At 43.9% G+C, this 119,760-nt stretch overlaps 8 protein-coding genes across 11 annotated transcripts; 6 read left to right on the forward strand and 2 right to left on the reverse strand.

Annotated features, from left to right (window-relative positions):
- Positions 1-6,586: 6,586 nt before the first annotated feature.
- On the forward strand, positions 6,587-12,023 carry haus8 (HAUS augmin like complex subunit 8). The gene is made up of 10 exons (XM_029430425.1): positions 6,587-6,725; positions 7,145-7,209; positions 8,870-8,931; positions 9,161-9,272; positions 9,536-9,646; positions 9,738-9,841; positions 10,099-10,257; positions 10,667-10,808; positions 10,959-11,100; positions 11,669-12,023. Exons 1-10 carry the CDS (start codon positions 6,661-6,663, stop codon positions 11,793-11,795), a joined length of 1,089 nt encoding a protein of 362 aa, XP_029286285.1. The 5' UTR covers positions 6,587-6,660; the 3' UTR covers positions 11,796-12,023.
- A 405-nt stretch (positions 12,024-12,428) lies between these two features.
- On the forward strand, positions 12,429-15,010 carry sac3d1 (SAC3 domain containing 1). The gene is given in 5 exon segments (XM_029430427.1): positions 12,429-12,458; positions 12,461-12,504; positions 13,391-13,808; positions 14,033-14,315; positions 14,513-15,010. Coding segments are annotated over 5 exon segments (1,233 nt in total). The 5' UTR covers positions 12,429-12,437; the 3' UTR covers positions 14,980-15,010.
- A 1,037-nt stretch (positions 15,011-16,047) lies between these two features.
- Positions 16,048-54,901, forward strand: cpamd8 (C3 and PZP like alpha-2-macroglobulin domain containing 8). Its single transcript, XM_029430314.1, has 44 exons — positions 16,048-16,593; positions 18,657-18,808; positions 19,275-19,297; positions 19,924-20,089; positions 20,379-20,431; positions 20,961-20,978; positions 21,443-21,497; positions 21,663-21,776; positions 21,994-22,078; positions 22,302-22,410; positions 22,617-22,844; positions 23,431-23,601; positions 23,698-23,826; positions 24,077-24,275; positions 24,414-24,592; positions 25,821-25,970; positions 26,053-26,214; positions 26,338-26,480; positions 27,067-27,129; positions 28,088-28,319; positions 30,268-30,421; positions 31,869-31,999; positions 32,117-32,168; positions 32,326-32,624; positions 33,662-33,730; positions 33,811-33,967; positions 34,097-34,273; positions 35,107-35,188; positions 38,588-38,744; positions 38,865-38,939; positions 40,387-40,552; positions 41,005-41,091; positions 41,227-41,363; positions 41,502-41,657; positions 42,583-42,645; positions 44,386-44,672; positions 44,785-44,872; positions 47,900-47,974; positions 48,201-48,306; positions 48,519-48,629; positions 48,709-48,921; positions 50,371-50,445; positions 53,553-53,772; positions 53,888-54,901. Coding segments are annotated over exons 1-44 (5,655 nt in total). The 5' UTR covers positions 16,048-16,507; the 3' UTR covers positions 53,889-54,901.
- Positions 54,902-58,324: 3,423 nt separating this feature from the next.
- On the forward strand, positions 58,325-63,909 carry cimap1d (CIMAP1 family member D). Of its 2 annotated transcripts, XM_029428848.1 has the most exons (5): positions 58,325-58,925; positions 59,508-59,618; positions 59,942-60,055; positions 60,578-60,790; positions 63,805-63,909. In XM_029428848.1, the coding sequence occupies exons 1-5, from the start codon at positions 58,886-58,888 to the stop codon at positions 63,813-63,815; spliced, it is 489 nt and encodes a 162-aa protein (XP_029284708.1). In that variant the 5' UTR covers positions 58,325-58,885; the 3' UTR covers positions 63,816-63,909. The 2 variants fall into 2 exon arrangements, with proteins under 2 accessions (XP_029284708.1, XP_029284707.1); XM_029428847.1 differs by lacking the exon at positions 63,805-63,909 and having other exon boundaries at positions 60,578-61,065.
- cks2 (CDC28 protein kinase regulatory subunit 2) lies at positions 61,130-63,555 on the reverse strand. Its single transcript, XM_029428849.1, has 3 exons — positions 63,306-63,555; positions 62,602-62,729; positions 61,130-61,694 (listed from the first exon to the last, which is right to left on the reverse strand). Exons 1-3 carry the CDS (start codon positions 63,362-63,364, stop codon positions 61,651-61,653), a joined length of 231 nt encoding a protein of 76 aa, XP_029284709.1. The 5' UTR covers positions 63,365-63,555; the 3' UTR covers positions 61,130-61,650.
- Positions 63,910-66,752: 2,843 nt separating the features above from the next.
- Positions 66,753-81,159, forward strand: shc2 (SHC (Src homology 2 domain containing) transforming protein 2). Its single transcript, XM_029429811.1, has 13 exons — positions 66,753-67,544; positions 71,829-71,899; positions 73,996-74,056; positions 74,266-74,385; positions 74,900-74,953; positions 75,153-75,204; positions 75,738-75,864; positions 76,527-76,707; positions 77,215-77,305; positions 78,594-78,773; positions 78,896-79,203; positions 79,301-79,452; positions 79,678-81,159. The coding sequence occupies exons 1-12, from the start codon at positions 66,753-66,755 to the stop codon at positions 79,427-79,429; spliced, it is 2,166 nt and encodes a 721-aa protein (XP_029285671.1). The 3' UTR covers positions 79,430-79,452; positions 79,678-81,159.
- A 243-nt stretch (positions 81,160-81,402) lies between these two features.
- ankrd24 (ankyrin repeat domain 24) lies at positions 81,403-94,366 on the reverse strand. The gene is given in 24 exon segments (XM_029429928.1): positions 81,403-81,792; positions 82,488-82,553; positions 82,643-82,810; positions 82,890-83,066; positions 83,898-84,131; positions 84,479-84,795; positions 84,900-85,620; positions 85,622-85,655; positions 86,038-86,195; positions 87,242-87,420; positions 87,571-87,700; positions 87,916-88,035; positions 88,135-88,239; positions 88,318-88,410; positions 88,660-88,676; positions 89,782-89,948; positions 90,444-90,550; positions 90,649-90,719; positions 90,969-91,026; positions 91,130-91,194; positions 91,295-91,383; positions 91,782-91,912; positions 93,799-93,867; positions 94,074-94,366. Coding segments are annotated over 23 exon segments (3,312 nt in total). The 5' UTR covers positions 93,835-93,867; positions 94,074-94,366; the 3' UTR covers positions 81,403-81,723.
- Positions 94,333-116,653, forward strand: shdb (Src homology 2 domain containing transforming protein D, b). 3 transcript variants are annotated; one of them, XM_029429925.1, is made up of 9 exons: positions 94,333-94,524; positions 96,887-97,229; positions 97,860-98,243; positions 100,004-100,154; positions 102,902-103,129; positions 109,773-109,850; positions 110,553-110,727; positions 112,882-113,001; positions 115,270-116,653. In XM_029429925.1, exons 3-9 carry the CDS (start codon positions 97,911-97,913, stop codon positions 115,454-115,456), a joined length of 1,272 nt encoding a protein of 423 aa, XP_029285785.1. In that variant the 5' UTR covers positions 94,333-94,524; positions 96,887-97,229; positions 97,860-97,910; the 3' UTR covers positions 115,457-116,653. The 3 variants fall into 3 exon arrangements, with proteins under 3 accessions (XP_029285785.1, XP_029285786.1, XP_029285787.1); XM_029429926.1 differs by lacking the exon at positions 96,887-97,229; XM_029429927.1 differs by lacking the exon at positions 109,773-109,850 and having other exon boundaries at positions 94,336-94,524.
- Positions 116,654-119,760: the final 3,107 nt, after the last annotated feature.

The raw sequence follows: 119,760 nt of genomic DNA on the forward strand, positions 1-119,760 counted from the left end.
GCTGTAGACAGTGTATTCTGATATGATTGACACAAACAGATATCTAAAATTCCCTCTGTAAAAACCAAAATAAAACCATCATTTTGAACTTGGCTTTATGAATGTTCATATTTCTGTTCTGGAAATGCACTTATTTGTTAAAATACTGCCTCATTTGCATATTTAAACATACCTACGGAAAACTTGCAATACATAAAATAATTGTGTTAATGTAAGTAATCAACTGGGGAAGTTTCATGGTGATATCTGTTCATTCAAATCTTTACCCCATTCAGCTGTCGTGTCTCACCTCAATTAAACACCTTTGGGAGATTTTGGAACCAGATTGTAAAAACACCGACAGCAACAAAACCCCCGAATGGTGGAGAATCTATGCCAAAGTGTCCTGAAGCTGTTGTGGCCAAAATACTGTATATGTGTCATTCATTTCATTTGTACCGACAACACCCTTTAAGACAACGTGGTGTCTTTCGAACAGGCCTGACATTAAAAAAGTCATTAATCATAACCACAGCCTTACTGGACTGTTTCCCCGTCACCCTCACACCGCCAACACAAAGTAGCCCCCCCCCCTCCCCTCCGCAGATGATAGGACCCCTCCCTACCCAGCCGCAGCTCAGACAACACTAAGCCCAGCTAGCTACTCACAGCCAGTGGCTAACAGCTTCAGACAGGCGTGGGAGCGAGGCTGTATCCAAGCAGGATCTGCCCCCAGAGCTGCCAGGTCAGGCAGGACAAACAGGGGCTCAGGCCAGGAAACGGGCCCTCTGCCTCGGGGCCTGCGGCCTCTTGCTAATCCCCTCTCCTCCTAAACACACCCCACCACCCCACTGAAGCCTCTCTGCACCTCTACGCTCCCTTTTACACATGTCCCAGACACTGTACCTCTATGAACCAGCGTGCACATGCAGTGAACACCTGGCTGTATTACAAAATAGTTGATATTTTCGCTTCCCATGATGATGCTACTGAGCTGCACCATTGGGGAGCACATTAGGATCTTTAAATTCAAAGGAAAGATTCCATAATTCTGGGTTTGAGTCAGTATCCTCAGCTAAGAGAGAACCTTATGCAACGATGCATGTGTTTTTGTTGCATGGTGGATAAACAACAGCGCGGTTACAGGCGGTCAGAAGGTGGAGGATTCTGGTTCAGGCTCATATTGAGGATAACAATTATAACTTGGGGTGTTGTGGCTCCATCTCACTGTAATGCTTCAAACTATTAGGTTTTATTTGGAAGCGCATTGGTCCTTGTTTAAGCCTGGATCACACTTTAATGTGTAAACCTGAGCACCAAATCTAGAATATCCCATTTAATTTTAAAACAAATTAGCCTAAGAATGAATAATTGATTAATAAATAGCTGATTTATTTTATGCTGTATACATCCATACACACATATGTACATAGAGGGAAAAAAGCATTGACATTTACAAGTAATATAGTTTTCGTTTTGACCGACCATTCTTCATAAAGTGCTTTTATTTTATGTTGCATAAATTTCATATCGTGTTGTTGGATTATATCCTTCATATATTTCAGTTCAGTAATTAGCTCAGGCTTCCTGTCACACAACACATTTGGCTACAAACTTTGCCCACACCACAAACTTAGAACTTAGGACATTATTCCTCAGTTATTAGAAAGTTAAAATGTGTTTTATGGAGACACAGCATTTTTCCTCGTCCTTGAAATGAACACAGATTTAATTTTTACTCCTATGACAGATTCAAACCCAATACTTTCTGTCGGTTGGATGGATCCCTGAAAGCATTCAAATAAGACCCAACAACTGTTGTGACCAAAGCTAATCACAGGACGTGTATTTGTTTCCATAAATGCAGAATGAGTTGAATACAGGTGTGTATTTGAAGTCAGAATGGCAGCGATGAGCAACGTGTCAGATGTGCACCTCCAGTCTCTGCTGGGCTCTGATGCCAGTTGGTCTGCTCTTCCTCGTTTTGATGAAATCCTGAGAAATATAGAGGGACAGGCAGAGTTGCTGAGCAAACACTTGGTAACCATTCATTCGCAAAGTGGCTCCAGGGGATGGGGATGAGGGGGTGAGGGGGGGGGGGGGGCATGAGAAAAAGAGGGGGAATAAAAGAGTGAGAGACAGAAAGAGAAACAGAGGGAGAGAGAGAGAAACACACGAGAGAGCGCAACCTTTTTCTTGCTCAAGCTCATCAAGTACGGACCAGGGCTCCTGAAAACGCAGGGATTACCAGAGTACTGGGGCTGCACTGGCCTGGGCCGCCTCTGCTCACTCCTGCACTGCACGCTACACTGCCCTGCTATAGCACTGCACATGGTTCTCACACACACACACACACACACACACACACACACACACACACACACACACACACACACACACACACCCACACACACAAGCACACACACACACACGCTTGCTGGTGCTCATCTCTCAAAAAAAATTCACATGGAAGCTTAACGCATGGATGCAAAAATAGAGACACACACACACACACACACACACACACACACACACACACAACCACTGTATTAGTCTCTAAAGTATACATACAGCATCTGTATTATATATTTTTTATAATTCTGTGCATTACATTTAGAGGAACAGACACAAGATAATAATTACATTTGTCATTTCAAGTGAAAGTGTGTTGTATCCCAAAGCATGCCTCAAAGGGCCGAACATATCATCAAAACAGCAACAAATGTGCAACATAAGCAAAACACACACACACGTTTAGTAGTGAGATTAACTACATTCTGTACAAAGCATTACAAACAGAAAGTTAGACACAAAATGCATATAATAAAAACAGTAGCAGCATCGGTGGAAGTGTAAGTTGGATTATCATAGTTTAGTATTTCAGGGCGGACAAAGAGAGGCTGATGGCTGATGCAAGAAGAGATGTTTTGAGTTTACTTGTGAATGAGAAGACTGAGGTAGCCTCTCAAATCTGGGTAGGAAGACTTCTATTAGGGAACATGAACCTTTGACTTGTAATGATGTGATCGAAGAGATTCCCCACTGCCCCCAAGACACATGTAGGAAATCCCCCGGCCTCCAGCGCTGCAGCTCAGCGATGCTGCAAAGTTCATCCACAAGAGTGAACACCAAGCTGTGAAGATAAACACTGTAATTAAACAAACAGGAAGTGAGCGACACGTGGAGGAGGTGGAAGCAAGGCTGCGGGTCGTTTAGCTGGAGTCTGCAGTGAGACCACGCTGTTCATCGTTACAAGAGGAATACATCTCTCTCAACTTCAGTGCAACTCTACGTACCTTCTATTTGTGACGTCTAATTTAAAGGTTAAAAAAATTGCAATGACTAAAGAAACTAATAGCCGGGTCTAAAATGGCATCAAGCTACATTTGGTGAAGAGCACATTTTGACTTGTTAAGCACTCAAAACTCAAAGTTTAGGTCTTGATGACTTGATCCCACCTCTGGTTGTTTGTGCGTTCATATGAAGCTTCTGCTATCATTTCAACGTGCCCGACGTGAAACACCCAAAGTGTTTGGATTTAGAGATTTCAAAAGGACAAAATGAGCAACAGTGCCGCCCGGATAGTGTAGTGTAAGAGTGTAAGAAGTAAACACTGTCCTAATGCTCCACTTCTTACCGTGGTTAGCCAACAGAGAGAAGCTTAACTACTTAATACTGGGAGCCCCTGGCTAACTGGTCGGGTCCTTCCTTAGCTTCTGTCTACAACAAAGGGCCGCCAGGACGAGAGCAAACACTGGAAATCATACACCTGTCTGCGAGCAGAGCTGAGCTTCTTAAATCCAATCCTTCAATGCTGAATAAATTAATACATACACACACAAGCAAAAACACTATATTCAGATTTAGAGCAGTGTGAGCAGAATGCTGCAAATTCTGCGTATTGGCTTTACGATATGAGGCACTGTGTATTTGAAGCATTCCTGGAAGGCTATGTGGACCAGACTGGCGGACTGGCCAGTGATGAGTAACAGCTTACCGCAAAGGGAAGAAGGGCCGGTGTGTGGGCTGCATGGGTGGGTTGTCTGTGTGTGTGTGTAATCATGTGTACATACATGTGTTAGGAGAGCTGACAACAGCTTTCCTTTCACTTCATTCAGAATATGAATCAAAGCTGTTTCATCTGACGTTTCTGGCCCTAAAAATGTCTTCGAGTGGCAAAGCACAGTATCAGTGAGGTCACAGTGACATAGGCAAATCCTCCATCAGACGTCAGAGTTTCGGAGCAGAGAGAAAGGCAAGAGAGGTGGTCTCAGAGAAGAGACAAGGACTTTCATTCAGCGACTCCATGTGTCCTTATAGTGCCGTCTTTCAACGTGCACTTCTCACTCTTTCACTTCAGCTGCACAGCTTTGGACTGGATGTCGTCCTTTACTCCAGAGAGAAGCAAAAGAAGAAACACATTATCAATAAAACATTTGTATTATTTAACCACAAGTTTCACCGACTGAATCTAAAAGTGTGAGTATGAGTCCATACTGCACATATCACTGCAATCAACGCTTGTTTTCCACCTCAAAGGCAGCTATTAGTCCTGGCATTGCATGGTGGTGAGAGATGGACAGCCAGCACACGGACACGCAGCCTTATTACACTGAGAGAGAGAGCGCAGAGCAATGATAAGACCCGGCCTTTACAAGGACTGATAAATTAGGACACACACACACACACACACACACACACACACACACACACACACACACACACACACATACACGTATTTGTGAGATATTTGTTTTAGTGCCAAGCCCAAATGTTCAACCTTTATCATGAAAGTTCATTAAAGCCGAAAGGTCAGATTAAAACTAGTTTCAATACCTGGATGTTATCCAGTTTACACACTTGAAACATCTAGTTCAACATACTTTCATTCATAATATTCTGTGACAGCTGTGTAATACAAGGTGACATTCCTATGCAAATGGTGAAGCCAATATTAAACTCACTGCAGAAGTGTCTACGTGTGTGAGTCTCGGATGCTCTGTTACAAGGCAACAGTGTTCTTTCTCTCTCTACCCCCGGTGGTTTATCCATCCGTCTGTGGATGTGACTTAGCACAGAAGTTGCTGGCCCGTGTTTACCATGCAGTCCCACACCCACTCTCCTCACATTGTCCTTCCTGTTGTCCGAAGCCAGCTCAGGCAGGTGGGATCAGCACCCATTATGTTCTTTAAGACTTGTGCACACAAACAACCAGTAAACTGTAGGGAAGAGAACTTGCTAAGCAGATACTCATGACACATATGAAGACACACACATGCAAGCAGATGCACATGAGTGCTTGTAATCCACACAGCAAATAAAAAAAGATTTAGTTTGCATGTTCCGCTATGTGACTGTGTCTCTCTGGGTGCTCCAGTGTAATGTGTTTCACAGATATGTAATTTAGTTGGACAGAATGCATCTCTGTTACTGTGATCGTCTGGTTACCTGACAGGGTAAACACTATGAATAGATACATAAATACACATTGATTTTCTGTCAACACACAACAGGGAGACATCATCTTTAATGTTATCTGTACAGATTGAGAGTAGATTTAACATGAAAAGATGTGGCACCGAATGTGTGTTTACATTGACAGTGAATGCAGACCCTTACACCCATCTAGTGGTCACTAGAACAACTGCAGTTACTGACATCGCCTGTCGTCAATGCAAAGCAGATGCCGCATTCTTTCTACAACATGTATTTTTGACTGGTGCCCTTAGAGACTGGACAAAACAAAATGAACATCTGTGCAAAAAAATGCAAAACTTCCGTCTACATCAACCAGCCCCTCTCTGTTGCCGTATCAGCAATAAAGACAACAGCATGAGTTTCATCACTAAGATTGAAGACTGCGTTAGTTATTAAACAGGTGTTCATACTATTATTACACCTATGCCCTGTGTTAGCACTACTGCAGAGCTGAATACAACTATATGATCATAAGTATAAGAGTTATATTAAAAGCCAGAATCAGGGATCAGGTCATTGTCACAAAGTTAGACGGAAGATTTGTTAAAAACAAAATTGAGCTTATCTAATAATTTTGGTTGGTAAAGACTGTATCTCTAAACTGCAATCAGAACCTCAAGACATGATAATATAACCATCTTACATTTTTGTCTGACCATTGACAATCAGCAAGTGGCTCTGGGGGATCAAATAATTCAGGTTTGAGGAAGTGTATGCAAATTATTTAAATGCAGGGCTTCCAACTGTGAATCAAAAATAAAATCAGCCCTCATCCAAGTAAAATCTCTATGCCCCTTGTGATCAGATAACACAGTATAGAGTGTGTGTAAACACCACTATTGCTTTCATGAATGAAGCATGTTGCAGCATGATTAATTGCCAGGTTAACCATGGACTTGAACAAAACAGGGCAGCAATAGACCTTCAAATAGTTGCTTAGTCAAGGAAAACTAGTAGTTTCCTCTGAAATACAACAATAGTAGGCCTATTTATTTATCTAGTAACAGTATAATAGTAGTATAATGTAGTATCATTACTATTACTTTAAACACTCCACTACAGCAGAGGTCAGCATGCACTTTCGATGTTGTTTCGCAACCCTGCACTAATGTACAATGAAGAAGAAGGGCGGAACTAATGTATCACTTCTGGTTTTCTGCCGGTTAATAAAACTGGTGCACTGGCGGTTTGCTTCAAAACATTATGGCGTCGAGAAGAACATCAACAGCGCCAAGTAGTTTTAAAAGTGCCTCCACCGACACTAAAAGGTAGTCGTACTTGTCGTCGTATATTTGTGTTGTGTAATTCGCAGCTTTATGTTTATGTTTATGTTTTATTTGAGTGGAATTTAAAGTAGAGAAGACCCTGTCAGTCTAAGATGCTTTGGTATAACACGCCAACGCTAAGTTACTACGTTATATTATTATACTTAGCAACAACTTCTCCTTTTCAAACTGCTGGACTAGACATAAGTAGGCTGTAAAAGCATATACATGTACACTGATTATGTTCTTGTGAATTGTAACAATAAAGTAAGTTATCGGTAGCTGTTAGCTAACATTATAGCTTAGCTTCCGGTTTAGCTCGTTTTCAAAAATAAAAATAGTCAACCGTTATTTTGTAAATTGTGCTGTAATTTCTACATTACCTAATTTGACTGCTGCTTTTATTGTTTGTTTGTTTTCAGCTCTAAAAGTGGGAGCAATGCTATTAAAGCCACCGCCTGTGGAACTGGGACGAAAAGTGTTAAAAGTAAGTATTCGCATAGGTTCAAGTTGTTAGTTTTAGTAGTGCTGCTGTCACTTATCAGACCTGACATACCTTAGTAAACCTCATGTCATAAATTCCCTTAAATTCCTTTCCTAGTGTTTTAAAACTCTTTCCAAAGTTCCTCTACAAAGATTACCGTGTGCATGTGACGTCACGCTTATTTTCTAACCCGGAAGTCAGCCATGTTGGATGTATACACAACCAAGACTGTGGCCGTTCACGTGTGAGTTGCTGCAACGCTTCGTAATTTTCTTTGTATTGAAACATCTAAGATTAAAAGAAAATGCCAATCGTGTGCGCAGTGTATAATTGTGGTAATAACGCTACTCGTGACCCAGAGAAACGGTTCTTTAGATTTCCTAAAATCATCAAAAACAATGATCCACAAAAGAGGGATGAACTGCTGTCTACCGAACGCCGTAAGCTGGTTTAGCAACATAACTCGTGAGGATTTAACAGAAGGAAAAGCACAATTCACCCGTGTGCGTGTGGCGTCCACTTTATATCTGATAAGAGCTCATGCTAAAGCTATGTTTTCAATGTTTACGTTAAACATTTGTGCTTATGATATACCCGAACACTGTAAGACCTTACTTCTCCACATTGCTGACCGGTAAATAAGGCACTTTCTTTACATGTGATGGCAGCCGATTGCTCTTTTCTTCTGTGCATGTTTTTGTTTTGCTTATTCTTGAGCCTACTTCACTTGCGAAAAGCAAAGCACCAATGTGAGAACATGCTTCGCTTAATCCAGCCATACAATCACAGTGTGCGAGGATAACATCGCCGCTCTTCTCACTCACAAACCACAGCTTGAGCGGTGTATCTCGAGCTCTGTGAGAGTGATTTACACGGGCATGGACGAGCACCCTGTCATCTTTCACTGGTTTGGTAAGAAGACTACCAACCCAGCCAGAAACAAAGACATTATAAGCATCTAAGCTCTTGTATGCCTTCATTTGTGCGTTGGTTGCCCACGACATTTGTAGCACAAGGTAGTTCACAATATCCGGATATTCAATTGACGGTAATGAATCTAAATCCTCAATATAATCTGACAGCTTTAGCGTGTACGGGCCTTTGACTTTTTCTCTGAATCTTGCCTTTGCAGAGGACTCCAGAGAGTCAGAATACTTTGAAGAAGTCAGAGTTGTTGTTGTTCGCTTTAGACGCCATTGTTGATTTGTTTTCCAACCAACATGGCGTCGCACGCATACGTCACACAGTTTTGTCACGTGTTTGCACACTATCTGTGACACTCCAACCTAAAATCAGCTTGAATTGTGTTGATTATAATATCCCATTAATGAGAAGATGTCACAGCATAAAATATTTCTGTAATATAATATTTGTATTTTGTGTCCACCATATGCTCAATATGTTCAATAACTGATATTATTGACTGCTTTGTACTGTCATCGTCAAAGCTTTATAGTATTCAATATCTCAAATGGCTTCGCAAGACAGTGGCTGTAAATGTGCTCATCTTGACTGACTGGCTATTTTTGGAAATTATGGAATTCTTAAGCAGAACTTTTCTTTTTTGAAGGAAATGTGTACCCGAGTATATCAGTAATATGAGACATGCACAGTGTTTAATTTAGGATTAACTAAACTCAATTAATTTCTTTTATCAATTTAGCAAGTGGGACGACTGTCAAGTCTCGATATTTGCAGTCTGCAGAGAAGTCATCTCTTTCAAAGGTAGTGCTATTTTTCTTAATGTTTTTTTTCTTTTCAGCTGTTTCGCTCATGCTAATCCTACGTTAGGTATTGTTACTTGGGTTATGCACCTAAGATGCCAATATTCTGAGACATTTTTAAATGATTAGTTAAGTTCTGCCTCCCTTGTGTTTATGCAATTCTGTCTGTTGTCATCACAATTTTGATGTTACGCATTTGTATTTCATCACTTCCCTTTAACCATTTGCAGAGTAACTCACTGACCAATGACTCCATTGCTGTGCCGCTGAGGCCTTCCTCACCTAAACCCGGTGGTGTCAAACCACCAAGACGCTCAATGGCCCAACAGCCTCTAGCAACATGTAAGTACTTCCTATGGTGATGACATAATTCATAATAGATAAGTACATTTCTAATTTTAGCAATGTGGATTTAAATCAAATGAGTATGGTAATTGTAGAATGTCCTTGGAGCAATGATGTTAACTTCCAAGTATTGAAATGTGTGAAATACGGATTAAAAATACCATTTTAAATAACTTATTTCTCCTGAGTTATTATTGAGTCTGTAACTAAATGAGGGCTATGAATAATTATTGTATATGTTCATGTTATCTTCCTCACAGCGACGATGTCATGTGAAACTGAGCCTTCATTGCTTGGGAGAAGTATTCTGCAGTCCACTTTCTCAGATGGACACTGCTTTCTACCAAATTTTGATATTTCAGTCATTAAAGGTAAACTGATTTACACTCTTAAAATGTTGGAAGTTATTTACAAATGAGAGAGAATGAGTGTTACAGTAACGGTGTTTTCTATCTCTCTTAGAAAAAACAATGTTGAAAAATGCAGCAGAGCCAGAAAGAAATCCAGAGATTGAGAAGAGGATCATTGAGATGCAAACATTCCTTCTGGCCTACCTCACAGCTAAGGTGAGTGAGTCTAACATAGTACATCACATTACAGCTCATTTAGCGTAGGTGTATCTGATATGTATATACGTGTATCTGATATGCTGCTTTCAATGCTGCTTTCAATGCATCCGTTTTGTTAAATTAGTGTACAATTTTAAATAAAACACTATCATCCAGGCAGTTTTGAGTGACCTGTGTTCTGTGGGGAATAAACATCTTGTCAGAGTCCCATGCCATGACTGATCTGGCCCGGTCTCTTTGATCTTTGATTTAAGATGGAGAGCAACACCGCGAAGCTCAATGCCGAGGCAGAGGCGAGGATCATGCAGGAGATGGAGGAAGAAGAGGCGCTGTATAATGAGGTCCAGGAGAAGAAGCGTCACTACCTCCTCATGGAGAAGGACAGGCTGGTGAATGAGCGGCTCGATTTACAGGTCAGGAAATTCTGCTTTGTAATGACCTTTTTTATAAAAAAAATTATAAATGTAGTGCGTCTTTAAATATAGTTTAGTCGTTATCGCATGTTGAAATAGTGAAAGAAGAACATAAATTGCCTTTTTATTTTCTAGTGTCATTGCTCACGATTGTAGTGACGGACATAATGTGAACAGCAACAAACTTGTAGCTCGAAAAAATATAACACAAAAACTGAGACGTTTATCACCACAGACACTACTCCGTTATGTCTCTGCTGATTAACAATGGGTGATCAAAGCAGCCGGAGTGTAGCTGGTTTACACGTGTTATAGAATTTGTATTTGTAAAAACAAAGTGTGTGTGTGTGTGTGTGTGATGATCTGAGTACATGGTTCTCACCTTACTACTATTATCATTTTCCATCAGATCGCTGCTCTGACTCCTGTGGCACAAACGGCCAAGCAGTTCACAAATCACTACAAGTCTTTCGCCACAGCTGTTGACACCACCCGGCATGAGCTCCCAGTGAAGAACTTCTACATCGACGGGGACAGAAGAGAATTTCTAGGTTACTACGTTTTACGATCTTTTAATTATTTTATGCACCCTAACCAGTGTGTGCTCCTGTAAACACCAAATGACTTATGTTGCATATATTGTGCAGGAACTAATGATATATTTTATTATAATCATATCAACCTGTACCTACCTATTTTAGATAAAGCTGAAGCTTGCCTGAAGGAGAGTGAGAAGTTGTTGATGGAGTGCACAGAGGGAGATCAGAAGGACAACAGCACTTCTCTAGCGTGCCTAAGGGACATGATCACGACATCTAAGGACATCAGTCAGCAGCTGTCAGGGTAGGCACACGTATATTCCACAATGCAGGATACGTGGAAGTCACTTACGTTTTTGGTCTTATTAATTTAATATTATCTGTGATGACTAGTAATGGACAAATCAATGTTCTAATCTGTCTTATTAGCTGCAATATACCAACAATGTCAAACAGACTTCAGCAAATCAGGACTGCGTATAAAAACATAGTACAAAGTGTTAAAGCTATGGTATGGTTTGAAGGAATTATTCCACATTTCATATGCAAGTCATTTATTAATTAATTTTTTAGCAGCGAACTGTATGCTACCTGCGTACAGGGAACGCTACAAACTAATTCAGTTTCTTTCGGTGGAATTACTAATGTATGTATGTAGGTATGTATGTAGGTATGTATGTAGGTATGTATGTATGTATGTATTTAGTAACATTACGGCTTAACAAGAATGAAGCTATTTCCAAAGGAGTTGGTTAGTGAAAGGTGCTTTTAACCTTCCCACTAACTTCCTTTGTGACACTGAAAACTCTGGCTTTAGGCGCAACATACACCCTCTGGTTGCACTTGTACTCAAACATTTTTTCCATTTTTAGTACGTTTTCAGAGCTACTGGAGCTGTCATCATTGGTCTGTCGCCATACAATCCATGTCCAGCAGGCCACGGAGGAAGAACAGCTTGGCCCTGCAAAAACCCACAAGCTCTTCTGCCCCAAACCATGAAGGATACCACACAGCATGGGATACACTGTACATGCACATTGGATACCCCTCAACCCCAGATTTGAACCCGGATTGCATGTATTTGTACTTTTTGTGTCTTGTTTTTATGTATACTGTCTGTCTGATTACCTTTGCAGATGTATTATGATATTGTAAATGTTGACTAATGACTGATACTGTTTTATAGATGGAATATTGTTAATAAATACAACAAAAAATCAAATTTAACAGTTAACATGGGGTTACCAATGAGAAGCATCAACATGCAAAAAGAGGGTATTGCAGTTTAATGTGTACAGCTGCAAAAAAATATCTAAAAATATCTGAGTCTTGCTTCTGGGTAAACTAATACGTGCGCATAATTGTAACAGAAGGCAAGACTATTTAAAAATCTTAACTTTAAATTCACGTTGATTTAATTATTTAATTTAGAAGCAGCGTTAAGTTTTAAGAAAGTTATCTATCCCCAGTGTGTACCTCTTGTGTTTTACAGTTAAATTTAATATAACAGGTTTGCTTTACACATGTCTGAACATGGTGAGATAATATGTATAATTTATAAACAAAAGATCCAGCTGCCTTAAACGATCGGCGTCTAATTCCGGATGTGACGTCACATGAAAACAACGTTTTTATTGGCTGATGCTGGAAAGTGACGACCGGTCTTTTCCAAAGGACCAATGAACCGCAGGAGAGCGCCTCGTCGCATGTGAGTACATGCATTTTATTTCACATATATTTAGGATTTCGTAATAAAAATAGCATCTAAAACCAAGTTTTACTATTGTATGTTGACTGTTTGCTTCGTGTAACTTACTTATTGTTCGTAAAAAGAAACTATTCACGCGACTTCTTTCGTTTGTAGCTAGCTAACTGTCGTAGCTAACTGAGTAAATGACTAACGTCAGTCATTTACTCAGTTAGCTACGACAATGTACAGCTACCAGTCAGATATAATGGTTACCAGCTACTAACTGGTGAATCATTGTTGTTTGCCTTTGTTACATTTTGCAATTTTATTATTCAGCGAACAAAGATTAACATCTCAGGTAGAGCTAGCATGACAGCAATGCTAGTTCAGGTTTTGTTTTTAATTTAAGAAGGATTTAATTAATTTAACGTTAAGATTGGAAGAACAACATGAAGCTAAGTTAAACCCGGACTTTACTCAATAGGTTGTACATGCAGAAGATGATTGTGAGACATAACTGTCTCTTGATGTGTCAATGACCTACAAAGTAAAAGAAATGGAGGTTAAAATAAGCTAACAGACTTTAAGATGACTAACTTAAATATAAATATAAAGGAAACAATGTAACCATACCAACAGAACTTACTATAGTTAAACATAGCTGATATGTGCAGATTAAGGCCACCACCAGGATGTAACAACTGTTTTTGTTTACCGGCCAAATGGTTAATGTTCAAATGTTAACAGCCACTCAATAGATGAGCATTGTTTTTTTAAAAGTCTGGTGCGTAATGCAAATCTACTAGCCACTTACATGTTGGTAAAACTGTACCCTGGCCACAACACAAGCAGATCTTCTGTGTGCTTATTGTACATTTTCAACCAACCTGTGTCTGTCAAGCAGCTCTCTCTCTCAGAGGAGGGATGCACCTGGGGGAGGAGAATGGAGACTGAGGAATGATGAGCAATGGCGAGGCCAAGGCAAAGCACAGGTGAGAGAGGTAGAGGAGGATGACAGACGTGAGCAGCATGGGAATGAAAACGTGCCCAGGGGGACCTGCCAGACCATGTGCCCTGCTCATGAGCTGCGGAACCGTGAGCTGCAAAACTGTCTTCACCGCTATGAGTTGTTGGCAGGCACAGAAAGAGATCGACGCCCCAGGGGAGACCCCTTGCGTGCTGTCAAAGAGTATTCCAGACCAGCAGCTGGAAAAGACTCGACAAACCCCACTGACCTCCGTCCACCTGCTGTGTTGCTGAAAACTGTTTGTTACCTTATTGATGACATCGCTGCCTCCCGTCAGCTGCATCCTTGGACTGAGGTAGGAAGTAGTGTTTTCACTTTTCACTCTTAGTTTGGTCAAGAAAAACTAACTTGTGTATTTTAAGGGAATTGTTTATTCTCTAAGAATTGGAACTTCTGGCCTCCCCTGATTCTGATATGGCTAATTTGTTACTAGCCCAGTAAGAACACACATTGAAGAGGCAATCTTTAATTAAAAACTCTTCACAACACACATTAACATAAATGTGACTTGTCTTCCAGGTGTACAGCTTTGCCTTTGATCGGCTGCGTGGCGTGAAGCAGGACATGATCATCCAGCGGGTGTCTGGGTTGAACTGTGCGGCCATTTTAGAGCCGACGGTGCGTTTCCTCATCTATGCCTCTTTTCGGCTCTGTGGTGAGTCCCTGCGGCTCTACGACCCGCGCATTAACGACACGCACCTACAGGAGAACCTGAGCTGGCTGTTGGATTGCTACGCAACTGGAACAGGACCGCATCCCAACCAGGAAGAGTTCCAAGCCCTCGGTCTGCTTTACAACTTGGGTTAGTCAATGTTTGATTGTTTAATACACGCTTTTGCTTTGATGTATTTGCATGCATGTTTAAGCATCAGTAGCTCTTTCTGCGCTCGGCAGATAAAAAGAAATCCGGCTTTTGACTGATTTATTTTTAAGGCTGGTCACCTCTTTTATTAGGATAGTTTGTTCATTACTTGCGTTTTTTTCTTCTCGTGTCTCCAGGTTCAGCTCGTGCCACGCAGCACATCATGGAGCTCCCTAAGCGGCTCCGCAGCTCTCCTGCCGTCACACTCGCTCTTTCCATCAACCGAGCTTTTCTGGAGCGAAACCCCGTACGTTTGCTCCGACTGGCTCGGAGGTTGAACTTCCTACAGAGCTGTGCTCTGCACCGTCACCTGGTGTCATGTCGTAGAGATCTGGTGCTAATCTACAGCCACGGATACAGCAGCCGCAACTGTCGCTTTCCTCTTGACGGACTGGCTCAACTCTTGTCCTTAGACACGTCACTCGCAGCCCGACTCTGTCAGGCGTATGGGGTGGAGGTTAACCGGGACAACCAATTGGTTTTCTCCAAGGCTGCTTTCACTGAGCCTGAACAAGAGAAACTGCACTGCAAACTGTATCACAACATCGTGTCAGAGAACCAGAGAGACCACCGTGTTGGGAACATCATTCACGGATGCACTTGAGACAAATAAAACGAGAAAATCAATAATGCAATTAATGTGACGCTTGATTGGTATCCACAGGAAATCTTCTTTTGCGCCCCTCCCTCCACAAGGAGATCAGTGGCACTGGCAGGGACTTCAAGTCTAGTCTAAGGACACTTCAGTGGCTTAACACACATAATTATTTGACTTGAGCCTTGGGGCTTCTTTCTAAGACACATGTTCAACATCAGGGTCAGGACTTTTGTTGAGCTCAGGGTCTGCAAAGCTCCACCTGAGAGGCTGAACTCAGAGAAAAGTTCCCTCAGCTCCACCTGAGAGGCTGAACTCAGAGAAAAGTTCCCTCAGCGCCACCTGAGAGGCTGAACTCAGAGAAAAGTTCCCTCAGCTCCACCTGAGAGGCTGAACTCAGAGAAAAGTTCCCTCAGCGCCACCTGAGAGGCTGAACTCAGAGAAAAGTTCCCTCTTGATTGTGGAGGTGATGTTTTCAACCTGATCATTCACTTGGTGCCTGATTTTACTTTTAAGATGTGAATTACTTTTGTATTGTTACTCTTTACTGGTTATGTTGCTAATGTTTAAATGTATGCCATCATGTGTTTTTGTGAATCATTTCAGAAAGTGTTAATGTGTTCTTATCAATGCAGTACCTCAGACGTATTTAAATAAAGTACCTAAAAGAGAAATGACTTGTTCCTTCATTTGAACTCTTGAGACTTGACTGTATCTAAGCTTGTTTACCACTTGAGGGCAGCAGATATCTAAAGAGGGCATCTCCAACTCCCAACAAGTACAACAAATAAGTAACTCAAATGTTGGTAATCCTTCTTGGAGTGTTTTTTGCTTTGTGCTTTTTTTTTTTTTGTGTAAAACTGTTTTCCAGTTTAACCGTCTCGTGACTCTCCAACGCAAAAATAAAGTAGTTGCAGCAGGTAAATCTCCTGAGTGAACTGAAGTAGAAGTATGTGAAATGTGCAGGTAATGTCTCGTGCTTTAAACAGCAGGCTCCGTGCTGCTCCTTACACTGGGCTCAGTCATGCTCTCGCAGCACAGACGTGAGAGGAGCTATTGAAGTGAATGAAGTGCAGCCTGACGCCGATCGCCTCCTGACTCGCTGCTGCAGGAGGGAAAGAGTTCACCAGGAATAATCCGGGAAGCAATAGTTGCACGGATTTCACATGTGAAACATTTCTTTACAGTGACATTTCTGCTCTGTGAAGTGGGAGGACGCTTACAATTTGTAATGCTGAAATATGAGAGAACGGAACCGGGGCGGGTGAAGGCACATGGGAGAGGACTGTCCGTGCACTCGGGGCTCTAAAGGGAAGGAGAAAAAAAAAAAAAACACGGATTTGCTTGGAACTGGTGGGATGATTATAAAAAGTTGATCTTGGGTTCCGGATGAAGCTCTGCACACCAACCACGCCAACCAACCTCAATGGATAGAAGGAGTGAGAGAGCTGCAGACTCGGACTGTTATTTCATTTAACTTCTCATCAGAGTTGGAAGATCCCAAACTCCTTCAGAGGGGGAGAGCCGAGGATCCAACATGTTGCGGTGGTCTTTGACAGCTTTGAGTCTTTCATGGACTTTGTTCATGTGCAACGTGAGCAGAAGTTATGCACAAGAAAGACAGTAAGTTGCATGTGTTGTCTTTTGAAGTGTGGTGCAGTGCTTTGAACTCACTACGAGCATTTCCTCTCGAGGCTACAGAGATTCAGATGTAGCCTCCAACGTTTCAAATGAAATGGATAAAGTGGTAATAGCAACATTAGCCTGACGTTTTTAGTTAGAAATATGTGCAGCAAACATCTTGATCATGTACTTGTAATGTTTACTGCCTGATCAAACTGTCCTAATGTGTCATATTGTTTCTGGATATGTGAGCATTACACATGATGACTGTGTACTATCACAACAACGTGCCATTCATGTTTTTTGTTTGTTTTGTTTTTCATTCACTGCAGAGAGCAGTCACACACGGGGATATATAGAGACGAGTTTGTTGTGATGGCTGGATTATATGCATGTTTTGGGGAGGTTTTCTCTTGCCAATTAAGATAATGACCAATATTTAAATATGTGGGTTTGTCAGTAGCTTATTTAATTCAGTTTATGCCTCCAGACCCAAAGGCAACATGGGTAAAATTGACTTGTGTGTCTTTGATTGGGAGATTAATCCTGACCTTGAGAGTTGTGTTAATAGTATAGAGTTGTAAACAAGTCTTCCAGGTAGTCCAGTGGGGAGGCATTGAGTGCAGCTCTATGTAGTGAATTAACAAAAGTGCTGACAAATGCATGCTTGATCTTAAATCTTAATTAAGCAAAAGGCTAAGAACATAAAACCATGTGACTGAACTGAAAAGAACTGGTAAAGACTTCACCGACAACACAGAATACAAATCCTTCTCAGGCACTGACCAGCTCTCAGCTGAGGACAAAAGTTGGGCAAAACAATGAGAACTTGAGCACCTCGAGCCATGTGACTGAAATAAGCGAGGTCTCCACCACCTGATCCGGGCTCATCCAAGAGCTGGTTAAACTCACTGTAGATCAAACGCGCAGAGTCAATTTCCTCGTATTATCTTCCTTCTCCCGAAGCCTTATTTTCCAGGGGATTTTCTCATGACTTTCTCTCTCAGGAACTGCAGTTGCCTCCGGCTGTAATGCTGTAGTGCTGTAATGCCAACCACCTGATCCCTCTCTCAGGCATGCAATTGGGTTTGTGCTCAAGGCTTTGCTCACTCCTAATTTGTGTGATCTTCAGTTAAGTTTTCAGCGGGTGAGTGGGCCCATTTGCTAGTTGGAAGACTGAAAAAAAAAACAAGGAGATATTCATACATACATACATAGTCTGCCACATGCGGGTGGCAAAGTTAAATTGGGGTTGGGTCGTCTTTTCTCAAACGAAGTAATCCCTAAAGGACCACTCTACTGATTTATAGTTATAGTTATACAGGACCATGCGTACAAGAGCACCTAAAGTTGGCGCTTTGTGTCTAGAAAAGCGCTTTACAAGTAAAATGTATTATATCTTACCTGAGTAATATAGTCCCTCAGCACCAGGTGTCATATTCTTTCATCCAAATAAAACTTAAATTGGGCTTTTTTCCCCCCCCGGACTGTTGATAAGCATCAAAGAATGACCTTTGCTCTGTGACCTCAGTGACAGGCTCCTTCCCTCAATTAAATGTCAGAGCGACTGTGTGGAATCTCAGTCGTTATTTTTCAAAACAGACGCCAAGGTTCTGTCAGAGGTGCCAGACCACCCAAAGAGAACACTGGAGCAGAAAGCTCATTGGCCGACAGGTACCGTGTCCCTGGTAACCATTGCAATTAAACCTGATCTCGCTGCACAAATCCATGTGGAATGTCCCTGTTTGTATGTGTGTTTTGTTGTGTGTGTGCGTGCATGTGGGTCAGGGAGAAAGCGAAAAACAAATCTGAATTTATGCTCAGTTCACCTGTAGGAATTCTTCCAAGATAACACCATAACTGGTGGTAGAAGTGCAATTCATTGTTCATATGCGGCATGTCCTCCCCATGTCTCTCTGACCTCTACTTTATCTCCTGCCTACATCTCTCCCTCTGCTTTTCCTCCTCCTCTGTGCACTCTTACGTCCTCTGCTCCCCTTCCACCTCACCTCCCTCCCTCCTCTTTATCGGTCTGCTCTCCTGATCTTCTGATCTTCTCACAGGGGTTATCTGGTCGCTGCACCCTCGGTGTTTCGAGCAGGCGTAGAAGAGAGCGTGAGCGTTACCATCTTTAGCGCAAAAGCAGAAACACGCGTCCAGGTGCAGCTGACGGTGAAGGGACAGACGGTCGCCCACAGCCACGGCTCGCTGCTCGGTGAGGACAAAGCTAAGGTTACACTGGCACAATGCATCACCTTTTTAGAGGGAGAACCTGCACCAACAGGTCGAGCTATGAGACACTATCTTTGTGTGATTGATTCAGAGGGATGTAGAGATCACACAGGCAGACGTGCTGAAGAACACAGCTATGGTTTTTCATAGACATCTTTGATTGGAGGCATCAGTTCCACCCGTCCCACCAGACACTTGGTGTATACAGTGTGTGATTTGTTTGACAGCAGCATTAATAGATGGTGTTTGCTCCACCTCAGAGTGGCACAGAGACGGGCTGCAGCTGGAGTTCCTGCTAACCCCAACCCCAGTCGAGCAGCGCTCACGACTACTGGATATTATTAGTAGTACACACATGTTTGCACAGATTTCTGAGAACTGAGATGTACGTATATGAAAATGCTCTTAAAAACATCCCACATTAAAACATCTCATTGTTTCTATTTTAGACAAAGGCACCATCAAACTAAAGGTGAGTCTGACTGTGTTAAACGTGTCCTTCAGTAACACGCATGCTGCTTTCCAGAGATGTTTAAAGTGCACAGTGCTGCTTAGCGGTGACAGCTGCACAGTAGTGAGATCCTCTTGTCCGCTGTGTGCACATTCCTCAGGCAACATGCAAATCAACACTAACATTATTTGTAATGCAACATCTGTCTCCGCTCATTCATTGGGAATAAGGTAACAGCCTCAATATAATATGCAACAGCTGTTGACGTGCATGTATGGTCCGCCGCCCCCGAAGGCTGGAATAGATCAATCTAGTATACACAACTCGATTCTTCCCCTCTGTCTCTCTCTCTCTCCCCTCCCTGTAACCTCCACCCTCATTCTCGTGAAATACAGTCATGTGTAGTGTGCTGTGTTATAGCTTGGCATGTTCCTCTGCTGTTTTAAATGTAGTTATTTTGTTATGCTGTGGCTTTTTTTGCTCCGTAAAAATATATAACAAATCTGGAATCGAGGTGAATTTTGTGCAGCGAGTAAACATTTCAATCCTTCCCCCATTGACCTAATTCACTTTTGGTAAATCCAGCCCTGATCGTGTGTGTGTGTGTGTGTGTGTGTGTGTGTGTGTGCGTGCGTGTGTGCCACCAGGTTCCCTCTGGGCTAAGAGGCCAGGCCCACCTGAAGGTGTGGGGGAACCGTCACCTCACAGAGGGAGGCTACATCTTCCACAACTACACCACCGTCACAGTGGAGAGCAAGGGCACAGCTGTCTTCATCCAGACTGACAAGCCCGTCTACAAACCCAAACATAAAGGTTCCCTCATAGTGCACCTGGTAGTTCCTCAGTTAATCACTGCGCAGCAAGGCAGAGAGTTCAGGCTCGCTCTCTAGTCATACAATCTGATGCTGCGTTCAGTCTGAAGTGATCATGTGATCCTGTCAGGTGTTAGGATGTAGCATTCTAACCCTTCAAATGAATGCAATCAACACCATTTTAGAATTTGGTCCACATTAATGTTAATGTTCATAAATGTATTCATGTTAAAAAAGATGCAGACCTGCTGTATTTTTTACAATCTATGGTTTCTTTTTGTTGCCTTTAGTGTTCATCAATGTCTACACAGTCACCCCCGACCTGAGGCCGGTGAATGACAAGGTAATTAAAAGTTTATATCTAAAGGAAATAAAGTTGCACATTGCAGACGTTACACACACGTCTCATGGCAACCAGGGAAACAAACACGTAAAGAATTGAGTAGGATCTGTGATAAAATATGTATTATACAATTGATACATTCACCTTTTAACCGTATCACTTATAATAACTATAACATTTAGCACGATCATACTTCTGTAATCTGTAACTGCTGGAATCAACAGGAGAAACCTGGTCTGCCGTGAGTGCAGAGCAACGTACAGTTGCCTCTTCATTTCTCTTGGAATGTTAGAAATGGCTCCACATATACTGTGCGACTGTGCAGACAGACGCTTTATTGATGTTTGCAGCTATAAAGGTCTGCTGCTGGTACGGGGCAACACTCACTTTCACAGATGGATGATTGTTGGATAAGGAATGAGCGTGGAGACGCAGTTGAGAAGAGGTTTAGGATCCTCTTTACACTTTGGATCTAATTCATAATGTCTTGTTTTTGTCTTTCTCTCTCTTTTCATTTTTCTTCCTGCAGATTGAGGCGTATGTTTTGGTGAGTGGAGGCTGACGGGACCACCCAGGGGACAGTGGCAATTTTAGTTCCCAGCCCGGTGGGAGATTACAGAGCAGAAGTCAGGGCAGCTCACCTAGATAACAGGGTGCTCTTTGGAACAGTACGAGGATAAACAACATGAAAGGAACCTCTTCTCCTCTCGGCTCTTGGTTCTGTCTTTATCAGTCCCCCCCCCCACACACACACTCTGTGTCTCCCTCTCCCGCACTTACTGACCTCACTCATTTATTGTCTCTCTTCCCAGAGTTTTTTGTAGGGCAAATAACAAGCTGCTGCTTCACAAGAAGCTTAGGGAAGCCCGTGCATGACTTCTAGCTACCGACAAACACATAGATGTTTCTTCTTTTACTGCTCTCTTACCGCACCCGAGGAAAAGTTGTAAAAAGTATTTTTTTGTGGTCTGAGACACGAGCCATGTCTGAACTTCTCCTTTCTGCTGTCAGGATCCGAGAGGATCCAGGATGGTCCAGTGGAAAAGTCTCAAATCTATCTGCTGTGGTGAGCCACGTCTTCTGTAATGCATTTGCACCGTCATTGCAGCAGCCTATAGATTTTGTAATGTTTTTTTTACTAAAGTGATGAAGTTTCTACTGTTTTGGGACACGTGTGGTTAATGAAGCACGCAGGCGTTGAAGGTGTTGACTGCATTTCTGTGTCCTGTAGGCGTCGTGAACATGAGCTTCCCTCTGTCTGACCAGCCTGTGTTTGGAGAGTGGTTTGTCTTCGTGGAGGTGCAGGGCCACACCTATAACAAGTCGTTTGAAGTGCAGAAATATGGTGAGACCCTGAATGCACCAGAGAGTCATATTTTAGAGGAGATTGCCCTTTTTGGTCCTTTTTTTCTTTGTGGCGTAAATGAAACTTTAAAAAGTCCATTTACTGTTTCAGGCTTGACTTCTTTAGAGACGCACAATGACTGTTGTTATTTTATGCAGATAATATAGAGGCATAAAACGTATGAAACTGAAGTAATACTCTGTCTCCTGCCTCTCAGTGATGCCCAAGTTTGAGTTGATGATTGATCCGCCACGCTACATCCGGGATCTGAGCTCATGCGAGCAAGCTACTGTCAGAGCCAAGTAAGTCTCATCCTCGAATATATCAAACTGTGGCGACATACTGTAGGTCCTTTTATATCTATTTATTATCTATTTTCTATATATAATTGTGTATCACGACATCTGTATGTTCATCACGCTTCCATAGAAAGATGATGAGTGATCATATTGAGCTTTAGTCTCTGGTGTCACTGACCTCGGCTGCCTTGGAGACGCAGAGATCTGACATGTCAACGTTGTGCAGGTACACCTTTGGGAAACCAGTGACGGGGAAGTTGACGGTGAACATGACAGTGAATGGAGTGGGCTACTACCGTCATGAGATGGGACATCCTGTCATCAAAAACATGGAGGTCAGTTTATTTCTTCCCCTGTCAACAGATATCTTCATACTGTTTATAAATGCAAACACATTGAAGGCTGGTGTTGAAACACCTTGTTACGTGTGCTGTCTGAATGTATTATTATCATACAGTACATTATAATGATTATTATGGGTGAGTTAAACTCTGGGACTAGAATTATGTTCCACACCAGATCGCTCCTCTCCTCTTCTCAGATCAAAGGCTCTGCAAACTTCAGCCTGTGTGTCAAAGACATGATGCCCGTGGAGGTAGCCGATCACTTCAGGGGCACCGTGAGCATCTGGGCGTCAGTGACCAGCGTAGACGGGAGCAGGCAAACCACGTTTGACGATTCAACACCCGTCCACAAACAGCTCATCGACATCAAGTACTCCAAGGACACGCGCAAGCAGTTCAAGCCTGGTCTGCCTTACAAGGGGAAGGTGAGGCAGCGAAACGTAGCGTCTGAGACTCTCCACGCACAACTGCCGTGTGTAGGAAAGGCGAGGCATTTTTATTTACACAAGGCCATTCAAAGTGCTTTACAGGGGCTTCGAAACATATGAAATATATCAAACATTACGTTTAAAAGACAATAAAACAAAAAGCGAGAACAAGCAAAAGAAGTAGTTAAAGATTGGAAAGAAATTGCATTTAAAAAAGTAAACAATAAAGTTTTACGCCCTGATTCAAATGAGCTGACAGTTTCAGCAGACCTCAGCAACTAGTTCCACAGCTGGGGAGCACAGAAACTAAAAGGTGCTTCTCTTCGCTGGGTTTTCCAGGGGACAGTGAACCTGTCCCAGATGACCTGAGAGGTATAAATGCTTCGTAACGCACAAGTAAATCAAAGATGTATTCATGCCCGGGAATATTTATTGCTGTACTACCACATACGGTGTTAAAGAAAACATAAACAGCTTTAATATTTGTCAGCTTGTAACTATAGATACATGAATTGGTTGTATATTTACCCTGTTTTGCTTTTTGTATCTCCTTACCAACTCTTTGTTGACTCTCTCCCTGGAGATCGAGGTGACCTACCCCGATGGGAGCCCAGCTGATGGAGTGAGGGTGCGTGTCAAGGCAGAGCTGACGCCCAAGGACAACGTCTACACCAGCGAGCTGATCTCCAAGGACGGCCAGGCCACCTTTGAGATCCCCTCCATCCCTACTGCTGCCCAGTATGTCTGGCTCGAGGTCAGTGGTTGTAGTCGCAGCAGTTTCTACTGTGAGGTGATATAAACAGGGTGAAGGGAGAAGGTCATTTAAAGCAAAACATTTGTTTTGGCGTAGACAAAGGTGACGTCCATCGACGACAGGACAGTAGGAGACCAGTACCTGCCCAGCTACCTGTCCATCAGCAGCTGGTACTCTCCCAGCAGGTGTCACATCCAGATTCAGAGCCCCAGCGCTCCACTCAAGGTCAGTGCTGCCTTCAATGTGGACTGTCAAAGTTGGAAAAATGAGTTGTGTATCCTGGGTTTATTTATTTTCACTATGTCAATGTATATTTATAACGCATCTGTGATCACCTTAGTGAACAGATGTGTGATGTTTGTGAAATGTCTCAATGTCAAAAAAGTAAACCAGTAAAAACAAATGTTTGTTTATTTATATATATGTATTTAATACATCATAATTTCAGCGTATTTGCATCTTTGTGTGCGCACAGGTCGGCCAAGAGGCAGAAGTTGCTTTCAAATCCACCTGTCCCTGTAACTTCACCCTACACTACGAGGTGGCATCCAGGGGGAACATCATCCTGTCCGGCCAGCAACCTGCCAACCTGACGGCCTCGCACCGAGGGAAACGGGCGACAGTCACCTTTGACAAGAACATTCGCACCACCCTGCTGCCTCCTTCGGCCTCTGGTAAGAAGCATTTCAGTTTTAGTTTTTTAGTTTGCTCGTAGTAGCAGTCCATCACTTTACGACTGTGACGCAGTGTCCCAGCATCTTTATCACAGATGTCTTTAACGTCACTCACCCGCTTTGCCGTCACTCTTCCAGGCGTTGCAGGCTCCTCCTCCTCCCAGGCCGAGCTGGACAGCTGCGTGTCGTATCTGCGTTTCCCTGTTAGCCACAGCATGGCACCTCTCAGCCGTCTGCTGGTCTACTACGTGAGGGAGAACGGCGAAGGCGTCACCGACAGTCTGCAAATCTCCATCGAGCCCGACTTTGAGAACCAGGTTTGTTATTACCTTGAAACGTATCTTCAATATCCATGTGTTTTTTATTTAAATAGCCTGCTAACATTTGAAGTGTATCTGTGTTTTCATTGGTTGATTATTATAAGATCATCCTTTTATCAGTCGGGCAATCAGCCCAGGGAATTTATGAGAGTCAAACTGAATAAAAAACAGATTTAAAATGCAACTTTGTGTTCATTAGAACAACAACCTACTTCTAAGGTTAAAAGGGTGCAATGTTTTCACGTTTAAATTCCTAGCTTTACAGGTCACACATAGGAAATGTAAATGTCTGGACCCTCTGCACTTTGTTCAAATCTTAATTTAATATGTCTGGTGTAAGGCCGTATTGCCTGCTTTCTCCTTACCCCTAACTCTTTATTACTCCATATTAACACACATGATAACTTGGGGTAAGTTCCCACACATGTATGGTGATTTAGTTATTATAGAATTAGCTTTATTGTGCAATAATTAATAAAAAAACCTGGAAAAAGTCTGTATACATTTGGGAGCAGGGTCCAAGTATCCACGCTCTGCACAGTGTAATGTCTGTAAACAAACAGCTGTGTTGGCCTGGGAGAGCTCCACAGTTCCTGCCTGCATTAGGTGGAGTTAACTCCCTGAAGTATTTACAGCTCCCTGGTATGCCATTACAACACTCAGTGTGTGTGTGTGTGTGTGTGTGAGCGTGGGTGTGTGTACATGGTGCGTGCGTGTGTGCTGGAGGAGGGGGTTGTGAGGGCATGATGAGACAGAGGCCACGCAGGCCGCAGGCAGATGAGCGGGGTCGTGACAGCAGAGGATGACAGGTTACAGAGTGGTGAAAGGAGGGCAGCGGAACCGATTAACGGGGCTAATTTGTGACTGCGCGCTGCTGCTGCTAAAAAAAAATTGTTTTGATGTGTGAAAGTTTATGGCCGACTCTCACCATCTCCTCCCTCCTCTCTTCGCCTGTAGTTTTCCACTCTCTGTCCTTTTGTGCTTCTTCACCACATCTTCCAGTTTAACGCTGCACCACTGATACCCGTCTGCTGCGTGTGATGCACACGTCGCTGCTTAAGAACCAACATGCAACACTGCCAACTAGTGCTGAAGCATGTCGTCGGTTATTTCATTAGAAGATCAACAGTAACTTTAATGGTTTGTGTCATTTATCAGTGTCGGCTGCAGCGAACTAAACTAACCAACTCTTAGTTGCAATGTTCATTTTGTGGTTTGTGTGCAGGTGTCTGTTTCTCTGTCAGCTAATGAGTCGTTGCCCGGAGACCCCGTGACCCTGCACGTCAGAGCAGAAAAGGGCTCGTGTGTGTGTGTGGCCGCTGTGGATAAGAGTCTTTATCTGTTAAAGCCTGACTTCCAGCTCAGTCCAGACAAGGTGTTCACTCATATTTCATGATCATTTTGTCTTCAAATGTGACTGGATCTTTTTATTAAGTGAATGTGTTTCCTCCGGCCAGGTGTTCAAACAGCTGGCAGACTTCGACGTCTCGGATGCTTTCGGCATTCCTAAAGACGACGGGCACTTCTGGTGGCCCGGGCTGTCGTCGAAGAGACGCAGGCGCTCCTCTGTGTTCCCATGGCACTGGGACATCACCAAGGACGCACGCTTCGCCTTCTCAGTGAGAACACACACTTAAGTTAAAGAGTCCACAGTGATGGTACAGGGACTCAAATAGTCACCTGTGTGTGTGTGTGTGTGTGTGTGTGTGTGTGTGTGTGTTTTATTTCTCTGTTGAACACAGGAAACAGGGCTGGTTGTGATGACAGATATGGTGAGTTTAAACCACCGGCAGAGTGGAGGCATGTACACAGACGAGGCCGTTCCCGCCTTCCAGCCGCACACCTCCACCTTAGTGGCTGCCGTGCACTCTCGACCCACAACCAGGTAAAGGACCTGCCATGGAGAGAGCAGAGGCCGACTCTGGACGTCAACTAACCACTGTGAAAATGTTTCGTCCGATTCTGTGGCACAGACTCAGCTGGTCCCTGTAACCATTAAGGGTCCCCGTGTTTGATTTTTAAATGACTTATTCTCTTATCTTTAATGCTGCATGACAGAAGAAACAAGTTATGGATGAAAATCTACTGTGATCTTTGACGGGGACCACACACTCGCTTAAAAACAAGTCAAGCAAACCCATGTGCGAGCAATAATCGCTTAATGCGCTCTAGATATGTGTTGTAGTAACACACACATGTCGGTGTTTTTCTCAAAGTCTCCAAAATGAGTAATGTAACAAGAAAGAGATAAACATGACAGAAGAAATTAGTTCTGTTGTTTGTCCATATTTTATGTCTGCATTCCTGACTGTCACGAACACTTCTCCTTCTCGTGATGGACATTAAACACATGACGTGACTTAGAGATTGTCAGTGTGGAATTCTGAATAATACATTTTTCCAGTTATGGTGTTGTTTTATTGTGAGCAGCTGAAACCTTTTATTGATGTCAGCTTGTGTTTTGGTTGCAGAGCAGAGAAGCGTAGGCGTACATTTTTCCCAGAGACCTGGGTGTGGCACTGCCTCAACGTCAGGTATTTAAATCTTTGTGTAAATATTTCACTTGTGTGTGTGTGTGTGTGTGTGTGTGTGTGTGTGTGTATTACATGCCTGTGGCTAATCAGGTGCACCAGATTGTCTATACTTATATGGGATTTAGTCACAATCTAAAGCACTTAGGAGAGTAGAGAAATGAAGTGGAGAGGGGAAGAGAGGAGCAAACATACAACAACAGACAGGAGACAAAAGGAAAGAAACATTCATAAGAGGGGATGAGACAGGAAGCAACATACAGGTAAGAAAGGAGAGGGGGACGTAGACGAGAAGAGGAGAGATGGACGTGAGAAGAGAGAGGAAAGGTGCGAGTGAAGCCTGAAGTTCCATCACTCCCGCAGCGTCCAGCACTTCCTCCCTCTGGGTGTGAATGTGCCTCATTTAAATTGGGCGATCTTGGAACGGACTGTCACTTTCTCAACAGCTCCTTTCATTCATTTTCAGCCAATATAAATGAACTGGCCATAGATTTCCATACGCTTGATTCCTTTGGATGGGACTTCAACTCTGCCTAATTTCCTGCAAACTCCAAAGCTCTGATTTCCCTTTTAAAAAGTCTTATTAAAGTAAATTTCTTTGGGAAACTTTGATCAAAAGGAAGGGCGTGCATGGAGTTGTTCAGGTTTATTATGCCCTGCGACAGTTTGCCAACGCCAACATTAAATATGCAGTGCCAATAATGAGCTCAGTCCATTTCATCCACAGAAACAGATCGGGTCAACACCTGACTGTCCCCCACCCCGATCCCTTTTACAGTGTTTGCTGTACTTACATTAGCGCAGGTGTCGGTGTTGACACAGGTGGGACTCATTCATCAAGCCCTTCCTTGTAGTCTGTGCCGTTTTATTGCTGGTGTTGTATGAAACCATGAAAGGATGCTAAAGATATTTTTTTTGGAATCCTTCTCCGCCTACAAGTTGTGCGTGTGTCACCTTACAGCTCTGAGACCGGGGAGGCCGAGCTGCGATTGGAGGTGCCGGATTCGATCACCACATGGGTGACGGAAGCCGTCGGCCTGTCGGAGGAAAAGGGACTCGGCTTAGCGAAGAGAGCGGAGCTGCGCACCTTCAAGCCCTTCTTTGTTGACTTCACGTTGCCCTACAGCTTGATCAGAGGGGAGCAGACCAAAGTGCCCCTCACTGTCTACAACTACCTGCCAACATGTTCAGAGGTGAGCTGGGGAACGAGATGGAGAGCAAACATGTTGTGCAGCGCATGTGCGATAAGGCTCACCAGCATTCACACTGTACAGAGTATTATTATCTCATCTCAGACATATTTCTGAAGATGACGAGGGTACCGCTTCTTTACAGGGATAGAGCTCAAAGGGCCACACTCGTGCTTTAGCCCTTTATCGGCAAATTGTGTGCATTACTGTGAGCCTTCTTTCAAAAGACGGTTTGTAAATAAGGTTTGCATGTCTTGAAATAAGGCCTCAGAAGGGTCTTAAACATCTTATTTTGCCACCATAGACGGTAATGTTAGTTTGTTTTTGTCTCTTTTAGCAGGATGTTGTGGTTCATTACACTCCTTTAAACTAAAAGTGACATTTTTTTATCTGTTTTTGTCTTTACACCATCAGACCTGTCACACTTGTGTCATAACTTGAAATAACTTAAACAAATTGATTATTTTTTTAATTGGTCCCGAAGGATTTAAGACCACAGAACCCCTTCAAATAATTTTGGCAAAGTCATTTTGATATTTATATCTTTTTTTATTCTGTTTGAAAACGCATAAAAAACGTTATGATAAATCTTGCGGCTCCCCTTGACCCACAATGCATTTCCTTCCAGATATACGAGTCCAGTTCACATTAACTTAATTAATTATATAATTAATTTAGCGCCTTGAGATTGCTTTTAGCTTTGAAAGACGCTTTACAAATACAATTTATTATTATTATAATAATAATAATTATAATAATAATAATAATTATTATTATTATTATTATTATTATTATTATTATTATTATATCATTAGGAGTGTTTACATACTGATTCTATACTGCTGGGGAACTTTATAACAAAAATAACTATAAATATAATAAATAATTCTCGGCCATATTGACCCTACTGGTCTTCCATCATACTTTCACACTTTTGATTCTGCGTGGTATAAGTACACACAAGAACGTCTACACTCTTCCTGAGAGGAAAGTGAGAGTTAGCGTCAACAAAGAGGGAAATTCACGAATCAAAGTTGTCATAAAAAGGTGTTTTGTGACATTAATGAGTTGTCTCAAGCAAGTTGTAATGACATGAGAAGATAACAGAGGCTGTCAGGTAAGTGGGAAAGACTAGTCAGTTGTACATACAGCCCAAATATAAGAAAGTTGTCACTATAGCACACACTCAGGGTTTGAAGTGGAGTCTGTGGATCACAGAGGAGACTTCTTCCAGGTGCTTCACAGACGATGAGCTAAAACAAGCAAGTTTTCTTCAACGTCTGGCGGCGTTTAGCAGCGCCGGTGTGATATCGAAACAATGTGAAGGAACGAGACAAGGCTTGTTATGGAATCACTGTAGGTAGATGGTGTCCAAAGCAACTGTAATGTGACATTGTGAGAGTAGCCTAGAAGAGCGTATGTTTTCGCGCTGCCTCTCAGCTCTGTCTTGGTCTTAAATGGGTCCATCCTGCGCGCCGCACACATGACATCATGATGTTTGCAGATGAGCCTGTTAAACGGCCTGTGCGTGTGCTGCTCTGATGTCATGTTAGGTGAATATACAAACCAGAGGAGCCCTCCCTTTGATGTCCATCCCAGCAACATGTGATTCCTATATTTTCTGCTCAGTTATTTATGACTTGTAGCGTGTGGATAAAGAACAGTTAAAAGATCCCTCTGCATTACAGAGCCTCTGTGAAAATTGGACGATGAGTGCAACTTAATCCTTCAGGGAGCTTGAGGAGCATGAGTCAGTCAGCATGGAAAATTCACAATGTGATTTAAAAATTCTCCCCTCGCTTTCGGAGCTTTGAGGAGAACACGCTATATGAGGGAGGGGCGTGCCGGCAGAAATTATGTCATTGTAGCCTGTCAGAGGAGATCAATTGCCTCTGATTTGTGTCTTCCTCCCCTCTCATCTCGTCTCATCTCATCTCGTCTCCTCTCACAGGTTCATGTTAAAGTCTCAGTTCCGAAAGGCATAAAGTTTGTCGGCCACCCTGGAAAGCACCACCTTACCAGGAAGAAGTGTGTTGCTCCCGGAGAGGCTACACCTACATCCATTGTGTTGTCTTTCACTGAGCTGGGGTCTGCAAACATCACAGGTAGTCATTTTATTTGTATAGCATATTTCACAAATTCACCTCAAGGGGCTTTACAATCTGTACAGCACACGACACCCGACCTCTACCCTTTAAATAGGGAAAAATCCCCCCGAAAAAAACCCTTTAATGGGGGGGAAAATGGAAGAAAGCATCTAATTAATAACAAAAATGAATGAGGATTCTGGATTTCTCTATCAACCTTTGTATTCCATCATTTTAAATATGTTTGTAGGGTTTTAACTTGATCTTCCTCCATGCACATTATGTTATGTCAGTTGCAAGGCAAAGGTCAAAGGGCAAATATCATCACCATTTGCAACACTTGAGAAATGAATTTCCTCTACGCATGCACTTTCATTGTTGGTCAGTATAATAGATAAACTAAATAGATTCATTCCTATAAAAATAGCAAAAAAAAGCGACTTTATATCTACTTAAAGACGTTACGTTACGTTACTGCAAAACATTTCGGATCGACTGTTCTAATGTTTTACAATCCCTGTCGCCTGATCAGAACGGAGGCAGGCTCGGCCGTTGTTTTGAAGTTATGCTTCAGAACTTCGCTGCTAATGTAAACAATACAGATTAGATTGTGCTGTATCATGCACATAGCTTTATTTGAATTCTTAAGTGGCATAGCACATAAAAGAAAATCTCAGCCTTTCACCAGGACGTCGGTGCCCTCAGTGTGATGCCTTACTTACAAAAAGGCAAGTCTTTGACTTAAGAGAGCTCTGCTGGCCAAAGGGGCTGAGCCGTGTGTGATCTGGTCACCCACCCACAGTTACAAACAGTCGCCTCCACAACGCATGTGAGAACAAAGCAGGCCAGCAGTGGGGGAGCAACCAGAGCTGTGCTGTGACACTCAGTGGCATGTTGATGAGTTTGCAGGTCACTGACGGTCAATGGGCCCCCCATGGCCCCACTCCTAGTCCCCATGGCCCCTTGTGTTTCCCTCTCAGTACACACACACAAAGAGACGCCACTGGCACGGGGCCACTTTTCCAATGTGCTCCCCAGCAAGAGAACTGGGAGTCCTCTTACAGACATGTTTGTCCCGTGTAACGTATGTTGATGTCTGCAAATGACATTAGAGATTTGGCCTCATCCAGATAATGGTGTTTTCCAAATCCTTCGATAATTAGCCAACATTATGATATATATATATCATTTATTAGATGCTCCCATAAATAGTGTGTTTTAAGTACTTCATATAGGATGTTCCTCTAGATTGGCAAAGGCCAAAACAATGTCGCCCACTCGTCACAAGTACTCTGAGAAATACTTTGTAATGATAATTATAAACTATCTGAAGTGTCACAACAGTAACTCTAGACAGACACATTTAAAGGGCTTCCCCCGACGTGGGGCAACACTCTGTCAAAAGGCTGACATGGTGTCGTGACATCTTTGAAATAAGAAAACCTCATTCTGCTTCCCCCGACAGCCCGCGCTATTGCCTACAGTGAACCAAGCTGCTGCTCAGATGGATTTCCGACGGGCAAAACGAGCAACGACGTGGATGATAAAAGGACCCCGATCGGCCTGGATTATGTCCGCAGGGCCGTCCGGGTGGAGGTAAGAGAGTGTACCTTGATATGGAAGACTTGCTTTATATATTTTATATATTCAACATTACGTTTAGAAGTCTGTTGAGATAATATGTCGACATGCCACTTTTCTCTGTCCTTGCAGCCAGAAGGCCTTCCCAGGGAATACACCTACAGTGTCTTCTTCTGTCCCAATGGTCAGTGCGGATACATTTTACTCATATTATATCATTTTTCGGACGGGAGATCATATATTTCCCTCTGTATCACTTCCCTAATTACATTTCTTTAAATAAAATATGCATAATGTCAATACTTTCACTAAACCTAAGTCTTTAATATTTACATTCTCAGAGAGGATCCACATTTCCACCCCCAACAAGTATGAGTATCAGTATGTGAAAAAGCCGGCCAAGATGAACCAGTTCCAAGTGGCAGTGAAGACCCACAACGATGCCCATTTTGCCCTCTCTGCCAGCCCCCATGACAGTGCAGAGATGCTGGAGATCGTACTTGGGGGCAGGCAAAACACACGCTCTTGGATCTCCTTGGGCAAGATGGGCGAGCCCCTGATCAGCGTCGCCACTCCAGGCATCCTCTCCTGGGACGAGTTCCGCAGCTTCTGGATCAGCTGGAAGGGAGGCGTGGTACAGGTGAGGAGGCAAAGGAGCTGCAGAAGGTTCAAGGGTTAACCCTAACCCTAAGGGTTAACCCTAACCCAGCTGCAGAAGGAAGTTCAACAGTACAAGTACTGAGTATTTTCTCACTTTATTAAGAACTTTAGTGCAAAATTAAGTTTGAAATCATAGAGAAAAAAATGAATAAAATGTCCAGTTATACACTGATGCACACACACACACACACACACACACACACACACACACACACACACACACACACACACACACACACTACACTACACTGGGGTGTCCCCCCATAAGCAGAATTCTTGGGCGTAAAAACAAAACCGCAAATCTTCAAATTACTTTTTCTGAGAAATTTGAGTTAGTATGAGCTTGTTATACGATTTCATCACGATACCTTTCCGTTGAAAGATGATAAAGTATCATAACGAATTATCTCCCCTCCCTAGTCCGGGGTTGGATCAACACATGTTTTGGTTTAGTGCGATACATTGGCAGCAACATATCGACTGCGGAGCAACAAGTGCGACAGATTTGCGTTCGGATCATAAGCGGATGCTCCGACACAAAGAGAAGAGAGTGAAAAAGACTCGGCAGGCCATGGGGTCTGTGTGTTAGGAGGGACTGGCGCCACTTTTTCTGGCATGCCTTCCTGTAAGGTCACGCTTAACGGGCTGATGTCACTGAGGACACTCAGTGATCCATGGCCTGGTGCTCGCATGGCACTCTGTGGCTGGCACACCGCTCCAGCACCAGCATTAGCCTCGCACCACTCACCAAAGGCTGCAGTTAAAAGCCCGCTTGTTAAAGCCCAATAGGATTTATTTTATTTTTCTTGGGGACGATGGCATTTTGGAGTTGAATGATCTGTGGGGCTTTGGACTTTGCAAGGACTTTTAATGTAATTACACAAGGAAACTGTAGTAGCAGAGAGGAAGTGTGAGTCTACATGGGTCTCTGTGTGTGTGTGTGTGTGTGTGTGTGGGAGGTGAGTCACCAACACTTGGCAGAAGGACATTATCACTGCTCCATATTTCTCTCTCAAGGTGGGCCATGGTTTGCATCCATCCAATGAATCAGTGATCCTCCAGTGGGCAGGCCAGTTCCACGGACAGGTTTGACTCTTTTATAGCCTTTAAATACTACTCGCAGTCATTTATCTTTATTGTTTTAAATCCTTCGTTTGTCCATCCAGGTGCGTCACATTGGCTTCTCGACAGGCTGGGGATCAGTTGGGGAGTTTAAGATCTGGAGGAAAGAAGACTCTGATGAGAACCACAATGAAGCCTTCACTCTGGGGGTCCCGCACAACATGGTGCCTGGATCTGAGAGGGCCACAGCATTTATGATTGGTGAACTTTCTTTTATGTGTAAATGTATCATTCATTGTGTTCTAGGAAACACAGCCGTAAAGCCTGTTAGCATATGTGTGTGTGTTAGCCTGTGTGTTATATGTGTGTGTGTGTGTGCACCCGGATCAGGGGATGTGATGGGGCCGACTCTTAATAACCTGGACAAGCTGCTGCGGCTGCCCTTTGGATGTGGGGAACAGAACATGATCCACTTTGCCCCCAACGTCTTTGTTCTCAAGTACCTGCAGAAGACCAGGCAGCTCAGCTCGGACGTTGAGAACGAAGCCACTGACTACCTGCTGCAAGGTGAGAAACGCAAAAGCTTTTCATAACACGTTGCAAACTTTAAATGCTAAAGGTATCCCAGTGGGTTAAAGATGAGCTCCTCACTAAGCTTTAAAAAGACTCTCTGATGCTCTCATTACCTCGCTTCAGTTTTGTACACTTTGATCGGTCTTTTCCTTCCTGATGTACTCACTGTAATGTGGTTTGGATGAGATGTGTGAAGCTGGGATGAGTACAAAGAGCTCTTACATCATACAAACTGTAATCTTGCACTACTGTTACAGGATTACTTTCAATAATCTCCACCTTTCTGCACCAGATGGTGAGATAAGTGATGATACGCTCACCCAAAGATGCAAAACCCTGCTGACCTTCCTCCAATTAGTCCAAGCAGAGGAAAGAAATGTGTCAACTAAGTTCTCAGAGTATAAAGTGCTATGAAATGTTGTTGTTTTTCTTTTCTTGCGCTGCATAAAAAAACACCAAATTAATGACCAAAGAGCGTTTCAAGGTCAGGAACATCCCAGACGTGGAAGTGTTCTTTGCACCACCTGTAAAATATAACAAGTCTCACCACGTCTCATTTCCTGCCTGCACTTCAGAGATCACATGATGAAAGAAGAACTCCTACTTCACACTCTTCCAGAACATTAAATGCAATTTACTTTCAAATATGTTAACTCTTATTACATCTTCTTTGATGAGTTAACCTCTGGTACGTTACATACAGTTTCCTCTTGAATGCTTGTTGCAGTGGTAAGACACAAAGCATCTGCAGTGATGGATGTTTGTACAACCTGAACTATTCTCACTGCAGAGTCCCACCACCTCTCCCATTCTTTCTTCTTCTCCAGGCTACCAGAGACAACTGACCTACAAACGGCAGGATGGATCCTACAGTGCCTTCGGAGAAAGGGATTCCTCTGGCAGTATGTGGTGAGTTGTAGGTGTAGCTGTTGAAGTTTACACAATTCCTACCAGCCTAACTTAGCTGTAGCCACATTCTTCAGCTTTAACTGGGACGTAGGTTTGCTCGCCAAAGTAATGAAGTTTTTATCAGCGTCCCGGTACGCGGTGCTCAAATTAATCTATTCCTGTTGATGTGTTTAAATCACTGTTTACTTCAGGTTTACACTCCCCGGGGGCAGGCAGAACCATCTCAGGATATTTATAAAAACTGAAATCAATGTTCTCAATGGGGAGCTCCACTGCTCGCTTGTTGAAGCCCACGCATAATGTGCATACCTCCGGTTGATTTATGAGCCGAGGTGGGTATTATGATATTTAATAGAGCTAACGCTGTGAAACAGCAGGTTACATAAACGACAGAGAATCATAAACAAACTGCATAATTGGATCCCCGAGGTAGGCAAAGCTGTCAAGATTAAATTTGCAGTTCATATCCGTGACACTGAGTGGACCCATGCTGCTTCGGCCCCGCGGACAAGCTCTTAATGCCACGATTGGAGACACTGTTACAAGTTGTCTGGAGCCACTTCCCCAAATGGCTCTCTACCTTTTTTTTTTTTGTTTTTGACATGGCCGAGCAAGCGGAGCATTAATGACTCACTACCTGTGTGTAATTGGTAAGTTTAAGCTGCTGTGGAAACCTTGAACTCGTCCCGTGACGACTGCGAGAGGATATGAGGATGTAACAAGCGGTTTTCCTTGGCGCCCAGAGCAACAAGTGTGGGTTGTGTGGGCACAACTGAGATGGTGAACCTTCAGTAAACCTGCATCGGACACTTTATGAATCCATCAACAACATGTTTGCATCCAAAACAAGCCCGGCTTTTGTTTTCAGTTCCAGAGTTCACAAGTAGAGCAGGGCATTTACTGCCTGCTTAAAAGCACCTCTTAATGCAGTGTTAATGTATTCCAGCCTGTAAAAAAATGTATCTGAGTGGAAATTGACAGGATCTAAAACATAATGACAAGGGCTGGCAGTAATGTTCTGGTGTGCAGAGCTGGCCTTCTCCGGTGCCAAGGCTGTTAACACTGCACAGAGTGGGCTGAGAGTTCACTGACTTAATGTGATTCAGAGGCCGGGCGACGCTGACGAGCGACGATAAGGCCGCGATGTTTTTAACCCCCCCGGCTCCTCCTTTCATGTTGAGCTGAATGAAAACTTCCTGCTGTTTTGCAAATACAGAAATACAGACTAATATTGTGGTTGGGTGTGGGTTTGTGCAACACTAATGCCTTACTTGTGAAGACTTTTCATTTATTCCCTCAGCTGTGGCCCTTTGAACTAAACATAACCTCAATTTCAACTTTAACCTCGAGGTATAAAATCCACACAACACCCCCCCCCTTGTATACGTCAGCACTGCTGCCACGTTCCCTTTAAACCTTCATCTTCAACACCCTCACAAACTTAGTTAAACATTCATTTTATGCTCTTCCATTCGAGCTGACGGAGGAAGTTGCAGCTAAACTAAACGTAATGCTTTTAACACATTTCTCCAAAGTGTGCTCCCTCCTTCTATAATTATTTTTTCAGAGTGCGGCAGTTCAGGTCTGAGTCCGTGGCTCCACATGTCGAGGCTGGCGTGGTATTTGTGTCAGCGGTGTTGTGAGGCTGAATATCAGAGATGGAAAGAAGTGATATCCCGTCTGGATTCACCCGATATCTATTTCCAGTCCTGCGCCAAACTGGCGAGCCAATGTTTGTTTCTGTTGCTGTAGCTCAGATATAGAGCCAGACGTGTGCATTGTTAGAATAAAGCCCTCTTTAGTCTTTATGTATTATATTAAGTCATGCAGGCTTGTCACAAAGCTGTCATCCACAGACAAAATCTTTCCTCAAATCAAAGCGCTTTAACTCACGCAGACGACTTATTTGCGTCTATTTGAGTCTTTCCATTGACTCTGCATGTAAGCTTTGCCTTTTGGTTTAACACACCTTAACCCAAACCACTTTTAACGTAATCCAGTTCCATCTAAAAAAATTAAGTGATAGACCTCTGGATGCTTTCCAGAGCAACACACCAGCAACGTCTCAGTAGTTGAAGCCAAAACCACTTATACAGGAGTAGGGGAGCAATTTCTCCAAGTCAAGCTCATAACATTCCCCTTTAAGCTTGTCAACCTCGGCTTTATCATGGAGCACACCCACGTATTGTCTTCTGCTGACCTTCAGCTCTACCCTTTGAAGTATGGAGCTGGATAAGGGCAGCTCAGAGAGGGAATTTGGAAGTTAGAAAACAGGAGGAAGAATAAGGAAGAGGGGAGAGGGTGGACGTGAGTAGTGCTTCCTTCCTTCCCCAAACTAAATCATATTTACACTCTCACTGGAGAGTACTGACCTTTCCCCCTGGGGCCCGACATTTAAAACCAGTCACACAATATTACTTGACATTATAACAATTCCAACAGGCTTGCTGCTTCATCCCGAGCTGTGTCTCCGGGGAGGATTAACATCCAGGTTCCAGCCCGGGAAGATTTAGTGTTTCGCTTTCTGAGAGCAAAGTAATGTTTTCCCCTACTCATCTCCCCTGGTGCTCCTTCTTGGATTGTGCTCTCACTTATGAGCTGTGAGCACTACTAGAAACTGGAGCACAACCTGTTTGTTTATTTCCTCATCTCCATCTCGTGTTTCTGTCTTTTCATGGTGAGCTTGCTTCATCCTATAAGTCTGCTGTGGTCAGGGGCTGTTGGCCGAAGACTGCAGCTTTCGACCACGACCGGGAGGTCTGTTGTTTATGGACAAGTGTGTTTATTAGCTCAGCCGCGTCCCCCCCCCCCCCCCCCCCGGGGGCTGACCTTGGCCTTTCTCCGTGGTTCCACTGGTCCTTCTCCACCCTGGCCCACAAAAGAAACCCACGGCTCATAAACTTCCAGTTGCACCTCCAGGCCGGCCAGATTCACAACCTTCGTCCCTGGGATCCGTGTTTGTATAAGTTGTGGAATGCTTTTGGGGAATCTCCAACATACATGCAGAAGGATTCTTGATTGGCCTGTGTGAGATTTCACATTCACAAGAGTACAGCTGCCGCATCCTGTAGCAGGGATCAAACCCCGCCGCACCCTTCTGCTCCCCTCCTCACTCGCTTTAGTTTTTTTTTCCATTTCCTCAGATCCGTCTATACATACCAGTCCTTTTTCCTTCTAAACATCCCTCCATCTACAGTCCTCTCTATCCCCCCCTGTTGACAGATTGAAAGTGTGTGACTAGTTGGGAAACTTCTCACTCTGCTAATTGCAGTCAGACCCTTGATAGTTTTTTTTTGGGATTTGTCAGCACATGTTTGAAAGGATCGTACGTATCTCCTCTTATCTGCTTCCCCTCGCCCGTCTTGATCTGTCTCACCCCTCCACCTCTTCTTCCACTAGGTTGACGGCGTTCGTGCTGAAGTCCTTTGCTCAGTCTCGTGGTTTCATCTTCATTGACCCCGAGGAGCTCCAAGCAGCCAAGTCCTGGCTCATCAAGCATCAGCGAGATGACGGCTCCTTCCCCGCCATGGGACGCATCCTCAACAAAGACCTGCAGGTAGGCTGGTGTCTTTTTCATCATGATTTAATGGAAGTAATCATTGGATAACATGTTCTTCAGAGTGTTGTAAGTTTAACATTATGGACGTCAAAAAATAATGTGTTCTTTTGTCCACAGGGAGGGATCCATGGGAAGATCTCACTGACAGCGTACGTGGTGGCAGCTCTCTTGGAGACGGGGATAAACACTGAGGTTAGCAGTCCAACAACATGTCACTGCAGTCTGAGACACTCCATCACGGTCAAATCAAATGTATTTATATAGCCCAATATCACAAATTACACATTTGTCATCATCAGTCTAAGCCTATAGCAGCATAACTAGGGGCTGATCCAAGGCAAGCCTGAGCCAGCCCTAACTATAAGCTTTATCAAAAAGGAAAGTCTTTAGCCTACTCTAAAATGTGGATGATGTGGATGACAGTCACTGTTAAACAGTAAAATGTTCCACTTTGCCTCGTCTGTTCACCTTCAGCAGAGGCAGTGTTGTACACATGTGTTCATGATGCCAGTGGGGGTAAACGTCTTTTAATCTCCTGTCCCACTTGAAGCTCGCTGTGAATCTAAAAGCTGGTCGTGTGTGGACATATCGCTGCATTCCTGATCGTTGTGAAGATGGATGTGCTGGCAGCCAGCCCTTTTCATATCTGTTATGCCCCGGTGCCGCTAAACTAATATCTAATCACGTTTTGGACTGCGTCAGAAGATTTAGGCCGACATGCAGAGACAGTTAAATACAGTGGAAGACACCTGGGTTACAATCCTCCCCGTCTCCCCGTTTCCTGCTTTTTCCCTTGTTGCCATACGTCTCTCTCTGTTTTTGGTTTTACCTTTCTCTTACTAATCCACCATCCTCAACAATTAAACACCATCAGCATGTGTGCTGATCACTAAAAGACATGGAGGAGGAAAAAGAAGAGTTACAACATAATCTTTGTGAAATCCTCCTCTGCATGTACTGCGCACTTTGTACTTTGTACTTTGTCCACATAGTTGACTCTTTATTTAGCATTTCCTCTCCCTGGCTCCCATCCATCCATCTGTCCCCCCCCCTTTTCCTCTGCTATCTATCCCAAAGGGCTTCTTCTGAGAGTCTGTCCTTTTACAACTGATAAAAACGGGAAAGGTATCCTTCACATCAAAGCAGAACCTTCAACCCCCCATCCAATTTCACTTAATTAAAAGATGACTGCTGCAATTACAGTGAGTGGCTCTGGAGGCCTATCATCTCGGGGATGAGAGGGAAGGTCACATCTGCATGAGCTGAAAGTCAACTCTCAACTTTTTAATGGCCAAAATGAATGTTTATTCAATAACTGCAGCGGAGTAGAGGAGGCGGTTTGGAGCGGGCAGCCTCTAAACAGGTGAAAGAGATAATGATGGGGATAATGTGTGTGTGTGTGTGTGTGTGTGTTTTTTTTACGCCGGGACATTAGGTTGCTGCAGGAGAGATTACAAAATACAATAAAAGAAGTCATCTTTCTTCAGTGCATAGTTTCAACACAAAAAACCCAAAACATTTGGACATCTCCAGCTTTAAACAGCACGTTAGCACCAGCTGGAGAGGAGATCATTTAAACAGAACCTCCACACATTTGTGTTAATTTGTGATTTTCTTTATCATGTGCTGTCTGGTGCAGGAGGAAAAGGTGTCAGTGGCCAAAGCCAAGGACTTCCTGGAGAGCAACACCTACTCTGCAGATGACCCGTACACCACGGCCCTGTCTGCGTACGCCTTGGCTCTGCTGCGCAGCCCTTACGCCCCGCTCGCCCTGCGCCGCCTCAACCACATGGCCATCACACAAGGTACAGCCACACTCATCCCCGTGAGAGACACTGGAGGCTCATTCATTCAGAGCGGAGCAACCTGCACAGCAGATGTTCTGTAACAACAAGACTAATGCACCATTAGAACATGTTTCGCAACAGCACAAAGCAGGCACAAGATATAGGACAGAAGTGACTGTCCTCCCTATCCCTCCCTTATCTCACTGTCGGTTTCCTTCGGCCATTTCCTTCTCTTCCTCTTGACTCAAACTTTCTGCAGGTTTTGGCAGACATGACAGCGTTTAGTGGAACACAGAAATGTTCTTTCTTGATCACAGTAATTGTATTCCCCAAGTACAATGAAGGCACAGGGCTTGGTCGCATAGTTGCTGAAAGATTCAGACAATTAGGATATTGATACAATGAGTCATAAGACACAGGATGCCCTCCCTGCTCTCTCTCTGTCTTTATCTCTGTGTTTGTCTTTGTAGACGGACTCACGCACTGGAGTCTGACTGGCAGCACTATGACAGATGAGGACACTTTCATGGGCTTCAGCGATGGCCTCTCTCAGTCAGGTATATATATATATATATATATATATATATAGGAGGAGACATTGCTTTTGATATTAGCTGTACCTGCTTCCTGTCATCTTCTTGGCCAACCTCACAGATCTGATCCTGCAGAATCTAATTCTCGTTTGTCCCCAGTGGTGTCAGCAGAGGTGGAGATGACAGCCTACGGTCTTCTGATCTACACCCTCCTCGGGGACGTAGCATCTGCCCTGCCTGTGGTGAAATGGCTCTCCCAGCAGAGGAACGCCTTGGGTGGCTTCTCCTCCACACAGGTAGCCCAGTTTCTCTGGCTGCTCTTGTCTTCAGGTTCAGCCACTTGTGCTGTTTTGATGCCGACTGATGTCCCTGAAAATAAGCTATCGATAAAGATAAAATATAATTAAGTAGGTTTTTCTTCGACCCCCGTGCAGGATACGTGTGTCGCTCTGCAGGCTCTGTCGGAGTACGCCATCCTGTCCTACGTAGGAGGGGTCAACCTCACGATCTCACTGGCCTCCACAAACCTCGACTTCCAGGAGACCTTTGAACTCAACAGGGACAACCAGAAGCTCCTTCAAAGTGCCAAGGTAACTGCATTCACACAAACAATGAACAGCATGAAGGATTTCTTTATGGAAAGCATGCTCCTCAGGGGGTTTTGTGTGCAGATGAGGCACGAGAATCAATTTGCTTTGCTGCTGCCTTCAGTTTGACGGCGCTTTATCACCATCTTTAACTCCACTAATGATTTCCAGCACTTCAGAGAAGCTCCAGCGCTTTAAAGCAGAGGAGAAACCTTCCACCTCTTTATTACAGTGATTGATGAGCAACTATGTACCAGAGCCACATTCTGGCCTTTAACATTAATCTCTGTTTCTATGTCCGGCTGTTCAGTAGCCAGGACCCTTTCACTCTGCCAAACCAAACCCGGCTTAACTGGACTGGATTTCCCAGAAGCACCTTGTTGCTCTGTTGATTTTATAACCCTGTTTTATTGGCCTGCGTGCCCACACATTACAAACTTGACAGTGTGGGCACGCACCGCCTTGGCCAGGGAACTGTGGCGTCAGGTCAGCACTGTGTGTGTGGGTGTGTGTGTCTGTATGTGTCTGTGTGTGTGTGTGTGTGTGTGTGTGTCTGTGTGTGTGGGTGTGTGTGTCTGTGTGTGTGTGTGTGTGTGTGTCTGTGTGTGTGTGTCTGTGTGTGTGTGTGTGTGTGTGTGTGTGTGTGTGTGTGTGTGTGTGTGTGTAAAAGGGATCCATCAGACAGCCAGAGTGGTTCAGGTGAGAGTGCAGTATGTTCTCTCTGCCGGGCATGTTTCTCTGCTGTGATTAGTGGTGTCAGCTTAATTGGGGGCAATTAAGGCCTGCTGGTTAGTAGCCAGGGAAGCACTAGTCGCAGTGCAGCAGCCTACAGCATTCATTCACTTGATAAATGACTCATTCACCTCTCCCTGCCCCCTCTGACTCTTTGTTTCTCCTCTTTCTTCTGTCGCTCTTTTTTTTTTTTCAGATCCCCAGTATCCCCACAGGCCTTTTTGTCAGCGCTAAAGGAGAGGGCTGCTGTCTCATGCAGGTATTGTAGCACTCTCTCACACACACACACACACACACACACACACACACACACACACACACACACACACACAACACAAGCTCACACACACATTTTGCAGTCTTGGACATTGTCCAAAAGGGAACTGTAATGCTCTGCTTACTTCATCGGCTCACAACAAGAGTCTTGATGGTAAATGAGAGTTGCTGTTGTCCCATAATGTCCCAAATTCCTCCCTTTTTGTTTTTAATTGGAGTAATCTGGGAGAGTTTAGCCAGTTGTTCAGGAATGTGTTGATCATTCCTGTTGATTCCTGAAGTCTCCCGGACAGGATGCTGTTTAGTTCTTACCTTAGCACAGACAAACAAAAAGCTCTTTCATAAACAGAATCTTTCAGAGTCATTCTTCCTGAGGTGCCTCATGTACTAAGGCTGAGTCCTTACCACATCAGTTCGAATCCAAGCTGTGGACATTTGCTGCATCTCTCCCCCCCTCCCCCTTTCCTCTCTATTTTCGGCTATGCTATCCAATAAAGGCAGAGTCACTGTCCCATGTTTGAACGCCTGTCTGCTTTAAAACCAAAGAAGGCATGAATGAAAAAGCACGAGCGATCAAAGATGTTTACAATTTGGTAAATCTGTATGTGAGATATGACTCGATTGCCAGCGACAGCAGCGGATGTTGTGTTCTGCTGTGCAGCGGCTGAAACGTCTTCTCACACACACAAACACACATTTTCTTTCTTCACACCTCTCTCCCTCTCTACTTTCCTTCCATCCACACCTCTCGCTGCGTCAACACACCCCTCTGACAGCCCCTCAGGCCAGCAGCACCTGGGCTCTAATGAAATACAAGAGCGGGGCAATCAAAGAGACCTGCCCGTGTGTGTGCGTGTGTGTGTGTGTGTGTGTGTGTGTGTGTGTGTGTGTGTGTGTGTGTGTGTTTGTAGACAGACTGTATGTGATGAGTATGAGGATTATTATTTAGTAGCTTTGCAAAGGTTTCAAATCAGACGGGATGATTTATTCCGCATGTGTACAGTTCTGGGAGTAATAATCTTCTTTGAAATTAAAAAGAGCGTCAAAGCAGCGAGTTGTCCTCGGGCTGAAGTATATTATAGTCTCCTGAAAGCATGTCTTGTGTCCAGTGAATATGATTTGTGGTTTATGCTTTCAAGTGCTGCCTAACTCTTTTTTTTCCTGACTTTATAGTCTTTTCAAGGCCAGAGGTCTTAAATATTTAAACTCTTAGTCATTAGTTTCCAATTGATGATGCCAAAACGTATTCATTTTGTTTCTTCATATGAAAATATTGTTTGTCTTTTTTCAAATAGCTGCCTCTACACATACCAGATATTTGGCAAACAGCTGATCGGACACAGTATGTCTCCAAATCTGACCTTTGCTTGTCATATCTTCATATGAAAGAGTAAAGCTGTCAAAATAAAATAAAGTGGAGCTTTGGGTGCACTAGCTCAAGATCTAATGTCCTAATCCCAGAGGGAAATATTAACTCATTTAAAGACTAAATCTACAGCCATGCTAGCAGCTATATGTAGGGCACCTCTGACTCCATGTCTGCACCCAATTTCATGGCAGTCCATACAACAGTTTGTTGAGATATTTAACTACAAGCCAAAAACGTCAATCTGCTGCTGGCCATCTTTAATGTTTTCCCTTCACATCAGCCAGGCTGCTCTATCTGAGCATTTAAAGGCTCAATGTCCTTCTTTAATCCTGCATCCCACTGCTCTGTCTGTAGATCGATGTGTCTTACAACCTACCCGACCCAGTATCCAAGCCGGCCTTCCAGCTCAAGGTGGACCTGAAAGAGCCTTTTCAGGAGCGACACATGCAGCCTCCCTCCTCCTCCTCCTCCTCCTCCTCCTCCTCCTCCTCGTCCTCCCGTCATCCGTCCTCGCGCTCCCGGAGCCGCGCCGACAACCGTTCTGAGCTCAACCGGAAGCGGCGGGCGGCCATCGATGACGACGACCCGGCAGCCCACCAGGACAAAATGGACTTCCAAATCTCCTTAGAAGTCTGTGCCAGGTAGAGCACACACACTACATACAAGTAAAGACGCTAGCCTCACACATATACACAGCTCTGCTTCTAACAACCCCCCCCCCCATGTTCATCCTGACCCCGACTCTCTGCGTAGGTGGCTCCATTCAGGATCCTCCAACATGGCCGTCATAGAAGTTCCAATGATTTCCGGTTTCCGAGCAGATGTTGAAAGTCTAGAGAGGGTACGTAATCACAGTAATACACGTGCGCACACTTTGCTGAAGGTTTAGAGATTGCACATCATTCTGAATCTACACAGACCAAACGCAAACCTGCTGAAACATGAAGCCAACGTGCCAAAAACTGCAGTTCCCTGAACGGCCACTTGAGGCTGGCGAGTCAATCCCCATAGAACCCCATGTTAAATCTTCACAGCAGTTTACCGTTTGGTAAAAAATAACGTTTTTAGCTAATTTCCCCGTTCCCGACGACTGTACGGGGGTGAATTTATATAACTCGTCCGTATAAATTATACCAAAGCTTAAAGTTATACATAAGTAAGGGCGTTGCTGCTTTGAGTGACAGGTGGGTAACGTCCCAGCCCGCCTCATCTCCACCGATGCTCCACCTCTAACACACATTCACCACGCTACGGGTGACATCACAGAGACTATATCCATGTTTCATTCAGTCTCTGACACAGACCCATACACACACATTACTACACAGGCAGGACACGTAGTCAGGTAAGTGCCCAAACTGAAAGGCAGGTGGAAAGAGAGACAGATCCGGCACATCTGGAGGCCATTTGACGAAAAAGCAGTATGTCCTGGAATTCATCAGACTCCTCCTGTTTCCTTTGCAAACCTCAGGCTCACGTGTACACATTACCATCCACACAGGATGCATCCCTTAACGCACTCACGTAAACAAACGCACACAGACTATTTGCAGTGGAGGGTGTAAATATTTGAGGGAGCATGGAGGAGTCAAGCGATTACCTGACATGATCTCCATTATTGTAAGAAGTTGGATAGAAGAGCCTCGAAATGCTGCGTGTTACACACATGTGTTTGCATGTGTGTTGCAGGCAAGGGAAAGATCATTAAGGTGAGGGTCCTTTTTATGGTGTTTCTTTTTAGGTATGATAAGAGAAAGACCAGCCGGCTCAGACCAGAGTTACAATGTCTCAGGGTCAGAGGCCATCGGGCCTCTCTGGGCCTTGTGAGGTACAGACTTCAGAGAAACCTTGGATAGTTTACAAAAGACAGAGGGAAGAGACAGATAAACTGTAACAGACAGAAAAAAGGAGTAACAGACCCAGGGATGGATGGGTGCTTTGAGCAATGGCTCCACTGATGGAGAGCGAGAGAAAGCGATGATTAATTTAAGGGCTGGATCCAGGTCAGCCCCCCAGCCACCCATCAGAAGCCTGTCCCTCATTACTAGACAGTTATAGGGCCTCAGTCTGCAGGCTTCCACTTCTAAAAGAGCCACCTCTCTGGCTACCTGGGGAGATGTTAAACACGCACACACACACAAACACCACTCCTGTGAGTGTGTCAGTTGAGGCTGACCTGAGCTGTAATGGCTAACAAGCTCAGTTTACACTCCTGCTGGCCTCTTGGAGTTTTACTGCTGCCTGCCCGACTGCCACTTACATTCCTCAATTTATGGTGGCAAGCTTGGCTTCTACAGTCATGTCTAGTTGCTTTTGTGGAAGCTGTAGCCATGAATGATTAGACCGGTGACTGACTGGGAGCTACCACAGCCATGGCCTCTTATCACCCAATATAATGAGCTTCGTTTAACGACCCAGAACACACTGTGGATATAACATTTGAGCTATGGGAGTTCATGACAATGTTTAGTTGCTAGATAGACAAACAATGTTTTTGTAAACACGGAGACCAGTTGTGTAGTGTGTGTGTGTGTGTGTGTGTGTGTAAGGGAGAGAGTGTGTGTGTGTGAGTGTGTCTTGGTGGCGCCAGCTCAGGCTGAGCACCTCATAAACCCCTGCTGTCCAAAGGCTGCCACCTTTGACAGAATGAAAAATCCTCCCGTGGGGGGAATTTATTCTGCAGGCTCTCTGTGCACACACTCAAATTTGCAGTAAACATCTTCCCCATTACTCATTCATACATTCATATTTACTAGATATGGTCATGCATGACTGACCCAATTATACATTTCTGCACAAGGTTCACAAAATACCAGAAACTCTCTGTAAGTATAACAAAACAGAAAAGTGACAGGCGATCCCAGAGGAACTAACACAGGCCTGGCCGAGTCCATTCAGTCATGTCATGGTAGAGTGCATATGGTCCAGCTCACGCACAGACCCACACACACACACATTACAGTAGTCCTGTATCCCCAGCTATCCTAGGATAGCATATTATACCATCTTATACATAAAGGTAGTCTATACTGTACGCTTGTTGGAAAGAGGTTGTAAGCAACATGGTGGAAAGCATGAAATTAAGATAATTAAAGAAACTTGGTTAGCATGAGACGGAGCTGTCCAGCCCGCCCGGGTGCTGATTGTTATTTATATTCATGAGTTCTAGTTGTCCATTAATGTTAGAATGAAATGTTCCGCTGGCTCGACGTTAAGCTATGAGCTCTTTGTCCTTTAAATGTGCATTTTGTTCTACTAGTGCAGTGTGCGTTTAAAATGCAGCTTCCTCGAGAACCTCTCATCCAAACAACCTCACACTCGACATTACGCTTTCTCCGGTCCTGAGCGATACACCTGCTGTGACGTAGTGGCCATGCTCTAGCAATGTGAGAGTATATGAGCCGTTTGGGTGTGAAAGCGTTCATGAACATGGACGGAGAGCGGCGCTATAGCAGTTAATATTATAGCGAGTTGTACCCAGCATGCTGGTCTGCGGTGTAACAGTTAATATGGGTCTCCTCTCAATGCACTACACATAATGCACTACTTATAGAGCTCGCACTCGACACTGCACTTCCTCAATAACACACCATGCCAAGTGAGAAGTCCATCAGATGAACGATTGTCGAGAAAATCGGAGGACGAACATACAGAGACGCGTGTGCATCAGCCATAGCGTTCACTTCGTCCTGATAGATCCCAGATTTCCCACTATAGTGCTCCACCTAGGACATAAACACACACACATCCTACAAACTGTCCGAACAAATGAACATCTTTGAGTCTGTGTCGGCACAGCTTTGCTTCAGTCCAGTTGTGTGTGTTTTCACATACTGAGCCGGAGTTTCTTGTGTCTCACTCACAACAGCTGCTGATGGACAAGCGAGTGGGTCTGAAGAGATATGAGCTGAATGGAAGAAAAGTATTGTTCTACTTTGATGAGGTGAGTTTAAACCAAATTCCTTCTTATTGTGTCCATCAGGACTCATTTCAAAGAATACTGTGTGTGTGTGTGTGTGTGTGTGTGTGTGTGTGAAGATGAGGAGCGGGTTACCCACAAGTGTTTCCACAGCGCTGGGATGCATTTTGTTTGTGTATTAGTGTGCATATTATTGCTCCACATTGGATGTTTTTGTAAGTATTTCTTCTGTGTTTTGTCCCCCTGTTAGATCCCCAGCCAGTGTATGACGTGTGTGGCCTTTCAAGCTGTCAGGGAATACATCGTGGGCAAGACAGCGCCTGTTCCGGTCAAGATCTATGACTACTACGAACCAGGTGTGCCTCTGATGAATATTTTAAGTGCTGCTCTTTAAAGAGTTACAGAGCAGGGAAGCTGTCTCTCGCCATGATTTATGAAGTGGCTTCTTTTTCTTTGTGGAAATTGGATTTTTCTTTTAAGTTTATGACCTAGTGATGGTGAGCGTCATCATTGTTTTGTGTGTGTGGATGTGTGAACGTGCTAGTGTGGGTCTGTGCTTTTCATGCAGCCTTTGAGGCCACCCGGTTCTACAACGTTAGTGAGAGCAGTCCGCTCGCACGGGAGCTGTGCGATGGACCCACTTGCAATGAGGTGGAGAGTTCAACCAATCAGTGGATAGGTGAGACTCATGCCCTTAATGATTCACACACACACTCCGCTTCCATTTGTCACTTAAAAGCATTTTTTTTTCCCTGCAGGTTTTGTGCAGGCAAACCAATGCAACAATGTGTTTGGCTGTCTGGAGGAGGAGCAGTTTGAACGTTGCACTTGCTACAGGGACTGCGGGTACGACGGGGAGCCAGTTTGTGGGTCCGACGGCCAGCTCTACCAGAACCAGTGTCAGATGGAGGTGTTTGCCTGTCGAAACGGGACCCGCATCAAGCAGGTTCCGCTGTCCCAGTGTCCTCACAGTAAGAGCTCCTTCATCGCACATCACCTGGCATCTCCTGCACTTTGGCCTTACAACTAGTCAGGCTCAATAATGCACTCAACTGGTTTGTGACTTCTGAATCTTCACATACATTGCAGACTTCAACGATTCAAAATAGGTCTGCTGGTTGGAGCATGGATGAGATTGACCCGTCAGTTGTAATTCTGCGTTCCAGTCAAAGTAGATCGGAATTTTCCCAGTTGAAATGCCGACCTCCACGCTAAACGTAAACAAAAAACATGGCGGAACGTGACGGTACACACAATTAACTTTTGTACATAGAAGATAACTTTCAGAGATTGTTTACCGTAACCAACTACCCAATAACATCGCTGACTCTTAAAGGGCCAGTGTGTAGGATTTAGTGGAATCTAGCGGTGAGGTTGCAGATGCTTGCAACTGAATACCCTAACCCTAACCCTCCCTTGTCGAGAGTGTAGAGAACCTACGATGGACTTCAGGTAACGTGAAAGGCCCTCACTAGAGCTGTGTTACGTCTGTCCCTTCTGGGCTACTGTAGAAACATGGCGGTGCAGCATGGCCGACTCCATGAAGAGGACATGCTCCCTATGTTGAAGAGAGATATGACGGGTTCTTAGCTAAAAAACACAATGATTATTCATTTCAGTTTTATTTTGTGTGTGTGTGTGTGTGTGTGTGTCCACTGTGCACGTACCTGTATGTGTGTCTGTTCACACGCTCTTGCGTCTACGCTCATCTGTGTGTGCCATGATCTGAGCTGTAGAAACAGCTGTTCAGGTGTTGAGCTGATTACTGGATGAGTTTTCTGAGGAGAGCTACCCTTCGTACCCCACCCACCCACCCACCCCCGCACCCTCTTCTTTCCCTCTCTGCTGTATTACAGGGCTCTCCCCAAATGACAGAGTGCTTTTGTCCAGCCCTTTGAAATCCTTGTCACATTCCTTTCCGACGCACAGCCCAACAACAAAGGAGCCTTGATGTTGTGGAGCAGATTGGAAAAAGGCATAGACAAAACTTTGGTGGGAAAAGACCTGAGTTTGTGCCAAGTGGTTCATTCTGGAGATTATCAAAAGAATCATATTTGTGTTTAGAGCTCCCTGACCTTGTTTGTTTGTGTATGGTTGTGTGGGGGGAGATTCATGCCACCATTTCCCTGTTTTGAAAAGGAAAAAGATACAATTTGTTTCCACACACCGTCCCCCCGGGGCCTGGTTTGGCCCCTGCTATTTTTGGAAAGATTTTAATGCTGTTGAGACTGAGAGTACATCATTGTTTTGCCAACAAGTGTTGCTCAGTGGGGTGGATAATGCTTTTGGGCAGTATTTACATTATGCAACACTGAAACTCTGTTGAATTCAATACTAGTTTGTTTTTTAGGTGCTGTGGCAGCCACATAAACGTGAATCACCTAACGTGTGTGTGTGTGTGTGTGTGTTTGTATCTCCAGTGGAGGCCACGGTGGAGGACAGGCAACCGATAGCAAACCAGGAAACCGAGCAGCCCTCAGTGCCTGTGCATACAGGTAACTTCATCTACCACACCTTTCCCTACACATACACAGCTTTGCATTACCGTCCATTTCTCCCTCTATCTCGCTCTCCAACCTTCCCTGCCTGCTCAGTCCGATGATGCACATGTTCTAAGGGCGCGTCTACTCCGGCCTCGGGTAGTCTGGTTGAACCGAACCCTGCAGTGTTTCCCTCCCTAGTGCGGTTTGTTTGGGTCTGTGTGAACTCCGGACTCCAACTCTGGTGCGGACTAAACAACCGCTCTCTGGTACGCCCTCGAAGGTGTGAACACCATCGAACCAATCACAGGAAGCTTACCATTTATTGGGTATTTCATTTGTTGAAAAAAACTTTTATTTTCCTGTTTTTGATGAGTGGTGAACTAGTAGCATAGTTGCGCGATTGCTACAAATGAATTTGATGCATTTACTGTTTATCAGATGACAAATGAGACAATGATTAGCTGGCTAGCGCACCCTGAGGGAGTGACACTGTCACCAGTGTAGCATCAAAGCATGGTGAAATTAGCAAGCTAGCAAGTGAGACAATGATTGGCTGGCTAGCGCACCCTGCGGGAGTGACACTGTCACCAATGTAGCATGAAAGCATGGCAAATTAACAAGCTAGCAAATGAGACAATGATTAGCTGGCTAGCGCACCCTGAGGGAGTGACACTGTTACCAGTGTAGCATGAAAGCATGGCGAGATTAGCAAGCTAGCAAATGAGACAATGATTAGCTGGCTAGCGCACCCTGCGGGAGTGACACTATCACCAGTGTAGCATGAAAGCATGGTGAAATTAGCAAGCTAGCAAATGAGACAATGATTAGCTGGCTAGCGCACCCTGCGGGAGTGACACTGTCACCAGTGTAGCATGAAAGCATGATGCAATTCGCAAGCAAGCTAGCTAGCTAACTAACCAGCCACTGAATAAGTGACATTTAACAACTTAATACTTTATCCACACTGTCTTGTCACAGCGTAGGAAAACAGATCACACGACTGTTGAGTTGTACTGACATTTCCACCACATAACTTCTGTTTATAATTTCTGGGCCTTTTGAGTTTTGCCGTTGTGAACGCACACCGGAGCAGTTGGAAAATTGAACAGTGTATCGTCCTCGCTTTGGTTCGTATCAGGAACCGGACCTTAAGGTGTGAACCCGCCCTAAGAAGACAGCAGCATGTCACATCTGCTCTCTGTTTGTAATCTGATTCTGCATCCATTAAAAGTCAATCTGAGGATATGTGTCTGCTAAATGTAAAGGACTCGAGATTTCAGACATGTCATATGAGGTTTGCATACAGCTTTTTTTTAGTAAGTCATCTGTAGTTTTTTTGTTCACAAGGGCAGAAAGAAGAAAGAGTGAGAGACAAAGAGATGAAAGGGTATGTGTGGGGGTGTAAAACAGAAGAGAAAGGGGGGGGGGAGATAGTCCAAGAGGGATGAGCGGTAAACAAGATGAAAGAAGAAAGAAAAAAGATGAAGGATGAGAAGAAAGTAGAGGAAAGCAGATACGTAGGTGGGGTGTGTGGCAGCACATTCCCCTGCCACCCCATCATGTCTACAGTCGGTGTGATAAATAGGTGGATAGGTTTCACACTGCAGCCTTGATTGTTGCTCTGCCATGAGCTTAGATCAGCTGCCACTTCCAGAGAGGCAGCCAGAGAATTCCTGATAGGATGTTTGGCTGCGTGTGGAGGGAGGATGTAGCTGTGTTACATTTGGCAACAAAAACACAAAAAAAAGGCACCGCAGTCATTCACAAGTTGCAGAAGTGTGCATACTGTACATGCACGCTGCGTGCGCGTGGATTACATATGAGCTGTTACTGAACATTAAGGTCTGACTATGTGAACGTTTGAGTTGTGTACATGTGCGTGTGTATGTGTGTGTGAGAGAGAGAGAGAGAGATGTGGCACAGCCTGCACTGACTTGTTTCCAAGCCTGCAGCTCCCAGTAGCTGCTCTCAAAGGTCTCTGTAGTACAAAAGCCAACGCTTCACACTCACCACAGGAATGCTGTTATGCACTAACACACATACACACACATATGTATATCTATATATGCACACACACACACACACACATATTGCATGCTCACACAGGAAAAAACACACACACTCACCTAGAATATGATAACCCAGGGGTGATTAGATTGAATAAGTGCTGTAAAAACACTGTCATTGTAAACCATTAGAATGTTGACGACATGCCCGCTAAGTGCACTGAGAGTGTAATAGGTGAAACGGGCTGTGCCAAGGAGCTGACTCTTTCCACTGAAACAGCGGAGGAAACTGAACCTCTGGAATTAGCTTCCCTGTGCAGACTTGTCTTATTAGTGAACGTGTACCAGAGGACAACAGACAGTATATATACAGACTTGCAGGCTTCATGTGAGATTAAGTTTTCCATGTACATGCACTTTTAATTTCCCTTTTCAGAATCAAATGCTTACATATTGTGTGTGTGTGTGTGTGTGTGTGTGTGTGTGTGTGTGTGTGTGTGTGTGTGTGTGTGTGTGTGTGTGTGTGTGTGTGTGTGTGTGTGTGTGTGTGTGTGTGTGTGTGTGTTTTAGACCTCATCATAAAGTCCAATGTGTTCCACAAACTTTAAATATGTAAAAGCTGAGTGTAGTGGACTCATAGTAAACATTTGAAGTAGCATGCTATGTGAGAATACAACATTTTAAGTAAGGAGGGACCCCTACTGTCTGTGAAGGGGTATTGCTGCAAGAGCTTTAGAAGTGCAGCATATTAAAGGTGCCCTGAGGAGTTTTCTTGTGAACAGATGTTATGTTTACTTCCGGTTTGAATCTCCTTAAAGCATTGAGGTCATACAAACATGCTGAATGTATTTTCTTCCTCATAAAACATCTACAAAGCTGATTTTTCCTTCAAAGTTTGGCTTCTTCTTCTGCATTGCTATGTTTCTTTGCACGTTATCGCCACCTGCAGATCAGTGGAACACATATAAATATATTATCAGTTACCCTTCAGTAACTAAATGAAGTCCTTCTTCATTGTTTTTCAGATATTGTGATCAATAATTCAATGGCTACCTGGTCGAGGCCTGATCTCCAAATGTGATGTAATGTGTCTCTATCTTTCACTCTGTCCAGGTGAAGAGGAGCAGGGCTCCATGGCAGAAGTGTCCTACTACTCCTATGAATACGACCAAGACTCTGAGCCTTTCCTTGCTGATGCAGAGAGAGGCGACCATTTCGACCTTCCTGACGGTGGGGCGGATGTAGAGCAGAAGGTGCTCCTGCCAGCGGACACCCAGCTACCAGCGGACACCCAGCTGCTCACACTGGACGTAAAAAACACCCCTCAGCGATGGTAGGACTTTAGCTTTCTGGATCTCAGACATGTTCCTATTTATTTATATATATGCCGTGTTCCCTTCCCTGTCTCCAGCACTGAGCCCATGTCTTGTTTTCTTTGTCGTCCGCAGAAACGCTCAGAGAGAAGCCAAACCCACCTCCAAATTGTACATTACTTGTGAATATGCTCGTGAATGGAAAGAGAAGAGAGACTTGGGACTTGTTCAGCGTGAAGAGATGATGGAGTCTGGAGCATGAGAGTGTGTGTTTAGGGGTTAGATCGTTTTGAATGGAGTCTGTTTGGATGCATTTCTACATATGTGTGTGTGGTTGGATGTGAGTGTGTATGACTGCTATTAAGGTCGTCTCCTCCAGACTTTTATTCTTCCTCCTCCAGACTCCTGGTCACCAATAGGCACCATAGCATCTTTGTTATTCACTGTACTGCCTTTATAATCACTAGAAGAAATAATCAAGTATTTATGTTTGTAATTACACCTGACTTTAAGCAAAAATATTTTGTTATATTTTCTATCTGTGGTATTTATTTGTAGCTTTAGAGGTCATATCATTTTTATTTTATTTTGTTGTCATCGCCTGCCCTCACAGTCTACTTTCTGCCCTTGTGGTTCTTTGAGTTCAAACTAAAGATACGTGCTGTCAAAGGCTTTTTTTTCAAGCTTTAATCCCATTATTGAAATGTTTGAGGAAATTCCTGTGCTGGTATCCTGCTGGAAAAAAAGACATATGCTAACCATATGCTTTACAGAAACATAAGGTCAATTTTAAAGATTTGGGGCTTTTTGCTTACAGTAGACAGCACAGTAGAGATTGACAGGAAACATAAAGAGAAAGGGACTCACACACCAGCTCAAAGGTTTCTGAAACTGTCGTACCGAGACACCATCATCATCTACTCTCAAGCCACCTGTCACCTTACCTACCTTGAGATTTGATTGTACAGTTCATAAGCTATTTTGTTTTTGTTCAATTTTGATTTGTGAAGCAATCAACTTAAAAAAAAAATCAAGAATGAAGTTTTGAATTTCTGTAAACTGACCAAATTTGATTAAATGTAGCCCCGACTCATATCAAAACATGTGCTTTTTAAAAACAAACGAGAATAAAATTTGTATACAATCCAAGATTTTGTTTTTTGTTGACTTCTACACTCGCAGGTTTTGATGTTTGTATATCTGTAGGAAGTAAATACCTCGCACATTGCATCTGCAGCGCAGTACACGTATCTGCAGCACAGTACATGTATCTGCTCCACAGTACACGTATCTGCTCCACATGTATCTGCAGTACAGTACATGTATCTGCTCCACAGTACACGTATCTGCAGCACAGTACACGTATCTGCTCCACATGTATCTGCTCCACAGTACATGTATCTGCTCCACGTATCTGCTCCACAGTACATGTATCTGCTCCACAGTACACGTATCTGCAGCACAGTACACGTATCTGCTCCACATGTATCTGCTCCACAGTACATGTATCTGCTCCACGTATCTGCTCCACAGTACATGTATCTGCTCCACAGTACACGTATCTGCAGCACAGTACACGTATCTGCTCCACAGTACACGTATCTGCTCCACAGTACATGTATCTGCTCCACAGGTATCTGCTCCACAGTACATGTATCTGCTCCACATGTATCTGCAGCACAGTACATGTATCTGCTCCACATGTATCTGCTCCACAGTACACGTATCTGCTCCACAGTACATGTATTTGCTCCACATGTATCTGCTCCACAGTACATGTATCTGCTCCACATGTATCTGCTCCACAGAACATGTATCTGCTCCACATGTATCTTCAGCACAGTACATGTATCTGCTCCCACAGTACACGTATCTGCTCCACAGTACATGTATCTGCTCCACATGTATCTTCAGCACAGTACATGTATCTGCTCCTACAGTACATGTATCTGCTCCCACAGTACATGTATCTGCTCCACAGTACATGTATCTACAGCACAGTACATGTATCTGCTCCTACAGTACATGTATCTGCTCCACATGTATCTGCAGCACAGTACATGTATCTGCTCCTACAGTACATGTATCTGCTCCACATGTATCTGCTCCACAGTACATGTATCTACAGCACAGTACATGTATCTGCTCCACAGTACATGTATCTGCTCCACATGTATCTGCTCCACATGTATCTGCTCCACAGTACATGTATTTTCTCCACAGTACATGTATCTGCTCCACAGTACATGTATCTGCTCCACATGTATCTGCTCCACAGTACATGTACAGTATCTGCTCCACAGTACATGTATTTTCTCCACAGTACATGTATCTGCTCCACAGTACATGTATCTGCTCCACAGTACATGTATCTGCTCCACATGTATCTGCTCCACAGTACATGTACAGTATCTGCTCCACATGTATCTGCTCCACAGTACATGTATCTGCTCCCACAGTACATGTATCTGCTCCACAGTACATGTATCTGCTCCCACAGTACATGTATCTGCTCCACAGTACATGTATCTGCTCCCACAGTACATGTATCTGCTCCCACAGTACATGTATCTGCTCCACAGTACATGTATCTGCTCCCACAGTACATGTATCTGCTCCACAGTACATGTATCTGCTCCACATGTATCTGCTCCCACAGTACATGTATCTGCTCCACATGTATCTGCTCCCACAGTACATGTATCTGCTCCACAGTACATGTATCTGCTCCACAGTACATGTATCTGCTCCCACAGTACATGTATCTGCTCCACAGTACATGTATCTGCTCCACAGTACATGTATCTGCTCCACATGTATCTGCTCCACAGTACATGTATCTGCTCCCACAGTACATGTATCTGCTCCACAGTACATGTATCTGCTCCACAGTACATGTATCTGCTCCACAGTACATGTATCTGCTCCCACAGTACATGTATCTGCTCCACAGTACATGTATCTGCTCCCACAGTACATGTATCTGCTCCACAGTACATGTATCTGCTCCCACAGTACATGTATCTGCTCCCACAGTACATGTATCTGCTCCACAGTACATGTATCTGCTCCACAGTACATGTATCTGCTCCACAGTACATGTATCTGCTCCACATGTATCTGCTCCACAGTACATGTATCTGCTCCACAGTACATGTATCTGCTCCCACAGTACATGTATCTGCTCCACAGTACATGTATCTGCTCCCACAGTACATGTATCTGCTCCACAGTACATGTATCTGCTCCCACAGTACATGTATCTGCTCCCACAGTACATGTATCTGCTCCACAGTACATGTATCTGCTCCACAGTACATGTATCTGCTCCCACAGTACATGTATCTGCTCCACAGTACATGTATCTGCTCCTACAGTACATGTATCTGCTCCACATGTATCTGCTCCCACAGTACACGTATCTGCTCCACAGTACATGTATCTGCTCCACAGTACATGTATCTGCTCTACATGTATCTGCTCCACAGTACATGTATCTGCTCCCACAGTACATGTATCTGCTCCACAGTACATGTATCTGCTCCCACAGTACATGTATCTGCTCCCACAGTACATGTATCTGCTCCACTAGTAGAGAAGCTGCAGTTTATAAAAGCTGCGTTGCTCTATTTCCTTTGAAAGGCTAGTTAAGTCTGGAGATAATTTCCTGTCAGCAGTGAGCTGCATTACAACCCTGCTGCTTCAGAGGGCCCTCCACTTTGATAACTGACTCTGTGACCCCTGGCATGCTTCTGTGTTAGAGACAGAAAGCATGTACATGTGTGTGTATCACTTTGCACACGCCCTACACAGCTCCAGGTTTCGATGTGCATGGTAGTGTTTGTGTTTGTGTTGACTGCTAACAACAGATTCGGGTTACCAAAGCAGCAGCCGGCAGAGAGTAAGAGCCTGTTAAAGTTTAATGTTTGTTTTCTGCACATGTCACTTGTCGACCCTCTCAGTTACTGTGGTCTCTGGCAGCTCAGGCATTTAAAACCAGTCCGTCAAATCCCAACTACAAATCATCACTGGGATTAGAGGAGATCAAAAAGGACTAATCTGCATCTGGGTAATCTATTTGACCTTAAAGTTCGAAGATAAGAAACCAGAGGGCAATAAAGGTGCTCGGCCTGTAACTGCTCCAGGTGTGCTGCATGTGCGTCTGACCCGGCATCTAATGAGTGTTTGAGTGTTGAGGGAAGAAAAACACAGTATGCATTTACACAGCAGGGAAATAAATATGATTTATCGCTGCATTCCTACTTTCATGAATGTAAAGAGGTGCATGTGGAGAAGTGGTGCTGTCAGAAGTTCATCGTTTAAGGTCAAATTGGAGGCAAAAGTTATGGAACTTCACATGTTGCCCATCTGAGCAGATGCAGTAGGATTCACCCCTCCAGTCTAAATGGAAAAACGTTGTTCCTGTAGTGACAACACACCGGCCGTGCGGGGGACCTGGCTGCAGAAAACTATCCACAGCAGTCTCCGTGGCAACTGCATGCATGGCTGAAGAGTGATATTGCGTCTCCACACTGCGATGAGCAGAAAGAGTGAAAAGAGAAAGGAGGATCTTGGTTTCATGGTTTGCGGGGGGAGCTAGCATTACACGAGAGTGAATCGGAGTGATGACATTGTTCCTAAGTACCAGCTGAGTGCACCTATACATCAACCTCTGTGGAGGAAGGGCTATTCAGCACAGGTGCACAAAGGGACACACTGGCAGAGAGATAAAACCCTGTCCAGCACAGAGTCTGCTCTGCTGCCGACGCTTTGATATGTATTAAACGTCTCAGGTTTCCTGGTTGTTCCAGAGGAAATTAGGGATTGATTGTGGAGGATCCATGAGTTCTGAGTTTCACCGTCAGCCAGGGCAGGGGTGGTGCTGGATCCTGGAGAAACAATACTGTGATATCTGAAGATGGACATGGAGGCGCTCCTCTAACGACTGAAGTATGCAGCCTGCCTCAGTTCTGGCTCAAATTGGGAATTATCTGTGGTGAGGTGCAAATAAAATAAAATAAAAAAACATTTAAATGCTTTTTCTAAAGCCAGCTTCTAGTTGTTATGACAGGCTGTATACATTACTACTACTGAGGGACTCCTGAAGCATCCGTCACATCTACAAAGAGTCAAATGGAGAAGAAATACCCAGTAATAGCAGGAAGGGAAAAAGGTAAGTTCATCAATAGAAGCGTCTTTTACTGATTATGCATGTGTATAAAGATGTACATAAAAGGAGTGCATATCATTAGCGATTGTGAGGAACATTGACTTGAGCAGAGCAGACGAGTTCTCAGTGTGCAGACCTGCCCGGACTTGCTCTTTTCTGTGAAAAAGAAATGCTCGTCGTTGCTCTGCTTGAGCACACGTCACTGAACTCGTATGCTGTAACACTTTGACGCACGGCAAATTATGAAACAAATATAAAATCTGACGATGGAGGTCATTCTTGCCTCAGCTGGAGTTTATCAGATGATCAAATAAATGGTCATTTTTAAGCAGAGTTATATACAATTCTGTAATTATGAAAGTTTGTGGACATATTCTGATTAAGTGTACCTTTATATAGCACACAAAGCAGCAGCAGAGGTCCAGCTGCTTACATTAATTACAAAAGCCATGATTTATACAAACACTATCGCCACTTTGAGTCTCCTTTACTGCACAATGACGTCATCTGTGCACTCTGGACATATTTTATAGCATATACTGTGTACGTGTGTAGGCCGTCCTTGATGTTTCCCCACGTCTCTAGGGCCAGGGCCTGGGCGATATGGGCTTCCCCCCACCATTGGATTTATGGGCCATGACTTCACCAAGCCAACGAGCGCTGCCTATTCTTTCCATGGCAGGATGAGTGACACTAGTAAGTTATTTATCTCTCTCTAACTTTTAGAGGATCATATAGCTGCAGAGGAAACATTTCATATTTGTGTAATTAAACACTTTGATATCATCTCAGGCAGAACTTTAATGCCAAAGCCATAACCAAGAATACACAGAAACATTATTCATTTATATACTGACATTTTATTTATTTACTCAAATACGTCACACTGTATACATCAGTGTTGTAATGTCAACTCAGAGCCAGTAGGGGGCGACAGCACCTCATAATTCTGTAGTTATTTCTCACCTAACGTTTATTGATATTATACTGAATGAATCAAATGTTTACTCTCCCTGCAGTGTATTGTGTAGACTCAAGTCCAGGGCCGCAGTATCACATCGATGCAAAAATCACTCGTTTTGGAAGAGACGGCACACCTGCGTACTCAATGTTGGGCAGAGTGAGAGCACAGAGTAAGTTCTTTATAATAATAATAATAATAATAACTCTTATTTTGAGTTCACTTTGTTTCAGGTTTATTTTATGTCTGGGTAATATCTAGATATATCAATATGTGACTACATATAGTGTTAAATGTCACATTGTAATATAGCATAGTTGTTGCCTTTTACTAGTTTTAAAGGCGATGTCATTTTCTGAATTTACCACTGTTCTATTATTTACCATTATAAACATTATATCCACATTACTGATGATTATCAAACATCTCATTGTGAGTTTGTGATGGAAAGTCTGTAACAAAGATGTTGCAATAGCACCAATGTAATGAAGCATTTTAATCTGAGACCAAACTAAACGCTCCATTATTGTGAAAGGACGAACCCTCGTACAAAAACATTTGTTTTTGACACTTCGTCTAGCGATCCAGTGTCAGCTGTTACAACTGAAAATCTGAACCCGCCTGACTTAACACTCGCTGCCATATGTTGTTGAGCTGATGGTTTGTGTTATTCAACCGTTTTTCTGTTCACTAGATGAGCTTTTCCAGACACCTGGACCAGGCGCATACAGCCCTGAGAAAACCCCAACCTGCAACCTCCAGCGCAGACCCCCGTCCTACACAATGGGCTCTCGTACACAGTACCGGGGAGTGGACTCAGTACCCGCTCCTAACAAGTACTGTCTCCCTCCGCTCATGGGTCCTCAAATCCCAAACAAGCAAGCTAGCGCAAGCTACACAATGTCAGGTAGTTACAACACAGGGGGACCATCTGTAGATTTAGCAAATACTCCAGGGCCTTGCCAGTACAACAGTACAGACCCAAGTGTGTATCTACCCAGACAGCCGGCCTTTTCCATGCTGGGACGTCACAGTTTACCCAGAGATGCCACCAAGAAACCCGGACCCGGAACTTATAATCCAGAGAAAGTGACAGTTCACAAGGCTCGGGCACCGGCCTTCTCTCTGGGCATCAGACACACTGAATTTGTTACTCCACTAGTTGTCGCTATTTCTGACTGAACCTCATCACACTTACAGAAACAGAATTCTGTAATCTGGCAGAAAGAATATTCATGGGCAAACATATGTGAAGAAGTACATTTAATTTAGTTCTTTCAGCAACAAAGAACATGTTGACTCAACCATGACTCACTCTCAACATTTATAATATCTAGAAATAATATTATGTACACAACACAAATATAAGTTTAAAGAACAGGAAAAACAGAAGCTCTTTTGGGGAAATAGTGGGTTTGAGAAATAGAAAACCCTACGCATGTACGATAAGATACTCAGTAAATAAATCAATTATAACAAAATGACATCAGAAGACATTTAAAAATGTATTAAAATGTACAATTGACAGGCAAACTTTCACCTTCATATTGTTTATAAGGTTATCATTCACAGTGGAATCAAGTTTGCCTCTTATTACCTCTAAAAATTGAGGAGTTTGAAAGGGCAAAAAACACAATACAACTAAGGGTTTTCTACACAATACATTAGAACATATGTATAGACATGTATGCAGGAGACATGTATGGTTCAAAGACTATACAAATCAGCAATGATGATGATAGCAGGGGTTTTACCGATGGTACCCATTTAATCCTTTGGGAGAGGTCTTCTGAAAAGCAGTATGTGTGGCTCTGGGGAATAAAGCAAAGAAGCAGCATCTGTCAGCATCAGCTATAGTGCAGTACAGTTGTTACACCATACAGTGTACCTTCATGCAAACAGCTGTGTTGTGCACCCTGTGCATATTACTTTCATTGCAGTACATGCTAGAGCTATGAAAGGAAAGGTTCAGATATGTTTCATGACTATCTCACATGGCATTCGCTGTATAACAAGAGTTACTGGTCATTGCAATCAGTCTTTTTCTCTAAACTGGTCATGAAGAAATCCCTTCGTGGCAGACAAAATTCCTTTTGTGCAAAAAATGCACGAGGCGTCAGCTGTCCGAATTAGACAAAACAAAGAGGTGCTTTTGAAATGTACAGTCTTAAATACAAAATCGATGCATTTCCCTACAGCGTTTCCTTGCTGAGCTGCAGCGAAGTGGCACTAACACAAAGGGGACTTTTGTGCAAAATCTGCAACATTGGAAATACCCATTTGATTAGACTGATGAAAGTATCACAACACCATGTTTGCTTTGGCTGAGCATTAAGATGCACTTTTGCACAGAAAAAAGCACTGTAGATTTGGTCTCTTATCTCATGTTATTATCAGTAGATTAACACTTGCATTGTTTTTGTTTGTCTTGCATTGTTAAAGTTAGGTTGCATTGAAATTGTAACAATACTAATTTGATTACTTGTATTATTGTATTTCCTTATCCATTTTATTCTATTAAAATGGCCATTTACTTTAGCAAAATCAAATGTCATGACAATAAAGTCTATTGAATTGAATTGTAAAAAGGGATGTCTTCACAACCAGCATGGACAGCTAGGATCATTACAATAATCAATGGCTCTTTCAATATGCATGCAAGTTTGTGAGCACTATTTTAAGACACAACTTAAGCTTTTTAAGTCCACCGTCCCTCACCTGGTTTGTGGATCATGTAGTGGATCCAGCCCTGGCTCTGTTGCACCCCCAGCCCCCTCCACTCGTCTTCTGTCATCAGGTGGGTGGAGGGCACAAGTTTAGACAGCTGCTTCGGAAGCACCACATGCCTATGGGAAGATAAATAAAAACAGTCAATAACTACCCACTTAGGCTCAGAAAACACATTTTAAGGATGGTCAAGTAGTGAGTTAACCTAACGTTAAGGAAGACAACGTTCAGGTAACTTTAATATAATGTTAGCTAACGTTCACGCTCGAGGCCTCGACACTTAGGACACGTATGTCTTCTTTATTTGTTATATTACAGCAACAGTAACGCCATTAACGTTATCTCGACAACATTCAAACCAAACCAATTTTAACATTAACCTGACGTTATCATACCATAACAGTTAGCATAGCTAGTGTTAGCTGAGAAGTGAATCAGTGGTTGTTTTGTTTGAGTTGTGTTAGCTATTTACGAAACTTAACGTACCTCTAAGCTTAAGTACATACTCAGTACTGTCTTTGTACTATATCACCCATATTCAAATGAAGATGCAGCATACGTTAACGCTATGTTGAGCCGTGTAACGTTAGCGAACCCAACCTAACTTGACGTTAAGCTAACTGACGTTACTCAATACGAATTAACGGACTTTTTCAAAACAGCGTTAGCTTAATGCCAAACAACGTTACCCATACCTGTACTCGAACTCCTCATCGGTGTACTTGTCAGAATAGTATATCTGTTTTTTCGACATATTCAGTCGATGATAGCAGACAAAGCTGAAGTCCAAAAAGCTGTTTTCGGGTGATGTGAAGTAGCTTGCACACTAAGTTAGTTACTAGCTATGTTTGCGAGCGCAACAAGCTGCTGTCATCTGCCGCTGTTTTCACAAGACATTCAAACCCCAACGGTTCCCCGCATTCCCCTGATTGGCCAATGCAGCGGCACGTGGTCTTCCCGTCTTGTAGCTTTAAGATCGTCTATGCTTGAGAAGATGAAGCACTCGGCTGTGAAAGCAACACCTTTTATCCAGGAAGTACAGTTTGTGTGTGTATTTCCCATAAATTATTTAAAAACATACATGTCAGATATTATTTCAAGTTTCGGTTTGGTGCCATATAGTTCAGATACATTTTAGGGGTTTGAACGGAATATATTTAATGTATTTAAAAAACGTTTCCGTTATTTCGCCAGGACTTTTCTGAACGTGAAAAGGGACACAACAAGAGCTCTTCGTCTCTTCGTCTTCTCTGCTTCATTGCGATTATTCCGCTCTTCCTGTCCTGGTCCTTGGGTAGTGGTGGAGCTGGAGCTCGTCATGGGCGTAGGCAAAATATTGGTGGGGTGAAGTGCAAAAGGTACCCGCTAGTGGTGAATTCAACAAGCCTACTTACATTGACATTTCTAAATATTTAGCCTAAATGCAACCTTTCTTTAAACAAATTATAAAAATATTTTTGCCTGCTGAATTGTTCATTTTAACTTTAATTTGATTGCATTTATGCAGCAGCATGGTGCATGCAATAACTGTGCAAGACATAAACATTATGCTGCTTTAGCATTGGCTGTTAAAAAAACAAAGAATTATGACAGCAAATCATGTAATTAATTAAATTCATAATTGCTTCTTGAAGGTTCTATATTTATTATTTACCTTGTTGGCTTGTTGGCAAAGAAAATAATTAAAACTCCTTTTATATATACTCTAAGTTATCTCATATTTTCACTGACTTATTAGTCTTTTTTCCTAATATACTGTAATTACTGTTGTGGCAGTGGCACCATAACAGGCTATATACAGAGAAACGCATCAGTAAACTATTATGTTTTCTCTCTCACCTTACATAAATAGGCTATATTACTTTTCCCAGTCAATGATTTGTAAGTACATGCAAAATTAACTCCCTCTTTACATTTTAACCAAACAAAGTAGTTAAAGGATTCTGTTGTTGAAAGTAACCTATGTTTTCTTAGTTGTAATCACTGTTGTCAAGGTAATGGCTGCTAATGAGTGCTGCTGTATTCACAGCATGGTTTGTTCCACTTGTATATGCAAAGTACCAAAGTAGGTAAATATGTTAACGCTCCACATACAGAAAAGCACAGTGAGTGATTAAAACTAAAGTGTAACATCAGATACAAGTAAGTAATCTATTGTGATTTATGGAATTACACCGATTAATCTTCAAATTGTAGCTATTGCATCTTTTTGTTTAAAATACTTTGAAGTAATAAAGGCTCCATATCTGTTTATTGTTTGTTTTTTTTAGAATATGATGCCAGAGCACTTATTTGCTTTTAACAGAAAAGAGGACAGAACGTACTGAGGAAGGTCAGACACTCGTGCATCTGTGAACACGCATCGATTCCATCTGGTTTATCAGTAACTTCTTAAACTCCGTCGCAAACAAACAGGAGGTGATTGGCTGTTTGGAAGAAGTGGGATGGCGGTGGTCGTGGTGTCACCGTGTTTCTGATGGTGTTTTTTCTCCAGAGTGTGTGGTTTGTTGTAATGAAGTCTCCTGACTAGATAAATTAAATTATTCTGTTATTCAACCTTCAGCTCATTTGTGGTATTTATTGCTTTTCTCTGACAAAAGTCATTGGAAGTTCATCCTTTCTCTTCAGAGCCTGACATATAGGTAAGATGCCTTTCTAAACAACTTTTAGGTTTCAAATGTAAAGTTAGTGCACGGTGTGTTGTTGTTTCTTTACTGTATTATTTACCCTGTTGTCTGTCCATTTGATAACATGATAATTGGACGTAAGAAATTGTAACGACTTGCTTGATTTAATTGAATCAACTGACAGGAACACAATGAGCCTTTTCCTCGTCTGCGTGGGTGGCGTTATTTAGTCAGTAGATTCCCCCTCTTTTTGCGCAACAGATGACCCCGACTATTGGGTTATTTCACAATCAGTGTAGACGTTGCTCCCACCCGTGTGCATGTTGTGAAAAATCCTGCTGAACCCACACTGAGAATCCTTTCAGTACCTTTGTGTAAGATGGGAACAAGTGTTAGAAAACAGAATGGGAATGATTTGGAGAAGGCACGAGGGAGGGTGCATGTGAGCAGCTAAAAGGATCGTGTTGAGACGGCTGATTGCTCTCTGGGGAGCAGGAGTCAGGCAGATGGGATAGAGTGGATGTTTTCAGACCTGTAGTCCTTTATGTGTGGGGCTGCGTTTGCTTCCTTTGTTAACTTTTAGTCTATTTCCAGGACAAATGGATTTACACTCTCACCCTGCCACACACACACACACACACACACACACACACACACACACACACACACACACACACACACACACACACACACACACACACACACATTGACTCACACAAAAATACACTTTAACTAATTGGATGTGACTCATGTCGGTATTATTTACTCACATTCGCAATCAATTTTTTAATTAATATTTCTATTTTGTATTGCAATACAGCCCCATCAATGGGGGTTGCTACAGTACATTGTGCAATTTAATAACATTCCTTTACTGAGACTGATTATGGCAGAGGGTTATTACAAACCCATCGTGTGTGTGTGTGTGTGTGTGTGTGTGTGTGTGTGTGTGTGTGTGTGTGTGTGTGTGTGTGTGTGTGTGTGTGTGTGTGTGTGTGTGTGAGGTTGCCTGTGGTTCAGGAAGATGTGTTTTAGCTAATACAGCCTGAGAGCAGCTGGGCAGGGCAGGGCTAATAGACCCAATGACATCATCCAAAGAGAGAGAGGGAGGGAGAGAGAGAGAGAGAGAGAGAGAGAGAGAGGGGGGGGGGGAGAGAGAGAGAGAGAGAGAGAGAGGGGGGGGAGAGAGAGAGAGAGAGAGAGAGAGAGAGAGAGAGAGAGAGAGAGAGAGAGACTGGGAGCATAAGGCAGTGAAAGCAAGCAGGCCAGCTCAGACAGAGAGGAGAGTGGCATGAGAGCGGGACAGTGTGTGAGCGTGTGTGTGTGAACGGGAGAGGACCAGACAGCATTCAGTTCACAAGGATATAGGACTCCACCTGGAATATTTTCTCTCTAGTTTTCTCTTCTGCTTCCCTTTACACCTCTCCCCCTCCCCTTCCCCCTTCCCCTTCCCCCCCCCCATCCTCTGGCAGTTATCCACCCTCTCAGCTCCTGCTTCAGGCGGTTCCTCCGGGCATGCTCCTTAAGCCAAAGTATGGCCGCTTTCGCAACGAGTCTGTGACCTCCTCCGACGACCTGATGCAGAGCTTAGCCATGAGCGGCAAAGTTGTGGCCACACCGGTGGTCTCCGTCTCCGCCACGAGCCTTCCTCTGCCTCCCCTGCCTCCCCTGCCTCCCCTGCCTCCCCTGCCTCCTCTGGATCACAGTGGAACCAGATCATCCTCCTCTGCCGGGGCTGCAGCCCTGGCCGACTCCCCTTGCCTGGATGGGGAACAGGATGCCACCACGACGTTCTGCATGCTCATCCCCAGGATGCCCCAGTGGAAGTTCTCCAACTCCCTGCTCAGCCGAAGCCCGTCCAACTCCAGCTCCAGCTCCAGCTCTAGCAAGGACTCGGGGAAGGCAGCTCCTCCCCAAGCCTCTGCCTCACACAGCTCATCATCACACAGGCACAGTGGTGCGACCTCAGCCAGTGGCCCGGTGGCCAGTCTCGCGGCGGTGCTTAACTCCTGTGACCCTGTGTGTGTCACCCCCTGTTCCTTGCAGGCTATTCGAGGGCAGAGAGCAGTTTCAGCTGCAAACTCGGCCAGTCAAGGGGGTCACGGATTTTGGGCCACAGAGGCCACGGCGAGCCCTGGGTGTTCCAGCAGCTCCAGGTCAGGAATGAACCGCAGGACAAGGGTGGAAGGCATGTGGCTGGGGGGAGAGGACTTCACCCAGAAGGGTAGCTGCATCCACAAACCCTCTCAAGGCTGGCTGCACCCTGACAAGACGATTGCAGGACCGGGGGCCTCTTATATTGTCAGGGTGAGTCAGTTGGCACTTTGTTTCTTTATATAAATGCACACTGCATATCCATTACAAAGGTGCACTTCTTAAACATCCACTTAAATTCAGGATTTGTCTTAAAAGTGTGTGTGACAGAAAAAAAACTTTTTTTTTCTGGAGCTCACATGTTAATTACATGATCAGAGTATTACACAATATTAATGAGCCCATTTAAAGGTTTCTCTATCTGGGTGGGAAACAAAAGGACTCCACAGTGCCAGGCAGTTTGTTATGCAGCTCATGTGGCGAGGGCTGGGGAATACATAATCCAGATAGATGGCTTGGTGTGGCTCTTATAGACTGCGTCAGGATAGCACACAGGCGTCAGGGCGGAGGAAGATGAACCATGAAACGATGTGCACAGCCTGTAGTAAGGGTCATTATTTTACAGCTGTGGTTACAGAAGGTTGTAAGCATCATATGATTAACTTAAAACAACCATATTTATAGTGCATTAAACGCATGTGTGATTGTGGGAGTGGTGTTCTTTGTGTGCTTTCCGGACTGTTTACATTCAGGCCATAGTGTTTTATTCATAAAATATGATTTACAATCACTAAACATGCTGAATCCTAATCTTTATGATAGTTGGTATCCTTAGAGTATGCTTGAATGACTATTTCAAAATAGAAACTCTTTGTGTTTTTTATTAAAGACAAGCTCAGGCTACATAAAGAATTATGTATTTTCTTTTTAAAGGTAAAGATATGAAGAGATATCTGTATCAGTGTGTACTTGGGATTGGTGTTTATAAATGGTTTCCATCCCAAGCAGACTGCTTGATGTCAATGTCAATGATCTCCCCTCCTGTTCACCTCCACCCCCTCTTGCACTGCTCTTCTTCCTCCCCTCAAACTAATGACATGGCTCGTTCGATTAGCCCGGTCTGGGTCTCAAGCACGCTTTCTAATGGCATTATACAGGCACCATTCATTCCTATATTCAATTACATTTAATCACAGTCATTTGCATCATGTGATGTGGGGATGGTTGGATCGGTATGGGAGGGGTCTAACGATGAACTCTCCCCACCATGCAGGGCTTTCCCACATTCATAACAAGTGCTGCTCTAATGTTTGATTCATTGTCACCAAGCTTCTACCAGCTCGTTGTTGTCACCTGAAGGTGCACTGCAACAATGTGAGACGACCCGTGTAAGAGTTGCATCTGGCAGCAGCTAAAGCGGTACCATGTGTGCCGTTCTGTGCTAAATCTATGCAGCGAGGAGCACTTGCTGCATGTATTAGTGTCAAAGTGACAGTAGATTTCTGCTGCACTGTGCCATTTTTAATCGGCATAGCTACCATAGCGCGCGGCTCTGTCTCCCTCTATTTCTGTTTCAGCGCCTCTCGCTGACACACCGTCACTCCTCTGCTGGGAACGACACAAATATGATTCTTAGTATTTGGTTTCCTCCTTTGCACTTTCTCTTTGTCCGCACAGCCATGTCAGGCTCTGTGTCTGGCCTGCATCTGCCATCTTTGACAGCCAGGACACTGCAGCAACCCTCAAACAAAGCACTGCAGCTGCCAGCTATCATCTAGAGAGCTATATAAAAACCACACTGCTATCTTTTTATGCTGCTCTGTCACAATCTGGTGCACTGTGTTTACCAGTCAAATCATTCTGCACTATCGTTGGTGCAGTGTCCAGAAAGGTCCCTCCATGTTGCACGGATGCATATATATATATATGCTGTGAGCGTTGCATTAAAGGAACTTCACGTCGACAACATGAATAATGTACTTTGGCAGCATGAATTAGAAACAAGATAGGACCGCGTGTACTGAATTAACAAACGGATCATTCACCCTTTACACTCTCCAGATACTGTTTGGTAACATCCAGCTGTCCTCATCTGTCCATCATCCGCCCCTCCATTGTTACACAACATGCATGCTTCTCGAAAGTTTTGAACGGGTTTGCCAGTGTTATTAGATTTCCGAGGAATGCTTCTCGCAGTGTCCCTGTGGCCGCAGGAACAGTGTGCTGGAGACTCGGCCCAAAGGAAGGGAGTGCAGATAGAGTGATAGAAGAGGGGATGCGATTCATCAGCAGATGAGTGTGTGACAATGGAGGCATTGGCAGAGACAGGGAAGGAAAAAAGAGACACAATTTTCCTGATGGAAGACTTCCCCTCGTCTCCAAATCTGGTTAGAAAGCGTATTAAGCTCTCGGGCTCAAAGGTTCTCTCTCTGTCTGTCTGTCTGTCTGTCTGTCTGTCTGTCTGTCTGTCTGTCTGTCTCTCTATGTCTGTCTGTTCTGTCTGTCTCTCTCTCTATGTCTGTCTGTCTGTCTCTGTCTCTCTCTCTCTCTCTCTCTATGTCTGTCTGTCTGTCTGTCTGTCTGTCTCTGTCTCTCTCTCTCTCTCTCTCTGCTCGTCTCTCTCTCTCTCTCTATAGTCTCTCGCCTATAGTCTCTCTCTCTCTATAGTGTCTCTGTCTCTCTCTCTCTGTCTCTCTCGTCTGTCTGTCGTCTGTCTGTCTGCTCTCTCTCTCTATGTCTGTCTGTCTGTCTGTCTGTCTGTCTGTCTGTCTGTCTCTGTCTCTCTCTCTCTCTCTCTGTCCTCTCTCTCTCTCTAATAGTCCTCCTCGCCTCTATCTCGCTCTCTCTCTCTCTCTATAGTGTCTCTGTCTCTCTCTCTCTTCTCTCTGTCCTCTGGCTCTCTCTATGTCTGTCTGTCTGTCTGTCTGTCTCTCTTCTCTCTCTCTCTCTCTCTTCTCTCTCTCTCTCTCTCTCTCTCTCTCTCTCTCTCTCTCTCTCTCCTCTATGTCTCTCGCCCTATAGTCTCTTCTCTCCTCTATAGTCTCTCTGTCTCTCCTCTCTTCTCCTCTCTCTCTCTCTCTCTCTCTATAGTCTCTCGCCTATAGTCTCTCTCTCTCGCTCTCTCTCTCTCTCTCTCTCCTCTCTCTCTCTCTCTCTCTCTCTCTCTAGTCTCTCGCCTATATCTCTCTTCTCTATAGTCTCTCTCTCTCTCTCTCTCTCTCTCTCTCTCTCTCTCTCTCTCTCTCTCTCTAGTCTCTCACCCTATAGTCTCTCTCTTCTCTATAGTCTCTCTCTCTCTCTCTCTCTCTCTCTCTCTCTCTCTCTCTCTTCTCTCTCTCTCTCGCTCTCTATAGTCTCTCTCCCTATAGTCTCTCTCTCTCTGTCTCTCTCTCTCTCTACCTCTCTATAGTCTCTCGCCCTATAGTCTCTCGCTCTCTCTCTCTCTCTCTCTCTCTCTCTCTCTCTCTCTCTCTCTCTCTCTCTCTCTATAGTCTCTCTCTATTCATTTTCTAAATATGGATTGGAATAAGGAATTTATGGATATAATGATGTATCACCTAATTAGTGTCACAAAGAGTTTATAAATCAATTTTTCCAATTCAATTGGCTTTCTTGGCATGACACTAGACTGTATGTTGGCCAAAGCTCAATTACGATTATGAAAGACAAAGAATGAAATGAACAGAAAACAACAACAAAGTGAATAACAACATCAGTGTTTATTTATTGGTTTATTTTTAATCAAGACTGTGAATGTGCCATTGTTTGCTTTATACTGTATATAATATATATATATATATATATATATATATATATATATATATATATATATATATATATGTATATATATGTATATATATATATATATATATATATATATATATATATATATATATATATATATATATATATGTATATATATATGTATATATATGTATATATATTGACTGATGGTAAACTGAAATACAAATGTGACGTTACACATCCCTCCATCTTTTCATGTAAATGTCACAGATATTTAAATGAGTAAAAGACTTCCTCACATGCATTGATTGTACACACAGAAAACACTCACACCCTCAGCTCCCCCCCCGGAGGCTTAAGAAGCTGCAGCTTGTCCATGATTTGGAGCTTTTAGTGCCGCTAATCTAGTCAGGGTGCTATTAGCACCCCGACCTGACAGCCATTAGGAAGCTGCTCAGCTGGCTGCCGCTCCTGAGTTACATTATGATGCATTGTTGGAAATAGTCACGAGTACCAAGAGAGGAAAACTGCAGAAATGTGTTTTTATTTTCTGTTTTGGTCATTTTACTCCAAATGCAACATGTTCATAATTGATATATTTGAAATATATAGATGTATCATGCATTTCCCCACCCATCACATGTCTTATATCGCTCTACAACACATGGTTACTGTTGCATTTACAGCATCTAATCTGTCCTCCGCCATCATTTCAAACTTTCACTTTTCTGTTTCTTTTGTTTCCTTTTGCAGTACATGGGCTGCATCGAAGTATTGAAGTCAATGCGCTCCCTGGACTTCAACACGCGGACTCAGGTGACAAGGTACGCTGGAAACCATCTCTGTTAGTGATGAGTCAGGATCATTTGATCCAAGAAGTAAAGTGTTAACTGACGTATCAGCTACTATGATATCAAATTGCTACCAGCGGTGTGTCACTTCTGGATTTACATTTTTTATTTTTATTTTCAAAGTGTCGTGATGAAGGATCCTTAATAAATATGTCATTTTTTTATTTCAACCAAACCCTACCCAGTGGAAATTAAATGCCAATGTAAGTATAAAAAAAATATATAAATCAAAGGTGTTGTGCACTGACAGCAACATAGTGTGTCCCATGGAGACTGCGTATGTGCTCAGTGACGGTAAATACAACTACACCTCGGGGTCTTAGTATGTCTTGTGTCGTGTTGTTATGCTCTACATGTGATGTTATTGTTATAAAATCTGGGGCTGCTTGCAATCCTCTGCCTCATGGGAGAAGTGCACTCCCTCTCCCTCTCTCACCCTCCTCCCTCTCCTCCGCTATCGATCGGCAGTAATCAGAGCTCACCGTGCATCCAAGGCTTAAGTGCAGGGGGGAGGAGGCTGCAGGAGATGGAGTGATAGAGAGGGAGATCTATTATTGATGATGTTTGCTAATGACTGTGGAAAGCTGCAGTGGTCCCCATGAACGCACCCTGCTGGATAATGTCTGTGGTTGTTACTTTTTGAGGACGAACAAAACAACAACATTTAGCAAAGGGAGAAACCATACGGACATCAGTGTAGCTACGATTGTTTCAGTGCTTTGATGATGAATATGGTTTTTGCATCTTTGTGGTCGTTGACTATTCGGTTAGTGTGCGTGCACTTATTTGAAATCAATGCAGCCTTTTTCCACTCAGGAGCAACGGTACGCCTTGAAAACAGACTTCCAAATGTTGCAGTGATGCTAACTGACATGAGGTCTGTGAGTCCTTGGGGAACATGGGATGGGCCATCTGTCCCACAAGGCCAAAAATCAATGAGTTGATTGTCTTAATCAATCTAACAAACAGTACTAACTTACCTTTTCTTTAGTTGTTGCTGGGTGCTATTCAAAAGCAGCAAGTCAGAGCTTTTCACGTTAATTTAACCACAACGAAACATTCACTGGTTGACAGAATTTTAAAAATGTACTTCAGCTCCTAAGAAGGCGCATTGTCCCAACAGTGCTCTCTGTGTCACAGTGTTAAACAGCAACACCAGTGATAATGAGGCATTTTATTGCAGGGAAGACAAAGCCAGCAGACAAAAACAAGAACCCCAGCCCATCTCTCTCCACCTCCTCCTCCTCCTCCTGCTTCCTCCGCCCTCTCATCAGAGTCATTTCAACATTGTGGTATTTTTTAAAATCCCAGAGAAGACCTTTACTCGAGATGGGGCCCGCGACGCTGCCTTTTAAATATTTACGAGCCACTTGATAGGGGCAGCTGGGTTCTTGACTGCTGTCCTCGCCGTCCCCTGGCAGCGAGCTCCAGCCTCAAATCCACATTATGCCTCACAGCCGCCATCAGACACACGGGGGATAGAGGCTTTAAACGGCCATTAGACGACCATTCCCAGGAGTTATAGCAGCTTCACTGCAAAGTTGTAACAAATCTGCAGAGTGAATTGCTCTGTGGCAAATAAATGTGAGTTATGATGCCCTAATAAAAGCAGTAGTAGAAGGCTCGAGACACTTTATTTAGTGTCTCTTCTGCCCTAATTTAACCAGGAGTTAAACACGAGTTTGAAAAACAATCACTGTCGATGTCGTAAGAACTACTTTAGTGCTTGTGAACAGAACTGCTTTCTTGACCTTTGAACTGTGATGGGTCTGTGACCTATGACCTTCGCCCGAGGGAGGGAGCACAAAGCTTCTGTTCATGTTTAACCTCAGGGCTTTTTTTTTTTGATGCAACAGCTTTTTTTCCCCAGCTTTGAACAATAATTCAAGATTTAAAACCTTTAATCCCAGTAACACTCACATTGTAGTCACTGGATGTTTAATATTCGTCTGCACAGTTAATAGGAATCCACATGATTTTTATTTGTATTTCCCTTCTAGCTATTAGATTAGTTTTCAGCGTGTCCCACCATAGTCTGACCTTTGACCTTTCTTCATTCCCCTTATTAGGGAAGCCATCAACAGGCTGTGTGACATTGTGCCAGGCGGAAAGGGAGCTTGGAGGAAGAAGGTTAATAGTGAACTTTAATCTTACAGTGCATGTTTCATTATTCTATTGTTTACTACATCGTTGTATCTCTGCTGGAGAAGCAGATGGAAGTTACCCCACAGGTTAGTAAAGTGATTTTAAGGAACGTAAGAGATAAACATGGAAGACATTTCTGTTTACTGTATGTAAGTTTTCTCATTTCCACTGTATTTTTTTTGTTCCTCATGTAGGCCCAGAACAAAGCTCTCCAGTCTGTTATGGGGAAGAGCAACCTGCGATTTGCAGGCATGAGTATTGCAGTCAATATTTCCATAGATGGCCTTGGTCTGCTTATCCCTACCACACGACAGGTATGATGCTATAACTAGTGTAAGTATACTGATATATTTGCCCAAATATCGCTCAATTAAATGTAATTGTCTTCCACTGATAAGAAGAATGTTCCTCCCGGACCACAAATACATTAAAAAGTCTAAAACTATCATTTTTGTTGTCAGTTATGATATGATTTAAATTCTCCTTAAATCTTAACTCGCTCAGTTTTCTCATCTAATAAATAGTAAAAATAAATAGTTGTTAATTGATCGCTAAGAGAGAAGAAATGTCATGTTTTATAGAAGTAATTTAAATGTTCCACAACAGTTTCCTCCTTCCTGAAAATAAAATTGTGGAAGAAATGTGTGAAAATAATAAGAATTGTGTAATTACACTTGTGTAGTGTAATGAGATCGACTCCTTTTTAACTTCTTTGAAACTATTTTTGTATTTTGGCATCTCTATTCTTCTTCTTCTTTTTAATTGCGTTGTCTGTGCCCACGTTTATTTAAAGATGACATGTAAAAGTAGAACATTTGTCTCCTGCAGGTGATAGCTCACCATCCCATGCAGTCCATCTCCTTCGCCTCTGGCGGAGACGCAGTGAGTGCAGCGTTTCGCTCCCAGCTCTCTTTTTTATCTTGTTGTTATAATGGACATTTTAGCAGACTGCACTTATCTGACTGGATTCTATCTTACTAGTTTTTCAATCTCATGACTCGAAGAATAAATGAGTCCTATAATTTAGTTATAATCTCTCATTTATCTGGTCTGATTGAATTTACCCTCCTTTCTTTTGCAGGACACGCCTGATTATGTTGCGTATGTGGCCAAAGACCCAGTGAATCAGAGAGGTGTGTGCTGAATGTCCTGTTTCATAACCACATATGTACAATAAGGGACCTCTTCTACATGTATTTTATAATGTTATAGCATAACCACCATTTGGAAACAATAAAAGTAGAGCTGCATATTGTAATAGTGTGACAGTGGAAAAGGCAAAGTCTGTCATATCCCCTCGCACCACACGAGCACAGGCTTCATACAGTACCCTGTACGAGTGCTAGTTACTCGTCTCAAACCTCCTCCTGATCAGGATTGTGATCCCGATGCCGTTATATGTTTGTATTCTATGATAATTATTGTCCTGTTTTCTGGGCCTGTAAAGCCCTTTGAAATGAAGCCACAGCTGTGATACAGTTAGCAGAAGGTAGCAACATTTTCTCTCCATCTCTGAAACACTTTGCTAATATTGTCCGACTCTCCTTTACTGCGTTTCTTTGCAGAGCTGTTGACAAAGCTGGAAAAGCAGGAATTTCTCCTGTTGAATCAGACTTACAGAAGTCTAGAAGTGTGTAAAAACAACGTCTTGTTTTGTCTCCTTCAGCATGTCACATCCTGGAGTGCTCAGACGCTTTAGCCCAGAGTGTCATCAGTACCATCGGCCAAGCCTTCGAGCTGCAGTTCAAACAGTACCTGCACAGTCCTCCCAAAACCATGGCGTCCATGGAGAGGTAACAATTACACCTTTATGTACATTAAAGCTTTAAAGTAGTTGACAGTTGCAGCAAATGTCAATGGAAGATTGAAACCCAGAGGGCGTGAAGGTGGTGTTTTGCACAATCAATCTTACTGTGACATAAATACAGACTGTCCTGCATAAAAAGAGCAATGACCTCACAATCCATCTTATAATATTGATCCTCGCAGATCTTCTCACCTCTTTGACCAAACCTCAGGAAGAACTCCAGACTCTTAGTCTTTTCTATTCTGGTTTCAAATGAATGTCTTCCGGCTGCCAGCAGCAGCAGCAGCAGCAGCTCTGAGGATCTATATAAATCTCCAGCAGATTTTTATAGATCACTTTCAGATGTGGAGATGTCATCGGATCGGACTGAATACATTTGAGAATCCAGATCGTTATTCTTACTAAAAAAGTAATAATAATACAGTAATAATGATCAAATTATTGTTTAGATCAGGGCTTTTCAGAGTCAGAGACTGTGTCCATCCCTCAATTTATAAAGATTCTGTTATTCCATCCCATAGACACTCAACAACTGAGCAAAGATAGCTTAATGTTGCTGCTTGACATAACTTTAAACTGCACCAAATACATAAAAAACGTCTTAATTGTGTAGTAATAATACAGAAATGCACGTATGCCCTTCTTCAGGTCTGTCAGGGCGGAAGAGCCGATGTGGGTGGAGGAGGAGGACTTCTCTGAGCATGATTACTACAACAGCATCCCAGGGAAGGAGCCTCCTGTGGGGGGAGTGGTGGACTCCAGGATCAGGCCCAGTGGAGCCCTGCTGGGTCACATCCACACACAACCACAGAGCAAGACAGCAGCACAGGTGAATCTCCGGGCATGCTTTTGGGAACAACATTAAGTCGGGTCAGGTTCTGGATGCAACCTTAACATGTAATGTTATCACAGATGTAATCGGAGCTACATCTGGTCATCATCAAGTAGTGCATCACTAAGCTTCAGCAGACAGTGAGTCTTCGATAGCTCCCTCATAAACTGCTGAATGATATGTTTTCCTGCTCCTTCCCTTATATTGTTTACGTGGAATTAAACAGCAGGAGCATGGACATATACTCCATAACTGTCTTCCTGATGCGCCTGCACCATATTTGCTAAAGATAGATGTGATTACTCAAAGAGCCTCGGCTCCTCTGTTGCCCACCGCGTGAGAGAAACCATCGCTTTCTGTTTAAAACAAGACATGCTGTAGCTAATGTTTCAAATAGAGTGCTTCAAAACTACATTATGTGGGGGACAAGAGATGAGAGAGTTGTTCAGGTATAGAGACACAAATGTATTGAGGATGTGTTCCTCTGGTGTGTGTTTGGCAGATGGGCTCCCAGCGAGGAGGGAGCAAGCGTCTTATCCTCCTGGTCAGCTGTGCTATGAACTGCACTGGGACACTGAGACGACCAGCAGCTCAGGTGAGACACCCTGTGGCAGTGCACAGGTATAACATACAGCAGAGATCACCCTGATGGAATTACTCCTGGGATCATTAATCACTTCCTGATCAAATAATTTCATCTTTGATAGGAACGTCCGCAAGATTTCCTGAAGTACATTTAGATTATTATGATAGTTAATCCTAAACTAAATAAATTGAAGAAGTTATATATATATAATATATATATATATATATATATATATATATATCTATATATATATATATATAGATATATATATACATAGTATGTATAGATATACATATAGGTATATATATATATACATACATATATAGAGATATATATATATATATATATATATACATACAATATGTATATATATATATATATATATTATATATATATATATATATATCTAATATACATATATATATATATATACATACATATATGTATATATCTATATGTATATATATATATCTATATATATATATATATCTATATATATCTATATATATATATACATATATATATACATATGATATATATATATACTAATATATGATATATATATATATATATAATATATATTAGTATATATATATATAATATACATATATGTATGTATATATATATTACATATATGTAGTATATATATATACATATATGTATATATATATATATACATATATGTATATATATATATAACATATATGTATATATATATACATATATGTATATATATTTATGATATCATATGTATATGATATACATATATGTATCTAGATACATATATGTATATGTATAATATTAACATAGATATATATATATATATCATTATATGTAATATATATATACATATATACATATACATATACACACATATATATATATACATATACATATACACATATATATATATATATATATATATATATATATATATATATATATATATACATACATATATACACATATATATATATACATATACACATATATATGTATATATATACATACATATATACACATATATAGCGAATTCATAACATTTTAGGAAAACTGTCATAGTATCAAGAACACACCACCTTAAAATAAAATAAAATATACATAAAGTAGCATCTGATATAACTCAATATTTGAAGTTGCAATTTCAACCTCTAGAGGGAGCCAAAGATTAAGCAATAAAAGAAACGTTTCTCACACACACACACACACACACACACACACACACACACACACACACACACACACGCACACACACACACACACACACACACGTAGTGAGAGCTCCTGTGTTTCTCAGCTCTGACATCCGATGGTTACCTGTGTGCTGACGGCCAGCCACCAGGCAGCAGAGACTACGAGGAGCATCAGTACGTGAACACCCAGAGTCTGGAAAACCTGGAAGCACTGGCACATGGGCCCAACGGTCACAGAGGGTCCAGGGTGCCCGACAGTCCGAAAAAGGACCTCTTTGACATGAGTGAGTCCTGAGAGTTAGTGCGACACGTTTTGACACATAAAGAAGAAAAAGTCACTTTCTTTATCTGAAAGATGCTGTAGAGTGACGACATTTGTATTTGTGAAACATTGTTGTCCCTGTAGAGCCCTTTGAGGACGCCCTGAAGCTCCACGAGTCCTGCGGTGCAGCTGCAGGAGGAGGTGTGCGGGTCCTGGAGGACCAATGGCCCAGCCCTCCACGCCGTCGAGCCCCCGTGGCCCCAAACGAGGAGCAGCTCCGCAGGGAGGCGTGGTACCACAGCCGCATGAGCAGGCGAGACGCAGAGAAAGTCCTCGTCCGAGATGGAGATTTCCTGGTCCGGGAGAGCACCACCAACCCGGGACAGTATGTGCTAACGGGCATGCACTGTGGCCTGCCCAAACATCTACTGCTCGTAGACCCGGAGGGCGTGGTGAGTCTGGCAGCAAGACAAGCGTCTGACCAAAAATGTGTTTGTTCGTACTTGTGATAAATGACATCCTTTCATCTCTTTGCCGTCCTCCGCACAGGTCCGAACCAAAGACATGTTATTTGAGAGCATAAGCCACCTCATCTCGTACCACCTTAAGAACGAGCTGCCGATTGTGGCAGCAGAAAGTGAGCTCCACCTGAAACAGGTGGTGAGGAGGAAACAGTGAGCCACCTGGACCAGCGTGGGATGGTGAGAATGCAGTATACTACGTGTGTACAGGATGACTTAAATGATTTATTTTGCACATATTAGCTGCTTGCTCAATGCAACTGCAGAGAATGTGAGCATCACCTCTCTGCAGGGCATGATTGACAGGTTATAGTGTCAGGGATGTGACTGTTGTATCTACAAGCCTACAAAATGACTGTAATATGCCAACAATGATCATCCTTCTTCGTCTGCTGTATTTCACAGATGAATCATTGCGTTCCCATGCAAAGAACCACAAAGACAAACTCTGGAAATGATTTATGCTGGATGGATTTTTATCTGGAACAAAGGATATCGTCGTTACTTTCTTTCCATGAACAATAAGGAGAAGGATGCGTCTGACGTCTCCTTGTTCTTTCTCTGCCTTCTGCCTCCCAGGATCAACCAAACTACCCCTCCCCCGTCGTAAACTCCTCAGCATGCAGCTATTAAGCTAACAAACCAACCAGAATCCACAGTTTGACTGATTCCAGAGCCTGAAAAGTCTACTGTTTGAAGAGGACTTCCATCTTCGGGAAATCAAACAAGGATTTGATGCACAGAGAGGTGACGTCTCACAGTGCCTGTCATAGTGAAGTGCTTCCAAGTATACCACGGCGTGCCCGACCGGTCAACCGCAGGTCATCCCCCGAACAAATAACGAAGCAGTCATATAATCTGGAACAGACGCTGTATGAAAAAAAAACTAATGCAAAACTACTGTGACTCTAAGAGACAATGGAAGAACTGTGTGTCGATGCGTGCTCACAGGTCTGCGGTACCAGGACTCTGAGATGGCACAAAGGAAACACCTACCACATACCTTTTCTTTGTTTCTCCATGATGAGGCACCAAATCCCACTTAACAAAGCATTCATTTCATCTTCACATAGACAGCCTAGTGGACATACAGGAGACTGTTATCACATATAAACATCAGTCATTCACGTTGTGTTTGTAAGGGCTGTTCATCATTTGTGTTGTATAAGTGAACATTGTCGGTCAGACTCAAATGAATACTACGTCCTGGGTTACACACTCAGTATATACACATACATGCCTGTATTTCCACAGCTCCTCCAACTTCAGTGCCTTAATAACTACAGAGACAGGCATTTGTGTCAGAGTGTATATAATGTGCATTTATGCTCCTAACGCAAAACACTACTTTTCTTGCCATGCCAATGAACGACTGAACAAACTTCAGGATGATTAAGCTCTTATACGTGTGAACAGTCATGTAAGCTGCTCTCGCATTGGAGGTGAACGTTTAATACCGTCTTATTGTGTCATGTGTTGCCCTCACAACAACCCCCTTCAGAGATTGATATAAAACAAAAAAGGGGGGTTTGGATCCTGTATGTGTCAGGGAAAGGTTTATTGTGTCTTTACATGTCAATGACTTGCTTGTGCAGTTCTGCTCCTCGGCTGCAGCGACAGTAAGTTCCCATTTTTGCCAATCTAATACGTCTAAAGTCTTACGAGGAGGTAGGTAATCTGCGTTTTGCATTAGCAACATATCTTTAACCCTCCACTGCTCGTGGCTGCAGCCTCACGAGTGGCGCAGAGAGGCGAGGCGAGCCACACGGCTTTTGGTGAGGTCCAAATGATTAATGTGATTATTTCAGATCTCCCCTTTTGCTTTCTCAGGAATTTCTTGGATCTTTTCTTCTTTAATGGCTTTTTTGTTTTTGTCAATAAAACCGATTACAAAGAGGGAACAATTCAACCGGTAGTTTGTCGTTTGTGACTCTTCGTATCTGCGCTTCAGTTAACCCCAACTTTCCACGCACACATGCTTCAATTAAGACTTCAGATCACCCAGAAATAGACGCAGAGACAGTGTAGAAGTGTTTGTTCCATCTACAGTATCTGTGCATGAAGCGACTTACACAGAACAGGATCAACCGTATCACTTTAAATGTTTTTATTATAACAACATTGTATAAAATCCATAGGCTCATCACACAATCAATGCACCTGATTCTAACTCCTAAATAACCACTCAATATTCACATTCTGCTATCATAAACCCCTGACGTATAGGCTGCTGTCATTTCACGCATCCAGCCATGAAGGCACTCTACAGTTTCTATTTCCCTTTTGCACTTTTCACTCGTTGTTTAAGTTGCTGTATAGTACACATGCAGCTAAGTCTGAACACAGCTCAGTTGTATTTGGCGTGGTCCCACAGGTTGCAGAGCTGCAGCTTCTTCATGCTGACCTGTAGTGGGACTGGAGGTGGAGAGAGACGTGCAGACGTTATGAGCTTCAGCGTTCGTGCTCTGACATCCTCAGGATTTGGAGTAGCAGACCCTGCACCTCTTCATCCATTCGGCCCTGTTGGGCAGAAAACAAAAGCTGCTTCATTGTTTTTCCACAGTCATTTCTAGTTGTATGTATTGAAAAGAGATGCCACCCCAGCATGGCAAGCAGTCACCAAGACACCAATCATGCTGAGTAGGACAGAGAGGCCTTTGCAGATTATATTGTTCATGCATTCAGATTGAACAGATTTAATCTGGATTGACTGTAATGCAAAACATCATGCTTCCCTCCATCTCTCCTGTACTTGTAGGAGAAATAAGACAACCAAAACCTCTGACCTTTCCCGACACATCGGTCCATGCCAGACGCCTACAACATACACAACCTGCCAAAAGCATCAAGAGGAACTAAGAAGCCAACAGTTCTCTTAAAAAGGTCAACGACACCAAAGCAAATCTGTGGAACACGATGAAACCGATAGAATGAGTTGAGCCTCTTCTTCCTGCACCGCTTCTGAAATTCCATCCACTTTTGTCTGGTACTGTAAGCAGAGATGCTGGACAGATCATTCTCGCTCTAAAATGTCTGCGCATCAAAAAGAGGGACAAACTCAAATCCAGCAGTCAGTGCCGTTCACAGTCCAGCCAGGCGCACATATAGCATGTCATTGATCCATCCTGAGGCAGGGCCCACACGTGCACACAGAGGAACCTCTTAACATCTCATAACAAAAGGTTTGAGCTTTCACTTGTGTGCATTCAACTCACCTGTACAGCGGACAGTAAATGCGACCGGTACACAGTCACCACCTGTTTGTGCTTTCTCTCCCAATCCTGCAAACAGGGGAAGATTTAGGTGTTTTGTCATTTGTATAGTTGATTGTCCTCACTTCACACATCACTAGTGACAATGTTCTCCTCACCTGGAGCTGCTGGGTGAGTATGGCGATCCTGTTCTGCAGTGCCACTTGCTGCCCGGGGTTACCATGGTGTGTAGATGAGGAGGAGGAAGAGGAGGTGAAGCCCAGAGGAGGCGACAGAGCTCCCAGCGCCTCCTTTAGCCGAAACACGTCCTTGGACAGCTCTGTTATCTGTGCGAGGACAAAGACGTCAGTCACCTCAGAAGCTGCTTCGCCAACAGTTGTTTGAAATGGCCATCTGAACTCTCACCTTGCGGTCCTTCTCCTTGACCAGGCCTTGGGAATCCTGGATGCCCTTGTGGAGCTCCTGGATGTGACTGGATCGGGCCTGTAACTCGGCCAGCTGCTGCTGCACCGTGGCCAGCTGGGATTCTGCGACCTGCCGCTCACTCTTGTTAAAGAGAGCCTCCCTCTGCACCTGGAACACCTAGACCAGTAAAACAACCAGTGGCACTCTGTCACTTCAGCTAGGCTGTCTGTGATTGGTGGAGGCAGATCCAGGAGCATTAGAAGACTTTAACATGTTCATGCTCTGTCTTGTTTCCTGATCTAGTGGATGAACATAACCGTTTTTTATTTCCTGAGGAAAATCTAAAATATTTCTTCTTCAAAGTCATGATTCCCATGATTTTTGAACACGGGAATTTCCAGTTTCTCATGGTGACTAACGGCTCCCTCTTTGATCTGCATACACCCACGCTAGAGCTCAAATAAACACAGTAAACCAAGCTACAGGAAATATATACACATGTGCTTTTGTTGCCATGTTCAACTGTGTTTTTGTCTTTGGGAAGTGTGACTTTGTGACAATACTGTCTTTATTAGCAGCACAAATGTACATACTAGTGTGTGTAAGCATCTGCCAACACTAAATCCTAATGTTGGAATTGTTTTTGTAATAAAATATTTCTACTTTTAGCAGAACTTAATTTATGTGCTTGATCAAAAGCTATTTTAATATTCAAAATGTGGCTCCTTATTAACCTCTGTGTTTGAGCAATGAGCCAGTTTACATAGTGAGAGCTTTTATATCTGGAGTGTCATTAGTGCACCTACAACACTCCTTCAGTGCATCACTCGGTACATTCACAGAGGGATCAATGAAACGGACGGAGGTTCTGAATAGAGAAAGTAATACACATATAAATAATGTAGAGGCAGGAAAAAGGTCTTCATGGAACACGGCTCACTTTGTGGCAGACACAATAACATCTAGTGTGGCTTTAGATGGCACACACACACACACACACACACACACCTCAGTGCAGGTCTTCTCATGTTTGCGAGTGAGATCGTTGAAACGAGCAGCGGCGGCGTTGATCTCAGCCTGCAGAGAGAGCCGCAGGGCCTCGTGGTCCTCCTTGGAGATCAGACCCTGTTCTGCAGCCTTCTGGGACTTCAGCTCTCTCAGCTCCATGTCTTTCTCATGCAGAGCCTCCTGAGCTGCTGCTGCACTGCTCTCACTGGCCTGTAGGGAGTGCTGCAGCTCTGCCTAAGAGGCAGGAAGCACAAGGATTAATTATAACGTACACTTTGACCAGCTACAGGACAATTCTCCTACATTTTAAAAGGTAAATAAATTACGTTCACGTGGAAACAACTAAAGACTGCTGCTACAAAACAAATAAGATGCTTTATCATGCGTTTTCCTTTTTAAAAAAGCCTCTTGTAAACAATGGAGCAGCCATTTCTGCTTCCTCTGGATTATACGCATGTAGTACAATGAGAAAAGCAATATTCCATCTTCTAAAAATATAAGCCTGTCTGGTAACCCTATTTCTAAACGATTAACTGCTCCTCTAGATCAGTCTGGTCATACGATTTGCAGATCCTGCTGACCTTGACTTTCTCATGCTCTTCTTTGGGGATGGCATCCTGCAGGTCCTGCACTTTGGCCTCTAGTCTTGCTGCCTGCTCTTCAGTTTGACCTCGAAGAGTCTTCTCCTCCTGGAGCTCCTGCAGCGTCTGAGCTAGCTGCTCCGATACTGCAGACAGCGACTCCTTATGTTTGGACAGCGGCACTGCGCCATTCAACTGCAGGGCGTCCTGTGCCCGGCCCTCCCGCTCAGCACACAGGCAGTCCAGAGCCTGGGCTGCTTCCTGCCTTGCCACCTCCAGCTCCTCCCTCACGGCTGCCATGGTGCGTCTGGAGTGCTCTGATTGGACACATGCATGATTCATTCACAAAATGGACAGAAAAGTCAATCATTTTTCATTTTACTTTCTAACTTTAAGTCGGAAAAACAACAACTCTGCACACCTGATATGCCTGAGGGCTCTGAACTCTCTGAATGCTCCTCCTCTTCTTCCTCCTCCTCCTCCTCTTCCTCATCTCCGCGTGGAGGAGGCCTGAATCTCTCCAGATCCAGGAGAGCATCGTTGAGTCTTCTAGCCACGTCCACTCTCTCCCGGGCCAGCTGCTCACACTGGAGCCCCAGAGTCACCTGCACCTCCTCCAACTCCGTGCGGGGCACACTCCTCCTCAGCTCCCCCTCTAGCTCTCCCAAACGCTGCTGGAGACGACGGACCTGACCATCTCCTGCTGCTCCTCCCCCTTTCTCCGATGTTCTGCTCTCTGCCAGGACTGCCTCCAACTCAGCAACTTTGTCATGGAGGCCCTTCACTGATTCCACCTCTTGTCCTTCTTCTTTTGTAGACTCTGACTGGGAGAGGGCAGCGCGGAGTTCCTCCACTTCCTCTGTCAGCTGTTTGATTGTGTCACTGTCCCGGCTGCTCTGACCGGCTGCTTCGCCCTGTCTGTTAGCTAGCTCCTCCTCTAGCTCCGTCACCCTCGCTCTCAGCTGCTCCTGGTCTGGAGCCTCCTCTGCAGCCCCAGCACCTGCTGCGGCAGTCTCACCACACTCCACAGAAAGCACCCCGAGGCGCATCTGCTCTTTCAGCTCCTCCAGCTCAGACTGAGAGGAGGCCAACTGCTCCTTTAGTCGGAGCAGCTTCTTCTTCAGAGCCTCCATACTCCCTGCATCCCGCACCTCCTTCCTGAGACTTCTCATCACCACTGCAGAGCAAAACAAAGAGGAGCAATACATCATGCACAAACTCTAACATCATACCATAACCCTATACTGGGGGTTATGTCCAGTACTGATCAATATGTGGATAATATCCTGGATTAATCGATTATGATTTAGTCTAGAAGATGTCAGAAAATATTACATATAACACTGTATTATTGAAGCGTACACCTCGGTATAGCAGATAAGCAACAAACACATAAAGTCATGAGTGCACATTTGGCCCCTAAACCTGCTCAGCCTCCAGCATGCGGCAGGACAAATGTAAATGGACCTGATAGAGGACCCAAACAGATACAGCTGAAGTTATGTAACTGACATAGGTGTGCACATACATTAGAGTTTGTACCAATGAATCAGTCTCACCGCTCCTCTGCCACGCTGGAGGCCTCGTCTGAAGCCTGGGAGAGGCGCTCCTGAAGGGCTTCAAACTCCCTCCTCAGGGTTTCATACTGAACTATGGGGACAAAGTCTGAGCTGGAGGTCTGCATGTCTGTGTCATCCTTCTCAAACATCTCCAGCATCTGTGCACATACAACACGGAGCAAATGAGAGTAACGTAAGGAGGCCGACTGCCTTGTGCTGCTTATCAGTCAATGTTGAGATATGTACTGGAAGATACATTTGCACAGAATTGACCTGTAGTGTACTTAGAGTACACTTAACATTTTAGTAAAGGCATTGACTGTGGGTACTCAGTGATTTAGTATCGTAGCAGATTCAATGCAACACAGGTCCAGATATCTAGACTTTTAATGCTATTAAACATACGAGTCAAGCTCCAAACACTCCACACGACATTTTGCATAATGGAACTTGACTATGGTTTCATTGGATCCTTCCTTCCTGGCAAACTACCACATCATTTCAACTCCACACCTCCAGTTTGTAACGAAGGGTTTCTGTTATAAACCTAAAGATTATTTTAGAAATTGAGCCACTAAGATATCGTCAGTGTGTAAATGTTTAGGCTGATTTTATTTTATTGTTGGAGCTGCCCTTTAATTAGCTTAAGTCCGTATGAGTTATGGAATCTTAGCCTGCCCCTCCATCCTTTAAAATCCCAGCAGGAGGTGTTGGTTCTAGTTTACTCTCTCTTTGTGCAAATATCAGACCGTGAAATTCCCACTATCCTGTCGGGCTCTCTTCCACACAGCGGGGCAGAACTGAAGTTCTTGGCCAACTGCTATTCATACAGGGATGAATGAACCACGGCAGAACATAAGACTTCAACAAACATCAGTGCTTCAACCAGCAGGAGCCAATTAGTGAAGAATGTCTACAAACCCCCCCCCCATGTGTGCATCTGATGCTGTTCTCTTCTGTTTATACCTGTATGAACACCCTGCATCAGTGCACCAGAGTGCAGCGTCATAAAGTTTAAGGGGTGATGACTAATGTTTGAGTCGGGGACATTCAGCCACTCCTGAATAATCTCCTCACTATCAATCTATCTTCTTTAAAGAGGGACTGTGTGTGTGTGTGTGTGTGTGTGTGTGTGTGTGTGTGTGTGTGTGTGTGTGTGTGTGTGTGTGTGTGTGTGTGTGTGTGTGTGTGTGTGTGTCCTTACCTGCACTTTGAGAGCTAGTTCGGAGTTTTGTGAGGTAAGTTCCTCTATTTGTTTGCGCAGCTCGGCAACAGTTCCCGGGTCTCTGGGGACAGGGGAGGGGTTGGCTGAGTCTGCGTCTCCTTGAGAAGTGTCCTCATCCTGAGGAGGGGAGGCTCTGGAGCGCTTGGAGAGCAGCTTCTCTAGAGGGAAAGTTCAGGAGAAACACAACCGCAACAAAAATCAATCAGTGTACTTCCTGAATGGAAAGACATATGGAATAGTGGCGACATATGTTTGGAATTACATGTATTCTCCCTGCCAGGGCCTGGGGAGTACATGTCTACACATACCTGGGAAGTCAAACATTTCATCCATGTCCTCAGAGTCACTGACCCCGATGCCATGACCTCCCTTCAGCTCCTCAAGCAGCCTGTCTCTTTCTGCCTCCGACTCCTCTAGACGCTGCTTTAGTTGGGACAACTAGAGTGCACACGCACGTACACACACACACACACACACACATGTAGAAAATGGTGGTTATAACAAGCAACCCTCAGACTTCACAAACACGTTGTTGTCGCTGATAAAGGAGCACGCACACAGAGCTCTAATGAGGTATAGTTACATAAAATGCTTAATGATTTTTGCAGAGACATAAATAAGAAGGGGTGTTTGCACCGCCTGCAGTGCAGTACCTCCTCCAAGGCAGAGAGGGCGCTCTGTTGCTGCTGCTCTAAGGCTTTGATCTTCTGAAGCAGACGACCTCTCTCCAGACGCAGCCGCCGAATCTCCTCAAACACCTCCTCATCCTCTGCCTTATACAGACACCGCAAAATAAGATGAAACCCTGGTTCTGCATGTAATATGTAGGACAGACGGCAACTGTAACTGAACACAAGATTTACAACGCTAACCTGGGCTGATTGCTCTGGAGGCTGGGGAGAGGGAGAGAGAGACTCGGGGGAGCGGGCAGGCGGAGCAGGACTCCTGGGCTGTGGAGAGGGCGGCAAACCCTTGATCTGTTGGATGGGACAACAGAGTCAAATGAATCTTTTGGACGGAGTGTTTTCCATCCACAGAGATGTTTCTCACAGTACCTGCAAAGGAGAGCGCGGCGGCGGAGGAGCTTTCCGTTTGCGGGGTGTAGTGCCCCCTTGCACTGATGAGGCGCCTGAGGGGACTTGGGGGGGCTGTGTGGGGGTTGGAGGTGGATCAAACACAAGCAAAAGGTCAAGCTCAACATAAAACAGGAAGAATATGAGGAAACCAAGATAACACAAACGGGTCAGCAACAAAGAGGAATGAAAGCCAACGAAAAGAAAGCAGCACACAAAAACAATGACCTCATATTGGAAAACATGCACAATACGATCGGCCAAAGTGGGCCATGATCTCATTTGATGGAGGGAGTGATCCAACACATAGCTATGCAACATTACCTCCTCGCCCTCAGGAGCTACGTATGCAGAGGAAAAGAGACAAAGAAAGACACTTTAACCTTTAAAGCACTGAGGTCCAGCTAACAGCTAGAGACACGTGGGCATATGTGCACATATAACATGTAGATTATATTAGTAGCATCCATGTATCTGGAAGTAAATCCACCAAAATCTCCAAATTACAGAATGAGAGATAATGTGGTCAGGCATCATATGCACATCTCTCCGTCATCTGCTTTTCAAACCAGCCTCACATCTGTTTTCCATATATCAGCAATGTCTTTGTTGGGAGATAAAAGTGGAACAAGACGGTTCTTTTTTTTAAACCCTACTTTACAACCCAGCTGTCCATCCTGATCCACTTCCTCCCAGTACAGTTGTTTTCATCAGGGGGGGCAGAGACCCAGAGCAGCACAGCCACAAACAGAAGCCAAACACTGGGTCTGATGATCTGGTGGATGTTGCTGCCACGTGACACATTATATTTAAAACAAACTAGTGTCATGAGCCGTTTCATTTATTCTGCTTGATGTTATTTTCTGCCACTGAGGCTCTCTCAATCAAATCAGTTTGGTTACGCCGTGAAGCAGCATGTGATCATGGGAGTTCCCCACCATTGCTGGTTAAGATTCCTTCAGTGTTCTTTGTTGAGGAGGTTTTCACCGGGGAGCTGAGTTATACGCAGAGGTCTCCTTCTCTCAGAACGCAACGGACCAAGTGATTAAAACACTGAATAAAGCAGTTTCTCCGGCGCTGTTCGGTGGACACAGAGTAGCTAACCGCTAATGTTTGCTTTAATATCCAGACATCCGATGACTAATAGACTTTAACAGTTAAAAACGACTATATCTAAACAGCATTAGTAAAAAAGGGCTTAAAACTGGATAAAAAGTCCTTTTTAATGACATAAAGTCGTCTAAAATGATGGATTTCTCTTGGTTTGTCAATGGTTGGAAACATTTGGGATATTGTAAGTACACAACTCAACAAAATATATAACATAGGTCTAATCCTTTTTAGACATTTTAATGCAGAGATGTTACATATTATACCTTTCACAGAACTAACTAGGCTTGATTTACATGATTACATCTCTCCAAGTGGCCGGGCCTCAGACGTTACCTGGAGGTACGCCATCCTGCAACATTTGCACGATGCGTTGGTTGCCCGTGGCGTAGTCGATGGCATTGTGTCCGAGAGAGTCAACCAGCTGCGTGTTGGCCCCGCCTCTCAGTAGAGCTTCTACGGTCTCCACGCCGTCACTCTCACACGCCAGCATCAGTGCAGACCTGCGATGCCAAACAGCAACAGTGAGAAAACTAGCAGCAGAATCACGTTCATCTATTTCAGACTCATTGGCCTGGAAACCTACAAAACTGGGTCAAGGACTCCAAAGATACTAAATCAGGTTGGGATTCAGGATGAATGGCAGGATAAGGCATCGCAATTTGATGTAAAGATGCAGTGTTAAAAATAGTCTCTAATCCTCCTCTCCAAAGAGAGATCTAAAGCCAAACTGAGAGCTGCTGAAGGTCTTGACCTGCATCCTCCCAAATCTACCCAACACACTGGAGACTTTCTATCCCTCCAGCATTCCTGACCCAGACAACCCCACCGCTGTGAGAGTAATCCTGCAGAGGGTTGTTTCTGGTTCTAGTTTAGCTAAGAAGGCTGTGCCATGCTGGAGTCTGCCTCAGCAGGACTCTGTCCGACACTGTCCGTCACTCTGTCAAAGCTACAAGAGAGCGTTTCAGATCCAGTTCTGCCTCGTAACAGTCCAGTACCTTCCCTGGTTGTCTTGTATGTTGACATTGGCACCTCGACCCAACAGAAAGACACACAGCTCCACTCTGCTCATCTGAGCTGCTAAGATCAAAGGGGTTTCCCCGTCCTGACAGACAGAGACACACCGTTATTCAAACATCCTGGAGCAACAACACATACATTTGATAATGTTGTTTAAAGTATTAGATAAACTCTTTAGTTTACCCCATCCTGGACATCCAGACTGGCTTTAAAATCCCAGAGGGTCTCAGAGCAGGACAAGCAGCCACTGACCGCTGCGGGAAATACATCAGAATGATGGTCATTGTCAGAGGATGCAGTATAACATGCACCGTACTTACATAATGACATACAATTGTAATCTCTAAGCAAAACTCTGTGCAGCTTCAATGGCAAGGAGAAGATTTGTGTTCGCTTACTTTTCATTAATTAATATCAAATGACATTTGTGTGTAGGATGGGATCTCTGAGCGGTATTTGTTGTATGCAAAGTAACGTTCATGTGTTAGTTCTGTAACTGTTACCTGCATGATGAAGCGGCGTCCTCCCGATGCTGTCGACGCAATCTACTGCTAATCTCTCCTATAACAGCAAAAGAAAAACCATCTGTAATTAATGCCGTGTTAAGGTTCATGCTTGCATTATTCGATGGTTGACCTGGCTATGATGTCATTCTGTCTTTTACCTGTAAGAGTCTCTTCAAACACTCTGATTGGCCGTTTTTGGCAGCGAGGTGAAGAGCGCTGAAGCCTGTTATAAAACCAGACATTTATAAGCAATCCAAAACACATGTGATTCAACAGCCTTGTCTGATGAGATTAAACTTGTATTTGATAATAAAATACCCTACCAGCGCCATCAGTGACGGTGACGTCTGCCCCGTGAGAGATGATGACCTCCAGACAGTCCAGCCGGCCTCGGGATGCACAGACGTGGAACCTGCCCAGCAGGTCAAAGGACAACGCATGTCAAATGTGTTCAGAGACGAGAATCGGTTTCCAGTTAAAACGTCTCGTTCCTGCGGATTACTCAGCTCCAACTGCTGATTCCACTCATCGCTTTAATTCAAGAGTAAGTAGGCAATAACACTTTACCATTTACAAAAAGACGAAGATAAATTGGGTTAATAAGCAGAATTCTAAGTAGTATTTCCAGGGGAAATGACTTTGCTGCTGCTGCACAAAGATGTGTTTCTTGCTACCAGGAGCAACAACAGCATTTATTACATATCCCACATAACTGCAACACTAATGAGTGCAATTGAAAGGAATATAAACTTAATGCAATTACTTAAAATAAATGCATTTCTTCAGGTAAACATTAGATACCCAACTTACGCTGACTTGCCCTCGGCATCCAGCTTGGTGGGGCAGAGGCCCTTTTTGACGATGAGAGCGGAGACCTTGTCGGGCTCGTTCTGCTCCACAGCCTGCAGGAGCCTCTCATCACTCTTACTCCAGTCCTGACTCTGAGGGGGGCCAAGCCAGAGGACAGGTCACCACCCTGAACTGCCCCGAGGGAAACTGAGACTGCATATCTCAAATAACAAACAAAACAATAGACGACGGCGCAGCTGAAATAAATATAATGCAATTAGAATGATGCTCAGAATGAGTTTTACAAGTGACAATAAACTACTTTTAAGATAGAATTAGGATTAAAAAAGAGAGGGATGTTTCCTTTCCCATCCCTGTGATGAGTGGATAGAGAGAGGAGATACCTACTAGCAGCGGCAGCAGGCTGAAACAAGGACAGAACCGCTTCATCAGGCTAAAAACAGGCTGCTGAGGATCCATACCGGCAGCAGGGCTTCACACACACACTCACACACACAACTAAATACAGCTACAGAGTACCAAGCTAGTGTGTGTCCTTCCTGACAATACACACTGCCACCTGGCTACATAACAAACATACACAGTTACATTAAACACTGTAGAGAACTTTGCTACTCATAACTTTCTCCCAGATACCCTGTAGAGGTCACAGCAACATCATAGTAGAGATCTACATACCGGAGAATTTGTCCTGAGAATCACAGCCATACACACACAGTACCACAGCTATATGCTGTCCTCACAACGTCTCCCTGTGCAGTGCTCCCTCTCCGCATCCAAAGCGTTACCCCATCATCCTGCCTCGGCTGCTAGCAGGGACATAGCCGGTCTGTCCTCTCCCACCTCCCTCCTTTCCTCACTGTCCTCCTTTCTCTAACCTACTGTAATAATTCCTCTGCAGCCTCCTTCTCTGTAGCAGGCAACCTCCTTTTCTCTCCATTAGTTTCATGTCATGTCCTGCACGGTACCCCCCCTGGCAGCCTCATACTGTAGATCTGTTTCTCTGCAGTTACAGAGCGGGGCCTGTGTGATGTGAGGACTCAGCACAATGAGGAGAAACAAGCTGGCTCACTTCTGCCGGTCTCAATGGTCATTTACGGGGCAGAGGGGACATAAAGAGGCACACAAACAAACTGAAATCCATGGGGAGTATGTGTCTCTCAGGCTGTGGGGAGGTTTATGTGTGTGGGAAAACCTGGAAGATGTATGTATGCATGATATTTATCAATCTATCTTATCTGTGCATCTCACAGTTGGACTTTAATAACAACATGAGACCCAACTTCACTGAGTGAAACTACTTATCCAAGGGGATCATCCTTGTACCATTGTTGTGGTGTTCACTAACACTAACACGGAGGTAGAATTTCTCCTTAAGGCTACTTGACACTAACAGGTTGTGATGGTGCTAAAAGCATCTTTAGGATCCAAATGCTCAGACCACACTGTAGAGCCAGCGGCTGCTAGTTTATCTGCTTCTACCAGTGCTGCACGGGTGCAAGGTCTCTGACCCCAGTATGTCGGCCTGCAACAAGCAATTGGCTTCATGCAGCAGGCAAAACATCAGAATCTGTTATACAGTATTGGGGAACAAGGTTAAACCCCAAGGCCCTTCAGAGTAGCATAGGGGTGACAGCAGGAAGGTGGGGATTCTTTGTGTGTGTGTGTGTGTGTGTGTGTGTGTGTGTGTGTGTATGTGTGCGTGGTTGCACACGTGTGAATAATTAAAGGCTACCTGAGATCTCTGGTTATAGCAGCAGCCTGGAGACAGCCCTGCTCTCCTGCTGCTGCTCAGTGACACTGAATCCCAATGCCCCCCATGCACACTCACACACACACACACACACACACACACAAGGAGCCACCTGGGATACATATATAAAAATGACTATAATATTGGGTTAGCACACAGCTTGTTCTGGCTTATATCTCTAAATAGCTCGTAGCAAACAGGTGTACTACTTTTAAATGCATCTAACTGTAAAGTTCCACATGTCCTATAACAGATGGCTCTTACCTCAGTCTTTTTAAACTTTGCCTTCAGACTCTTCATAATGGTTTAATGGCCTCTGTCTCAACAGGAACACTGCAATGAACAAGGCAAAGACACAAACTTGAGTGCTATTGTAAATTACATCTTATTTAGTGTGTCTTAATGTAATAACCCATGACTCACTCATCGACAGTGGTAACATTGCAACATGTGGGTGCACCAGAATTGTAGGAATACATAATAAAAGCCAGACTAACATAAACCCTAATGTAGTCAACACACATGTAGAAACAGCCTACCTGTGGAGGACAGTCCAGCTCCAGGTGAGTCGGTGTTTCCTCTGCCCCATCAGCGGCTCACAGAAAAACACTGGAGTCACACTGCTGTTTGGCAGGAATGCACCCGCCCCAATCGTAAATCAACCAATCAGAAATGCGCAAAACGCCGGATCAACGTTTGATTGGCGATGATGGATGGATGATATACTGTGTCAGTCGCGTGCGAGCATTTTTTTTTTTTAAAGCCGCGTGCTCTAGTGCAGAGCTGTAATTGTGTGTTTAACAGCCTGCTGCAAACTGTAGAGTAGCATCTCGTCACGGGGCCTACAACTTGTGTCAGTACCTCGAGCTCGCGCTTTAAACACGGGGGATTGTGGGAAAGTTTTTAGCCAATCACTGAAAAGAACGTAACCAATGGGAACGCTGTAAGAGCTGAATCCGGAAGTCGATACTTCTGTACTGAAAGAGAGCGGTGAGTGAAACATAAATTAACATAGTTAGTTGCAGGGCTAACTTAAATGTTATTCTACTATTTTGAGAGCTACAGAGCTTATATAATGTATTAAATTAATATTTTCCTATCATTAACGCCTCTGTTTTTTTTTTTTTATGTATCTACGTTGCCCGGTTCGTGAACGGATAGCCTAGCTTTAATAATTAAGCTAGGCTACTATTTATTTTCACAAAATATCATGTTAAATGATGCTTGTCACTCTTTAAAAAAAAAAAAAAATGAAGCATACATGCAATACTCATGAGCCACCAAATGAGGGCAGTACACGCACAGCAGAGGAAACTATATAAATGATTACTAAGATTACTACAGTTTAAGTCTGTGAAGCCTCTTTTCCAGCCTATAAATTCAACCAAATGTATGGGTTTGAAAGATACATGATGTTGATGTGGTTGTACATGAATGTCCACGACCTGATACCTCCATGTTTTTTATTGTTTACCTCTAAGATGCATGAATGATGCTGTTTAGCTGCAAGAGCAACAACTGAAAGCATGAAGTTTAGAGAAAAATGTCACATCCATATTTAGCCCTTTTATAATGAGGGAGTCTTATTAATTCTCTGAAATATTCCTCTGCGCCTTGTTGTTTCTGTTTGATTCAATTAAATATTTGGCTTCTATGCAACAGAGTTTATTCTGCATGAAAAACACAACGACGTTATACCTGTCTGTCTGCCTGTTTGTGATTATCTCTCACTGTGAGAGATCCTGATTTTCCATTTCTGTTTCCCTCACCCCTGCGCTCTCCATGTGTCTTCCTCTTGCTGACTCTGACAGCTCGCCTGTCTCTGATTTTCCATCTCTTGCACAGTTTCAATCTTTTCTTCCATACACTGCTGGCTCTCACCACAGTCAGGATGAGAACAGATATTAAATGTATGCTCGATATGTTATTGGGCTGTAGGGGGGGGTTAAGACTAAGCGGATTGTGTAGTAGAAAACAGGAATGTATAGCTGAATGGAGGGGGGAGAGATGGAAGATTGCTGGTACATTCAAAGATATGACGAGAGATAAAAATGCCAAAGAATGGCAGGAGGGGGGGGGGGAGGGAGAGGAAGATGGGCAGTACAGAAAGATGCTGGAAAGCTACTGAGGCTTTGAAGAACCAAAATATGGTAATTCTTTAACATCAGATGAAAAAGATCTTAACTTGTGGAAAGAAGTTTTCATCTTAACGGGATCTCGTATCAAGGTCCTATGTTGTGCCAACAAGATCTGACATTCCCAGAAGATAAGACCTGTAGCACAGCGTATTGATCTTGTTCCCACATGATAATGACTGGTTCTCACTATGAATCTGGTTCACGTGAATTTTTTTTGCTCCCCCAGTCTTATTCTGTTAACGTTTAAAAAAATATATATTTTTTGTGCAGTGAGAAAGAAACATTAAACAGGTATAGGAGTCTGGGGGTTTTCTACCCTGGAGAACTTCTTTTCCACAGCATTTTGACAGGCCTTTGTGTTGGCTGATGTCATGAAATCGATCTGGCTTCACTGCTATAAATGATTTAAATTGGACAGCAGGGACCTGCAAGATGTTTGCACCCTCAGTGACTTTGACTCTGAAACCGTTTGGGACTTGTTTTTGATCCTCATGAACCTCCTTTAGGTCTGAAGCCGGTGCTTGGTAAACACTACAGCTGGAGGAGGAGGAAGACGTGAAGGTCTTGATGGGATAATGTTAATGGTGGTGGTGGGGGTGGTTTCTAGCTCAATGACCTCATCCAGTCTCCCCGCCCCTGGGAGAAAGTGAGCTCATGAGTGTCATAAAGAAAGAGGCATTTATGGTCTTTTAACAGACTTAGATGGCCTTACCCACTGTAGCACACAATCCAATTTACCAGCCTGGACTTCAGATAATGGAACATCTGTGAGAGGATGAAAAGGAATGAAACACACACTCAACAAAAATGCCTTATTTTTCAATCAGAGTGGACAGGCCTCAGCGCTTTGTCGTCTTGTTTTTGTGATGAGGAGTGTTTTTCTGTCTACACTTCACTAACACTGTTCATGTTGCCCAGAGGACGATGGGACTTCCTTACTCCACCAAACCTCTTTTACGATGAAGCAGATAACAGTTTTTGTTCACCCTTCAGGGCTTCAGCAGTTAGACTTTTTTGTTTTTGGGAAAAGAAATACTCCAGTGACGTTAAAACAGGAAAATTCATCCAGTGATGTCATGGGATTAAATAATGCACATGTTTGGAGCACATTCGTGCGAGCTGATGTTTCGCTCTCCCTAGTTTCTGTTCGTCATTTGTTCCCCCCCCCCCCCCATGCAGTTATAGAGATTTTAAAGGATGCATCTCATGTGCAGATATTTCAATGAATGAACGGTTGGCTGACTGCGAAAGGGAATAGGAGGATATTCCACTGGGAGTGAAGCGCCTCCCCTTTAATCGCTCGGTTGAGTTTGTCTCGGAGCTGTAGTCGCTCTCTTCACTCGCACATTTGGCGTCAGTCGTTAAAGGAACTCAGGCGGATTTCAGTGCTCTTGTTTTTGTTCTGTTTTTTCTTTTTTCTTTTTGTGCGTGTGTCTTTGTGGAATAAAAAGCGCCAGCAGTGGGAAGGTTCTGTCACTTCTCTGTGCCGTTTTTATTTTTGATCGACATGAAGAAACGTGGAATAAAGCGTTCAAAGTGGCTGAAGGACTGAAAAGGGTAAGTGAGTGCGCTTTCGTAGCGCAGCGCTCACTGGTGTTTAAATCCAGTGTTTTGGTGACTAATTTGAGTTAAAGTTAAAGAAAAATCAGCTTTACAAATAAGGCTGTTTCAAAACTAAACGTGTTGTGTTTGATGTTGGGTAAATTACAAAAGGAAAGCAAAAAAATACACATTTAAAACCATTTTGATTAATTGAATTCCTCATTGCTTTGATATTCTTTTACAGTCTTATTCTTATTTTTAAATCTGCATGTTAACGTCGGACTTTATTGCTGGGGTGTGAAATGTAATTGCATCCTTCGGGCAAAGTCCAGATGCCAGACATTATTGCTCCCTGCGTAAAACAAAAGGAGTGTGTAAAGCCCAGCTGTTGGTGTAGTTTAACGTCACATGGAAGCATGTAAACGCACACTTACAGTGGCTCTGGGATCAGGAGAAAGTTGTCCAGCACAAATATTACAAGAGAATCAGGACCTGTGGATTTATATTGTTTTGTGCGCTCTTTTTTTTCTAATCTTTCAATTGTTTTGTCAAGCTAAGAAAAAAACACAAATCCAATCCATAGCTCATATCTCATTAGAAATAAGGTGGAGCAATAACCTGCATGTCCCTGTCTGCCCCCTGCAGCCTCCTGCTCTCACTCCACCACACACCAGAACGTTTGGAAGCAGAGCTGCAATGGCCAAGTGGCTGAAAGACTACCTGAGCTTCGGCAGCAGGAAGGTGCCTCCACAGCCTCCCACACCAGACTACACAGAGAGCGAGATTCTTAAAGCGTACCGGCTCCAGAGGGACCTGGACTTCGAGGATCCCTACGAGGACTCTGAAAACAGGTCTAGGGGCGAGTCTGGGACTTCGGACCCCGCCACACCTGTGTATGGGTCTCCCATGAAGTCCTCCACTGTGGACGTGAAATCTCCCAAACACAGACTGATCAAAGTGGACTCACAGGAGCTGGGACGCACAAAGATCCTCCTCAGTGCCATCTCTTTAGAGGACCAGCAAGAGCCTGTAAGAGCTTTTTTCAGTTTGTTTGTAGGTGTAGGTGTTTGCAGGTCATTACAAATAAAATTTCTTATGTGGAGGTGAGAAGGAGGGATGAAGGGAGGGCAAGGAAGTAGTGAAGGATAAAAGAAACCCACTCTCCTACTTCTCTCTAATACTATTTCCATCACCGTGACAGCTTTATTGATTAGACTCCATAAGCAAGTGACTGGTAATGTGTGTCTCCAATATGCATTCTTTACATAAATCACGTTACATCCCATGCGCCACATAAATTCGGTACCGTAGAAGGAAGAGAAAATTATTGATGGCTGGAGCGGACCATTGAGTTGGAGAGGGTCACAGTCCCTGGAGTTTATGTCCTTCCATAAATAATAAATGAGGTTTAGTTTTGCAAGCTGAGATAGACCCCCTGTATGAGCACATGTTAGGGGCCATATACAGCTCGCCGCGTGGTGATATGCCAAGGGCCACTGGGAGGTATGATTTATTGTGCTGCTGTTTGTGTCATCACTGCAGTGCTTTCCTCACTATGTACTGTGCATGGCGTGCTGTAGAGAACAGACACAGCTACTGCTGAAGGGGGGGAAAAAAAGGCAAACAGATGTTGAGACTGAGCGACTGGAGCGGAAGCAAAAGGTTTTACAAGGAAATGGTCTTCACATTATTCCGCTTACATATGCTTAGTAAGTTAAGGAGTATTTCAGGGTTTTCATCGCTGCAGTTAAATCCATGACTCGGCTCACGGAAAATGCTACAAGTGCGAAAGTCCTGAAGTGGATTGAAGTAATAGTCTTAACTCAAGTCGATAGCCTCCCTCCCCCTCTAGATCCCACTCTCCTGCTCTCATTAATTTCCCAGGGTCTCTGGGAACATCCACACTCTAATTATCATTGCAGATTCCTGTGCATCGATAACCTGTTATCGAATCAACACAGGATTACAATGCAATTCTGTGAGGCAGTGAGCCCTGCGACAGTGATTTCCTTTGTCAGAGAGAGAGAGAGCGATGGTGGAGAGAGCACTTTGCCAAAAATGTGTATGTGTTTGTAGGTATGTACACATGTATTTGTGTGTGTGTGTATGTTTGTGAACATATGGCTGCCTTTGTAGCTGTCAGTGTGCCAGGTGACCACTGTTTTCCTCCTGCGCTTGCAAAAAAGAACAAATGCTCCCAACCAACCAGCTCCCTCTGTGTCGCTTCCAACGGCCAAAGGATCCATCATCTTCAGACAGGACTGGTTGCATTGCATATAGCTTAAATGTAGCAACAAACATGCAATACAGTCCCTAAGAGGGAACTATATTGTGTTGCTACTACATAAACATAGCATTGGTGTGTTTTTCTGATGTTGCTCATTAAAGATGCAAATTAGTGTCTGTAACCAAACATATATAGTTCAGTGATTGCTCTGCTCGCGCTCCATCGCTGGGCTTGATGAGCTATTGTCTGCGCAACACTTCCCTTTTTAGCATTTCTACATGTATTACAGACTGAGTTCTCCTAATTACCAGAAAATATGCAGATCCTAGGACGCTTTAATTCAAGTGTTTTCAATGAAAAGTGTGATTGATGAGGTGCAGCTTTTACAAACATTCTGGCTGAAAGTCAAAGTCATTACAGCCTATGATTGCAATTTTGTGCCTGAAAGATAAAAACATTTAAATAGTGGTTTGTATCAGAAATGCAGGAGACAAGTTAATGTTCTGTGTCCAAACCCATTTACCTTCATCAGTAAGTGTGTGTTTTGTCCTTTTTTTTTAAGGTGGTGCCGTCCGCTCCGCTGGCAGGCGAGACAGATTATTCGGACCCTTTCGACGTTCGCATGGACCACCGGTCAGAACCAGATCTCAGAACGGTTCCCTGCGAGAACAACGGCTACATGGAACCGTATGAGGCCCAGAGGGTCATAACAGGTCAGTGGACTTGTCAGTATCCTTATGAGTATTATGTTTTGACATGGTGTTTGGATTCAATCCCTTTCCTTTTACTGCTTCCTTTTTGTATTTATTATGTAAAGCCTTTACATCTATTCAAATAATGATTTAGAACTGTGTTCATAGGATGGACATCCTAAAGGGTTCAATTCTTACCTGAGATAAAAATCACAGACCATAAAATAATGTAACTGTGGCATGAAGTAATATCGTCATTGATGTAAAGACCTTTGATGAACACTGAGATGATCAGGGCGTTTGTAGGGACTTGGCTCGGGGACCGGAGAGTGGCCGGTTCAAGTCCCTGAACGGACCAAGTGTGGAGAGTAGACTGGTACTTTGAGAGATACCAGTTCTTTGCCTCCTTGAGCAAGGCACCTGACCCCCACACTGTGGACGTAGCTGCTCCTAATAGTGTGTGTGTGTGTGTGTGTGTGTGTGTGTGTGTGTGTGTGTGTGTGTGTGTGTGTGTGTGTCCTGTGTGTGACCTTTAAAAGAGAATTCAAAATCCTCTATATCAATAATCTTATCATTCTGTATCTCTCTTCTTTTTCTTTATAGTGAAGTATTTACTTTTGCCTTTACAGAATAATGCATCCCTATTTCTATATTTTCCTTTGTTTTTAGAAACACTGAGTTGAGTATTGCTCAGTAATTCCACTTTAATGACTCCGTTTCTACACTAGAGTGTTGAACTTGTCCACTCCGCTGTGTTTTCAGCTCATCGTCGGCTCTCACAAAACGTCCCTTCAGAGATGTCTATCCAGTCTCAGACGCTCCCTCCTCCCTTGTGATTTTCTCCCTCACCATCTATCGTTTTCCATTTGTCTCTCCCCCTATAACATCTCTGTCTGCCCCCTTTCCCCGGCTCTCTCCCTGCTCTGTCCCAGTCATTTAGTGTAAAAGCGTCCCCTCCCCCCCCTCCTCTTTCTCCATCTCTATCTCTCTCCATCTCGAGTGCTCTCCCTCGGCCCTGAGGGGAGTCTAGCTCTCTATAATCTGTCCTGTTTCCAAATTCCATGTCCTCTCCTCTCTCCGCGCTCACTTTCGTTGCCTTTTTGGTGGTCAAATGAAGTTCGTAGTATCAGGCTTGAAGTGAATGAAGCATCCCCCTGCGCTGCCCAATTGAGAAACCTTGAAGAAAATCTTTTCTTGCTGCAGCTGGAGAGATTAGATTCTGAGCGGTGATGGCAGAGCGTTTGGAAAGCATTGTCACAGCTCTTTCATTGACTTTGAATTGGGCCTGTCACTCCGGGGTTGTCTTTTGTCTGTCTGTGTTTCAGTCTGTTGTTGCTCATTAAAAAACACAGCAGAGCGGCAAAGACAGATGTGAGATTAAAACAGTAACTATCTCTCACGCAGACTGTCCTGAAAAGACACCTGTGGGGGTTTTTTCTCCGACTTCAGTGTTAATAGTTTAGTTCATAAGGATAAAAGAGAGACCTCTGTTTCTCTGACGCATATCTGTAAACGCCTAAACACTTCCCGTCGTCATCAATCTTCAATCTATGTCACCTCTCTGTCAAATTGCTGTTTTCTTTCCCCCCCCCCCGCCTGTGTTTTCCTCCATGTTTCCTATAAATTTCTCATTTTATTTCCTCCTCGCCTGTTTTTATCTCTCCGCCTTCATCTTCTCCATCTCCAGGCTGTCGCTGACACCGCGGGTTCCCAGCGCAGGTAGAGCAGCGTTCAGCCCCGCTGTGCTTCTGTCTCAATGACTTAACATCAAAGGCTGACAGACCTCCCCCCCCCTAACCTCCCTCCCTTGTCCTTCACTCCCGTCACCCTCCTCTCCTTGTTTCTTCACTGCTTCCTTTTCCTCTTCCTTCTCCTCCTCGCTCCACCACCTCCTCTTCCCCTCCTCCCCTCCTCCCCTCCTCCCTCCACCCTCGTCTTCATAACATCAGGGCCTTTCCCCAGGGCCTTCACTTTGTCGCCATGGTGACTACAGGGTCGCCCAACAGCGGTGTCTTGTCGTGTGAAGGTTGAAGTTTTTCTCTGCCTTTCACCAGGGAATCCTTCCATTTAGTCCTGTTCCCTTCTCAAGTGAGTGCACCTCTTTTGCAAGGCTGCTGGCTGTGTGCACAAAAGATGCCTACTCCTTCATTCCCCCCACCCCCCAACACCCCCCTCCCCCCCCATTTTCTCCTGCTCTTTACCACCTGTTTCTTTTTTCTTTTTAAATGGGTACATTTTTGAGGTCAACATATCAAAGCGCCACCGCTGATTGCTGCTGCTGCTGCAGCTTAGAGGCTCCTATTGATGCATTTAGAAGTCCGATTTCAGCCTCTCGCGTGCGTCAATAATCTTAAAGCCTTTTATCTCCGCCATATTTGACTCCACACAACGGTCGCAAGTGCTGAGAAACATTTCTCGGCTGGAACCCACTGAGAAAGTGATGAAAATGTTAACGAGGGAACACGGATGCTGTTGTGAGCCGCGCTAGATTGCTGCTGGGATTCAGGATGGACGAGAAAAGGGGGGGGGGGGGTTTGTCTACCGTGTTGCAACTCAGCATCTAGCCCAAGGCCTTGTTAAGCCCCCCCCCCTATATGAGATTCTGCGCTACTGTGAAAACATAATTTGTTTCTCTCCTCTAATTCATGTCGGAGCTCAACAGGCTTTTTGTCTTACTTTGTAATACAGAATAATATCAAATGTTGTTTCTTGCCTGCTTGTGTGTGTCGTGGGTATGAATCCGTGTTATTTTGTATATGCATCAATAGAGCTGCAGCGTGGTCCGGGAGGAGGACGGTCGCGGGGCGAGGTTCAGCTCTACGACACCCCCTATGAAGATGAGCGAGGCCAGCGCCTGGGTCTGGGTCTGTTGTACGGAGAAGCTCAGGAGGAGGGCAAGGAGAGCAGCAGGCTGCCGCAAGATGACGAGAGACCGGCTGATGAGTATGACCAACCCTGGGAATGGAAAAAGGATCACATCTCCAAAGCTTTCGCAGGTAATATTCTGACACTAAAGTCAATAAAAATCAAGGGTGGAGCAAAGCCCACCTCCGCATCATGTCGGCTGTATAACTGATAATCAATAAGCTCTCATTCAACTACCTGTTCCTACACCTGATTGAAAGAATACTCCATGAACTGCCCCGTCACTGGTCTTTGCTTGTGATTTTCAAACTGGAAAACATGGCGGCAGTTCTGGGAAATTTCAAAATGATGCAGGAAATCAATTTATGAATACATTTTAGACAGAGTTCAGACAATGGAGCTGCTGAATCATGCTTCCTTGTGTATTTAAATCAATATTCAGAGTGTCCCAGAATAAAAGCTGAGGTCCACGATGTCTAAGCGGTGTCCAGGAACAGCTGAAAGCCCCCATATTGGCAATCATCCATTGTTTTTGAAGGAAGTGTCTTCCCTACCACCTTCTGCACAGACACGTGTGCAGCTCCTGGAGCTTTTTGTCAATCATAAACCAGAGTCTTTCGGCAGAACTAGTAAAGATGGTTGAGACCAGGCTTATAAAAAAGGGGCGGTTTCAAAGGTCAGAGCCCTCCCAGGAGCACACGGAGAGCCCTGCTGCTATTACTACATAGTGGAATACTCATCTAACTGTCCTGACCTTTTAATGTAGTGTCTGCCACCAATCACTACATCTCCAAAAGCCTTGTTTTCCAGGAAACGGAGAGGGCTGTGACCTTCACTGGCTCGGCTCAAATGACACATATCTTTCAGTGTCTTTTACTACATTTACGCACCTTCTGGGGACTATTGATTTCCTGCTCTCTCACATATAATGGACCACAGTCACAAAAACCTCTCAGATTGACAGAGATGTCGTGTGTGTGTGTGTGTGTGTGTGTGTGTGTGTGTGTGTGTGTGTGTGTGTGTGTGTGTGTGTGTGTGTGTGTGTGTGTGTGTGTGTGTGTGTGTGTGTGTGTGTGTGTGTGTGTGTGTGATAAAGAGAAGGTTAGCAGAGCAACGAGCAGAAACGAGGTTCATTTTCTGTCATTATCAAGATATCATCCGCAGTTTTTCTAAAATAATTGGCGCAGTGTATGATTATTATTTTTCGAAGTTGCACTGACAGTGCGTGTCACATCCTATCTCATTATGTTCCATCTCTTGAATATAATTGGAGGGAGAGGGTGAAGTAGACGTAAGAGAGACGGAGGCATGAAGAGAAACAGAACTGGACTGATGGGTCATTTAGGAGTGGATCAGTGTAAGGCAGGCGAGGCCAAGTCAGCTTAATTGAGCTGCATCTCCAAGTCACCAAGGTCAAGGTGATGGGATAATAAATCAACCTTGCCTCGTATGCACTCCCCTCCATTCCCCGCTCTCCTCCCCTTTGCCCGTCCTGTGTGTGTGTGTGTGTGTGTGTGTGTGTGTGCCCCCCCCCTCTCTTTTCAGTTAATTACATGCCTGCGTGTGCATGACTGATCCAGTGCTAATAAGAGAGTCATGGTCAGCACACCATTGTCTGAACACACACACAGAGACATCCACACCGTGTTCAGGCTCGAATCACATTAACCAGAGGAGCAGCGAAGAGACACCGTAACGTATTTGAGAGCAGAGATGATGTCAAAAGGAGGTGCAAGACAGTTAATTTAAAAGTCAATATCACCTCTCACCTACTCAGCACGCGGCTTTATCTGTTGCTTTTTCCTCCTTTCTGCCACATACAGTATGTGCGAGCAGCGCGGCGCTTACAGCACCATTAGAGCGTGCAGTGGAGGGAAACGCTTGTGTGGCTCGAGTTGTCTGACCCCTTGTTTTTTTTTTTCCATTTGGAGGCAGCACTCTGAGCTGCCGTGCTGTCTGTCTGAGCAGACCAATGCACTGAAGTGTAAACACACAAACAAATTTTTCATTCTCACATTTAATCCATATTCCCAGATTCACTCAGCGTTTGCCAGGCATGGCCCGCATGTGAGGGAAGGGAGACATGAGGAGGACGAGGCTGGAGCAGAAAAAGAGAGGGATGGAAAGAGATGTGGAGGAAGTTTGAGAGAGAGAGGGAGGGAGAGAGAGAGAGGGAGAGAGAGAGAGGAGAGAGGGAGAGAGAGAGGGAGAGAGAGAGAGAGAGAGATGGATAGAGAGGCTGCGGAGAAGGCTAGAGAGAAATGAAAAGGGACGTCCAAGGTTATGGTATGTTTGGTGGCAGCTCAACGGATGTTTGTGGAGACCCAGTGCTTCAGAGGGGAGGGGCGTTGAGGAGAATTAATGGTCGGGGGCTGTGGCGAGGTGCGACGAAGGGAGAGGAGGGGGGAGTCAGGGCCATTGTGTCAGGGTGCAATCCGTCATCCGCTAACACAGGCGCACTCTCTCACACATATATACACTAACGCAGGAGCGGTGACAGGGCTGTCCCCACAGCCCTCCCTCCCTGCGGATGTGACACAGCCACTCAGATAACCCGCTACAGGGGGGCAAAGGGGGGCATCGCAATCTGCCAGAAGCCCCTCATCATCGCCTTCACACGAGCGCACACACACACACACATGTGGATTCTCAACTAGGTTTTCCAGCTCTGATTATCAGGGCCCCTAATTCAAGGGTGAGAGGAGGTTGTGTGTGTGTTGTGTGTGGCTGTGGGTGTGCGTGTTGTGTGTGTGTGTGCTCGCGTGCATCGCATTCATGCAAGCGCTTCTGAACAGAGTCTCTCTAATTATGATTTTCACAGCTTATCCACGCTTAAATGTAATCGCCTGGGCGAATATCGCATTCTGCTGGCAAATAGTATCAGAAATAAGCTTTGCCTCCAAAGCGTTGTATTTATTTTCCCGTGGATATGGAGTCCACTTCCACCAGCTGTGTGTGTGTGTGAGTGTTACTTTGGCGGCGCCTGAGGCTCGGACGTGACGGGCCTCGCTCAGTGCGCTGGGTTTTAATTGCAACGTTAGAAAGCTGTCACCGTTCACCGGCATCCAGCTCAAATTACAGCAGTCGTTATTTCCTGGAAGTCAATAGACAGTCCAGCGGTGAAAGATTGGTCCTGCGAACATTCATCACCAATTAGTGCGCTAATGAAAGGCACAATCTCATTATCTCTGCGATGGCCACACATAACCAACGGATGAACGGCGGTTTCAGGCATTTCATGTGTGTAAGTTTTATAGTCCGGTGAATTGATTCGGAGGATCGTCGGCGCTAAGTGGAGGAGTGTGCGCCTGATGAGAGAGCCGCAATCTGAACATCTGGAATAGGGGAGTTGAATGAATAACATTTCCACCTCTAGAAATTACTATTATGGTGCCATTGAGAAAAGCACTTATCCTCCACTTGTTCCATTGCAGCTGCTCATTAGACAGGAGCTGTGCAGAGAAGCTGCCCAGTGAAGAAGAGGAGGACGGTTTGTAAAAGTAAAAATAAACCATAAACTTTAACGTGTTTTTGAGCTGCAATTTGTTGGATAGACATTGTTATTGCTTTATTGTAAAGCACAGACACCTTGACAGATGGTGTGTCTGGTCGTCTACATGCATGTGCCCTAATAGGAGAATGAAAATGTATTTGTGTGTGAGCATGCAGACAGAAATTATGTTTTCTATTTCTGGTGTGATGCTGCTCTCTGCTGCTGTGAGCAGGCCCCGGGGGCGTCTGACCAGCCTCTTCATCAATTTACCGGCACAGTGGAAGGACTCCTGTCGCTCTTTACTCTTGCTTCCTCTTTTCTCCTCTTTGTCACGTTTCCTCCTACTCGCCCCGGCCCTCTCCCCCTGTTGCGTTTCTGTCTCCTTCAGCGTGAACCTTTACTGACATTAATGAAAAAGGCATGTCCTCCGTGATTCCCTCTCCCCGACCAATATGAGAGATGAGTGGAGAGGTGATGGAAGTAGAGTAGGGCAAGAGAGGAGAGGAGCGAGGGAATATGGAAAGAGACATAATGCCCCACTTAGAGGAAGATAGGTGAAAGAGGGGCGAGGAAGAAAGAGGGATGTATAGTACGGAGAGAAAGACGGTGAGAGCAGCAGGAAGTGGATTCAATAAATATCTGGACATTTCAAGAAATACATGATGCTTAAAATTAAAATCTAAATGGTGTGGATCCATATTGGGAAAGGGGAAGTTGCATGAATTTATGCTTTCTTCTTCTTCCCTGGCATGCGGTGTTAATTGTCTGTCCTTATGGGGGCCATTTTGCCCAACAGAAGGTCTTTGTGTGCAGAGGAAAGACGGGCAGCCAGGGCTGTTTCAAAAAACAGATGTCTTCATTAATGGACCTAATGAAGCCGTCTTTGTCTGCTACTCTTTTATTATGAACAAACAGAAAACAGCTTGCGTGCTTGAAAAGTCAGTTATCCGTCACTCACGGCGATGTGTGTGTGTGTGTGTGTTCCCCCCCCCCCCCCCCCAGATACTTTCTGGTAATTGTTAGCAGGTAGTTGAGGCAACAGACACATGTGGGATTTACTGTCACCTGCTTCATCAGCTGGGGTAAAAAGGGAGACAGAACACTTCTTTGTTTTTAGCAAATATAATGAATACAGTGTCGTGGATTTTAGATACAAATCACATGACGAGCTGATCTGAGAGCAGATGAGAGCGGCAAACATTAGTGTGTCTCTGGTGTTGGGGAACAAAGCAGAGCACTTTTAGCCTTCTCTGTATGAGATCCACAGGTTCCCCATCAGAAGTCAAGTGTGCGTGTGCGTGTGTGCGTGTGTGCGTGCGTGCGTGCGTGTGTGTGTGTGAGACTAAGCCTTTTTGTTATCAGATTAAGGAGTTCGGACAAGGTTTGTGTTTGTATGTTGGTGTTTATGTAAATCCTTTTGCAGTGGAGAGAGCTTCCAATCTAACGGCCAGATAAAAACCGTGTGGGAGGGGGGGGGGGGGGGGGAGAGGGGGTGTAGGTCACAACATGAGACATAAAAAGCTGTTATGTGTCTGATTATCTAAATGGTTTATTTAGTTTTATTGATTTTACTTCAGTTTCAGTTAAATCAGGGGGAGACGAGAGCCGTGGAGAGAAGGGTACCCTGTGACCGGTGGTTTCAAACCTGTGTAGTCGAGACGACCGAGATCATTGAAATTGAAACCAGAAGAAACGAGTGTATTGTTTGAAATGTCCACGTTCAAAGCCAAACTCAGCCATTGGGAAACGATTTAATTAGTTTCAAACCTTTTTTGGCAACTAGAAATCAGATTTTAAGATTCAAGAACACGAGACAGAATGAGAGACGACGGAGAGGCATTTTCCCCTCCGTCTGTGTAACAACCTGAGCTTATCTCTCGCTCGGATGGCTGAGCGCATTTCTGATCTTTAATAAATTGTCTCGGCTGTCTCCCTTCTCTCCTCTTTCTTGTTACCCTTCACTTGCTTGTGTGTGTGCCTCTCATTTACATCGTCCTCTCTTTCTAATGCGCCTGTCCATTTAACTAGAGATTTAGAGGTGTGTGTGTGTGTGTGTGTGTGTGTGTGTGTGTGTGTGTGTGTGTGTGTGTGTGTGTGTGTGTGTGTGTGTGTGTGTGTGTGTGTGTGTGTGTGTGTGTGTGTGTGTGTGTGTGTGTGTGTGTGTGTGTGTGTGTGTGTGTGTGTGTGTGTGTGTGTGTGTGTGTGTGTGTGTGGACCTGCGTGCATGTCTCCCATTGAGGGGTGCCAGGCCACACTTTTATCCTGGCTTTAGCGGAGGTGCGGCCCGCTCCAGATGGGGCCATTGTACTGCGCCTTGCATCAATAATTCACGGAGAGCCAAAGAAAGTGGCGGAGTGTGTCTGCCTGCTCAATAATTAACCAGGGAGAGAGAGAGAGGCATGTATGTACAGCCTGGGTCTCTCACCAAACGCCTATTCAAATGGCCTTTGATGTCGCGGGCCTGGGGGGGTCTTTGGATTTGTCAGCTCATTAAGATGTCACCCCTCTTTTCCTTTTATTTGTTTTGTAATCCCCTTCCGTGGTGAGCAGGAGCTGAATGTACAGTGTGAAACTGGCATAGTGTGTGTGTGTGTGTGTGTGTGTGTGTGTGTGTAAGGCTGCAGTAATGACTGTTGAAGTACATGGTTGCCTGCCATGGAGGATAATGAGCTATTTTCAGTTCTGTGCACCTTCTGTGCTCTCCTACAGTAGGTAGGACAGTGAATGGAGCGTTATTCTGCACCTTCTGTCCTCAGTTCCTGCTCTGTGGGTTGCACATGAAGTCACGTTTTGTTTTCGTTGCCCTGCTGCTACCAAGTGGATTTGTTCAAATGACTATAAATAATGCAGCCTCTGACTTCTCCTGTCCTCGCTGTTCCATCTCCAGCTCCAGTCTTACCACACATGATGAATTACTGTAAATGTAGCGTCTGAAGAATATGTTTTTGCAGTGTGATGAAGCAAAGAGGCAGGCGGTAGAGTGTGTTACTTGTCTTCATGACAGGAGGTGTAGTTAATGGCACCACATCTCTGTCATCTGCACACACACACACACACACACACACACGCTGCCTCACCCACTCAACAGGGCTTCCTTTTCTTCTCACTTTCTCCTCACATTCAAATCTTGCACCTGATTTCAGCCTCGCGTCTTCATCACCGCCACTTCTCTCACATATCTCCCTTCTTCAGTTAACTTTGTTCGAGCCCATCTGCTGTTTTTCTCACTCTGTCGCTGCCTTTTTCTCTCGCCTCCTCCCCGCTCCCCTCCACTCCATTAGAAATGAGGGATTTGTCGGAGTTGCCCTGGCCTGCCCCAGTGGGTCAACTGGAGGAGGAGCCCCCCGTCAGAGAGCAAGGTGACCTCCCACCCTGAACACAACCCTCCCCCCCCCCCCTTCCCTGCCTCCCGTTATCAACCCAAACACACATGCAGTCACCCTGACCTTCATGACCCACGCTGTTGTTCTACATCTGCTCTACCTCCACCCTAAACCCCCTGCGGCCTCCATCTGCAACCCCTGCATTTGTCCCTGCCTGTTGCGGCTTCTTTGGGTTTAAAGTTCCTTCTTACCGCATGAAAAGCTCCCTGTAAATTAAGATGCTTGCCTTGTTCATTTCAGTGTACTTAGAAGTGCTATGGAACACTTAATGTTTAATTACAAGTTCGGTAGATTGAGTTTCGCCAAAATCGGGCACAGAAGGGGTAAATAACACTTCGGTGTGTGCACGTAATGTGCTCCAGAATAGAATCAGGAGCGTCAACATCAGTGATCTGCAGTGTAGTCTGTTGGAAAACAAAGACTTGCACCAGAGCCAAGCAGGGCAGCCGCCAACTTACTGTCTCTATCTGCCCTCGGTGACTAATAACAATGTTGATGATGGTAATTGTGATGATGCCGGTAGTTTTGTTCGTTCGACTTCTCTCTGCTGCATGCGTGGTTTTGCAATAGCAGGATGTCTGATGTTTACCCGACTCTGGCTGTGAGGTTTAATCCCTTTTTGATCATAGCACTGTGTAAATACTCTGACTCACTCCTTCTGTCCCCCTCTGCTCACAGTGCAGTTTGATGGCGCGGAGTGGGACCGCTCCTCGTCGCCCACGGAGCGGTTGCGTCCACCGGGGCCCAGGTCCAGCCCGCTGGCAGGAGGGGGGTTGAAGTTTCGAATGCAGCAGGAAGCCCTCACCATGGTGGGGGAGAGAGTGGACGCCACTCTGCCTCTGGAGAAGCAGGTGTATGTATGCAGCCTTCGGTTAAACCCACATGAACTACATTAACATCAGTTGCTACGTGCAGGAGGCCACACTGTAGTTCAGGTTTAATCAAACCAAGAGGCTCCCATGCTGCGACCTTTGATACTTAATGAAAGAAGTTATCTTGGAAGAAAAATCGCAGCAATAGTACTGATCATACAGTTTACATCAGCTGCACAGTTTACCCACAATGCTGTGCAGTTTCGAATAGAAATCCAAGTACAGTAAGATATATATATTTTTTATATATATATTTTTTTTAATATATATATATTTTATATATATATATATATATTTTATATATATATTTTATATATATATATATTTTATATATATATATATATATATATATATATATATATATATTTTATATATATATTTTATATATATATATATATATATATATATTTTATATATATATATATATATTTTATATATATATATATTTTTTATATATATATATATATATATATATTTTTTTTTTTTTTTTATATATATTATATATATATATATATATATATATATATATATATATTATATTTATATAATTAAAACAGGCATTTTGGTCTGTGTTGTGATGTTTACATGCATCAAACAAATCTAAAGTATGCAATTATTAATTATGTAAATGTAATTAGCATAAGCTATTAATCTCTGCGGGCTGCACATGTAAATGTCTCAGCAGGGGCTGTCATGCACGTGCATTTATCTTACATTGTTATAAAAGTGATTTTTGAATATTTGAGGAAGAAGAGCGTGGTTATACATCCTTCAGATAAATCCATTTAATTGCCCTGCTTTGATTTATTGAGGGCGTGGACACATTAAAACGCCACGGTATGTGTTTCAGCTAAGCAGCAACCCATCAGAGTTTACAGAACTGTGAAAGGTTAGAATGAGAACTAATTAAGTCGGGTCATTAAAAACACACATTTACTTTGGTCTTGTAATTTCAGACATCATTGGTGTAATTTATATGTTGTTTTTGTGCACATAGAGGGACATTTAACTAATGGAATCCAAGCACACGACTCCCCTTAAGCACACATGCACGAGACACACATTGTTGTGCTCACAAACACATTGATGCGCACACGTTCACTTAAGGATGGTTGTTGATTATTATGCCCCATTACTCCCTGATGATCTCTTAAGGGCTTTTATGAGATTCAGAGAAACAACATCACTGACGACCTGAAGCGTTCGGTACATCAGACCAAAGCATGTCCAGGAAGGAACTAATTATGTTACTTATTACATTATTTTGTATTATTCTTTGGGGAAACACTTCCTGTATCTGTAGCCTCCCTAGAGGCGTGGCTCTCTGTCAGCCTGTGTGTTGGTTGGTTGGTCCAGACTGAAGTATCTTTACAATAACTGGATGGACTGCCATGAAATGTTGGCCATTTTGGACACGCTCAGTGCCACCATGACGTTAACATTTGTAGTTATGAGTGACATTTCTGGTGCACCCGTCAGGATGAATTGTAATAACTTGAGTGTATGAGTTTTAATTTGTCCAACACTTTTTGGTTTGTAAGACCAAATAACTGCAAAGCTAATGACCTCTCTGCAGCCGCTGTACTTTGCTTCTGTGTTAATCAGCAAATGTTAGCATGCGTACATGCTCAGCTATTATGATGAACGTGGTAAACATCATACGCCTCTGCATGTTAGCGTCGTCATTGTGAGCGTGTTGGGAGCGTTTAGCTCAAAGCAGCGCTGTGCAAAGTGCAGCTTCACAGAGACGCTGGCCTGACTGTCGACTCTGTGTCTCATTACAACTGTTGTTCAGCTGTAATGTTAAAGACCAGCGTAAATGTGAGAGCTGCCACTGATCATGATGATACAAGAAGTAAATATTAGCAGTAAGAATGTTTTTGTTAAATAATATTATTAGAAAAAATGAAAAAACATGTAATTAGAAATAAGAAATGTCCTCTGGACTCATCGCAGTAAATCCTCAGTAACATCTTATGTGCATCTATTGCTATAATTATCAATTTGTGGAATCAAATCATTAAAATAACAATACAGTGTCGGCATCCAGCAGTAAAAGATGTAAAAGTATGTTTGAATGACACTTAACTTACCACTTTTATCATGTCTTATTTGTGTGTGTTGTGTGTTCTCAGATGGTACCACGGTTCACTGTCGCGTTCAGAGGCAGAGTCGCTGCTAATGCTGTGCAAAGAGTGTAGCTACCTGGTGAGGAACAGTCAGAACAACCGCTCTGACTACTCCCTGTCCCTACGGTAAGACGCACGCACACACGCACACACTGACCTCCCACTCCAACATCAAACACCTGAGCACCTTCAGTATTGTTCTCCGATTAACAGCGTTACAATTTAATTGCACACTTGTAATTCTCTTCTGCCGTGCGACTGAGAAGTGTGTGTGAAGCCACCTGAGCTACCGACCTCATATCGCAGTCTCCACACCTCTCCATCTGTCTCTCCCTCCTCTGCCTCCCTCCTCTCCCCTCCACCATCACCCCCACTGAAGATCACTGCCGCACTGATTCCTCTCCCGATACTCATTTGCAGGGCACAATACTGCCTATCTGGTCAAATCTCTCCCTTGTAATTACTACCGCGATCCATCGTCCCAACCTCACGCCGCACTCCCTTCATCCCTCTCTCCTCACCCCATCCTTGGCCCTTCTCTGTGGCCTTCCTCCGTGGCCCCAGCGGGCCCTCTTAAGTGGTAATCAGGCAGGTAAAGCACACTTCAGTGCACACATCATCCTCCCCGTAATCACTAATGAATATGAATTACCTTCTGTGGGCCACACGAGAAGTGAATCCGTGAGGGAAGGGGGGGGGGGGGGTGAGGCACAGAGTGTCACTGTGTTGTGCTGACATATAAACAAGCTCATGCATTACTCATTTACATGAGTGGAGTGGGTTTGACACGCACACACACACACATGCATATTTGCGTAGGCAACAAGGTCACTACTGGCTGCGGTTCCCCAGCTGGTGCATGTGAGGATGTGAAGAAGTGATATCTCTTGTGAAACTGCAGAATGTATAACTGTGTGTGTGTGTTAGTCGGTTGGTTTTGTCCTTCGTTGAAGTCGACTTAACAAAAACAAAGAACAGCATGAAACAAAGGGGAAAAGAGTCGAAGCCGCTTAGATCTTTAATCAGCTTAAAGGGAAACGTTGCTTTCAGACGGCCTTTATTTTCTTAGTTTTGGTCGTCGTGCTAATTGCTAATGCTAACATTAAGTTAATTGCTCAGTTCAAGGAACACGACATCGTCAGGCGGGACGAGAAACAAGAGCAGTCAGATGATTGTACAGCTTTTAAACTTTTGGTTTTAGCTCGTGTGAAATTGTCTGCGTGTTTTTTAAATGTGAGTCTCGGCCCCTTTTCTGTATCTCACATATTCTCCCCCCTTGTCCGCCATGTTTGTAGTCCACACACGCCAAATGGACTACACTCCCCTTAAGTGTATTCGTGTGTCAGATGTTTTGCATCGGGGACATTTCCTGGAACGTACTCTGACGTGCTCTTGCATTCTGTTTGTCTTGTTTGTCTGGAGACGTTCATGACTGAGAGCTTGTGTTTGGAATCAATAATTACTTTCCTTTGCTTTATTTCTGGTGGGTACAAGGTCTAAAAACTACAGAAACAATTGGACTCTTCCTGTTATGTCTCCAGTTTGATGGAAAATGTTCCATCGTGTCTGCGTGTAGATTGGAACGACGTCTTTATCGGGGTGTTGTGACTGGTGATGCTACCTTCGTGGTGTCGACATACCCTTCGGCAAGGACAGCTTGTGAAACGCAGCACTGAAACAGACGGGCCTGCCAGAGTTAAACCGACATGAATATATGGTGGCTTCTGATGTACCATGAGATACAAAGAGTCCACGAAACAAATGTCAACTCTGAACGCTGGCGTGATGAAGCGTCTGGCTCCGGGGCTCTGGAGGCCAGAGGGACGATCATAAACTGCCGGATGTTCGGCCGGTTGTAGTCACAGTGAGGGTTTTGGGGGTTTCACTGCTCTTCACAATTTAATTTGATTTACTAGAACAATGACAGTTATGGTGACCGATTTCAGCCCTCGTCTTTCCCTCTGCTTCTATAATTAGACATACATCATGACTGGCTGGCTCTTAAAGGGGAAGTCCAGTCGCGGCCGCCTGGCACTTAAAGGGAAGGAAGCAGTGTCGTTCTCTGCTCGGCTAAGCCTCTTTCACAGTCCAGCGTTCCTCTTTCTCAATCTCAATGGCTCAGTCTTTCCTTTCATGTGCAATTACACAACTCATTCATCCATCATAATGCCCCGTCCTGCCTAATGTGTGACATGGTGTTAAATCTTGGTTAGATTCATGTCCTCAAAGTGCAGGAACAAGAAGTGAACATAAATCCAAGCTGTCTTTTCCACTGTGCCATTATGTGACGGACGGCTGCGTGATGTTTTATGTGTCCCACATTTAATGTCTTCCCTCTTTGCTCTCTGTTATATGATATCTCTCCTTCTCTTTCTTCCTGTTTTCTCCTCACAGGAGCTGCCAGGGTTTCATGCACATGAAGTTCACTAAGTATAAAGACGGCAAGTACATCCTGGGACAGAACAGTCCTCCCTTTGACACCATCCCCGAAGTCATCCACTTCTACACCACGCACAAACTCCCGATCCGAGGTGCCGAGCACCTGTCCCTGCTGTTCCCCGTGCTGGTGCAGACTCTCTGACGCTCCTCCTGGACCTCCAGGCTTTCATTGTGACCGGACACGTAGAACTTTGAATGTTTGATTGGATCTTCCCAGAGGAGTGCGGTCTGTTCTCTCTTCCTTCCTTCCGACTGGACTACTTTTGATGATTCAACACACCGTGGGGCTAAAGCCCTCACACACCACTGCTGTCGTACCTGTGCCAAGTGTCGCTAACATCCGGGGCGGGGGGGGGGGGGATCGATTCACATGAAATGCAATGCCTGAACTTTAGGCCACCTTTGCTGTAACTCCTCTCTCTCATCTCGCTCTTCCTGATGTGAAATGTGAAATTCTTTTCTTTATTACATTTTCATACATAGAGTGAAATGCAGAGTGTGAATGTTCTGACGTACCTGCAGGAGGTTTAGATTTAATTACTGCTGATCCACAACAAACACCTCGTCGACCCTGGTAGAACATTTTGCTGTTGTTTGGTGAAAAACCTCGCTAGTCGTATTTTGCAGATTTTTCATGTTTATATAAATCAATGCATTAAATTGTACCGTTATAAGATGAGAAACCTTTTTTCATCCTCGGGCTTGGGAGTCCCTGTTTCCATATCGACTTTGTTTAAACAATGCTATGTTGGAGGTATAAAGTTGTTGTTTTACCAACAACAGATGCTTTTCTACACCTGTTATATCTCACCCAGTCTGTTCTGCACCGCCATGCTGCTGTGTTGTATTGGTGCTTGTGTTGACCTCGCTGACCTGTGACTCTTGGTTGGTTGCGTACATCGCATTCGGTAGACGATGCTGCGTTTGTAAATCAATGCTGCCATTTTCTTTCCATTGACTCGCACATCTCCTAATCAGGAAAGACTTTGAAAACAAACGGTAAAACTTTGCGACTGTTGGCCACGTTCTCACACTTCCTACATATCCCAGCTCAGATTTTTTGTACCGGCCAAGTCGCTGCATGCTGGTTGGTGAGTTTAATTTCAGTTTGCCATCTGGAATGGGTTCCCATGTCTGCTGCCTGGTTGCAGCATTGTGTGGCAAAAACAGTTTTCAGATGGAGCCAACTTTGGACAAATGTGGGAAAAAATAATCATTTAAATTATTACTTCTTATTCCAAAATTGATTGTTGATTATTATTATTATTATTATTATTATTATTATTATTATTCTGGCCATTTTCTGTCACTAATAAAAGATGACAGGATGTGTAATGTACCCGCTGTGTTGAAGCATCTTTATGTAGATCAGTGCTTCCTAACCTGGGGGCTGGGACTCCCACAGGGGGTTTGGAGATGAGTCGTGGGAGGGAAATAATGAAAAACAAAATTCTGCTACACACAATCATGTTGAATTGTTAGACTAGTGTATGGCTTTGTTTGTTTCTTGTGAAATGCTGTATTTTTACACCCATTTCGGCCTCTAAAGTTATTCTGCTCGTGTGTTTGAGAGGCGATCAGATTTTATACATTACTCACGTAGAAAGAAGGGAAAGAGGCACAAAGGAGACCTCGCAGGGAGATTGCGTTGCTCCACACACTAAAAAATGCACGAACATTTTCTTTCCCTCGTTCATTGACGGCAGCGTTGGGAGTTAGAGGGTGAGAACTGGGGGTGAGGTGTGGCTGAGGAGGGGTGGTGCAGCCCTCATTATTTGGGCTGCGCCGCAGTGAAAAGCACTGGGATTGCTTTCATTACTGAGCCAAATGAAATAGCAGAGGCTGATTACCCGCGTGACGGAGAGAGGAGACGAGCCGGATCACTCTATTGGGGAGAGAAAGTGAGGGGGGGAGGAGGAGGGAGACGCTGCCTGTACTTTCCCAACGAGACTGTGTGTGTGTGTGTATGTGTATGTGTGTGTGTTTTTGTGAGTATAAGAGAGAGAGAGACGGTGACATGGAGGGGGGGCTGCGAAAGTCCCATTTTTTCAAACAAGGCTCCCTGGGGAGGGATATGAATAATAATGACAGTAGCAGAGCAGCATGTTAAAATCAAATAAATATCACTCTCTCATTTCTCTGGGTTTTGTTTATCTCTTACCTCGTCTCGTTTCTGTGAGATGTTTTTCAGGAGACAGAAGGACACCGAACATAAAGCTGTATTTCTGTGAGGACATTTGTGTAGGCTGGAACAAATGGCACTGTCCTCGCAGCATTATGGATTGTGTGTGTGTGTGTGTGTGTGTGTGTGTGTGTGTGTGTGTGTGTGCAGCTGTCATATCAGAATGTGTGTAATGTCAGATCTGGGGGTGTCAGCGATTACACGGAGACGGCAGCTGTTAATCCATCAGACAGGCTCGGAGGAATGAACACCTGTGATCACCGCAGAGCCACAGAACATATTAGGAAACCACACACACACACACACACACACACACACACACACACACACACACACACACACACACACACACACACACAGCCTAAAAGAGTTGTTTTCATTTTTACATTTTGCACAGAAGATATTTTGACATTTCTATTGTGCAAAGCCGACTGTCGCACTGTCACGACTTACAGGGACACTTGAACTGAGCAGAGCCGTTGCTAATATTATTACAGGTCAGCTTTTCCTACTGTGAAATGTCAAAATGCTCCAAAAAAAAAAAGATTATTAGTTAATTATTACTTGTAGAAACACAAACCGCGAGTAAAAGAAGCAGAATAAAATGGGACACTTAGTGATGTTAAATGGTTTCTATGAAAAGTCATCTACTGCCACTTCGCACAGGACTCTTTGTTGTTATTTGTTGTTTTGAGTATTTCACTGAGTTGGATTTGAAACCCAAGTTGTAAGAGGCTCTGACATGAGTTGCACAAAGGAAGTCTATATCATGGGTGTCTCCACCTCCAGTTGCTCTTTCACACAACACATAAACCTCCAGGCGAAACTTGCATGCTCAGAGACAAGGAATCAGCCAGCTGTGCACGCCCTCAACGCCACAAGAGAGGCACGCATGTCGAGCTAAAAGGGCCGTCGTCCTCCTTCTCACTTATCCCCCTGTCCCAGACACGCTAATCCCAGCAGTTGTGGCAGGCAGGCAGGCAGGAGTGGAACAGATAGATTGGAGGTCAGTGTGAGCAGGTGTCTGCATGCCGGCCAGAAGACTGCAATCAGGGAGCGTTGGAAGAGAATGTAGCTGCTGTTTTGGGGGATTTGGGGAGAAGGGGATACTTAGGAGATGAATTTCAAAGCAATCGCTTATCCACTCCTGCCACCTATCTGTAATGATAGGATGGCATTGAAAGGCTGGTTTCAGACTTGAGTACAGCAGAAGAAATATAACATGGATAAGACATACAGCGAAACACGCACACCTGCACACAAATCTGTCAAAAGTTCAAACTGTTTGTTTTAAATTCATGCAATTGAATCATATTTTCAAATAATTGAATTAGTGTATTCTACCCAGGTTCAGTATTTACTCATCTATAAGATACACTTAAAGCTGCATCAAAATGAGGGTGTAGTTCTCTTCCTATTGCTCGTGAGGCCCAGCCTACTTTCTCACATTGTGCTTAATATCCTTGTATATTGAATGTGTACCATATATATATATATATTTATATATATTTATATATTTATTTATTTATATATATATATATATATATATATATTTATTTATATATATATTTATTTATATATATATATTGATATATTTATATATATATATATATATATATATATATATATATATATATATATATATATATATATATATATATAAATATATATATTTATATATATATTTATATATATAAATATATATATATTTATATATATATTTTTATATATATATATAAAAAAATATATATATATTTATATTTATATATATATATATATATATATATATATTTATATTTATATTTATATTTATATTAAAAAAGCAGTTTGAGAAAATCACCTTGGGCTTTTGGGAAATTGAGGAAATTTCCTGACAAGTTAGAGGCCAGACACTTAATCAATTAATTGAAAACATAATTGAGAGATAAATTGGTAATGAAAACAAATGTTAGTTGCAGCCTTACGGCACACTTTAGGCTCAGGACTCTCTTACGCTTCAGTATTCTTGCTGTAACTCAACTGGAGTGTACTTGATCAGCACTAGACGGGAGGATTTATGGCAGTGGGGTGTCGAGGGGGATGCTGGGAGGAGTGTCAACCAAGCCAAGTCTCAGCCAGCTCTCGATATCCTCCTCCGATGTGACCTTTGCCTTCGCTCCACCCAGCTGCTCCCTGAATAAAACCCTCTGATCCCCGCGAGCTTATCACCAAAGTCTGCCTGGGTCTTCACTCTCTTTGTGGCAAAAGTAATTACACTGTGTCGG

Source organism: Cottoperca gobio, chromosome 4 (assembly GCF_900634415.1).
Source record: "Cottoperca gobio chromosome 4, fCotGob3.1, whole genome shotgun sequence".
Classification (NCBI taxonomy): Eukaryota; Metazoa; Chordata; class Actinopteri; order Perciformes; family Bovichtidae; genus Cottoperca; species Cottoperca gobio.

Bases quoted from the DNA above. Each gene is read 5' to 3' on its own strand.
- haus8 (XM_029430425.1), top strand. From the start codon at position 6,661: ATGGCGTCGAGAAGAACATCAACAGCGCCAAGTAGTTTTAAAAGTGCC. The intron at 7,210-8,869 runs GTAAGTATTCGC...TTATCAATTTAG, and splicing joins TGGGACGAAAAGTGTTAAAA to CAAGTGGGACGACTGTCAAG. The intron at 8,932-9,160 runs GTAGTGCTATTT...AACCATTTGCAG, and splicing joins AGAAGTCATCTCTTTCAAAG to AGTAACTCACTGACCAATGA.
- cimap1d (XM_029428847.1), top strand. From the start codon at position 58,886: ATGGAGAAGAAATACCCAGTAATAGCAGGAAGGGAAAAAG. The intron at 59,619-59,941 runs GTAAGTTATTTA...CTCTCCCTGCAG, and splicing joins TGGCAGGATGAGTGACACTA to TGTATTGTGTAGACTCAAGT. The intron at 60,056-60,577 runs GTAAGTTCTTTA...TCTGTTCACTAG, and splicing joins GGGCAGAGTGAGAGCACAGA to ATGAGCTTTTCCAGACACCT.
- shdb (XM_029429925.1), top strand. From the start codon at position 97,911: ATGGCCAAGTGGCTGAAAGACTACCTGAGCTTCGGCAGCAGGAAGGTG. The intron at 100,155-102,901 runs GTCAGTGGACTT...ATGCATCAATAG, and splicing joins GGCCCAGAGGGTCATAACAG to AGCTGCAGCGTGGTCCGGGA. The intron at 110,728-112,881 runs GTATGTATGCAG...GTGTGTTCTCAG, and splicing joins CTGCCTCTGGAGAAGCAGGT to ATGGTACCACGGTTCACTGT.
- cks2 (XM_029428849.1), bottom strand. From the start codon at position 63,364: ATGTCGAAAAAACAGATATACTATTCTGACAAGTACACCGATGAGGAG. The intron at 62,730-63,305 runs GTATGGGTAACG...ATCTTCCCATAG, and splicing joins GATGAGGAGTTCGAGTACAG to GCATGTGGTGCTTCCGAAGC. The intron at 61,695-62,601 runs GTGAGGGACGGT...TTTATTCCCCAG, and splicing joins CTACATGATCCACAAACCAG to AGCCACACATACTGCTTTTC.
- cpamd8 (XM_029430314.1), top strand. From the start codon at position 16,508: ATGTTGCGGTGGTCTTTGACAGCTTTGAGTCTTTCATGGACTTTGTTC. The intron at 42,646-44,385 runs GTATTGTAGCAC...CTCTGTCTGTAG, and splicing joins AGGGCTGCTGTCTCATGCAG to ATCGATGTGTCTTACAACCT. The intron at 47,975-48,200 runs GTGAGTTTAAAC...TCCCCCTGTTAG, and splicing joins TATTGTTCTACTTTGATGAG to ATCCCCAGCCAGTGTATGAC.
- shc2 (XM_029429811.1), top strand. From the start codon at position 66,753: ATGCTCCTTAAGCCAAAGTATGGCCGCTTTCGCAACGAGTCTGTGACC. The intron at 67,545-71,828 runs GTGAGTCAGTTG...TTCCTTTTGCAG, and splicing joins GGGCCTCTTATATTGTCAGG to TACATGGGCTGCATCGAAGT. The intron at 74,386-74,899 runs GTATGATGCTAT...TGTCTCCTGCAG, and splicing joins TTATCCCTACCACACGACAG to GTGATAGCTCACCATCCCAT.